This window comes from Pinus tabuliformis, chromosome 1_1, assembly GCF_031772625.1.
Source record: "Pinus tabuliformis cultivar Carrire ecotype Pingquan chromosome 1_1, CPIR1, whole genome shotgun sequence".
Classification (NCBI taxonomy): Eukaryota; Viridiplantae; Streptophyta; class Pinopsida; order Pinales; family Pinaceae; genus Pinus; species Pinus tabuliformis.
Genome location: NC_142297.1, coordinates 53,607,868 through 53,752,046, shown reverse-complemented (window position 1 = coordinate 53,752,046; position 144,179 = coordinate 53,607,868).

Sequence of the window (144,179 nt, the reverse complement as noted above, 5' to 3'; positions counted from 1 at the left end):
TTATATGATGTCAGGTTCAACTCCCGTTAACCAACCTCAAGGTGGCCAATTACCGCCTGGGGGGCAACCTTCGTTAATGCCTGGGGGGCAACCTCAAGGTACTTCATTCGCGTCTGGGGGGCAACCTCAAGGGTATCAACCCCAGCCTCAATATGTACCCCAAAGTCAACCCCAGTATCAATATCAACCTCAAAGATGGCAACCTCAAGGATGGCAACCCCAAGGGTATCAACCCCAAGGGTATCAACCTCAAGGATACCAACCCCAAGGTCAAGGTCAACCCCAGTACTCGTATTTACCTCAAGGTTATCAACCTACGGGTCAATACCCTGGTCAAAGTTATCAACCACCTCACGGACAGTCATATGGGACTGCACCTTACAGTTATCAACCCTATCCTCAATATGGTTATGGATCTCAGTATCCTCAACCTGTTACGAGTCAATACCCTGGAATGTTAACATGGGACCCGTCACAAGGTCAACAGATGTTGCAGCCAAGTATACAGTCGGTACCTCAAGCAGGACAACCTGTGGTTCCTGGTCCATCCCAGCAACCGCAACCTGTCCAGTCAAGTGTTCAGACCCCTGTAACTTCGGTAGTTACTCAGCCGCCAATTGCACCTGGTACTCCACCTCACACGGCTGCAGCAACTACCGCTTCATCTACCATGGTTACTTCTGGAGTATCGGCAGCTCCGGTTTCTACAGTCCCTGTAACCACACCTCAGACATCTGTACCGTTGTCTGGACCTACAGTCCAAACCACAGTCCAGATGCCTGTAGGTCAACCTGGTACAAGTACGGTTGTTACTACTCAACCTCAATTTGTTCAACCTCCGTACCAGGGACCGTATCAACCTGCGCAAGCTGCCCAACAACCGGCTTACCCGTATCAACCGTATCCTGGGTACACTTATCAACAACCTCAGCAACCCCAGTACGGTCCGGTTAATCCTGGTTTTCCAGGAGGATATAATATCCCCAATGCGATTCCTGTTCCTAGTTATCCTGGATATCCTCCTCCTGGGGCTGGTGTTGTGACTCAGAATTTTCGAGATCCTAACCGGCAGTTACCGTTCATTGCAACTTTAGATTTACCCGACTTGACGCGCCTAACAAACGATCCAATTCAATATCAACAGTTCTGGCCGCCAATGCCAAATAAGTTGCCCAGCGATATACCCAAGTTCGAAGGTAAGTCTGGAGAGGATCCATCTAATCACGTGATGACTTACCACCTCTGGTGTGCATCAAACTCCATCTCAGATGATTCCATCCGCTTACGTCTTTTCCAGCGTACACTCATTGGTCTCGCGGCCAAGTGGTACATTGAGTTGCCACGGGCCTCTTTTTACAACTTTAGCCAGTTAGCTACCTCGTTCCTAACTCATTTTCAGTTACCAGTCAGATATGATAATGGTACAGAATTATTAACTTCGCTAAAACAATCGACAACCACGTACATTTCTGATCACATCCATGAATGGAGACGTCGAAGAAGATTAGTGAAAGTTTTTATCCCGGACCAAATCTTAGCTGAATGGTTTGTAAAATCCTTATTACCACGAATAACTAAAGATGTAGCTAAGGCCGGGGTAGTTACTGAGGAGCAAGTCATTGCTCAAGCACAGTACCTTGACTTAGTTTATACTCAGTCGGGTACGTTACACGAGAAAATACCGGATCTTCCCAAGTCAAACCAAATCGCTGCTGCTCCTTCGGGATCTCATGCCGCTGATGGTATGATTGGTATCGTGACTACGAAGAGCAAGAAGAAATCTTCCAAGGCTTCAACTACTCCAATTATCACTTTGCCTGATTCTCCGACAGGAGAGTCTTCTCCTGAACTGACCGCCGACATTCACGCCGTAGAGTCATCTACGGCCAAACCAAAAAACGGTGGAAAGAAGAAGGGAAAGAAGAAGACCAAAGCAGATAAGGCTCCAAAGGAGAAAGTAGAAAAATCGGAAACCAATGACGAAAAATGCAAACCTCGTTATCCTTGTCTCATTTGTGAAGAAGATCATTTTACGAGAGACTGCCCTCATCGGGCCGAGGTAGTGAAAATCGTTAAAGGTTCTTCCACTCCTGCTGTGTTAAAAAATCCATTTCCCGAGCAGGAAAATAAGATGATAGGTTCTTCTTCGAATGCCAGTGAAGAACCCATTTTGATGATGTCTCATGTCAGGATTGCGACTCGATCGCAAGATTATGGTAGTAAGGCTCCTGTTGATGGTAAAGAAGCAGAATCTTCTCACTCTAACCCATCAACCTCAACTCCTGGTTCCGATCCACTACAGATCGAGAAACCTAACCCAGACTTAGTGATTAAGCCGCCCGCCAAGGGTGTACTTCGAAGGTCTGCTTTCAATCCACATGCGAGAGCAGCCCAGAATTACAACATTGTCGAAGACTTAGCTGTTTCACCTTCAGCAATGTCGGCACTCGAAGTGCTGCAATCATGTCCAGCGCAACGAAAATTGCTTTTGTCGGCTATCGGAGCTGTCGATGTTCAGGACCCGAACCTAATGATCTTTGATCTAGAAAATAGTACACCACGTCTCCCCCATCAAATGGCTTTCCAAATCCCAGTGATAGTCAAAAACAGGCCTATTCATCGGACTGTGATTGATGAGGGAGCTTCTACGTGTATTATGTCGATTCAATGTTGGAGATCGCTTGGTTCTCCTTCGTTGAACCAATCCCCCACCATCCTTAAGGCCTTTGATGGCCGTGGGTTCCGTCCGTTTGGTATTCTACAAGAATTGCCTATAGGGGTCGAAGGTAAAACCGTTAATCTGGATGTGGAAGTGGTTGATGCCCCTCTAGATTACAACCTTCTTTTGGGTCGAAGTTGGTCATATGCTATGACAGCGGTCGTTTCATCGGTCTTCAGAGTCATTAAATTCCCACATAACGGTAAGATCGTGACTATTGATCAGCTGACATACTTTTCATCCGACCCATCCTCTTCCGAAACTATCCAACATGTTGGTAAAATGACAATCCCTTACAAGGACATTGGTGTAGGTTTAGTCAAAGATTCCGGTTTACTGGGAACTTTTCCTCTCCCTCCACTCAATGTAGATCCTTCATTTGCGACGATTCATATGATCACGTCAGAGAACATTATTCACGATGATCCTTGGTATGTTCCCTCTGACTCTGAGCTAGATTCACTCGGTGATGTTATGCCGTTGAGTCCGTATGAAATTGCTTATGAAGCTCTTATGTCTTTTACTGATTTTCATTCAACCGAACCCGACCAAATGAATGTGGTCAGTGAAGAGTCACTTTTCACCTCACCTTTAGAACGGATAACGTTTCCCGAAGAAGTCTCATCTGACGAACGACTTCGCGAAATCCTAAGTGTAGATGATCTACCATGGGAAGATCTCCATCACAGATCTTCGTTTTTACCTAAGGGCGATGCATTTGAAAATGATTTTTCATCTATCTTTACCGCTGATTATGTCAAAGACGCTCAGGATCCAACGAAACATTCTGATTCCGAGCTGAATTTAGGGAATATTTCTCGTACTGTTCCCATTGATATATCAGTGAAACCCGGAATTGAGGAGAACATTCATATAGGTGCCGCTTGTACTGAAGAAGGAATCCAAACTTACAAGGCCCTATTCCAAGAATTCCGCGACGTGTTTGCCTGGTCCTACGAGGAAATGCCAGGAATCGATCCTGCCATTGTTGTTCATGAAATCAAAACCTACCCGGATGCTAAACCCATTCGGCAACGGTTGCGTCAGATTCACCCTCGAAAAGCAGCTGCAATCAAAGCCGAAGTCGAAAAGCTGTTGAAAGCAGGTTTCATTTATCCGATCCCGTTAACGGATTGGGTATCGAATATTGTTCCCGTCAATAAAAAACAAGGAACAATAAGAATCTGTATCGATTATAGGGATATCAATCGAGCTTGTCCAAAAGACAACTATCCTACGCCTTATATCGATCAAATAATTGATGATTGTGCCGGAAGTGAGATGTTTTCCTTCATGGATGGTTTCTCAGGTTATAATCAAATCAATATTCTACCTGCCGATCAACCAAAAACGGCCTTCATTTGTCCATGGGGAACATTTGCTTATTGCAAATTACCTTTTGGGCTTAAGAACGCCGGCGCTACTTTTCAACGGGCCATGTCTTATGCGTTTCATGACATCAAGCACATTGTGCAACCCTATCTCGATGATTTGCCTGCTCATTCTTTACGTCGAGCTGATCACCTTGTCCATTTACGAGCAATCTTTATGAGGTGTAGGCATTATCGAATCCGGTTGAATCCCCACAAGTGTGTTTTCTGTATAGAAACAGGTCAATTGCTGGGATTTGTTGTTTCCAAAGCCGGCATTCGCGTCGATCCCTCGAAAGTCGAGGCTATCATCCAATTGCCTCCTCCTTCGAGTTTGCGCCAACTCCAAAGTTTGCAAGGGAAAGCGAACTTTTTACGCCGATTCATCCCTAACTACGCCGAGGTCACTAAAGGTTTTACACGGTTGTTGAAACAGAATGTACAATTCTTTTGGGACGAGATTGCCCAACAATCTTTTGATGCACTCAAACACGCGTTGACCCATGCACCGTTATTGCATCCTCCCAACTACAACCAGGACTACTTCTTATACCTCGCCGCTTCGCATTCCACCATTGGAATGGTGTTAGTTCAAGAAGATGAATTCAAGGCAGAGCATGTGATATATTATCTTAGCAGAACCTTAAATCCAACTGAGTTAAAATATTCGCATGTGGAGAAATTGGCCCTGGCAGCCGTTCAAGCTGTCCAGCGTTTTCGTCACTACATTCTTCTCCGCAAAACTACTGTTATTTCGGATTGCAACCCTATGATTTATATCTTGACAAAACAACTGCTAGGGGGCAAGTACTCTAAATGGATCGTCATCCTGCAAGAGTTCGACTTGGAGTTTGAAAAATCCAAGTCTAAGAAATCTTTAGTCTTCACGGAATTGATGTGTGATTTCCCAAGTGCTGACACAGAGACTGTGGCAGAGGAGTCCATTGCGGACGAATCTTTGTTTCTTATTAGCACTGTAGATCCGTGGTATGGGGATATAATCATCTATCTCCAAACCCAAACCTTTCGGCCTGAAGCTTCCAAGGAAGACCGTCGAAAAATTCGGTTTCAATCCCAGCAATACAGAATTATTGGAGATACACTTTATCGCCTGGGGGCAGACTTAGTTTTTCGACGTTGTTTAACTCACGATGAGGCTGAGAGAGTTTTGAATGATTGTCACTCTGGAGCATGTGGCGGTCATATGTCTGGGTATGCCACAGCTCAGAAGGTGTTGCGCGCTGGCTATTTCTGGCCCTCTATGTTTAAAGATTGTATCCTTGCCATCAGAAAATGCCACAACTGTCAAGTGTTTGATCGCAAGATGCGCGCTCCACCTGCTCCTCTCCACCCTATAATTGCCGCTGGTCCATTCGCCAAATGGGGCATTGACTTTATTACTTGTAACCCTCACTCGGCCGGGGGGCATGCGTATATCATCCTCGCGGTTGATTATTTTACTAAGTGGGCCGAGGCGATGCCTACATTCGACGCAAGCGGCAAGACAGCTGCACTTTTCGTATTCAATCATATCATAACTAGGTTTGGTGTCCCACAAGCAATCATTACGGACCATGGAAGCCATTTTCGAAATGTCATGATGACTGAGCTTACAAGCCAGCTTGGTTTGCGCCACGATAGCTCTACACCTTATTATCCGCAAGCCAACGGTTTGGTTGAGTCAATCAACAAAGTTCTAGTCGTCATGATTCGACGGATCATTGGTATCCATCGAACGAATTGGCATAACATGTTATTTTCGGCACTATGGGCATATCGAACTTCAGTGAAAAATTCAACAGGTTTCACCCCTTTTCAGCTAGTTTATGGCTTAGAAGCTGTGTTACCTATTGAGTGCGAAATCCCATCACTTCAAATGGCTGTCGAATTACTTCCAGCTACTTCCGAAGAGGAGAAACGGTTGTTATACTTGGCTAAATTAGATGAGACTCGACGTGACGCTACTTTAGCCATCGAGACTCACGCAAAACGAATGAAAGCCCAGTACGATAAAAATGTAACTCCTCGAAGTTTTTCAGAAGGAGACCTAGTACTATTATATGATCAAGCGAACGATAAGCTAGGTGCTGGAAAATTCGTTCCCATGTGGCATGGGCCCTACATTGTAAAGCGAAAGCTAGCAAAAGGGGCTTATGAGTTAGTTGATTTTGATGGGGACTCTTTGGGCAAACCCAGAAATGGACTTTACCTAAAGAGGTATTATGCTTAAAATGATGGATGGAGAAAATTTTTAGATAGGTTAGATTTCCTTTCTAGCTAGCAAGTGTGTTAGTTTAGTCAGTGTGCTTAGTTTAGCAAGTGTGGTTTTCGTCATTATCCTGGCTTATCTTGGTTTTACTCTTGATATTGTAGATGTCGACGCCTCTCCAAACATACATTGGATTCGCTGATGGTGCTTGTCGTAGTACACAGAATATCTCTTCCGCAGCTTGGGTTATCTATTCACCCTTTGACGAGTTAGTTTCTATGCATGGGGTAAGCCTCGGTCAAACAACGAATAACATTGCAGAATACAGTGCAGTGGTTGAATTATTATCCGAATCTATTTCATTTGGAATTCGACGTTTGATTGTGAGGTTAGATTCTGAACTTGTTGTATTACAGCTTAATAGAGTTTATGCCATTAGAAATCCTGTGTTGTTAAGGTTGTTTTTGAGAGTCCGTCTCTTGGAACGTGAATTTGATTACATTGAATATCAACATATTCCAAGGTCCCTGAATACATTAGCAGATGCAATTGCTTCTCGAGTGTTGGACAGACATTTATAATAATCATGCAAGTAAATTTAAAGACATTTCATCATACATGTTAAACAAGATAAGCCGGTAATAGTGATATATAGATATAGATAGAAGTGTGTCCAAAAATATATACATCGTCTTCGATCATAGGTTTAACACACCTTATGATCGGCAAAATGATAGTACAAAATGTCAAAAATGTCACATATGACTACAAAAAGTGACTAGTCAATCACTGGTGATGCTCTCTGTACGACACCACTGCATGGGCTACCTTGCGCAGAAATCTCCTAAACGGTCCAGGAACCGCGACTACAAAACGTTGAAGCCTGATAGGAATGTCGTCCATAGAAGTCTCAGGTATGTCTACCGTGAGACGATCTAGGTCATGCTCCAACTCAGCTAGTACGTCCGCAGCCGCGTCCTGTGGGGCCGGTGCTGGTGCAGCTGGATGTCGTCTGTCGTAAGGCCGGAGATTGGCTGGACGCTGTGGTCCAACATCTGCATTTTTAAAATTTTACTGTTAGTTTGAGACGATATATATGAAAAATAAAAAATACATAATTAGAAAACTTGTGAAAATGAAAGTACCTCTGTCGTCCCATTGTTCTCCCTGTGGAAGAACCATGTCCGGATCACCTCTGAAATCCATTCCGGCATATGGAAAGTCTTGTATCACAAAAAGCTGGCCCTCTAGCCAGTTGAAGTAACTGTCCGAGAATCGAACCACTGCAGCACCCTCGTCAGGATGCCGGGCCATCACCGCAACCCATCGAACAAGCTTTGGCTCCTGAGGACCCAAGTCATCAACAGTGAGTTGCTGAGGGATCAGCATAGGAACTCTCTCCAAGGCAAAGCTCACGACTATAGGCCCATATCCAAAAGTCTTTAGTCGTCCGTTCTTTGCCTTGGTCAGTTGGCTCTTCATATGAGCCGACACAGCTTCGCACCAGTTGAAGATGGTGCCTTGGTAACAGTCAACTGCCATCCGCATTTGGGATCCGGAGGCAATGTGCAAGGCGGCCGCGCCACAAATCCTGGTGACCGTAAATGCAATAACTCTAAGTTCCGCCAGAGCGATGTGTTTTATCTCCACGCCTTTTTTATGGCGAGTCCCTGGTCTGCACCACTCCTCGCGGAGATCATCAAGGGATTGGCCACCCGGCCTGGTCCCCGCAAGGTTGAGTTGCTCACCTCTGTTTGGCAAGCCAGTGAGAAAGTATACATCCGAGGGCTCTATCTCGAGCTGGTGCCCTCCAATGTAAAAACATTGATCCTGAACGTTCCATCGCTCAACCAGCCATTCCAAAAATCTTACCTGGCCCCTCATGCCCGGTATGGTCCAATATTTGTACAATCCACATGTTCTTAAGGCATCCTGAGAGGGTTGGTGGTTAATCGCAGCTTCATCGTCTTCTACGTGCTCTCTCTCTCTCCAGCCTAACATGTTTAAGGTCCTGCACATCAAAAAAGTCAATTAGAAATTAATTTGAGCAAATTTGGTGGTTTTTTGAGAGAGTTGGGGTTTTGAAATGCGCCCTTTGCGGAGGACGCACCCCGGCTTTGTAGCACAGGGCGTCCGGACGCAGCTTGCCTGAAGGCGGGCTGCGTCCCCCGACCTTTTTCCCGTGTGAGAAAAAGTCGGGGGACGCAGGTCACCCGAAGGGCACCTGCGTCCGCCGAGGGGCGCATTTTAAACCCAAAACCCCCCCAAAAAATGAAACAGAGACCAAAAACAAAAAACTAAACGGATAGAAATGAAGAGTGGGATGTGTAAAATACCTCGGTGAAGCGGCGTTCGATTCCGACGGTCAGATTTTCCGCAGCAACCACGGGAAGTTTCTTGTCAAAAGCTCCTTTTTCAACCTCCAAAGTCAAACGGTAAAAATGACATGGTAAAAGGTCTTTTTATAGGTTTTTTGGGTGAATGAGTTCATTTTTTACCATGAAAAGATGTTTTTCGATGAATTTTTGCCTATTTTAAGCAGGTATGAGTAATGTGTCGCTTTTGTGCAGGACAAAGGGATTTTGAGGGAAATTGTAATTTTCACGAATAAAAATATCAGAGTCATCTTTTAAGCCCTTTTCTGACTCCTAAAACATGAAAAGATCGCCGAGTGTCTCTTTTTCACTCGTTAAAACGGAATTAAAAGACGGTCCCCTTTTAGCTCTTTTCTGACCGTAAAATCAGGAAAAGATTGCCGGGTTTTTGTCATTTCAAACTCGATAAGGAACTAAAACGACGTGTCTTTGATCGCTTTTTACTTTTCAGGTCGACGACACTATTATGAAAGTACTCCTTGGTCGCAAGATCAAGCGGTTCCCCCAGGTATTATTTTATACTTTTTCGGGCTTGAGGGACACAAACTTACGAAAAAGTTCAACGTGGAGTTTCCTTAAGTTTTTCAGACTCTCTAAAAATGAAAAACGCCGAGTTTCTCCTATACTAGATTCGTTAAACTTTTACAGTAAAGGACCTGTTCAATTACAAACGGGAACGAACCACTCCTTCCTAGGGTTCGAATTTAAACTAGGTTGGACTCGTCCGAAGGATGAGCTTATAACCAAGCATATGTTATCCTCCTCAAGCTTGTTAAAAATAAAGAGGTACTTACCAGAAATGGTGGGGGAAAAGAGAGAAGAATGAACCTATTTTTCACTTTTTGTCTCAAGTGAAACTTTATCACCACTCTTGGACACGACACTTTTGCATTTCACCTGGGTTGGGAAATTTTTTACCTCACAGTTGACCAAATCAATTTGAAAATCTTTAACCGGGTTCAGGGGTTAACTTTGAGTTATTCGTCACCAAACCATTTGTCGTGTCGTTATGTGTTCAAGAGGTCTGCAAGCAAAACTTTCATCTGCAAAATACTTGTCATCCATTCAACCATCCCTGAGTCAGTCCTTACATCAACATTTCTTCAACTTGAACAATGATTTCGTGTTGCGGGCTTGCCTGCAACGAGTCGCTTTCTATCGACATCGACACATTATCTAGAAAGATGACTTAGGAATCGACAGTACCTTGAAGTCTGCATGCATCAATGGCAGGTTTCTCGCCTTTGACGACAGTTTACATCATTGACTTTCGATCAAAGGATTCCGTGAAGTGTTCGACATCAGAACATATATTCACATTTCACGGGTTGTGCTTGGTACTTTGAGAACCATTGACATTACTGGTGGTCTCTCTCACGCTTGTTAACAGTTCACATCATCGACTGGTAATCAAGTGGTTTCTAACATGTTCGACATCAAAACATTTAATCACATGCTTAGAATCGTACCAATTCGGGAAGTAGGAGTGAAGACCCTGGATCTAGTTTCTACCATCCAGGCTGCGAGGAGTTTTGTATTCATTATCTATGTAGACTAATCATAAACAGATGGCTGCGTCCATACTGTGTCTACAAAGGTCTATAAAATGATGTACTGCAAGATCATTCCTGTATCAGAATAGTTAGTCCATTAGTTAAAGTTTTTGAATCTGAGTATGGGAATGCCTACCTCAGTGATGATATAATCTTATACATGTATTTTGTGTTGAAGATTGCAGGTTCCGACCAGGTCATCCACAAGTCAATCCTTGAAATGATAAAGCGCTTCACCCTTCCTAGAATTATAAAACACCAATCTATTCCAGGCTTCGCACTTTAGGGGGCAATCTGTTACACTAAAAAATGTCACCTTGACTACTTACAGTTAGTATGGCTCAAAATCAACAGTCATGCTACCCTCTTAGACAAGTCTATGCCTCTGTTATCCATCTCAAACTCAAAGAAGAGAGAAAGTCTTGTAAAAACTTTGTTTATCTCTGGGGTCGCAGGTTCTCTCTAGCCTTACCTGCGGGGACGCAGGCTATGTTCACAAAAACTGCGTCCATGGACGCTCTGTATGTTAAAGGACAGGTGCGTCCTCCTGTAAAAGGCAAAATGCGCAAGTTTTATCTTGAGAAAGTTACTTGTGGTTACTTCTAGAACATTCTAGAGGTCGGTTTGATGAAATGGATGCGCCTCCAGTTGGTTCATGTATCTCTATTAAGAGGGAACTTATCCCATCAATAAGGGAGCTATCCCACCCATAGAGGGGGATGATCCCATTGATAGTGGACCTGAATAACCTCTTTACAGCACTATAAATAAAGGCATTGAGCCAGAAGGAGGAAGAGGTTGGAGCTATACATTTTATTTGGGTAAATGCTGCAGGATTTAGGTCTTCCATTAGAACCTTTGTGAGGAGAGATTGTCTTTACATGATTCTACTTGGAAGTGGGTGAGCTTTGTCAAAGTAGAGGAAAACACTTGATGGACCCTGGGAGGAACTTGCACAACACCAAGGCCAGGTTGTAAGAGTTTCTTTGTTTCGTTATTAATACAAACTGGTTTATTTTTCTCAATAGCTTGTGTTAATGAGTTATTTCATGTGTTCCTTGGTCTGCATGTTGAATGTATGTTTTATTATATGAAATACAAGTGCTCGGTAATTGTTTGATTGTTTGTGGTTGCAGGAATTGACTTGAAGGGGGAGCTCATCCGGATCGTCAAGAACGGACTTCAACAATAGCGTTTTGGAATAAGGTAAGCCTAAACACTTGTACTTTTCATGTTATAAAAGGTATATTTAGAGAAAGATCACTCCATTTTGTCTTGTTTGTCGCTAGAGAGTTCATACTCCTAGGGAGGTCAGTTGTGTCAGCCCAAATGACTTTTTCCGCCACGACACATAGTCATAAAAAGCCTTTGAATAATCAGGACATTTATACCTTTTATGATGGTCCTTTGGATTATAAACCTCGCGAGGAGAACTTAATTGATGATGACAACTTAACTTCGTTCTTCCTTTGAAGAACTCACCTATCTTTGGAGATGTTTTTCCGTGAGCATCATCATCATGACATGATCCTCCTTCAACTTGCAATAGTTCTTTCTTCACAAAATTCACACTTGAAGAATTATTTGACTTTGCATCTTTGGAGCACTCTCCAACTTCATCTTGAACATATCCTAATCCTTCATGTCGAGGTTGTGCTCTCACCTCAATAGGATTAAAAATTCCATGACTATAAAGTCGAAGACCCTTACCTTTGTATCCCATTTTGGTCAAGAATTCCATACCAATACCCCTAGTATGTTTCTTGAATGATGCAAAAGAAGCACTATCATGGTTAAGAGAATAAATTGAATAAGAAGTATTTTTTACCTCCTTTTCTACTTGAGACTCTTAGTCCTCTTCCTATAGTTCAGCCATCTCTTCCTCCTCTTTTGTAAACGAAGTGGCAGATGCAGAGTCAAGGAAACCACTCTTGTGATTTAGCATATAAGCAGGGTTCTTCAATTGCCAAAAGGTACAATCATCAATCATTCCATGACCACCAACTTGTTGAGCCTTGGGGGAAGCTTCGGTAGTTGAACATTCCCCAGTTTTCTCTTCAATAACATTATGCAACAGCACACACAAATTCTTCATTTCATGTTCTCCACATGGAGAGAAGAATTCATCTCCTCCAGTTCTAGGAGCCCTGCATGCTGCAAACTTCTGCCCATGCTTGCAATCTGGTCAAAACCTGCTTTGATACCACATGATCTAAAAATGAAACTCGATCATCCTCTGACACTTTGCAAATCTAGTAAAATTGGGTCTTTAAATGTAAAATTAGTTTGCAACCTTTTCAAAGATAAGTTGTTCAGTTTTCAAATGAACTTAAAAGTGAACAAATTCATATCAAACTCAATATGAAAAACATGCAGAGAAGAAATAAGCAAGTGATAATGGAGTTCACCCTTCCTAGGTTACATCTCTTGGCCCTGCTCCATTGTTAAGCCGCTTTATTGATCTCAATAGCAAAAGAATACAATACACATTTTTAACTCTAGAGTAGCACTATTTCTCCTACAAAGAATTCTCACTCAGAAAGATGACTCCCTATAGCATGTCATGATGGTTTCAAAGAAAATGACTCTCTCACAATAAGTCTTTGTACTCAAGATGAGATCAAAAAGCATAAAAATACAACTACTTCACAAGGAAGTGTTGACAAAGCCATTTCACATAAGCACATTGAGAAAAGACTAAAAATAACTACTCTATTGAAGTAAAAACTACTACAGATACATTTGGAAAGTTTTTAAACAACTGGCTAGGCTCTTTCCATGCTCATCAAGTCTCTATATGGACTCAAAACAATCTCTGTCTGCAACATTAAAGGACTTGGATCTGCAAAAAGTCGAATAGACCGTGCTCAATTCACAAATCTAATGTTTCCATTGAGTTCAGAACACCTCGAAACCCCTAGCTAGGCTCTACTTGGGCATAAAAAGGCTGAAGAATGACCAAGTTAGGCCTCTTTCTTCATTTCCATGCTATGTACTCTACAAATTAGCAAAACTGGCTAAATGAACAACATTTTCCACCTTTACGCAAATTTGCGAGATTCTTACCGCAAATTGGGAAATTTGCCTCATGCTTAATTACGCCAATAACCATTAAGTGCCATATTTCAGCCCCACTCTCGAACATGTGGGCGTCATGTGGCTAGGGGTTGGGCCATGCGTCGGCCCCTCTGGTCCTAGCCCTCCGCTATGTTAGCCTTCAGTTACGAGTTTATAGTCGTGACCGGGGGCCAAGCTAACAGCCTGTGCCCCCCTCTCCCCCACTCTCCACCCTTGCCTTAGTCTCCATCAAATGGTTGTATGATCTAACAAAGGACTGGGGATCAAGGCCTCCTCCCCACCCCCTTTATTGTAGCTTCGCATTGTGGTCGTGTGGTCGGCAATGGGACTAGAGGTTGGTTCCTATCCACCTGCCCCCTCTACTACAACCTCTAGTTGGTCACCTGTGTGTGCTAATATACCAAACCCCTTCCCCAATCCCCTGACAACTCTAATTCAAATATAATCGGGAGTCCATATATGTTAAGAACTAAAGCAATAACATGCTGGTAATGTGTTAGTGTTCATTGGGAGGTCAAGGGGTCAAACCCCACTGAGGTTGGTCGCCTTATTAAAAAAAATTGGCCAATCACCGAGGCCCACATGGCGCCCTCTCATTGGGCATTGTGGCACCTCCTCATTGGGCCACTTAACAACCAATCAAAAAACCGCAACCTAGCCTCGTACGATCATGCCAGTTGGAGCCTGGATTGGTCCACGTGTCTGTCGTATGTCCTAATCAGCATGTTGATGTCATCATGACATCATTGTAAGAGGTGCCTAGTCAACATTCCAATCAAACCTTGCAAGTTGACTTTTTAATTATTTGTGAAAAACTTCATAACGTGATAACTTTCACATACAGTGGCAGATTGAAGTGATTCAAACATCATTGGAATCAGAATGATGAGATTTACAATTTGGCACTAGTTTCAGAAGATTCTAGACACCTTTATTTTTTAGCCTATTTTTTATCTCTGCATCAGATATGAGAATAACGCCCTAGCAACAACATAAGTAATTAGAGAGAAGAAAACCTTTGAAATTGCAAATGCATCAATGAAAACTTGAAATGAAAAAGATAAGAATATAACAGGAATCCTTTTTTGTTTAATCACTTATTTGTTTATGACTATGCAGAGATATTCAATAAAGTTAACTACAAGAGATGAAAACTAGAAGTGAACAACAAAAGAATATAGAAGGAATCCTTGTTTTATTCAATCACTTATTTTTTATGACTATGCAAGGATATTCAACAACGTTGAGGTGACAAGAGATGAGAAGGAAATTCAATGTGAGGTGGTGACAAGGTTTTTAGGAAATAGGAGGAAAAGAAGAATGTAAAGATGATGGTTGGGCACTGAGTTTGGAATAAATGCCCAAAATAGAAAAAGGCCCTTGTGTTGATGCAATTTTTGCTTAAGAGGGGGATGAGTGTGTCATTGAATATATGTCAAAAGAAGATGAGGATTATTTGGAGTAGAAGACGATAGTTAATTTTCAAACAACGCCAATATTCTATACATGCATGCATAAGGAAGAGGATGAGGAAGATCTTGCATCAAGAATGCAAGCAAATCCAATTGTGCATGTAACTGATTTGATATTAGAGGAGAAATATGTGATGGAAGAAAACCTTGGGATTGTGTGTAAGAGAGGAAAGCTAAAAAAGGAACTCAATGAATTTTGAGAAGAGGGAGACAACTCCCTTACTAAAAACATACAAGGGAAGTAGATGACCTCAAGAAGAAAATAAGGTGATAAAGAGGGAAGGAGGGGCACAACTCTCTAAGGAATGAGGTCTAAGACAAATTAGAAAAGAAGAAACAGACATAGATGAAGAAAGGAGAATAAAAGAAGTATCCTCTCGAAGGAGATATGCAATTCCAAATAAGTTGATGGGTAGGATTGTAGAAGAAAATTAGAAGTAAAGGAGAAAGAGAAGGGAAGAGAAGAGACAGTTGCAACAAGTTGTTTACTACCATTGTCATTATTGTAAAGTGTTAGATAGAATATTGTGGTTGTTCCAAGAGAGACTGAGGAAAATAAATTAAAGAATATAAGTTAAATAATTTGAGAAGAGAAAGAAAACCAACCAAAAACCAAAACGAAGAAGAGGAGGAAAATAAAAGAGGAAGGCAATAAAATTAAAAAGAGTAGTGAAAACACTTAGTAAAATAGGCCCATGTTAAATTTATTTTACTTTTGGCATTTCTATTTGAATTTATATGATTATGGTTGAAACTTAGATTAGTGAGAACTTCCAATCCATTGAATGAAGAAATAAACATTTGGTTTCATTAAAACCCATAAAGGTACATGCAATTTATTTCAATAGTTAAAGCCTATTAAGGTACATGCAATTTAAAATATTAATTTGCAATTTAGCAAAAGCTATGTTCATGCAATTTTCAAATTTATCCTTATACTTTTGTATCTCAAAACAAAACATTAAGTGTACTTCTTATATTTCATTTGATTTGAGATCGAGTATAGATTGACAACTAAATATCTATATTTCATTTGTGATTTTGATCAGTGTTGATAATATCATTCTCTGAGGGTCTTGAAAATTTGAGATCGAGTATAGATTGACAACTAAATATCTATATTTCATTTGTGATTTTGATCAGTGTTGATAATATCATTCTCTGAGGGTCTTGAAAACATATTTTCAGCAATATTGGTGAAAATATCAACAAAATAGTTTTTTAAACATATAAAGCAACAACAATATTCAACGACATTTTAAAAATATCTCTATATTTAGCCCAGATTTTCAAAAATGTAAATATCAGGATATTTACTTGCCAAAATATTGTTTGCTTAAAAATATCTCTATATTTAGCCCAGATTTTCAAAAATGTAAATATCAGGATATTTACTTGCCAAAATATTGTTTTCTTAAAAATCACCCGAATGTCGATGAACCACCACACTAGTTGGTTCGAAACGCGTTGACAAATATTTTATCTTGTGATTTACGCCGAAGAATTTCTCTTAAAATCTGATTCATAAAATATAAATTAACAAAATTATAAAACACAACTCTTTCAATTTTCAATTTTAAGGAAAATCTCATATAATTTAACATCAATTAAAAAACACAACCCATACTATCCGATTTTAATGAAAATCTCAAATACCTCAACGATATCCAAGGAACAAACAATGACCCTCATAGAATCTTTCTATTCAATTTTAAGGAAAATCTCAAATAATTTAACATCAATTAAAAAACACAACCCATACTATCCGATTTTAATGAAAATCTCAAATACCTCAACGATATCCAAGGAACAAACAATGACCCTGGCTCTATCAGGGTAACAAAATTCTGATACTTCACTGTGGCACACTGTGGCAGCGCTCATAATTGCACTGTAGGTTACATTAACGCCGATATATAAAGAATTTTGCTGAACATAATATAAAGAAATCAATAGAAATTTCCAAATGTATAAAACAAAAGCGCTTTTGTTTTATACAGCAGTAGAGGTAGTAGGCTTACTCGCACGCCCCGCCTGTGTTCAATCCTCTATTGTATTGTTATGCGGCAGTCTATATGTAACTTCATAATTGTATATTGGCATAGTATATCGGTATTAGTTGATGGATATGAAGAATGTAGCTGTATATATGTAAAATAATTGTACATTAAGCCTAATATAAAACTTTTTCAGGAGACTAGCCACCCCATTTAAAAAATAGTAATTTTAAACGTAACAGCGTTAACCTACAACGTTTCGACCCTATCTCATGTAATTTTACACTATTTAGCAAAATTTTAGTTTCAAGGTTTACCACTATCATTTTCGTTGCTTTTATAAATTTTATTAATAAAAAAGAAAATAGGACAGACATAATTTTTATTGACATCCACTAGAATGTTTGGGCTCATTTACAGAAAGTATGGAAGATCAAACAGAGATTTGTTATACTTAAAAAGCAAGCAGATTAAGTCTATAAAACTCCTGTTTATGAATATTTGAATAAAAACATTTGACATTAACTTGAGACTTCTCAATAAACACATTTAACTTCTTATCTGGTGTGATTGAAAATATTCCGTGGATATATATTAAAGCAAAAACCAAATTGTACAGTTAATGCATAAACCTTTAATCCACATTTAGCTTCCTCTATCCACAGGGAGAGCTGAAGCTCTAATATCGTTCTTGCAGTATACCAAAACAACAGATACAATAGTAATTTTTTGATAAATTAATACGAATCTCACAGAACCCATTGAACAACAACAACATATGCAGCCTTGACTGAGCACAATGGGCAAGACTCTAGCTATTCAATGATTTGTAAACAGAACCCATAGAACAAAAATATATGCTGCCTTGCTTGAGCAGTAGCACCATGGCCAAGACTCTAGTTATTCAATGACTTGTAAAACTGCATTAGTCTGTTTTGCTTTTTATATCTTTCAAGGTCCTTTGCTCACGTAGCGAATGGTCTATATGTACCTTGATATTCATGAGAAAGAATTCGGTGATCAGTATTTTTCATTTCATTCAGCTTCCCAATTCTCCTCAGTGCTGCTATTACCTGTTCATTCATTTTCACTATCCACCATATGCATATCATTTTCACTATCCACCATCACAAAACTTTTTTTTTTTTTTTCTTTTTTTTTTTCTTTTAGATTTTGAAACCCCTTCCAAAACCCAGCAAACAAAGTTTCCAGCCTGAACGCTTGTTTTGTAGATTTTGAAACCCTTTTGAAAACCCATCAAGTTTTCGAGTCTGTGCCATATCCTTGTTTTCTTCCCTGAAAGTACATGGAATATCTAAGAATATATGTTTATCAGATCTGATGAGGGCTTTGGAACTAATATGTTCCCATAGTCTTATGCCCATATTCTTGTTGTTTCCCCTGGAAACACGGGGAATGTCTAAGAATATATCTTCATTCTGTCTCTTGAAGGCGACTTAACTAATTTTAAGCCTTTCTTTTATCTCAGTGGGAAGTATTCCTTAAAATCTATCAAATTGATCATCCCACAAAGAAATGCCCCAAACATTTTTAAAGATTAAAACAATCTATCAGAGCGTTCCATGAACTTATCTACCAAAGATCTATAGTTTCAAACTGTATCAAAATGATACACTTGATCTACATCATCTAATATTACTAAGGCGTGAGAAGATGAGTGATACCTTTTAAGTATCTCTATACCTTTATCAATCGTGCCTTTTAGTAGATCCAATCCAATCAAGCTCTTCAGAAGTTTGCTATGCAAATGAAGCTAAGGGCTTTTACCTTAAACATCGGATAAAAAACCAGATACCCTGTAATGTAAACTCCTCTTATTGAAGAGTTCTTTTGCCAAAGTTGTATTTCCTACTCCGCCCACGCCAAAAATCCCTGCTACAAACATTCCAATTTGGTGCGTTCTATTCTACGATGTAAATTTCCCCCTTGCTGATCCAAAAGGGTTCTCAATCCATGTAAAAAGAAAAGGCCACGGTGGTAATAACTCAAGAAGGTTCTTAATACTTCATGGTTGGGATTACCAACGGCAAAGGTGGATGCCGCAGTGGAGAGGGAGGCAGCCATTGTCGATTCGAAAATGGAAAAAAAAAATGATGATGGGGAGCTTCAGATGGTCAAATGCAGAGTGTAACGGAGCAGATCGGTTAGATCTTCAGAAGCGGAGAAATTGTGGGAAAGATTATAATGAAAACATATTGATGAAGGGCATAGACCATTCATCCTGGTCAATTCGCGCCAATATGAAATGCACCGCCCAATAAAAGAAAATATACCCTTCGTCTTTTTCGGCATGCGATGCTTCCACGTGTTTTCTTCAATGCGATGGAGCCGTCGTAAGGAGAAGTATATATGGTCCTAGATGGTTTAAGTCGGTCTCCTCCGGCAGACAAGAAAATGACACATGGGCCTTTAGAGCACATATGCATGCTCTCTACTCCAAATAATGATCATCCTATGTCTCAACATTCGAGGGGTTGGGGGACCGTCAAAATTCGCCGCACACAAGAGACTAATCAGCATCCATAGACCTTAAAATCATTTTGTTTTAAGATACTATGGTTCGTAGTGTACAACCCGGAGGGTCCCTACAAAAACTTTGCTTGGCTTGGTTTTCAAGTGCAACTAATGCCAATTGCCTATCATTTGGGCTGCTCTCACTATGGAACACGAAGGAAGCTTCTTTATAGGCTTTTTCATGATACTTCAGAGGTTTCCCTCTTCCCATGAACTGTTATGGACTATATGGTGATAGACAAAATTTCTAGGATCTGAGCAATTATTCACTCCACTTGGTCGGAGACTTCAACTTTACTACTTCGATCGTCGAGTTATGGGGAATCCGTGTCCAACCTGATCCTTTGAGTTCATATTTCTCATCGATGCTACAAAATCATAAACTCTCAAATATAATTCCCTTTCCTTTAGCTACTACTTGGAGAAATAGTAAGACTAAGAGGGATGGCATCGCAAAGCAACTAGATAGATTCTTGATGGCTAACGAGTTGGTCAAAAAGGTGGGGAGGCTTAGATCTTGGATCTCTCAAGATAGGATTTTGAACCACCTACTTATCTTCTTGGAACTGGACTTTGACACTTGCCATAACAAATATCCCTTCAAATTTAATCATTCTTGGATGGAAGAAGAATCCTTTAGAACCTGGCTAAACTACCCAACTCATAGCAACTCCTCTGCTATGATTACTTTGGCTAGAAAAGTTATGGAGCTAAGGAAGGAAGTGATGGTCTCGGGAAAATACAGAAAAATGGAGCATTAAGAAAAACTTTTGCCCATTGAAGCAGAATATGAGCACCTCTCTTGAACTTTTTCTAATACCTCCTGCCCTGTAGAATTAGCTCAGAAAATGAGCACTCTAGAAGCTAGAAAAATCCATATTCTTAAAAAGGAAGAAGAGGCTTGGAGATTGAAAAGTAGGGCGACTTGTATAAAGAATGGGGATGGTAACACAAAAATTTTCCACAATTATGTTAATCATAGAAGGAACATCAACTCCATTTGGGAACTCGAGACTGAAGACAGAAAGATTGCATCTTCTTCCAAAGAGTTAAAGGATGCAACCTCTTCATATTTTTTCTCTCTCTTTAAAGACTCGAGTACTTCTGATATCAACGCTCAGCTTCGCCTCATAAAAAATTACCTGCATTTTTCAGCCATGAGGATGTACAAATCGGTTGCTCTATCACACTAGATTAAATCAAAGAGGTATTGGAACATTTCTACAAAGATAAAAGTTTGGGTCCTAATGGCTGGATGGTCAAATTTTTGCTTTCATTCTTTGACATTATGGGGTCTGATCTATGCTCAATGGTGGAGGAATCTAGAGAATTAGGGAACGTTGCAGTGATCATCAATGCTACTGATATAACTTTGATTCCTAAATATTCGAATCCTAAGTCTTTCCTTGACTTCATGCTAATTTCCCTATGTAATTTGGTATATAAATTAATCACTAAGGTGATCTCTAACAGGATCAAGTGGTTTCTAGCTGAGAAGATGTACACTGATCAATTTGGCTTCCTTGCTAACAGACAAATACATGATGCCATATGAATTTCTCAAGCAGCCATACGTTCTATTAAAACAAAGAACTAGAAATCCATTTTGCAACAAAGCATTTGACAGAGTAAACTAGACCTATCTTGTTGATTTGTGTTATATTCTTTCCACAACTAGCCCACGTAGTTAACCAAGGGGTTAGGAGGGGGGCGGAGCCCCCCCTTTGTTACGTTGATTGCATAGCAGGGGGAGTCACAGGGGGTTTGAGGGGTGCAAGTAACCCCACTCTATGGGGTTCGGGGCAGTGCTCTGGAAAATTTTGGTTTTGGACCCTATATTAGGTTGGGCGGACCTACCTATGGTTTTGTGCATGGTTTTGGACGCGATGGTTTTAGGTCCATGGTATTGGATGCTTCAACATGTATAAATATGTATTGTAACATTGAAAGTAATATAATGAAAAATCAAGCTGGTAGTCCTAGTTCTAGGATCTAGGGGAAAATCTTTGTGTATATGTGTTTTATGTGTTATGTTCTCGCATTGTTTATTTCTGTGTTTTAGAATTCGTATGCAGATAATTTATGTACGAGGTTAAAACCTACATTTGGTAACAGAGTTGTTTTGGCTTCAAGGGGACGCCTTTGTTGCTGAGGGGTTTCGCCCGGGCCTGTGATAGACCCTGTTCAGTGGGAGATCTGCTGGATTGATTCTGGTGGTGAAAGAAGATGGCGAGTAGTGAAATATTGATCATCCTGTGTGTCAGCATTCGAGGGGTTGGGGGACTGTCAAAATTCGCCACACTCAAGAGACTAATCAGCATCCATAGACCTTCAAATCATTTTGTTTTAAGATACTATGGTTCCTAGTGTACAAACTTTGCTTGGGTTGGTTTTCAAGTGCAACTGATGCCAATTGCTTATCATTTGGGCTGCTCTCACTATGGAACACGAAGGAAGCTTCTTTATAGGCTTTTTCATGATCAGATGGTATCATTTTAGAATGATATTTTAGAGGTTTCCCTCTTCCCATTAAATTGGTGAATTGTTATGGACTATATGGTAATAGACAAAATTTCTAGGATCTGTTCCAAGCAAGTGACTATTCACTCCACTCGGTCGGAGACTCAAACTTTATTACTTTGATCGTGGAGTTATGGGGAATCCGTGTCCGACCTGATCCTTTGAGCTCATATTTCTCATCAATGCTACAGAATCATAAACTCTCAAATATAATTTCGTTTCCTTTAGTTGCTACTTGGAGAAATGGTAAGACTGGGAGGGATGGCATCGCAAAGCAACTAGATAGATTCTTGATGGCTGACGAGTTGGTCGAAATGGTGGGGAGGCTTAGATCTTGGATCTCTCAAGATAAGATTTGGAACCACCTACTTATCTTTTTGGAACTAGACTTTGACACTTGCCATAACAAATATCCCTTCAAATTTAATCATTCTTGGTTGGAAGAAGAGTCCTTTAGAACCTGGCTAAACTACCCAACTCATAGCAACTCTTCTGCTATGATTACTTTGGCTAGAAAAGTTATGGAGCTAAGGAAGGAAGTGATGGTCTGGGGAAAATACAGAAAAATGGAGCATTAAGAAAAACTTTTGGCCATTGAAGCAGAATATGAGCACATCTCTTGAACTTTTTTTAATACCTCCGCCTTGTAGAATTAGCTCGGAAAATGAGCACTCTAGAAGCTAGAAAAATTCACATTCTTAAAAAGGAATAAGAGGCTTGGAGATTGAAAATTAGGGCGACTTGGATAAAGAATGGGGATGGTAACACAAAAAATTTCCACAATTATGCTAATCATAGAAGGAACATCAACTCCATTTGGGAACTCAAGACTGAAGAGAGAAACATTGCATCTTCTTCCAAAGAGTTAAAGGATGCAACCTCTTCATACTTCTTCTCTCTCTTTAAAGACCCGAGTACTGATATCAGCGCTCAGCTTCACCTCATAAAAAATTACCTGCATTTTTAAGCCATGAGGATGTACAAATCAGTTGCTCTTTCACACTAGATGAAATCAAAGAGGTATTGGAAAATTTCTACAAAGATAAAAGTTTGGGTCCTAATGGCTGGACAGTCAAATTTTTGCTTTCATTCTTTGACACCATGGGGTCTGATCTATGCTCAATGGTGGAGGAATCTAGAGAATTAGGGAACATTACAGTGATCATCAACGTTACTGATATAACTTTGATTCCTAAATATTCGAATCCTAAGTCTTTCCTTGACTTCAGGCCAATTTCCGTATGTAATATGGTATATAAATTAATCACTAAGGTCATCTCTAACAGGATCAAGTGGTTCCTAGTCGAGAAGATGTATACTAATCAATTTGGCTTCCTTGCTAACAGACAAATCCATGATGCCATAGGAATTTCTCAAGCAACCATACGTTCTATTAAAACAAAGAACTGGAAACCCATTTTGCTAAAGATGGACCTCAACAAAGCATTTGACAGAGTAAACTAGACTTATCTTGTTGGGTTGTGTTATATTCTTTCCACAACTAGCCCACATAGTTAACAGGGGGATTAGAAGGGGGCCGAAGCCCCCCCTTTGTTGCGTCGATTGTGTAGCGGGGGGAGTCACAGGGAGTTTGAGGAGTGCAAGTAACCCCACTCTATGGGGTCCGGGGCAACACCCTGGAAAATTTTGGTTTTGTACCCTATATTAGGTTGGGCAGACCTAACTATGGTTTTGTGCATGTTTTTCGCACATGGTTTTGGACGCGATGATTTTCGGTCCATGATATTGGATGGTTCGGCATGTATAAATATGTATTGTAACATTGAAAGGAATCTAATGAAAAATCAAGCTAGTAGTCCCAGTTTTGGGATCCAGGGGAAAATCTCTGTATATATGTGTTTTATGTGTTATGCTATCGCATTTTTTATTTTCTGTGTTTTAGAATTCGTATGCAGGTAATTTTTGTACGGGGTTAAAACCTACATTTGGTATCAGAGTTGTTTTGGCTTCAAAGGGACGCCTTTGTTGCTGAGGGGTTTCGCCCAGGCCTATGATAGACCTGTTCAGTGAGAGATCTGTGGGATCGATTCTGGTGGTGAAAGAAGATGGCGAGAAATGGAAAGATAAAGATCGATAAATTTAATGGTCAGAGTTTTGAGTTATGGAAACTCAATATGGAGGATCTGTTGGTGGATAAAGATTAGTGGATCGCAGTAGATCCAGGTACTGAACCAACGGGAGTGTCTGATGAAGAATGGAAGAAGTTGGATCGAAAGGCAAAGAGCACAATAAGATTGTGTGTTTCAGATTCAGTATTGTTGAATGTATCAGGGGAAGCTACGGTGACGACTTTATGAGACAAGTTAGGGACTTTGTACCAATCTAAGTCTCTGGTGAATAAACTGTTCCTACGGAAAAAGCTGTATAACCTGAGGATGAAAGATGGAGACTCGGTGACAAAGAATCTGAATGCATTTAATACTGTGGTAAGTCAGTTATTATCTATTGATATTAAAATTTCAGATGAAGATAAGTGCATCAGTTTGTTGTGTTCTCTACCAGATTCGTGGGATAGTTTGGTTATTGCAAAAGGTAGCAATGAAACTGCCTTGCAGTTTGATAAAATAGTCTCATCTTTGCTGACAGAGGAGATGAGACGGAAAAATATGGAGAGCCAGAATGGTGACGTCTTGTTTTTACGAGGACGGTCCCAGAACAAAAACAAAAATAAGTCATTGAGTGGGAGATCTAAATCTAGAGGGAGATCTAAATCTCCAGGAAAACCTGTAAAGGTGGTGCGCTAGAAATGCGGAAAGGAAGAGCACTACAAAAGGGACTGTAAATCTAAAGCTACTGACAAAATAAAGGGATCTGATGATGCTTCTTCTGCAAAGGTGAAAACCACCTCAGATGAAGGTGGGGATGTGTACTTGGCTTCTTCAAGTACACATGTAGATCATGAGGCATGGTTGATTGAATCAGGTGCATCCTTTCAGTTCACTCCCCATAGAGAGTGGTTCTACGAGTATGATAAATACGATGGTGGTGATGTATTCTTAGGGGATGACAGGAAGGCTAGAATCGTTGGTCGCGGAAAAGTAAAGTTGAAGTTGCAAGGTGGAAGGGTTAGAACACTTCTCGGTGTTCTGCATATTCCTGCATTAGCCAGAAACCTAATTTTTGTAAGCAAACTGGATGATGCAGGCGTAAAAACAGTGTTCGAGAAAGATACATGCAAGATGGTTCGAGGAGCACTGGTATTGATGCAGGGAGTTCAGACTGGAACTCTGTACAAGCTGCAAGGTAGCACTATTGTTGATGGGTGCAACAATTTTGTGGTTCCTGAAAGTGGAGCAGAAAATCTAGTGGTCTTTGGAGAGAAGACCATGTTGTGGCATCAATGGCTTGGACATATTGGAGAGAAGGGCATTTGAATACTTCATGGTAAATGTATGGTAGAAGGTATGAGTAATAGCTCTTTGGATTTTGATTTCTGTGAAAATTGTGTATATGGGAAGCAGAATCGGGTGATTTTCCCCTCTGGTGGTAAGAGGGCGAAACAGATAATAGAGCTTGTGCACAGTGATGTGTTTGGACCTGTGAAGGTTCCATCACTGGGTAAGTCTGTGTACTATGTATCATTTATAGATGACCTCTCAAGGAATACATGGATATACTTCCTTAAGAAGAAATCTGAAGTCTTTGACAGGTTTAAATAATTTAAGGCTCTGGTGGAAAACCAGATAGAGAAGAAGATAAAGGTGTTGAGGACAGATAATGGTGGAGAGTTTTGCACTAAGGAATTTGTAGAATTCTGTAAGAAGTGTGTTATAGCACGGTAGAAGAGTACTCCATATACACCTCAGCAAAATGGAGTTGCAGAAAGAATGAACAAGACATTGATGGAAAGGGCAAGAAGCATGCTCAGTGGTGCCGGGTTAGGATAGGAATTCTGGGCAGAGGCGGTGGAGACAACATGTTACATGGTTAGCAGATGACCTTCATCAGCGTTGGAGGATAAGACTCCACAAGAGGTATGGACTGGTAAGAAACCCTCTCTTTCACATCTAATGGTATTCGGATGTGATGCATATGTACATGTTCCAAAGGAGAAACGAACCAAGTTGGATATTAAATCTGAAAAGTGCATCTTTATTGGGTATAAGGATGGTTTAAAGGGTTACAAGCTTTGGAGCACAGTAACAATGAAGGTTGTGTACAACCGAGATGTGGTGTTCAGAGAGGTGAAAGATGTTATTAAACATGAAGTCCAACCAAAGGAACCTAAGAAGATAGAGATTGAGCTAAAGGAGGAAGAATTAGACTCTACAGCAGAGGAGGAATCAGAAGATGAAGAGCCACAAACTCCAGGTGTAAGAAGATCAGTTGGAGAAAGAAGGCAGCCAAAAAGGTATACTCCATCTGCTTTCTGTTCAAATTTTGCTTTATCCATTACTGATGATGATCGCAGAAATGTGAAGGAAGCAATATATTTAGAGGATGGAAAACTCTAGAAAGAGGCCATGGTTGATGAAATGTCTTCTTTGTACAAAAATGAGGCTTGGCATCTGGTGGAGTTGCCAGCTGGAAGGAAACCCATTGGCAACAAATGGGTGTTCAAGAAGAAGACAAATGCAGAAGGAGAGGTGGAGAAATACAAAGCTCAGTTGGTAGCAAAAGGTTATTCCCAGGTGCCGGGAATTGATTTTGGTGATATTTTTTCTCCTGTTACCAAGGTAACTTCTATTAGATTACTTTTATCTATTGTTGTTGCTTTTGATTTTGAGGTAGAATAGATGGATGTGAAGACAACATTTCTTCACGGGGATCTGGAAGAGGAGATCTACATGAAGCAACATGAAGGCTTTGTGGTGAAAAGTAAGAAAGAACTGGTATGCAAGTTAAAGAAGTATTTGTATGGGTTAAAACAGTCACCAAGGATGTGGTATCAGAAATTTGATGCATTTATGTGGGGACTTGGCTTCACCAGAAGCAAAGCAAATCACTGTGTGTATTTTAAATTAATTGGTGACCGTGTTATTTATCTGGTCTTATATGTGTATGATATGTTGCTGGTTGGAATAAACAAAGAAAATATCGAGGCTTTGAAGACTCAATTGTCCTCCAAATTCGACATGAAAGATCTTGGTGCTGCAAACTATATTTTGGGCATGGAAATTAAAAGATATCGGGCAAAGAGGAAGCTCTGGTTAGACTAGAGGAAGTATGTCGAGACAATATTGCAGAGGTTTAATATGCAGGATAGTAAACCGGTGAAGGTTCCTATTCCTATAGGTGTAAAGCTATCTGCTGAATAATGTCCCAAGACACAAGAAGAGGAAGAGGATATGTCCCATGTTCCATATGCAAGTGAAGTGGGTAGCTTGATGTATGCAATGGTCTATACTAGACCAAACATTTCACATGCAGTGGGAGTATTGAGCAGGTTTATGTCAAAACCAAGGAAGGAGCATTGGATAGTAGTGAAGCGGGTTTTCAGATATTTGCGTGGCACTAGTGATTATGGTTTGTGCTACCAAGGAAGACCAGGATTGGACAGAGTCTTGGATATATGTGGCTTTGTTGATGCAAACTAGGCTGGAGATTTGGATCAGAGAAGATCTACAAGTGGGTATGTGTTTAACCTATTTGGAGTTGCAGTTAGTTGGATGAGTAAGAAATAATATGTAGTGGCACTATCAACTACAAAGGCAGAATACATGGTAGCCACTCATGCAAGTAAGGAAGCAGTTTGGTTGCAGAGATTGTGTTCAAGTATGGGGTTAGTACAAGGAGCTATAAGGATAGACTGTGACAGCCAAAATGCAATTTTCTTGGCAAAGAACCCTACATATCATTCAAAGACAAAGAACATTGATGTTCAGTATCACTTTGTGAGGGATATGATAGAAGACAAAAAGGTGTTGCTGATAAAGGTGGACACTTTGAAGAATACTGCAAATGCATTGACAAAATTTGTGAGCTCTGAGAAGTTCTCTTGGTGTAGAGAAACAATGGGAGTTGTAGGGCTGGATAAATGACTAAGCTCTCTTGTGGCCCCTTGTGGAAAGAAAACAACAAGTGGGAGAATGTTGGGTTGTGTTATATTCTTTCCACAACTAGCCCACGTAGTTAACCAGGGGGTTAGAAGGGGGGCAGAGCCCCCCCTTGTTGCGCCGATTGCGTAGCGGGGGGAGTCATAGGGGGTTTGAGGGGTGCAGGTACCCCACTCTATGGGGCTCGAGGTAGCACCCTGGAAAATTTTGGTTTTGGATCCTATATTAGGTTGGGCGGACCTACCTATGGTTTTGTGCATGTTTTCGCACATGGTTTTGGACGTGATGTTTTTCGGTCCATGGTTTTGGATGCGATGGTTTTCGGTCCATGGTATTGGATGCTTAGGCATGTATAAATGTGTATTGTAACATTGAAAGGAATATAATGAAAAATCAAGCTTGTAGTCCCAGTTTTGGGATCCAGGGGAAAATCTCTATGTATATGTGTTTTATGTGTTATGCTCTCACATTGTTTATTTTCTGTGTTTTAGAATTCATATGCAGGTAATTTCTGTACGGGGTTAAAACCTACACATCTTAGACTCATCCTCCTTCAATTTGGGCTAAGTTTGGATGTTACAAATTGGATGATGGGTTGTGTGTCCTCAACCAATTCCTCCATCTTAATCAATAACCCTTCGTAAATTTCATTAGCTCTCGAGGACTCAAGCAGGGATGTTCGTTGTCACCTCTATTTTTTTTGTTGGGGATGGAAGGATTGAGCCTCCTATTGCTGAAGGAAAAGCATAAAGGAAAAATAAAGGGTATAAAAATATCACGTAAGTTATATATCACTTACCTCCTCCTGTTCATGGATGATGTGTTGCTCCTAGGAATGGGAACTATAAAGGAATGGCAAGCATTTCATAGAGCTATAAACCTTTTTAATAGTACGTCTGGAATGGAAATGAATATGAACAAATCTTCCTTTCATTAGTTCTATGTTAACCGAGATATCCTCTTAGACATTCAAACCATTTTTCCCTTGCAAACTTCCTCTTTGGCAAATAGAATTAAGTATCTCAACTATTTTTAAAAACCAAATGACTATCATAAAGGGGATTGGATGTGGTTGATCATAAGAGTAGAGCATAAAATAACTTCTGGTGCTACAATTGGTTGTCTCTCGGAGACACAATGATACTAGCTAAATCTATTTTGGAAAATATTCATGTCTACTATTGTCTTTAGCAAATATTCACATTGTGATTCTTACCTCCATTAGACAGTTAATGTTTAGATTCCCCTAGATTGGAAGAAACAACAAAGAGGGGATTCATCTTGCTAATTGGTCCTCTCTATCTATCCCAAAAAGTCTTGGAGGATGGGGGTTCAAAAATCTGAATTGATTTGAAAAAGCCTTCGCCCTGAAAAATTTGTTGAGAGGATTGTTCGGTGAGGGCCTTTGGAGCCAGGTTATAAAAGGAAAATATTTAAACAGGCTATCGGTGGTTGGTTGGCTTAGATGACAAGCATCGAAACCTATCAAAAGAGGCTCCATAGTCTAGAAAGCGCTCATGGCCTCTTTCCCCACACCTTCTAATTGCTTAGCGTGGAAAGTTGGGGACGAAACGCAGATTGTTCTTCACAAGGATCATCTTATAGGAGGTGCATAAGTCTACAAACTATCCTCTGAATTGATTCAATGCTTATATTCCAAGGGTATCTTCTACCTATCTAATGTCAAAAGACTGGAATCCTCCTTGGCCTCCTTAAATTACTGGAAGACCTCTACAAAGATTTCACTGGTGCGTTCATTAGTTATGCAATGGAATTCATTCACAGATGAGATAAATCTCAATGGGTTGAGACTAAACAATTCAAAAGACATGTTGGTTTGGAGCTGAGATTCCTCATCCAGAAAGGTAAACACGTGTCTTTCATATGAAGCGATTACACTCTCTGAGGTTGTTCCGAACTATAGATGGTGGAATAAGCTCATTTGGAAATGGTACATGCACAACAATATAAAGTGTTTCACCTAGCTGGTCCTCCATAATAAAATTTTGTCATGGGATAACTTGTAAAAAAGAGGATTCATGGGGCCAAGTGGATGTTGCCGTTGTAGACAAGATGAAGAATCCATAGATCACCTTTTTGTGGAATTCATTACTTCTCTAGAAATTTGGTTTATTGTTCTTTATGTTCCAAACATCTGAGAAAAATTGAGTTGGAACACCTTTGATGAACTGCTACTCTTATGGGTGAAGAAATACCAATATATCTGTGCTCTCCCTATCTTCATTGTTGAGATTTGTAGCTTTGGAGGTACTCCATGCCTTGAGGATCGAGGGTTTGGAGGAAGGAGCTCCATAAGTGGCCTTGTGGGATTGAAACCCAAGCCTGGGGTGTTTCACCCAAAGTTGTTGGGCCAAAACCATGGATGTATTTCTACATGTGATGGATGGAGATCATAGAGGATGGTGAGGATAATCCAACGCAATGAAAATCATCGAAATCCGAGTTGTAGAAGATGAGATATGAATTTTTGAAGATATGATACGTTAATTTGTCTAGTTGGACAAGTCAGCTTGAGGTCAAAGTGGTTCCCAAAGACAAATTCGTTGGAGCCACTTAATGCATATAAATATAGGTCAAGTGTGAGGTTATTTCACACATCCTAAGGTGCATCAATCATCACAAGGAGCTCTGAAATATAGTGCGAGTCTGTAGCAAGGGACGCTAAGGCAGGTAGTCAAGTTTGTGGAGATCAATTCACTGTTTTGGGTGTGATTTTCTTAGGAGAAGGAGATGTAGCTTTGAGGAAACCAATATGGAGGCTCGAGGGTAGTTTAGTGATGACGTTGGAGTAGTCTTACCTTGCAGATCAGGCCACAAACTATAGGTGAGTTAGATGATTGTTTTGTGCATGTATTTGGGTTGTATATCTTTGTTTACAGGGTCATAGTGAGGGACTACTACTACAACATTTGGGGGATAAAGTTTAGAGGGCCGAAAGGCCCTCCTAACCAGGCCACAGTCAACTCTAAGGGTAGCTAGGAAAAAAAGGGGTTTTCTCCTTGCATGTTGGCCTTATTTACAGTGCTGGAGTGGGTATATTTCTTCAGGTCTGATTTGATTGTTGTAGGGATATTTTTGGAGGTTCCCAAGTCCTACAACACCACCTTGGATACATAGGAACCTTAAGCTGAATTAAACGGCCCGTTTGGAGAATATCAGGGCACTGATGTAGGGTTGTTGGTGTGCCCTAAACAAACTGGTACATGAAAATAACCCTAGGAAAGAGAGCAACAACAGGGAGTTACAAATGGTATCTTGGTGATGATTGGATGCTAGGTGGATGGGTTTCCTAGGAGAGGAAAATTTGATGGAGTCTGTTAGCAATCAAGAGGAAGGTTTTCCTAAGTGTTGAATGCTCTAATTAGGAGCATATGCTACAACAAGGATTAGCCTGTCCTGGTTTGTTGGAGGGCAGCATGAGAATGGACCAAGTGTGGATGGTGCATTGGGAATTTATAGTCTGTTGGAGGGTATCATGATAGTGCCCAAGTTGGAGCCCAGTGTGCAACACTTTGATGGACAAAAGTAGTTGCTAGAGTGGCAATTGTTAAGCTCAAGGTTTGATGAACCAGAGGAGAAATTGAGCAGCCCTCGACTTGTGTGTGGAGAAATACATCTAAAGTAGATGATGGGCAGTCCTCCTAGCCCGTGTTCATTATGAGAGATGGATATCTTGCAGTGATAGGTGACAACCCTTTGTGCCCTATGTTAGTCTTCATTGGAGAAATGTAGGAAGACTATACTAGGTTGAAATCCTTGAGTAGCTGAGGAGCAGCATTGGGTAGTTGTGAGTTATTTACAAACGGAGTTGTGAACAACTCAACATGAGTCTCGATGTGTTGTGCCCTTGATGGACTAAGACACAACTAGTGAGCAGATTTGATAGTCGAGGTTCAAGGAATAGATGGTCTTGGTTTGTTGATAGATGCAAAGTTGCAAATTGGGAGCCGAAGGACTGGGTAGGTACAGGGTAAGACAAAGAGGAGTTGAGGTCGACTACATGAACTAGATGGTGAGAGTACCTTTTTGAGGGTAGATTGGTTGTCGATGTATTAACACCAAGTCCCAGTTTCATATTCTTGTATTAGTGGATGTATGAGGGCCATTATCCCTAGTACGAGAGCCCTAGACTATTGTATTATTCAGATTGATTAAAATAACGAAGTTTGGTTGAAAATTGTAAAAAAAATTCTATATTTTGTGCACTAGTAGATTTACTATTGTTTCTATTTTACTGTGCAAAGTAGCTTCGTTGTGATTTTTGGTTTGGTAGCATGAAAGATTTAAGATTCTGTCCCACACACCAGGGTCATGGAAAAACAACATGGGATTAGAGCATGTATGAGCTAATTTGAAGGATAGTGAATCAAAGTGTGCATAACAAAGCAACTCAAAGGAAGTTGTGGGTGTCTAGATCATGGAGTAGAAGGTTCAACTGAAGACATGGAGATGTGGCCTCAATAGGCTACATGGTCAGATGGGTTTGGATTTCTGGTGGATCATTGGTGAGCCTAGTGGACTATAGTATGTTGTGTGGAGGTTTTCAAATCTTGGACTTCCCTTAACTTTCCATGGATGGTTGGGACAACCTAAGGGTTTTCTTGGCATGGACGATATTAGGTTGATCGAGATGGCTTCATGTGATGGACTATAGATTGGCAGGATAACATCTTCATCGGATGGTGATTTTGCATATTTGAGATTGTTGGGATTTGCATGAGTTGTATTTGATCTAGGAGGATGAGTGCTTGCAGGACTAAGCCAGTGGAGATTGTGTAGGCTCAAAGGGAGTCTAGCCTCAGAGGGAGCATCCTTATGGAGGTTTGGGATCTTTAGGTTCATATGTGATGAGGTAGAGGAACTAGTGAGATTGCAAGGTTCATTCCACAAAGTATGTTTGTAAGGTCCCACCTTACCAACCATCAGTATTATACTAAGGCTGACTCAAAATGCGATTTAAGTTTAAGTTTTTAAGACGTAAAATTTAATGAAAGGTCATGTATCTATTTTTTTTATTTTTATTTTTATTGGTATTCTTTACACTACATATTAATTTCTACCAACTAACTAACCCATGGTAATATTAAACTTCTCATTAAAGCTGATGGTTCCTCAAGATCTAAAACTTACAACCATAAGTCTTAAAATCACATTTAAATGATAGAGTCTTTAGTGGTATAAATAATATCGATCTTTACAAACTACAATTTCCAATAAGCTAATTGTTCATTCTATTGCAATTAAGAGTGTTTAAGAGTGACTAATTTGATTTTGTTCTAGATAATATGTCTATGAATTCTTTGGTAAAACAGAGGGAAGAAAAACAAGATAATTCAACTTCTAAAGGAGTGGTTTCCAATTATTATGAATTCATATGTGAGCTAACAATTACAACATTTCACCTAACCAATTTTCCTTCCACGGATTTTTAATTCAATGGAATCATCATGCATATTCTTTGAGATATTTCCAAAAACACCTTGGTTGCAAATCCTAAATTTACTTAGTCATTTTTATAGACAATTCATAGATGTAATTAGCTACCACCATTGAAGCATTATGTCAAAAAATTTGCAAGCATGAAATGTACAGCCATTGAGGCATTTTGTCAAACAATTACAAACATAACCCTTAAGGTGATTTCACCAAAATTAACTAACATGAATCTAAGATTATATAATTTCTTTTTCTCTGTCAGTAATTCCAAGAAGTGAACCTAATACATAAGTAGAACTATCATCCATCTTGATTGTTGCATATACAAAAATTTAGGCACATAATGACTATAAATATTTAAGAATTTTTACAAATAGCTTGCAGCGATGTAGCTACAGCCAATGGGAATTTTGAACAATGGTTAGCAATCACAAAACAAGTTGCTAGCTATTAAACTATCAAACAAGAAGTCACAAGTTTATTAAACATCAATGTATTAACCATTGATACTTTAAAATAATAATTTCAAGTTTATATAACAAACTGATTTCATAAAAAGAGATTACCAAGTAAATCACAGCTACAAAAAAAACAGCAAGACAAACCACCAGGCAGTAGCAACGAATTTCTAAAATAGAGAAGATTACATAACCAGATTCTGAAACTCTATGTTTTGAAATCAAAGTTGGGGTGACATGGCCATAAGGTACATATACCCAATGAAGTTAAAATAAATCGAAACAGAAACGCCCAGAAATGCGATTATTTAAAACCACAACCAAAAACAAATTCATACTATCTCATTTATCCCTTTTGTCAAACATATATTGTGCAAACTTATCTACAACTATAAAAAGAGAAGGAAAAACCAAATTTATGATATTAACATGTTTTCATAAAACTCATGGTAGCCTGAATGCTTCAACCATTAAGACATGATGTAAATCAACTTGCAATGAAACTGTACAAAAAAAAAGCTTACATAAAATAAACTACAATTATTGCAAAATTCCTTCAACATTTAGTGTGCAACATTTGATATACATCTAAGTTTCAGTCAACAACCAAATAAGCAAAACCATGTAATGAACTACAAAAAGAAACACAATATAATATTGTCAACATACCTCGTAGTGAATTTATATAACTCAAAAGATGGGAGTATGCTCCAGCTCCAATGAGAGTATGTTCCAGCTCCAATATCCTTACCAACTCATTGTGAACCACCCGGTTTTCCTCCCAACCATATCCAGGAAGAACTTCTCCCCCTGGAACCCCCGAGCTGCAAAAGCTCACAAGCAGTACCAAAAGACAACAGTAGAGAGATTTGCAAGGCAAACTAAGGAAGCAATTTTTCACTTCCTCTCAATACCACTCATGGCCAACCTCAATAGCTAGAGATCTTAGGATTTTAACAATAATTTTAGATTTATTATGGAAGCAATTGGCTACTCTCCATATCTCTCCCTCTCACTATTTTCCTCAAGTCTCTTCCACTCTTGGCCTCCTAATCCCCAAGTGAGAATACATGAGACTCATATATAGGAGGAGCAACCAATTCTTGTCATAAAGGAGGAGTAATGTGCATGCATTGGATTCCATTTAGAGGAGTGTAACTTATGCCATTAAGGAGAGGTATGCATGCCTTAGTTAAGGAGAGTGTAACATATGCATTAAAGAGAGCGTAAGAGGAATATTTTATGACATATTTTTAATGAGTGAAAAGGAATATGCCATTCTTTGATGATTGTATAGAATAGAGTATAATGAATTATTTAAAAGCGAGAGAGAGAGAGAGAGAGAGAGAGAGAGAGCCATGAGAGTCATGAAAGAAATGTGTGAATTGATTGAGGAGATAAAATTGACTTGCAATTCCTTTTTTATAATAATATCATAGTCTCATAAAAGATAATAATAATATTAATAATATTGAGAATTCAATCAAGATTGAACTACTAGGATTGATTAATGATAAGTTAAATCGTATTTCTTCAACTCCACTTGATTACCAATTTATGTAAAGTGATTTACTATTTTCGGGAAGTCATTCCAGAATTGTGAGAATGAAATTTTATTTAAGGAAATTCATCCATGAGTGGTATTTTTATTCTAGAGAATAGGGATTCCGCACCCCTATTTCATGCATCTCCGTGCCTTAGTAGATTGAGGAATTCGTACCCTGATCTACTCAAAAGATCCAAGATTCCACAACTTGATCTTTTTAAATATTCAGGACTTCGCGCCCTAAATATACAAGACTCCACGTCTTTATCTTTCTTGGATTTAGGACTCCACGCCCTAATTTCCATGCCCTCTCATCTACTGTGCTTTGAAAATTTGTGTTTCTCCTTATGGTACTGATTGTGAGCTTTTACCCATCTAATGGTTCGCTAGTAAGGCCTTGTTCAAAGACCTACACACATTACAATCTCATAGATCAAAGGAATCAAATGAATTTCATAATGAAATTAACTTAATCACATTTTACCTAGAATGGTGCATGACTTCCACAGTCATTTTGGTTTTGAAGAAATGACTTCCACAGTCATTCATAATTGAACATCCTTGTTGGAAAATGACCAGGTACCCTACCACATCCTGCTTAGTACAATATTAGATATATATAATCACACAAATCATGTATCATCCATAAATCATAATTAACCATATATTCTGCATAACCATGAGAATCCATGGGTATATATGTCTCAATATTGGATCACCATCCATGCCATACACATGCTTTGTAAATCAAATATAAATAGAAAAACATATGTATAACATTTTAATTAACCAAAACCATCTAATATAGATAACCAATGATGCCACATATAAGAGGAAATATAACTATATAAAACATTGTTCCCCAATCCAATGATCAATCTGTCATACATAAACATAAAAGGAAATATAACTATGTATGTAAAACATTATTCCTCAATCAAGTGATCAACCTATCATATATATATAATCCTTGATAGGAGTGACAAAACTATACTAGAAAAATATGACACTACATACTCCCCCTCTTGGAGTAAACTTGGCCCGAAGTTTAACTAAACAAAAAAGGAAACTCAAGATGCATAAAAGATGCATCTTCCCAAGTGGCGGAACTAGTTCTATACGGGTCTCATTGGAACTTTACTTGGTCCACCATTCGACATCTGAGTTGTCGAGTGCGATGGTCCAAAATGAAAACTGGCTCTGCCTTAAGAGTTCCTTCATCTGTTACTTGTAATTGATGCTAATCTAAAATGTGAGAAGGATCATGAACATACTTACGTAGTACCGAAATATGAAATACATCATGCATATGATGAAAAACTAGTGGTAAAGCAAGACGATATGCCACAGGTCCAACCCTTTCGATGATCTAAAAAGGCCCAACAAATCAAGGAGAGAGCTTAGATCCTTTCCCAAACCTAATATAGCTTTTCTGAGGTTTTACTCGATGAAAAACAAATTCCCCTTCTTTAAAAATACGATCCACTCTATTCATATCAACATAGCTCTTCTATCTATCATGTGCCTGCCTTATTCTTTGCCTTATACGACACACTTGTTCTTCCATTTCTTGAAGAATTTCAAGACCTACTGAGATTCTGTCCTCTAATCTATCCCAACTTAAAGGTGTTCTGCATGGTATTCCATACAATAACTCATAAGGTGCCATACCAAGGGAGTGGTGATAACTGTTATTGTAAGCAAACTCCACTAGAGGAAGATAATCTTCCCACTTAGATTGTTGATCCATTATGTACATTCTAAGCATGTCCTCTAACACTTGATTTACTCTTTCAGTTTGGCCACTAGTCTCTGGATGATAAGTTGTACTGAAATTTAATTATGTCTAAAGGGCTCCCTAGAAACTAGTGCAAAATCTTCCTGTAAATATAGAGGCCTTATCTGATATGATTTTCTTAGGAAAACCATGAAGTCTAACCGCCTCCTTGATAAATACTTGTGCTATTTCAGATGATTTGTAAGTATCTCTAACGGGTATAAAATGGGCACTCTTAGTAAGTTTATCTACCACCACAAAAATGGATTTATGCCTTTTGGTTGTTTCAGGTAATTCAACAATAAAGTCCATAGATATTTCTTCCCATTTGGACTTAGGAATGTTATGCGGCTGCAATAATCCTTTTGGATGACCATGTTTTGCTTTAACTAGTTGACATTCCAAATATTTTGCCACAAAATTTGCTACATCCTTCTTCATGCCTGCTCAAAATAAAATTTGTTTTAAATCAACCTACATCTTCTGGACTCCTGGGTGAGCCATATATGTTGCATGGTGAGATTCTTTCAAAATGAACTCAGGAAGCCCATCTTGATCTGGAACTACAATATTTTGCATGAATCTCACCATACCGTCGTCATCACAAGAATACCCTTCTACCTTGTTTTTCTTAGCCCCCTCCCTAGAAAGAGAAACTTTAACTTTCTTGCACCATTCATCTACATCTTGTGCCCTCAAGATGTGCTTCCGTAAATCAATCTTCAATGGAATTACTAAAAATGTTTGTGGTATTTGACTGAGTGCATCAGCTACTTTATTCAATGTACCCTTGATGCAAGTTATGTCAAAATCATATTCACTTAGGAGTTCTGACCACCTTCTTTGCCTAGCATTTAGATCACTTTGAGTAAATATATGTTGCAAACCTCTGTGATCTATATTCAATTCAAATTTATTTCCCACTAGATAATGTCACCAAATTCATAAGCCATGAACTATAGCTGCTAGTTCTAGATCATGGGTTGCATAGTTTTCCTCATGTGTCCTTAACTTCCTAGAGGCATATGCAATCAACCTACCATCTTGTGATAATACCACACCCAATACATCTTTTGATGCATCGCTACATACTATGAATGGTCTATCTATATCTGGAACCTTAAGTATCGGAGTTGTAGTCAAACATTGTTTGAGCTTGGAAAATGCTTACTCACACTCATTTGTCCAATTGAACAGTACTCCCTAAGCAATGAAGTGATAGGGCTGGCTATTTTTGAAAACCCCTCCACAAATATTCGATAGTATCCTGCCATACCCATGAAGCTATGCACTTCATGCACATTAAAGGGTCTTGGCCATTTTGAAATTGAATCGATCTTTGAGTCAACAACAATGCCTTCATTGGAGATAATGTGTCCAAGATAATGGATTTTTGATTGGAAAAAAGAACATTTGGACATTTTTTCATAAATTTTATTTTCTCTTAAGCATTGCAATACCAATCTCAGGTGTTTCTCATGCTCTTATAGGGACTTTGAATAGATTAGTATGTCATTGAGGAACACTTGTACAAATTTTTCCAAGTAATTCCTAAATACACCATTCATGAGACTCATAAACAATCCTAGGGCATTAGATAACTCAAAAGGAACAGCCACAAACTCATAATGACCAAAACGAGTTTGAAAATTAGTTTTGAAAATATCCTCTTCTTTAACTCTAAGACGATGATATCCAGATTGAAGATCGATCTTGGAGAATACGTTGGCTCCCTTCATTTGATCAAATAGATCATCAATGTGAGGCAAAGGATATTTATTTCTAATAGTTACTTGATTCAATTGCTTGTAGTCAACACAGAGTTGAAGGGATCCATCCTTCTTCTTTACAAATATCACAGAGCTCCGCAAGGTGAAACACTAGGTCTAATCATACCCCTGTCCAATAACTCTTGAAGTCGCACTTGCAACCCATGAAGTTCAACAATAGACATTCAGTAGGGAGCTTTTGATATAGGTCTGGTACCAGGCTTTAGCTCTATGTAGAAGTCAATCTCATGCTTTGGAGGTAAACCAGGCAACTCCTCTAGAAAGACATCAGAGAGTTTTGAAAGGAAAGGATATTGTTCAAAGGATCAAATCTCTCCCTCATTTAAAGTCATTACAACATACATTTGACATCTTTTTATAAGACTTCTCTTCATATTCAAGAATGAGATAAGTCTTAAAGAAACAGGTCTCCTTTCCCCATGGATAACCATAAATTGGCCCTCATCACTCAAAAAATGAAGGGTTTTGCTTCAACAACTAAGCACAACCTAGTGGGCTTCAAGCCAATCCATCCCAATTATCACATCATAGTGACCAAGTGGCGTCACATAAAGATTCACATTTGTGACACACACTCCCAAGTCTAAAGGGAACTCTTGCACTAAGCATTCAACCTTTTGAGATCGCCCTGAGGCCATCTGAACTTGATCAAAATCATTTTGCTCTATCACCACCAATTTACATTTCAATAAAGCATTAGGAGAAATAAAAATTTTAGTTGCGCCAGTATCAATCAAAATAGTAACAACCATACCATTTAGCTTACCTAATGCTTCAAGCACTGTAGACTGATGCTCGACCTAGCGATTTTGCACAACTGCATGAATCCTATGGGCTCTACCGATATCTCTAACAATGGCTTGCTCTTGCTCTGATTGTGCTTCAGTATTCTTTTCAGGACAATCTCACTCATAATGAGGTCCTCCACAAGTCCAACATCCATTAGTGGGAGAATTTTTCATAAATTTGACCCTTTTATTAGGTGATTCTTGAGTGTGAGCATTACTTGTTTGAATATGTTGCCTTGAGTTATTTCTTTGGTTCTTAAAAGTATGATTCTTTTGAAACCCCTGATGATGTGAACCACCTGACCTGTGTCTTACATATTGGCCTCCCCTTCGAGGAGGTTTCCCACGGAATGATAGATTTAGGGGTTTATCCCCCCCTTTGTTCCCCAATAATTCTTCCTCGATTATAATTTCTTGTTGCACTACCTCATGTAATGTAGTAGGCCCCAAAATGTGCACCTTTTCCTTTATAATAGGATTCAATCCATACAAAAACTTGCTTACATTTAGGGCTTTAGTATTTAGATGGGTATCATATCTAAGTAACTCCATGAATCGTGCTTCATATTCAAGGATTGTCTTAGTTCCTTGCTTAAGATCATGGAACTTATTCAATTTCCTCTCCAAGTATTCAGCAGAAAGGTACTTTGCTCAAAATTCCTTTTCAAATCGTTCCCATGTCAAGGTAGACATGAGTATCCCAATTGGGATTCTAAGTTCCTCCACCATAATATTGCACTCTCCTTAAGTTGGTATATAACCAACTTTGCCTTTTGGTTGCTACAATAATTCCGCAACTGAAAACATAAGTGCATGTTTTCCAACCAAGCTTCTGCTACCTCCCCTTCTTTGGTACCCTTAAAGATAGGAAGCTTAACTTTTTCCAACTCTCTATGTACATCTCCATCAAATGGTGTTTCTTGCCTATCTAATTGAGATGAAGAACCAGTCACTGAAGGATTTCCCCCAACCCTACTAATCAAGACTTCAATCATATTTTGGAAAGATAACATCATATCGCTTACTTCCCTGATGGATATTTGCTCAGATTCTTTATCTTGGGGAGGTGGAGATGAGACTTCCTCCTCCTTGATTTTCTCTCCATGATTACTTAACATGGCCAAGGAAATATTTACGTAAGTAAATAAATTTAGTAGGCAAGCCCTAGGTCCTAGAGTTTTAACTTGGCTCTGATACCATATGTAAGGTCCCACCTTACCAACCATCAGTATTTTAGGTTTTAACCCCGTATAGAAATTACCTGCATACGAATTCTAAAACACAAAAAATAAACAATGTGAGATCATAACACATAAAACACATATACATAGAGATTTACCCTTGGATCCCAAAATCGGGACTACCAACTTGATTTTTCATTATGTTCCTTTCAATGTTACAATACATATTTATACATGCCGAAGCATCCAATACCATGGACCGAAAACCATCGCGTCCAATACCATGGACCAAAAACCATCGCGTCCAAAAAACATGTGCGAAAATCATGTACAAAACCATAGGTGGGTTGCCCAACCTAACATACGGTCCAAAACCAAAATTTTCCAGGGCGCTACCCCGGACCCCATAAAGTGGGGTTATAGGTGCCCTTCAAACCCCCTGTTAACTACGTGGAAAGAATATAACACAACCCAACATTCTCCCACTTGTTGTTTTCTTTCCACAGGGGGCCACAAGAGAGCTTAGTCATTTTCCTAGCCCTAAAATGCCCATTGTCTCTCCACACCAAGAGAACTTCTCAAAGCTCACAGATTTTGTCAATGCATCTGCAATATTCTTCAAAGTGTCCACCTTTACCAGCAACACCTTTTTGTCTTCGATCATATCCCTCACAAAGTGATACTGAACATCAATGTGATTTGTCTTTGAATGATATGCAGGGTTCTTTGCCAAGAAAATTGCACTTTGGCTGTCACAGTCTATCCTTATAGCTTCCTATACTAACCCCATACTTGAACGCAATCTCTGCAACCAAATTGCTTCCTTGCTTGCATGAGTGGCTGCCATGTATTCTGCCTCTATAGTTGATAGTGCCACTACAAATTGTTTCTTAATCATCCAACTAACTGCACCTACAAATAGGTTAAACACATACCCACTTGTAGACCTTCTCTGATCCAGATCTCCAGCCTAGTCTGCATCAACAAAGCCACGAATATCCAACACTCTATCCAATCCTAGTCTTCCTTGGTAGCATAGACCATAATCACTAGTGCCACGCAAATACCTGAAAACCTGCTTCACTGTAGGTTTTAACCCCATACAGAAATTACCTGCATACGAATTATAAAACACAGAAAATAAATAATGCGAGAGAAAAACACATAAAATACATATACACAGAGATTTTCCCCTGGATCCCAAGACCGGGACTACCAGCTTGATTTTTCATTATTATGTTCCTTTCAATGTTATAATACATATTTATACATGCCGAATCATCCAATAGCATGGACCAAAAACCATCGCGTCCAAAAAACATGTGCGAAAATCATGCACAAAACCATAGGTGGGTCCGCCCAACCTAACATAGGGTCCAAAACCAAAATTTTCCGGGGCGCTGCCCTGGACCCCATAAAGTGGGGCTACAGGTGCCCCTCAAACCCCCTGTTAACTATATGGAAAGAATATAACACAACCCAACATTCTCCCACTTGTTCTTTTCTTTCCATAAGGGGCCATAAGAGAGCTTAGTCATTTTTCCAGCCTTGAAATGCCCATTGTCTCTCTACACCAAGAGAACTTCTCAGAGCTCACAAATTTTGTCAATGCATCTACAGTATTCTTCAAAGTTTCCACCTTTACCAGAAACACATTTTTGTCTTCTATCATATCCCTCACAAAGTGATACTGAACATCAATGTGCATTGTCTTTGAATGATATGCGGGGTTCTTTGCCAAGAAAATTGCACTTTGGTTGTCACAGTCTATCCTTATAGCTTCCTGTACTAACCCCATACTTGAACACAATCTTTGCAACCAAACTGCTTCCTTGCTTGCATGAGTGGCTGCCATGTATTCTGCCTTTGTAGTTGACAATGCCACTACAGATTGTTTCTTACTCATCCAACTGATTGCACCTCCAAATAGGTTAAACACATACCCACTTGTAGATCTTCTCTGATCCAGATCTCCAGCCCAGTCTGCATCAACAAAGCCATGAATATCCAACACCCTATCCAATCCTGGTTTCCCTTGGTAGAACAAACCATAATCACTAGTGCCACGCAAATACCTAAAAACCCGCTTCACTGCTGTCGAGTGCTCCTTCCCTGGTTTTTACATAAACCTGCTCAATACTCCCACTGGATGTGTAATGTCTAGTCTAGTACAGACCATTGCATACATCAGGTTACCGACTGCACTTGCATATGGAACACGAGACATATCCTCTTCCACGTCTTGTGTCTTGGGACACTGTTCAGCAGATAACCTCACACCTATAGGAATAGGAACCTTCACCGGTTTACTATCCTGCATATTAAACCTCTGCAATATTGTCTCAACATACTTCCTCTGGTTTAACCAGAGCTCCCTCTTTGCTCGATCTCTTTTAATTTCGATGCCCAAAATATAGTTTGCAGCACCAAGATCTTTCATGTTGAATTTTGAGGACAATTGGGTCTTCAAATCCTGGATAACTTCTTTGTCATTTCCAACCAGCAACATATGATCCACATACAAGACCAGATAAATAACACGGTCACCAATTAATTTAAAATACACACAGTGATCTGCTTTGCTTCTGGTGAAGCCAAGTCCCCGTATAAATGTATCAAATTTCTGATACCACATCCTTTGGTGACTGTTTTAACCCATATAGAGACTTCTTTAACTTATATACCAGTTGTTTCTTACCCTTCACCGCAAACCCTTCAGGTTGCTTCATGTAGATCTCCTCTTCCAGATCCCCGTGAAGAAATGTTGTCTTCACATCCATCTGTTCTACCTCAAAATCAAAAGCAGCAGCAACAAATAAAAGTAATCTAACAGAAGTTACCTTGGAAACAAGAGAAAAAATATCACCAAAATCAATTCCAGGCACATGGGAATAACCTTTTGCTACCAATCGAGCTTTGTATTTCTCCACGTTTCCTTCTGCATTTGTCTTCTTTTTGAACACCCATTTGCTGCCAATGGATTTCCTTCCAACCAGCATCTCCACCAGATCCCAAGCCTCATTTTTGTGCAAAGATGCCATTTCATCAACCATGGCCTCTTTCCAGAGTTTTCCATCCTCTGAATCCACTGCTTCCTTCACAGTTCTAGTCTCATCATCAGTAACAGGCAAAGCAAAATTTGAACAGAAAGCAAATGGACTATACCTTTCTGGCTACCTTCTTTTCCGAACTGATCTTCTCACAGCCAGAGCTTGTGGCTCTTCATCTTCTGATCCCTCCTCCACTGTAGAGTCTGATTTTTCCTCCTTTAGCTCAAACTCTATCTTCTTAGGTTCCTTTGATTGGACTTCATGTTTAATAACATATTTCACCTCTCTAAACACCACATCTCGGTTGTACACAACCTTCCTTGTTACTGCGTTCCAAAGCTTATAACCCTTTAAACCATCCTTATACCCAATAAAGATGCACTTTTCAGATTTACTATCCAACTTGGTTCGTTTCTCCTTTGGAACATGTACATATGCATCACATCCAAATACCCTCAGATGTGAAAGAGAGGGTTTCATACCAGTCCATAACTCTTGTGGAGTCTTATCCTCCAACGCTGATGAAGGTGACGTATTGACTCGGTAACATGCAATATCCACCGCCTCTACCTAGAATTCCTGTCCTAACCCAGCACCACTGATCATGCTTCTTGCCCTTTTCATCAACATCTTATTCATTCTTTCTGCAACTCCATTTTGCTGAGGTATATATGGAGTATTCTTCTGTCGTGCTATACCACACTTCTTACAGAATTCTTCAAATTCCTTGCTCCAAAACTCTCCACCTTTATCTTCTTCTCTATCTGATTTTCCACGAGAGCCTTAAATTGTTTAAACCTGTCAAAGGCTTCAGATTTCTTCTTAAGAAAATATATCCATGTATTCCTTGAGAAGTCATCTATAAATTATACATAGTATACAGACTTACCCAGTGATGGAACCTTCACAGGTCCAAACACATCACTGTGCACAGGTTCTAATATCTGTTTCGCCCTTTTACTACCAGAGGGGAAACTCACCCGATTCTACTTCCCATATACACAATTTTCACAGAAATAAAAATCCAAAGAGATATTACTCATACCTTCTACCATACCTTTACATGAAGTATTCAAAGGTCCTTCTCTCCAATATGTCCAAGCCTTTGATGCCACAGCATGGTCTTTTCTCTAGAGACCACTAGATTTTCTGCTCCACTTTCAGGAACTACGGAATTGTTGCACCCATCAACAACAGTGCTACCTTGCAGCTTGTACAGAGTTCCAATCTGAACTCACTGCATCAATACCAGTTCTCCCCGAACCATCTTGCAGGTATCCTTCTCGAACACTGTTTTTACACCTGCATAATTTGTCTTACTAACATAAATCAAATTTCTGTCTAATGTAGGAATATGCAAAACACCCGGAAGTGTTCTAACCCTTCCACCTTGCATCTTCAACTTTACTTTTCCACGACCAATGATTCTAGCCTTCCTTTCATCCCTCAAGAGGACATCACCACCATCATATTTCTCATACCCACAGAACCACTCTCTATGGGGAGTGAAGTGAAAGGATGAACCTGAGTCAATCAACCATGCCTCATGATCTACATGTGTACTTGAAGAAGCCAAGTACACATATCCACCTTCATTTGAGGTGGTTTTTGCCTCTACAGAAGGAGAATCATCAGATCCCTTTTTCCTTTATCACGAGCTATAGATTTATAGTCCCTTTTTAAGTGCCATTCCTTTCCGCATTTCCACCACACCACCTTTACAGGTTTTCCTGGAGATTTAGATCTCTCTCTAGATTTAGATCTCCCACTCGATGACTTATTTTGTTTCTGTTCTGGGACCGTCCTCGTACAGACAAATCATCACCATTTTGGCTCTCCATATTTTTCCGTCTCATCTCCTCCATCAGCAAGGCTGAGACTATTTCATCAAACTGCAAGGCAGTACCTATTGAAATAACCAGACTATCCCACGAATCTGGTAGAGAACAGAACAAACTGATGCACTTATCTTCATTTGAAATTTTAATATCAACAGATGCTAACTGACTTACCACAGTATTAAATGCATTTAGATGCTCTGTCACTGAGTCTCCATCTTTCATCCTCAGGTTATACAGCTTTTTCCACAGGAATAGTTTATTAACCAGAGACTTAGATTGGTAAAATGTCCCTAACTTGTCCCACAAAGCCTTTGCTGTAGCTTCCCTTGATACATTCAACAATACTGAATCTGAGACACATAATCATATTGTGCTCTTTGCCTTCCGACCTAACTTCTTCCATTCTTCATCGGACACTCTCGTTGGTTTAGTAACCAGATTTACCGCGATCCACTAATCTTTATCCACCAACAGATCCTCCATCTTGAGTTTCCACAACTCAAAACTGTGACCATTAAATTTCTTGATCTCTATCTTTCCACTGCTCGCCATCTTCTTTCACCACCAGAATTGATCTCGCAGATCTTCCACTGAACAGGGTCTACCACAGGCCTGAGCGAAACCCCTCAGCAACAAAGGCGTTCCCTTGAAGCCACATCTGCTCTGATACCAAATGTAGGTTTTAACCCTGTACAGAAATTACCTACATACGAATTCTAAAACACAGAAAATAAATAATGCGAGAGCAGAACACATAAAACACATATACATAGAGATTTTCCCCTGGATCTCAAAACCAGGACTACCAGCTTGATTTTTCATTATTATGTTCCTTTCAATGTTATAATACATATTTATACATGCCGAAGCATCCAATACCATGAACAGAAAACCATCGCGTCCAAAAAACATAGGGTCCAAAACCAAAATTTTCCGGGGTGCTGCCCCGGACCCCATAAAGTGGGGTTACGGGTGCCCTTCAAACCCCCTGTTAACGACGTGGGAAGAATATAACACAACCCAACATTCACTGCTGTCCAATGCTATTTTCCTGGTTTTGACATAAACCTCCTCAATACTCCCACTGCATGTGCAATGTCTGGTCTATTATAGACCATTGCATACATCAGGCTACCGACTACACTTGCATATGGAACACGGGACATGTCCTCTTTCTCTTCTTGTGTCTTGGGACATTGTTCAGCAAATAACCTCACACCTACAGGAATAGGAATCTTCACCGGTTTACTATCTTGCATATTAAACCTCTGCAGTATTGTCTCCACATACTTCCTCTGGTTTAACCAGAGCTTCCTCTTTGCCCAATCTTTTAATTTCGATGCCCAAAATATAGTTTGCAGCACCAAGATCTTTCATGTCAAATTTGGAGGACAATTGGGTCTTCAAATCCTGGATAATTTCTTTGTCATTTCCAACCAGCAACATATCATCCACATATAAGACTAGATAAATAACACGGTCACCAATTAATTTAAAATACACACAGGGATCTGCTTTGCTTCTGGTGAAGCCAAGTCCCTGTATAAATGTATCAAATTTCTGATACCACATCCTTGGTGACTATTTTAACCCATACAGAGACTTCTTTAACTTGCATACTAGTTCTTTCTTACCCTTCGCTACAAAGCCTTCAGGTTGCTTCATGTAGATTTCCTCTTCCAGATCCCCGTGAAGAAATGTTTTCTTCACATCCATCTGTTCTACCTCAAAATAAAAAGCAACAGCAACAGATAAAGTTAATCTAATAGAAGTTACCTTGGCAACAGGAGAAAAAATATCACCAAAATCAATTCCTGGCACCTGGGAATAACCTTTTGCTACCAACCGAGCTTTGTATATCTCCACTTTTCATTCTGCATTTGTCTTCTTTTTGAACACCCATTTTCTGCCAATGGGTTTCCTTCCAGCCGGCAACTCCACCAGATCCCAAGCCTCATTTTTGTGCAAATATGCCATTTCATCAACCATGGCCTCTTTCTAGAGTTTTCCATCCTCTGAATCTACTGCTTGCTTCACAGTTCTTGGATCACCGTCAATAATAGATAAAGAAAAAATTGAACAGAAAGAAAATGGACTATACCTTTCAGGCTGCCTTCTTTCTCGAACTGATCTTCTCGCAGTCAGAGTTTCTGGTTCTTCATCTTCTGATTCCTCATCTACCGTAGAGTCTGATTCTTCCTCCTTTAGCTCAAACTCTATCTTCTCAAGTTTCTTTCGTTGGAATTCATGTTTAATAACATCTTTCTCCTCTCTAAACACCACATCTCGGCTGTACACAACCTTCCATGTGACTGGGTTCCAAAGATTATAACCCTTTAAACCATCCTTATACCCAATAAAGATGCACTTTTCAGATTTACTATCCAACTTGGTTCGTTTCTCCTTTGGAACATGTACATATGCATCACATCTAAATACCCTCAGATGTGAAAGAGAGGGTTTCTTACCAGTCCATACCTCTTGTGGAATCTTATCCTTCAACGCTGATGAAGGTGACCTGTTGACCAGGTAACATGCAGTATCCACCGCCTCTGCCCAGAATTCCTATCCTAACCCGGCACCACTGAGCATGCTTCTTGCCCTTTCCATCAACGTCTTATTCATTCTTTATGCAACTCCATTTTGCTGAGGTGTATATGGAGTAGTCTTCTGCCATGCTATACCACACTTCTTACAGAATTCTTCAAATTCCTTACTGCAGAACTCTCCACCGTTATCTGTCCTCAGCACCTTTATCTTCTTCTCTGTCTGGTTTTCCAAGAGAGCCTTAAATTCTTTAAACCTGTGAAAGACTTCATATTTCTTCTTAAGGAAATATATCCATGTATTCCTTGAGAAGTCATATATAAATGATACATAGTACACAGACTTAACCAGTGATGGAACCTTCACAGGTCCAAACACATCACTGTTCACAAGTTCTAATACTTGTTTCGCCCTCTTACTAATAGAGGGGAAACTCACCCCATTCTGCTTCCCATATACACAATTTTCATAGAAATCAAAATCCAGAGAGCTATTATTCATACCTTCTACCATACCTTTACCATGAAGTATCCGAAGGCCCTTTTCTCCAATATGTCCAAGACTTTGCTGCCACAACATGGTCTTCTCTCCAGAGACCACTAGATTTTCTGCTCCACTTTCAGGAACCACAGAACTATTGCACCCATCAATAACAATGCTACCTTGCAACTTGTACATAGTTCCAATCCGAACTCCTCGCATCAATACCAATGCTCCCTGAACCATCTTGCAAGTATCCTTCTTGAACATTGTTTTTACACCTATATCATCCAGCTTGCTAACAGAAATCAGATTTCTGGCTAATGCAAGAATATTTAGAACACCTGGAAGTGTTCTAACCCTTCCACCTTGCAACTTCAACTTTACTTTTCCGTGACCAACGATTCTAGCCTTCCTGTCATCCCCCAGTAAGACATCACCACCATCATATTTCTCATACTCGCAAAACCACTCTCTATGAGGAGTGAAGTGAAATGATGCACCTGAGTCAATCAACCATGCCTCATGATCTACATGTGTACTTGAAGAAGGCAAGTACACATCCCCACCTTCATCTGAGGTGGTTTTCGCCTCTGCAGAAGGAGCCTCATTAGATCCCTTTCCTTTGTCAGGAGCTTTAGATTTACAGTCCCTTTTTTAGTGCCCTTCCTTACCACATTTCTAGCACACCACCTTTACAGGTTTTCTTGGAGATTTAGATCTCCCACTCGATGACTTATTTTTGTTTCTTTTTTGAGTCTGCTCTCGTACAGACAAGGCATCACCATTTTGGCTCTCCATATTTTTCCATCTCATCTCCTTCGTCAGCAAGGATGAGACTATTTCATCAAAATGCAAGGCAGTTGCATTGCTACCTATTGCAATAACCAGACTATCCCATGAATCTGGTAGAGAACACAACAAACTGATGCACTTATTTTCATCTGAAATTTTAATATCAATAGATGCTAAGTGACTTACCACAGTATTAAATGCATTCAGATGCTCTGTCACTGAGTCTCCATCTTTCATCCTCAGGTTATACAGCGTTTTCCGCAGGAACAGTTTATTCACCAGAGACTTAGATTGGTACAAAGTCCCTAACTTGTCCCACAAAGCCTTCGTCGTAGCTTCCCTTGATACATTCAGCAATACTGAATCTGAGACACACAATCGTATTTTGCTCTTTGCCTTTCGATCAAAATTCTTCCATTCTTCATCGGACACTCCCGTTGGTTTAGTGCCTGGATCTACTGCGATCCACTGGTCTTTATCCACCAACAGATCCTCCATCTTGAGTTTCCACAACTCAAAACTCTGACCATTAAATTTCTCGATCTCTATCTTTCCACTGCTCGCCATCTTCTTTCACCACTGGAATCGATCTCGTAGATCTCCCACTGAATAGGGTCTACCACAGGCCCAAGCAAAACCCCTCAACAACAAAGGCGTCCCCTTGAAGCCAAAACAACTCTGACAACAAATGTAGGTTTTAACCCATACAGAAATTACCTTCATACAAATTCTAAAACACAGAAAATAAATAATGCGAGATCATAACACATAAAACACATATACACAGAGATTTACCCCTAGATCCCAAAACCGGGACTACCAGCTTGATTTTTCATTATGTTCCTTTCAATGTTACAATACATATTTATACATGCCAAAGCATCCAATACCATTCACTGAAAACCATCGCGTCCAATACCATGGACCGAAAACCATCGCGTCCAAAAAACATGTGCAAAAATCATGCACAAAACCATAGGTGGGTCCGCCCAGCCTAACATAGGGCCTAAAACCAAAATTTTCCGGGACGCTGCCCCGAACCCCATAAAGTGGGGTTACGGGTGCCCTTCAAACCCCCTGTTAACTACGTGGAAAGAATATAACACAACCCAAGAAGTATTATACTAAGGCTGACTCAAAATGCGATTTAAGTTTAAGTTTTTAAGATGTAAAAGTTAATCCAAGGTCATATAACTATATATTTTTTTAATTTTTTATTTTATTGGCATTCTTTACACTACATATTAATTTCTACTAACTAACTAACCCATGGTAATATTAAACTTCTCATTAAGGCTCATGGTTCCTCAAGATCCAAAACTTACAACCATAAGTCTTAAAATCACATTTAAATGATAGAGTCTTTAGTGGGATAAATAATATCAATCTTTACAAACCACAATTTCCAATATGATAATTGTTCATTCTATTGCAATTAAGAGTGTTTAAGAGTGACTAATTTGATTTTGTTCTAGATAATATGCCTATGAATTCTTTGGTAAAACAGAGGGAAGAAAAACAAGATAATTCAACTTCTAAAGGAGTGGTTTCCAATTATTATGAATTCATATGTGAGCTAACAATTACAACATTTCACCTAACTAATTTGCCTTCCATGGGTTTTTAATTCAATGGAATCATCATGCTTATTCTTTGAGATATTTCCAGAAACACCTTGGTTGCAAATCCTAAATTTACTTCGTCATTTTTATAGACAATTGATAGATGTAATTAGCTACAACATTGAATCATTATGTCAAACAATTTGCAAGCATGAAATGTACAGCCATTGAGGCATTTTGTCAAACAATTACAACCATAACCCTTAAGGTGATTTCACCAAAATTAACTAACATGAATCTAAGATTACATAATTTCTTTTTCTCTGTTAGTAATGCCAAGAAGTGAACCTTATACATAAGTAGAACTGTCATCCATCTTGATTGTTGCATATACAAAAATTTAGGCACATAATGACTATAAATATGCAAGAATTTTTCCAAATAGCACGCAACAATGTAGCTACAACCAATGGGAATTTTGAACAACGGTTAGCAGTCACAAAACAAGTTGCTAGCTATTAAACTATCAAACAAGCAGTCACAAGTTTATTAAGCTATCAATGTCTTAACCATTGATACTTTAAAATAATAATTCCAAATTTATATAACAGACTGATTTCATAAAAAGATATTACTAGGTAAATCACAACTACAAAAAAATTAGCAAGACAAACCACCATGCAACAACAACAAATCCGTAAAATATAGAAGATTACAGAACCAGATCTGAAACTCTATTTTTTGAAATGAAAGTTAGGGCAACATGGCTTTAATGTACAAATACTCCCTGAAGTTAAAATAAATTGAAACAGAAACACCCAGAAATGCGATTATTTAAAACCACAACCAAAAATAAATTCATACTATCTCATTTATCTCTTTTGTCAAACATATACTATGCAAACTTATTTACAACTATAAAAAGAGAAAGAAAAAACAAATTTATGCTGTTAACATGTTTTCACAAAACTCATGGCAGACTGAATGCTTTAGCCATTAAGACATGATGTAAATCAAATTGCAATGAAATTGTACAAAAAAAAACTTACATAGAATAAACTACAATTATTGCAAAATTCCTTCAACATTTAGTGTGCAACATTTGATATACATCTAAGTTTCAGTCAACTACCAAATAAGCAAAACCATGTAATGAATTACAAAAAGAAACACAATATAATGTTGTCAACATACTTGGTAGTGAATTTATACAACTCAAAAAATGGGAGTATGCTCTAGCTCCAATTTCCTTACCAACTCATTGTGAACCACTCGGTTTTCCTCCCAACCATATCCAGGAAGAACTTCTCCCCTTATTACCCCTGAGCTGCAAAATCTCACCAGCAGTACCAAAAGACAACATTAGAGAGATTTTCAAGGCAAACTAAGGAAGCAAATTTTCACTTCCTCCTAATACCACTCATGGTCAACCTTAATAGCTAGAGATCTTAAGATTTTAACAATAATTTTAGATTTATTATGGAAGCAATTGACTACTCTCCATATCTCTCCCTCTCATATTTTCCTCAAGTCTCTTCCACTCTTGGCCTCCTAATCCCCAAGTGAGAATACATGAGACTCATATATAGGAGGAGCAACCAATTCTTGTCATAAAGGAGGAGTAATGTGCATGCATTGGATTCCATTTAGAGGAGTGTAACTTATGCCATTAAGGAGAGGTATGCATGCCTTAGTTAAGGAGTGTGTAACATATGCATTAAAGAGAGCGTAAGAGGAATATTTTATGACATATTTTTAATGAGTGAAAAGGAATATGCCATTCTTTGTTGAGTGTATAAAATAAAGTATAATGAATTATTTAAAAGAGAGAGCGAGAGAGTCATGAAGGAGATGTGTGAATTGATTGAGGAGATAAAATTGACTTGTAATTCCTTTTTAATAATGATATCATAGTCTCGTAAAAGAAAATAATAATATTAATAATATTGAGAATTCAATCAAGATTGAACTATTAGGATTGATTAATGGTAAGTTAATTCGTTTTTCTTCAACTCCGCTTGATTACCAATTTTATTTTTTGAAATTCGTGCTTGAGATGTTGGATATGACTTTCTACTTTTAGAAAGTCATTCTAGAATTGTGAGAATGAAATTTTGTCAAAGAAATTCATCCATGAGTGGTATTTTTATTCTGGATAATAGAGATTATGCACCTCTATTTCATGCATCTCCGTGCCTTAGTAGATTGACGACTCCGCGCCCTAAATATACAAGACTCCACGTCATTATCTTTCTTGGATTTAGGACTCCACGCTCTAATTTCCATGCCCTCTCATCTACTGTGCTTTGAAACTTTGTGTTTCTCCTTATGGTACTGATTGTGAGCTTTTACCCATCTGATGGTTCGCTGGTAAGACATTGTTCGAAGACCTGCACACATTACAATCTCATAGATCAAAGGAATCAAATGAATTTCATAATGAAATTAACTTAATCACATTTTACCCAAAATGGTGCATGGCTTCCACATCGATTTTGGTTTCGAAGAAATGACTTCCACAGTCATTCATAATTGAACATCTTCGTTAGAAAATGACCAAGTACCCTACCACATCCTGCTTCGTACAATATTAGACATATATAATCACACAAATCATGTATCATCCATAAATCATAGTTAACCATCTATTTCGCATAACCATGAGAATCCATGGGTAAATGTGTCTCAATCTTGGATCACCATCCATGTCATACACTCGCTTCATAAATAAAATACAAACAGAAAAACATATCTATAACATTTTACTTAACCAAAACCATCTAATACAGATAATCAATGATGCCACATATAAGAGGAAATATAACTATATAAAACACTGTTCCCTAATCTAGTGATCAATCTGTCATACATAAACATAAAAGGAAATATATCTATGTATGTAAAACATTATTCCTTAATCAAGTGATCAACCTATCATATATATTTAACCCTTGATAGGAGTGATAAAACTATACTAGAAAAATAGGACACTACAATGTTGCAGTGATGGACACCAGATGGGCTAGTGTTGCCAGCGATATTGGTGGAGACTTCCTAGTGTTGTAAGTACCTCTCTCACTAAGAGGGAGTGTTGATATTTGTAGCTTAGGAGGTACTCCATTCCTTGAGGATTGAGATTTGGAGGAAGGAACTCCACAAGTGGCCTTGTGAGATTGAAACCCAAGCTTGAGGTTTTACACCCAAAGTTTTTGGGCCAAAAACATGGAGAAATTTTTACATGTGATGGATGGATATGATAGACGATGGCAAGGAGAATCCAAGGCAATGAAAATTGTCGAAATTCGAGTTGTAGAAGATGAGATATTATTTTTTGAAGATATGATGGGTCAATTTGTGTAGTTGGGCAAGTCGGCTTGAGGTCAAAGTGGTGCGCAAAGACAAATTCATTGGACCCACTTGATGCATATAAATTTAGGTCAAGTGTGAGGTTATTTCACACATCCTAAGGTGCATCAATCATCAAAAGGAGATTTGAAATATAGTGCGATTTTGTAGCAAGGGAGGCTGAGGCAGGTAGCTGAGTTTGTGGAGAGAATTTCATTGTTTTGGGTGCGAGTTTCATAGGAGAAGGAGTGATGATGTTGGAGTAGTCTTACCTTGCAAATTAGGTCACAGACTATAGGTGAGAAGATGATTGTTTTGTGCAAGGATTTGGGTTATATATCTATGTTTACATGGCCATAGTGAGGGATTGCTACAACAATAGTTGGATGGTGAAGTTTAAAGGGCCGAAAGGCCCTCCTAACCAAGCCACAGTCATCTCTAAGGGCAACGAGGCAAAAGAGGGGTATTCTCCTTATATGTTGGGCTTGTTTACAATGTTGGAGTGGGTAGATTGCTTCAGGTCTGAATTGATTGTTGTAGGGAGCTTTGTGGAGGTACCTAATTCCTACAACAAATCACCTTGGATACCTAGGAACCTTTTGCTGAAGTAAGTGACCTATTTGGAGAAGATTAGGGCACTAGTGTGGGGTTGTTGGTGTGCCCTAACCAGATAGGTACATGCACAAAACCCTAGGAAAGGGAGCAACAACAGGGAGTTGCAGATTGTCTCTTGGTGATGATTGGATCCTAGGTGGATGGGTGTCCTAGGAGAGGACAATTTGATAGACTCTGTTAGCAGCCAAGAGGAAGGGTTTCCTAAGTATTAGATGTCCTAACTAAGAGCAGATGCTACAACAAGGATTGGTCACTCATGGTCTGTTGGAGGGTAGTGTGAAAATGGACCAAGTGTGGACGGTGCATTGGGAATTTATGGCCTTTTGCAGGGTAGCGTGATAGTGCCCAAGTTGGAGCTCGGTATGTAGCGCTTTGATCGACAAAAGTAGTTGCTAGAGTGGTAGTTGTTAAACTCAAGCTTTGATGAACTAGAGGAGTAGTTGAGCATCCCTAGACTTGTGTGTGGAGAAAGACATCTACAGTAGATGATGGGCAGTCCTCATAGCCCATGTGTTGTTGGGAAAAGTATCTATTCAGAACGCCCCTATCCCACTCTAAGGTGTGATAGTGCCTTAGCAACAAACAAGGAAAATTATTTGAGTTTCTCCCACATGATGTGTATCAATGTTGTTTTGTTATATTTGCATGTTTAGCTTAATCTAATCCTGAGATTTTTATGAATGTATATCTATATCTTCGTGTAGTTTCTCTCTCTTGTGATCTTGCAGGAATTCGGTGAAGCTGGGCCGGTAAGGGAGCAAGGAGCTGGGAGCTATTGAAGAGAGGAGCGATTGGATCAACAAACTAGCGAAAGACACAGGTTAGTTACATCCTTTCTCCTCATTTACATCTCATAAAAAAGAATACTCAAGTAGTTTTCCTTGTTTTTTGCTAAGGTACTATCACACCTTAGAGTGGGATAGGGGCGTTCTGAATAGATACTTTTCCCAACAACAAATTGGCTACTCCGCTGGGGATCGTATCTAGTTAGTTTATTTGTGTTTCTATTGTTGTTCTTCTCATAAACTTAGGAGTGGTGAATCGAACTGCATTTGCCATTTACAAATGCAAAGTAGAGATCTACCACTCTAGTCCACTCACTGGGCCTGTTTATGATCTGAACAAGCTAATCCACAAATGCTCTAACTGCCCTTTGTGATAGCTATTAGTCCTCCTTTAAATCATCCTTCTAATTGTACCTTATTGATAGCTTTTATCCGACCAAAAACCTCAGATCAAACTGCAAACCGTGACCCAGAACCCAGAGAAAATCCTCGTTTCTGCTTCAGCGCAGGCTCTGTGAAGAGACTCTGCATTTCAACGCAGGTCCCGAGAGGGCTACCTGCGCTGCAATTTAGTTTCTCTGTGCAACAGGTGCGCTAATCAGCCTTTGCCCTGTGCAACTGTGGTTCTTTGCATCCTTGTGTTCAGTTTTATCTCTGTTTTTTGCAACCTGTTATCAGTGTGTGTACGTATCTGAAAACCCCTTTTCTCTGCCTTAATTCCGCCTCAGTTGTATAAAAGAAACTGTATTTGTTTTTGTGTATTTGTTACATCATTTCTAGTTTCCCACTACAAAAGTAAACTAGTCATACTGTCGTCCTTAGGTCTAGACCTGTCGTAAGTGTCGTTTTGATCTTACGAGTAAATTTGTGTGCTGTTGACAGTTGATTGCGCTTTTAATTTTGTCTTCTAGTTCAAATTTGTGAATTTCTAGTGTCGAAACAAGTGTTTAAGTGTTTGGATCAAGTGTCGTAATCGTCTTCTTGATTTCAAAAAGAAGCTTGTTTGTGTTTTTCACTTGAAATCGAATTCAAATTTGTACAACAACTTTCTTTTTAGGCATCAATATTAAGAAAGTGAAAACAAATACATGCATTTGTGCATTTTCATATTGATAGTTTGTATGGTTTGATTTAGGAAAAGTGCATTTACAGTGTGCTCTTTTCTCTTTGAGAAAAGATTGTGTCTTTCTTTTCCCCTTGTAGCTAGGATTTTCATTGTTGAAAAGAGATAAAAGCTTGCTTATCATCTTTAGACTGCATTTAGGAATTGTATCTACATCTCGTGGTGATCCAAAAAGGCAAAATTCTAAGAAAGATCAACCTAAAATAAATTGAATGAACTTAACAACGCTTTGTAACTTAACGCACAACATAGAGGTCTAGGTTAGAGACGTGTTTCGGCGTCGTAAAACCTGGTTATTGTCGGCCTCACTGATGGTTGGGTGATTCCTCCTGAGAGACGATAAGTGCCAGTACGGATTGTTCTCCCACATACCGTCGAGTAGATATTGGGAGACCCCTATAGGCATAAAACTTTTATCCATAGGAAGGCGTGTCGGCCGCCCTACTGATCGCAATGCATTGAACACAACATTCGAGAAGATTGACCGCCCGTACCTTAAAAAGTATTCTGCAGTTTTGCGATTGGTTTGGCACACCCTCTACCTAGAACTCCAGAGCAGTCCCTTTCATTCCTTTTCAGACTCTTTAACGGAAAAGGTCCATCTGAGCACTTGTCACTTCAGGCTCATTAAAAATCGAAGGAGACTAGAGTCATCTTTTGCTTTTTCTCGACTCTTTAAAATTGAAAAAGCAAGTTGTGTCTAAAGCGTCTAAAGTTCATTTAATTCGGAAACACATTTCCCCTTTGTATTTTAGTTGATCGAGTAATTCGCAATCATGGAAGAAAGTCAATTGAAAGCCCGTCGTTTGCGGAGGTTTACGAGTCAACCGTCTTTGTCTCCGGAATTGAAAACAGTACGGACAAAGCGAACTCGTTTAACCGGTTCGAAATCTCCTATTAAAGTTAGAACAAGTGTTCCAACAACATCCGAGATTCCGGTTACTCCAAACATTTCTGGAAACCCTGCCTCTACAAAAGAAGTTCAACAGCCACAGAGGGACAATGATACTGATCCTAGTCTGAGAGCAAACACTTGTGTTACTGAACCAGTTCCATCTGCAACCGGTTCGGAGAGTCTTGCTCCTCAAACATCTGTCGCTGTCGATTCAACCCCTTCTTCGACACCAGAAATATTTTACGGACCGGACAGCCTTCCCCTTCCACCTGGTTTGATTGCGATAGAGGAAATTGTAGAAGATCTGCAAGCAAGTAATCCAATACATTTTGGAGTCGGGGTCACTCTATTTCCTTCGACATCAGAAGTTAGTCTACCACCAGTGGAAGTTCCTGTAGAATCGCTAGGTAATCTTTTGGATAGACTCAAAATGTCTGAACAACCGTCAACATCTAGGACTGTGTCGACTGACACAGCGACAACAGAACTCCCTGCCGCCACTCCGACAATGTTTGTCGGTGTACCATCTGTCTCGAATAGCTCACAGCCGCTAGAAGGAGTCCATCCAGGGGCTATTTCGACAGTATGGTCTGTTCCAGTTTGTTCCTCCGGAATAATATCCGGCAACTCTTATGTTGAGACTCGCCAAATTGATCCATTTGGAGGTCAATTTGGGCAATCCAGTCCCCAAGGGCAGACACTCCCCTTGAGTTCCGGATTGCCACCGTATGGGGGGCAGTATGCCCTTTCATTACCCCCTCCGGGAGGATATCCATACGAGAGTTCACAACAATATTCAGGTTATACTGGAGTTACATCAAGTGGTTAGGTACCTATACTACCCCAACAACCAAGAGTTGTGTATTCTATGCAACAATGTGTACCTATGTCGAACATCCCGACTACACCGGCTATTGTGACAGTGTCACAAGTTCAAACGCTGCCTGTTGTATGTCAACCTCAGATTTCTCAGGTTGTAATGCAACAGCCCCTTGACCCTGTGACTCAACCACAATCGCCGACTGGTGGGGCGACACAGGTCCAAACGGGTACAATTACCCCACACCTTGGTCCAACGGTTAGTATAGCGCAACAAAACATGGCTTCACAACCGTGGCTGGTGCAATACCAACAACCACAATTCCAGCAAGTGTACCAAGGTTCTGAGCAGCAGATCTTTGCGAACAGTGGACAACCGTACATTCAAAACGGTCAAAATCAACCACTTTACAATGGTCATGTCCACCAACCGTATCAGTCGTACCAGCATCAACTACATTATGCTGGTATGCAAAGGCCAACTGTTCAGGCAATTCCATCATATCCTGGGTACGCTTCACCTAACCTGAATCAACAGTTACCATTCGTGGCAACTTTAGAGTTACTTGATTTACACCGGTTAACAAATGATCCAATTTCTTACACCCCTTGGTGGCCAGCGATCCCTCATAAACTTCCATCAGATATTCCTAAATTTAATGGAAATCCAGGTGAAGATCCATCGAATCACGTGATGACATTTCATATATGGTGTTCATCAAACACCCTAAACGATGATTCGATAAGGCTTCGCCTTTTTCAGAGGACGTTAACGGGTCCAGTGGCAAAATGGTATATTGAATTGCCTAGAGCTGCGTTTGACAACTTCAATACCTTAGCCACAACCTTTTTAACCCATTTTCAATTACCGATAAGGTATGAAACGGGAATGGAAATCTTAACCAACTTCAAACAGACAACGTCCACTCACATATCTGATCATATACATGAGTGGCGACGTCGTCGTAGGATGGTAAAAACGTACGTTCCCGATCAGCTATTAGCTGAATGGTTTATCAAGTCTTTACTTCCTACCATCATGGAAGATGTGGCAAAGGGGGGAGTCGTAACGGAAGAGCAAGTTATCGCTCGTGCACAATATCTGGACTTGGTCTATACTCAGTCTGGCACGCTCTACGACAAAATACCTGACGCCCCTAGACCGGAATTCTCAATTCCTCCTCCTCCTAAATCAAACAATGACTCTCACGCCGGCGATGGCGTGATTGGCACGACAAACGCGAAATCGACAAAGGCTACGTCCAAGAAGGCCCGTAAGATTTCAGATCAAAATGCAAAAGACGAAATTCTTGCTTCGGAAGTAAATGCCGTATCAGCAGATAAAGGCAAAGAAACCAAACAACCAGGAAGCAAGAAGAAACAAGGCAAAGGGAAGAAGAAGAAACAGGGTGAGTCATCTCCTGAAAAAACTTCTTCAGACCCTCCTGGAAATAGGAAACCCCCCTTTGGGTGTCAGATATGTGATGAGAATCACTGGACGAAAGAATGTCCATACAAAGCTGAGCTTAAAAGATTCTTTAAAAGTTCGCAAACCTCAGCTGTGTTAACTGATCCGTTTCCAAATCCAGGACAAAATCTGGTTGATAGTGGAAATGCTTCCCCGTCGCAAGTGCTAATGCTGTCGATTTCAAAACAGCAAAATGATGCTTTGATTTCGACAAGGAACAAATATTACGGGAATCCACAGTTGTCGAACAACAAGGATAAAGATCAACCAAGTAGTTCGACAACAACTTCGACAGAAGTTGTGCCACCCATCATTCCCGAATTAACAATAAAACCGCCAAAGGGAGTAGTACACAAGTCGACGTTTAATCCCCGTGCTAGAGCGGCGTAGCATTATAACATAGTGGAAGATTTGGCCCAATCGCCATCCGCTATGTCGACTCTTGAGGTGCTACAAAATTGCCCATCCCAAAGGCAGGCTTTGTTATCAGCCATTGGTGGGGTTGATCCTAACGATTCCAATCTTGTATCCTTCGACCACAAAGGATACGATCCTCAGTTACCATCCCAACTAGCTTTCCTTATTCAAGTGAAAGCCCTCAACAAAACTGTTCATCGAACAATTATTGATGAGGGGCATCTACATGTATTATGTCGATGAGTTGCTGGAAAACTTTAGGATCTCCAACCTTGTCGCGATCTTTGACGACATTAAAAGCATTCGACGGAAGGACATATACCCCATATGGTATCCTAAATAACTTGAAAGTTGAACTAGGGGGAAAAACAGTAGAAATAGATGTTGAAGTCATCGATGGAAATCTTGATTACAACATCCTACAAAACTTCCTACCTAATGGTTCTCAAGTTACAAGAAGCATTCCCATGATCCATGGAAGCCCCCATTCGCTTCAGAATATCGGAGTAGGCCTACTAAAAGATCCTATACTAATGGGAACTTTCTCTCTTCCACCTCCAATCAATCTGGCGGAAGTAGCGTCGATAGGAACCTGCAATATGATATCTTCCACAAAGATTTCAGAAAACGATATCAACATGGATCATGCAATGGTTTTGCCCCCAAGCCCAATAGAAATATTGTAGCAATCAATGTTTCTAGCATGGGAGGAAAACCCAAATCAACGCTCATCAAGCGTTTGGGTAGATAGGTCTAGAGAATATGGTACCCCTTCAGATCCTTGGTCGCGAGTGCATGGAACCGACGAAGGAATTGTACAATCAATGTTGATTGAAGGGGCACCATGGAATGATTGCCACCATCGTTCCCTTCTTCCCGATTATGAAGAAGATACTCAAGATGACCTGTATCATCCTTCAGTTTTTGAATTCCTATCAAATACTGTAAATACGGTGGATTCCGAGTGAAACTTATCCAATATTGAAGAGACTATAGCCATAAATATCTCGACTAAAACGGATGTTGTAGAAAAAATTTATGTCGGCAAATGTTGTTCTCCTTCAGAACTGGAAATATATAATGCTCTTTTTCACGAATTCAGAGATGTCTTTGCTTGGTCATATAGTGAAATGCCAGGCATCGACTCGTGTATCGTTGAACACGAAATTAAGATGTATCCAGATGTCAAACCGGTAAGACAACGGTTCAGGCAGGTGCACCCCAAGAAAGCCGCTGCAATTAAGGCCGAAGTTGAAAAACTTCTCCATGCTGGTTTCATCTACCTGGTTCCTCTAACCGATTGGGTATCAAATATTGTCCCTGTTATGAAGAAACGAGGAACAATTAGAGTGTGTGTCGATTATAGGGATGTAAATCAAGCTTGTCCAAAAGACAACTACCCTACACCCTTCATCGACCAAATAATTGATGAATGCGCCAGATGCGAAATCTTTTCATTCATGGATGGATTTTCCGGGTATAATCAAATAAATATCTGCCCACAGGACCAATCAAAGACTGCCTTCATTTGTCCGTGGGGCACATTCGCATATCGAAAATTACCCTTTGGTTTAAAGAACGCAGGGGCAACGTTTCAGAGGGCAATGAATTATCCCTTCCATGACATCAAGAACATCGTTCAACCATACCTCGACGACCTTCCGACTCATTCGCGAAAGTGGACTGATCATCCGCAGCATTTAAGAGCGATATTTCTACGTTGCCGACACTACAAGATACAACTCAATCCACACAAATGTTTATTTTGCGTCAGTTTTGGTCATTTACTTGGCTTTGTAGTCTCCAAGGATGGGATTCGTCTCGACCCGTGCAAGGTACAGGCAATCATAAATTTGCTTCAGATTCAGAAACTCCAAGGGAAAGCAAACTTTCTGAGGAGGTTCATTCCAAATTACACCGAACTTGCTAAAGGTTATACACGTCTTTTGAAAAAGGAGGTACCCTTCCTCTGGGATCAGGTTGCGCAAGCTTCCTTTAATGCTTTAAAAGATTCCTTAATGAAAGCATCATTAATATACACCCCCAATTATCAAAGAGATTTTAACCTGTATCTGGCTGCAGCAGATACGACCATCGCAATGGTTTTAGTTCAAGAGGTCGATGGAATTGAACACCCTATATATTATTTAAGTAAAAACTTAAATGATACAGAAAGTAAATATTCTTATGTTGAAAAACTAGCGCTTGCAGCTGTTCAAGCGATACAAAGATTTCGACACTATGTCCTCTTTCGGAAAACTACCATTCTGTCTGATTTCAACCCCATGACTTATATATTGTCGCGACAGTTGCTGGGGGGAAAATATTCAAAATGGATAGAAATCCTTCAAGAGTTTGATCTGGAATTCGTAAAATCCAAATCAAAGAAAGCTCTAGTTTTTGCAGAATTATTATACGATCTCCCATTGTCGTCCAACGATGAAACATCCGAAGAATCAATCGTGGACGAGAATTTGTTTCTGATATCTACAAGCAATGAGTGGTATGGAGATATAATAATTTATCTCTAAACCTAAAAGTTTAGGCCTAACACCTCTCACTCTGAATAGAAACGTATACGATACCAGGCAAAGGACTACATGATCGTCGGTGATACACTTTACCGTCGTGGTATCGATACAGTTCTGAGAAGGTGCCTCACCCATGAGGAGGCCGAGAAAGCTCTAAATGAGTGTCATTCAGGAGCTTGTGGGGGGCATCAATCTGGTTATGCTACAGCACAAAAAATCTTACGAGTAGGATACTTCTGGCCAACAATGTTCAAGGATTGCATAATCGCAGTCAGAAGTTGGCATGCTTGTCAAATTTTTGATACCAAAACCAGAAGACCACCCGCACCTCTGCAACCAATAGTTGTTGTTGGGCCATTCACCAAATGGGGCATCGATTTCATGACATGTAACCCCACCTCCACCGGGGGGCATGGGTATATTATAGCCGCCGTTGACTATTTTACCAAATGGGCCGAGGCGATGCCTACATTAGATAACACTGGTGAAACAGCTGCCCTTTTCTTTTTCAATCATGTAGTCGCCAGATTCGGCATACCACAGGCTATAGCCACGGATCATGGATCGCATTTTCGCAATCACATGATGCTTGAATTAGCTGCCAAGCTAGGATTGTCTCACAACAGCTCTACTGCGTATTATCCGCAAGCCAACGGACAAGTTGAAGCGATCAACAAGGTCCTGAAGCGTATGTTGCAAAGGATGATCGGAGTTCATAAAAGAAGATGGCACCTAATCCTGTACTCAGCCTTGTGGGCTTACCGAACATCGGTAAGGAATGCGACCGGGTTCACACCCTTCCAACTGGTATATGGCCTGGAAGCAGTCCTACCAGTCCAGTGCGAAATCTCGTCTCTTAAACTCGCAATCGATCTCCTCCCCGGAACTTCAAAAGAAGAGGCCCGTTTCTTGGAATTAATCCAATTGGATGAAACCCGTCGTGATGCCGCTTTGCTAACGAAGCCCATAAGAAATGAGTCAAGGCACAGTTCGACAAAATGTCAAACCTCGTGTCTTCTCAGAAGGTGACTTGGTCTTGCTTTACGACTAAGAATCCGATAAATTGGGAGCAGGTAAATTTAATTCTTTATGGATGGGCCCCTATATTGTTAAACGAGTGTTAGCAAAAGGAGCCTACAAGTTAATGGATTATGATGGAATTCCACTTGCACAACCTCGTAATGGGTTGTACCTCAAGCGTTACTATGCTTAAATAGTAACCAATATGCTTTTGTTGTATTTTGTTTTCGCTAAAGTGTTCGTTTTGGTTGAGTAATCCACCTTTTTACATTTATTGTAGATGTCAAACCTTTTGGAGACATGTGTTAAATATGCCGACGGAGCGAGTCGTAGTTCGCGGAACCTGTCCTCCGCAGCCTGGGCCATTTTTGATCCAAGCGGCGAGTTAGTAAGTTCAGAGGTGTATGTATCGGTCAATCAACGAATAATATCGCTGAGTATAGTGCGTTGATAGAACTTCTCTCTGATGCCATCACCCATGGTATACGCCGACTAATCGTCAGGCTAGACTCACAACTCGTAATACTACAACTCAATGGTATATATTCCGTCCGAAACCCAACTATTTATCGCATGTTCCTAAGGGTTAATATTTTGGAAAGACAATTTGATTTGATTCAATACCAACATATTTCCAGAAACTTAAACACATTAACCGACTCATTAGAAAACTATGTGTTGGATAGACATTTGCGACATTTATAAAAAGAAACATCATCAATGTTTTACATGTGGATCATATAGCTCAACCAGAATAAAACCCGAAAATCAAAATATATATATAGTTGTTTACGGTTTACATATAATGTTCTGTAACCAAGACAAAATCGGTCACATGACCCAAAAACGCAAAATGCTAGGGGGCACCCTAGTCTAATGATGCTCGTGATAGCAAGTCACAGCCTGTGCAATCATGCGTAAGAGACGAGTCCATTGTCTAGGCACACCAGTAGTATGTCGCCGTAACTGCAAAGGTAGCTCGTCGATCCTCACATCAGGAATACCGAGAGTAAGGCTCTCAACCTGCTCCTGCACGGCTGTGAGAGTCTCGACCACATCAAGGTCACGAAGGATAACCCTCCCGGCAGCCTCTCCTGCTGGGGCAGCGGCTGGCACTCTCAAACGGACTACTGGACGAACAGGACCAACATCTGCATGAACACAAGAGTTTGATTAAAGGTCTTGATATAATAAAGCACAAGGACATTATAAATAAAAACAGTAAACAGTGGTATGGTCAAAGATTTTACCAATAGCGCCCCACTGCTCGCCATCCGGCAGTACTAAATCCGGATCACCCGGGAAGTCCATGCCAGCATATGGGTACTCGGCATAAGCCATCTCCTGCCAATCAAACCACCTGAAGAAGGTATCAGAAAACGAAATCTGAGACTGACCAGCATGCCTAGACATATGGTCAACCCATCTCTGCATACGTGGTTCGGTAGGAGGAGGTATGTCGAGTGCAATGTACTGCGGCTGCATCAGTGGTATTTTCTCCAAGGCAAAGGCGATAAAAATAGAACCGAACCCAAAGTTCTTCAGCCTCCCGTCCTTTATCTTGGTCAAATGACTCTTCATCACAAGAAGTACTGCATCACACCAGTTGAATACTTTCGGTTGGAGACATTCCAAGGCATGCTGCATATAGGATCTGTTGGCTACATGAAGAGACGCACTCCCGGCCATCCTACCAAAAGTAAACAGGATAGACCTAAGGGACCTTTCAGCGACGTCTCGAATGATGATCTTGTCGTCTTTACTCGGCTGAGATCCTTCCCTGCAATACTGGCGGACATAATCTCTCACAGAGTCACTCCCTCGGGCCGAACCTGACAAAGAAATGGGGGCACCCCGCCGCGACAAGCCAGTCAAGAAGTAAATGTCTACTGCAGTCAAGGGGATGGATTTGCCCCTAATCTGGAAAACTTGGTTGATAGGATCCCAAGCATCGAGCAAATACTGCAGTAGGTTGATCTGCTGTCTCATGCTAGAGATGCAGAAGAACTTCAGCAAACCACAGTTCCGCAGCGCGTTCACTGTAACAGGATCATGTAGGGCAATCATGTCCTCTTCTTCATGTTCTCGTTCTCGCCATGTAAGGGTCATTTTGCTCCAATATCTCTACAAAAACAAACAAGAGAGGAGATTAAATCCTAATTTTGATGAGAAACAGGGAAAAATTTCATTAAAAACTGTGCTACATCTTTCCTTTCTGCGCCCAACACACCTACACATGTGTTATGGGTGCATTGAATGTCAAGTCACCTTCATGATGACCCACAATCAGCGCAGGTTTTGATAGGCCTAGGGTGCGTTGATGGCAGAACGCACCCATAAAACCCCAGGGGCTTAGAAAAGCAGGAACTGAAGCACAAAATGCAGAAAAGAAACCGTGAAATGAAAGAGCTCAGGTTTAGCTCCTACCTGGTCCAGACGGCGCCGAGAATCGTCCACAGAATCTCCCGAAATCAGCTGATGAAATTCAAGGGGGAAGAGGCACCTCCAAAACTCCAACAAAACAAGTTCAAATGAAATGGTAAAATGAGAGGTAAAAACACTTTTTAATTGCTTTTTACTTAGTTCAAAGTAAAATATTAGCATTTTAATCTCATTTCCAAGCAAATGTTGTCCATTTCTAACTAGTTTGATGTAGCAATTGAAGATACAGTACTATCTTTGAAAAGCAAAGCTATTTATGGTAAAAATCAAAACAAGACCATCTTATCGAGTAGTTTTAGCACATAGTTCATGCTCGTTAAAAAATAAACATAAGATCGAGCAAGTGTTTCAACCCGCGTTTAAGCTCGTTAAAAAATGAACTATCCTCCGGTAAATAACCACCGTGAATGTAACATTATCAGCCATTAAAGCCTTGGTCGTGTTTGCACCGTCACCTCCACTTTTCCATTGGCCGATCATTCACCTCCATTTGATTGTTTACCCATTTTGAGGAACTACTGAGAAGAGTGATTTCACTAGCCATCCTTGTGACACTGTTGTGCTTGGAAAATTCCAACCCTTACCTCGAATCAACTGCTACCCATTTTATCACTCGTTCCTCAAAAGACGAGTCTTCTTTAAGCTCTTTTCATTTGACTCGTAAAATATGAAAAGATTGCCGAGTTTTGGCCTTCCAGCTCGTTAAAGCGACCGGAAGTGCTATCCCTCCTCTAGATTTTAATCTTTTTGGACCTGAGGGATTATTGCACAAAAAGATCGAGCGCTTGTTTTGTTCGGCTCGTTAAAACTATCGAAAATTCATCCCTTCCGTATTGTTTTATACTTTTTCGGACTTAAGGGATTAGATGGCGAAAAAGGAATTTCGGAGTTAACTTTACGTACCTTTTCAGACTCTCTAAAAATGAAAAGGACCAAGTTATCTTTGTCGTTAGACTCGTTAAAAAGATTAATAGCGACAAACTTGTCTTTAGACGAGAACGAGTTTCACTATCGCTAGGCTCGTTAAAACATAGCGATGGGTTTGCCCGAAGGGAAAATTATAGAACAAGCATATGTTATCCTCCTCAAGCTTGACAAAAATAAAGAGGTACTGGTCAGCAATGACTGGGGAAAAATTGGGAAGAAACTCGAAGAACCTTTATTGGTAGCAAGTTGCTCTTGAACATGACACTTCCACTCCATGCCTGAGTCGGGTTGGGTTGTTTCATTCACCGGTCACATCACCATGGTCTCGCCATACCATCCACCTTTGGGGTAAATGCTACCAATCCATCACATAAGTGGCGCCGATATGTTCAAGATAAGTCATCCAGAGAGGTCAACCGTGTCCCATCCACTACCATACATTATACTTCATTCTTTCATGACCGCCACCCTGAACCATATATCATCAGATCGTTTTCACCTCCATCAAAATCATTTGCTCCGTTACGTGTCACTGATGTGGGATACATTAAGGCCCTCCTTTGACGGATCACTTCTTGTCGACATCAGCTCATTATCCAAGAAGTTGATCTAGGAACACCCCCTTCAGTACTTTGAAGCTTGCATGCCTCAATGGCAAGTTTCTCACTTCCGGCGACAGGTATACATCAATGTCCTTCGACCGAAAGATTTTGCATGGTGTTCGATGCCAAGTCCTTTATTCACACCACGTGAATTGTACTGCAGTACCTTGAGGGTCATTATCATTATCGGTGATTCCTCTCGCGCTTGTTAACAGTTTACATCATTGACTGGTAATCAAGCGATGTCTTTCCATGTTTGACTTCAAACATTTCTCACATGGATCGACTTGTACTTAGAGTGAATATCGGACGAGATTGAAGACCCCGGATCTAGTTTCATCCATCCGAGCTGCGATATATATTTAGGAAAGATAAAAACATTGACATGTACAACACTGCAGAGCAGATAATCATCCTACCAAAAGGATGATGATTTCATCAGAATCATCAGTCTACCATTAGACGATTGTCTGTCCTATGTACATAAAATGAATTTATGAAGCTGAGCATGGGAATGCCCGCCTCAGCTAGATCATGAAAACAGTATGAAAAATAATGTATTGTATTGTATCTTATTACAGGTCTCCTCCCAGCATTGAAAGAACTTCGGACCCTCCTAATAAAGCATTTCACCCGATAAACGGCCTCATACTTTAGGGGGCAACTGTTATAGACATTTTTGTGCCTTACAGCTATAAGCATGAGATGTGCATAATCCAAGGGATCCAAAGTCCCTAAAGATGTTGTTACAGCTCCTAAAGGAACAAGGTCAACCAATGACAGCTCCTCCCAAAAGTTCTCCACCAGAAACTGCTCAAAACTAGTCAAATCAGGATCAATTCAGAAGCTCCACTAGCTGCCTGCGTTGCAAAGCACCCAAATACACTGGCTAGGTGCATTGCAACGCACTTGAATGCACTACCCAGGTGCATTGAGTGAGAAATGACAAGTGGCAGAGTCATTCAACGAGGTGGAAAGACCATGGAAGCTTCCAGAATCTTCTCCAATGACACTTGCCTCACTGAATTCGACCAAGTGATGAGTAAGAGGCTCTCAGTCTCCAAGTGGAAGCAAGAACTGACAGAGAGAAGCCACAAGTCAAAACATAAGCTGACTCATCCTCTCTGCTTACATCTATATATGGATCCCTCATCCCAGAGATCCAGAGGCTGTAATTTTGTACTTTGCAGAGAATTGTTGTTGGTTTGAGATTGAGATTAGTACATTGGGTGATTTATGCTTTGTTGGAGGAGAGGAAGGGATTCCTTTGCTGGGAGGTAGATGCTGGATCGGAACTCACTTGGTTGTATCTCCTCTTGGACTTTCTTATCATATCAATAAAATTATTTGAGATTCTCCTACATGTTGTGTATCAATGATGTTTTGTTATATTTGCATGTTTAGCTTAATCTGATCTTGAGCTTTTTATGAATGTATATCTATATCTTCGTGTAGTTTCTCTCTCTTGTGATCTTGCAGGAATTCGGTGAAGCTGGGCCGGTAAGGGAGCAGGGAGCTGGGAGCTATTGAAGAGAGGAGCGATTGGATCAACAAACTAGCGAAAGACACATGTTAGTTACATCCTTTCTCCTCATTTACATCTCATAAAGAAGAATACTCAAGTAGTTTTCCTTGTTTGTTGCTAAGGCACTATCAAATTATAATAAAGGCACTATCAAATTATAATACACAAACGAAATAGTAAAGTTGTTTGTTGCTAAGGCACTATCAAATTATAATACACAAATGAAATAGTAAAGTTGATTCAATGCCACATGACTCAAATGCCTTTTTTTTTACAGTTTATTGACCCACAGCCACACAACACTTTTTTGATAATTTGTTGGCTTAGTGTATGCCAAAACAATCAATATCCAATCAATATCTTTTTGATCTGATGGTAATATGTCCCACCTCAGTACATTGTTTTATTCTGGTTGTACTGTGATAGGTCATGGTGAAATCTGTAACATTTTGATGCGCGACAGCCTTGGAGACTCGTGAAAATATAAGATACTGTGCAAAATCATTTGCTATTTGTAAATGTAAAAATATGAAAAATAATAAGCAATAATGTACATTGTATTTTTTTTATTCTATGAATAACAAAAAAATAAATAAATAACCGTTAAGTAAACAAAAAGTTGAAGATTAAAACCAACCAGTGAGGCCATATTCGGGGAAAGTGGGAACCGAATTTGAAATTTGAGATATTGAATGTAGCTGGCCACCTCGATTTTTGTGAGCACGTTTTCTACTTTCATAAAGAAACTGCTCCGCAAAATAAGGAATTTAATTTCAAATTTGGGTTTTCCACGCAGCTGTCCACCTTGGTGGTCCTGAGCATGTTCCACACTTTTATAAATAAATAACTCTTAACTATAATGAGGAATATTATCGCCCTTGGAAGTTGGGACCTCGTCTCAATATTTTTATTCATAACAAGCATATAATAGTATATGGTGGTGTGGAGAAGCTTCAATCAGAATAAGTCATGGTATATAGGAAGTGAATTTTTAAGTAAAAGGATTCTAAATTTTATGTATCATAATCTAGATTGTATATGCTAGTTATTTATTTATTTATAAACCGTGAAAATATGAATTTTCAAATTATTTATTATAAAAAAATAACAATAAATATGTAAAATTAGTAAAGATTCTAAATTTTATATATTATAATCAAAATTTATATATTATTTATTTTTTTCATAAAATTTCAAAAATTTCTAATAGGAATTTCCAAATTATAATTATAATTATATATATATATATATATATATATATATATATATATATATATATATATATATATATATATATATATATATAGATATAGATATATATGATGGTTAATGTTTACTGAGACCAAATTTTGGTCTATCAGACGTAAAGAAATGAATTATTTAGTTTGATTTAAGATTTTATTCCTATGCTCAAAAAGCTTGGAGAGAAGCCTCTCGAGTTCATTATAATTTTGACATCGTAAAAGGCTAGGAAGGTCAGTGTTGCAACAAAGATTATGAAACTGAGATCTAATGTAGTTGTACACGGGGCACTCTAAGAGGAAGTGATTCTCATCCTCGATGTTCATATTCTCACAGAGATGGTAGATCCTTTCCATCCATGGTGTTTTAGGAACTACCCAACGACTCGTTTCACCTTGGAGCTCATGAGAGTTCGTTCTAATCTTGACTATATTAATTTTCTTCTTTGAGCTAGTTAAAACAGAGAGATACTTTTGATCTTCTAGGGTGGCGTTGATGACCTCCTTATAATATCTTAATTTTCTTTTAGCTGTTAAATCTTTCTCACACCACATTTTTTCTTTGAACTTAGAAGTAACAATATTTTCAATGTTATTAATGTTTTGCAATGCAGCATTCTCGTCTATCTCCAAATGTTTTAACTAGGCCCTAGTGTCTTTATACCAACCTCGTTTGAGCCTTAGGTGGTTTTGGCTAGAATTTAAAGCTAGCTTAGGAACTCTATGGTCTCCTATGTTATTGAGTTTGTGCTTGTACAACATAAGCCTAGTCACAGCTAGGATCTCGATAGGAGAAAGACCCACTTCTATAAGGAGAATAGGATAGGGTGTATTTGTAGTGACCTATCTATAAATATAGAGAACGCAAGAATAATAGTAGGCATACAACGCATGCATATGATAGCTACATATGCATGTATCGCATACACTGCACTAGTATTTATATACTAAATTAACTACAAGTAGTAAATACCATGACACTTCTTCGAATAGAGGTTCTACTCATCCATCAACACCCATATTGCTTAATGTATGGGTAAATATTAAAAGAGGAATTTATAAATTATATATTCCAGATTATTAATAAAAATTGTACCAATAAATTAATAAAATAATTAAAGATATATATATATATATATATATATATATATATATATATATATATATGAAATTAATTAAAAAGGGGTACTAAGTATAAAGTTATAATGTTTATATTAAAAGGAGTGTTTTAATAAAACATAATGTGATTTATTAAAACATAAAACATATACATACGTGACCTTTAAAAGAGATAAGGGAGATAATACGTGACATGGGAGCGTGTCACCAGCAATCTAAGCGGTGGGTTGCTGATGGAAGAGCAACCACCGCCAAGAAACCGGATAAAAATCACGGAACAGAGATATAGAAGGGGGACGGAGGGAAGAAAATCTAAAGGAGGAGGAACATCATCTACAGAAATCTTCCATAGGAAGAGCTTGAGTTGTTCTGAGGTTCTGGGCATGGGGGAATAGTTGGCTTCTACTAAGAAACTTACTGGATTGAGCAGCCAGGTTCTGCTCAGTTTGGCTGGGTGGATTCGGTCTTTTGGTAACCGAAGCAGGGAGTTGGAGTCATCATCAACCGCAAGGGCACAAGTAGGTACCCTCAACAGTTCTGTTAGATAATCTGTTAAATAAATTTTGTAAGAGTTCAGGAACATAATTACAGGTTCAACATAAAATCTCCTTTACTGTTTTTACACCTGTTTTCACGGTCTTGACAATATTGCTTTTAATTTTGAGGTTATACGTTATAAAAAACTTCTGGATTTGCTCAATCCTTCTCCAGGATTCTCTAGAGATGTTGCAACCCCAAACCTCACATCCATATAAGATAACATGAGTGACTTAAGTTTGAAAGAGGAACTTCTTTCTATCCCACATTACAAGGTTTGTTGTTTTACAATTATTTTCAAGAGAAAAATAAGCTTTCCACCACCCATTAATCATTTTCTCAATGCTATAGTTCCAATTGAGCTTGTGATGAATATCAATTCCTAGGTACTTGTAAGAAGACACTTCCTCCAAGTTACTATTGTCATACATAAAATTAGTGTAAGTTTCCTTCTTGGATTTGATAATCATAACTTTTTTTTTGTCGGTGTTAACAGTCATACCCATGGTAGAGCAGAAATCGTTAAGAAGTCTAAGTTGCTTATCAAGATCCGATGGGCAACTTGCGAGAAGAAAAATATCGTCAGCATAGAGAAGAAGGATGATGACTATCCCAGCTAAGATCGTGCCAGCACAACCTGCTTCCTCTAAACAACCTTTTAGCTTGTCGATGTAAATGCCAAATAGGGTAGGGGAGAGGGGACAACCTTGTTTAACTTCGATATTACACTTAATATCTTTCGACTACCCCCCATTGCTCTTTAACTTGGCAATTACATTCTCATATAACCTTATAGCGGCAACTCTCAACTCAAGAGGAACCTTTAGCTCTTTTAACCTATTCCATAGGTTGTTTTTAGGAATCGTATCGAAAGCCTTTCTAAAGTCGAAAAAGAAACAAAAGGGATTGGATTTATCATTTCAAAATTCCTCCACAATGATCCTAAGTGTAAAGAGGTGGTCTGTTGTTGAGTGTTGCCTTCTAAAACCCGTTTGGGCTTTAGCCCACTTACCTTCACTTTCAAGCCATATGCTTAACTTCTTTTCCAAAATAATACCATATAATTTGGCTAAGAGAGGGTTGATCATAATTGTTTGATAATTAGAGGGGTTATTTGTATCCCCACTTTTAAAAATAGGGATAATGAAGCTATGAGTCCATGGTTTAGGGAACCCTTGCTTGATTGAAAAGCTTGTGGATGTGGGGGATGAGGACAAGACCTCCAATTTTTAAGATTTCCACCTGTTAACCTTCAATGTCCTTAGTTTTCCCATTTGCCAGGCATTTAGCCCCAAAATCAATGTCTTCTAATGAGAAAACCTCTTTCGTTGTGAGCAGGGTTTCAAAGTTATCCATGATATTCAGAGATTCATAAAGCTTTTTAAGATAGGAATTTCAGTTATGTAAAGCAATTTTATTATTATCTTTAGTTTTCCTAGTTAGAATCTCCCTCCATAATTTCTTAGGAGCTATCTTAAAGAGGTGTAAGAGATTCTCTTGTCTTTTACAAATATACTCCTTTTTTTCCTTTTTAGTTAGAGCTTTGTATATTTTTATCTTGCCAATTTTGAAATAATATATATACTATATATATATATATATATAAATTTCAATTTCAATTTCAATTCAAATACTTATTATATTTAATAATTTAATAATTTTGAATACATAAATATTTATATATTTTTATTTAATTAAATCTCATAATAATATAGAAATAAAGTTAATGAAATCAATATATTTATTTATAATGTAAAATGGAACTATTACAAGCTTCCTCGTACTTATTTATGATCTAAGATGGCATATATATATATCTTTATATTTAATATGGCAAATATTATTCAATATTTATAAATATTTCAAAAAAATATGAAAACTAAGATATATATTTATTAATATTGATATAAAAGTTGAATCTAAGTTTTTTTTTTAGAGTTAGCCTTATAATGTAAATATAAAACTTCATTTATAAATTATAAATATTCATAATTAATGTTTTTTTTTTAAGATTAGGTTGCATAATCATAATTATATAACTAAGTATAATATCTTATTGCCTTTGGGATATATTTACATCCCTACTTAGCAATGATATAAGGCAAATGTAAATGACATAAGGTAGACTACAATATAATGAATTTATCTATTGGTAGCATACCTAACTAATGTTGTGCTTACTAGGATGGTAAGACATTAGAAAATTTTACTAGTTTGAATGAAGAAGACACTAAAGGATATCACGAGAAATTATTGTCGCCTAATCTCAATCATTTGTGACAACACAAGTGCAATCGACATTTCAAAGAAATTTGTTATGCACTAAAAGATGAAGCATATCTCCATTAAGTACCACTTCCTAAGAGAACGTGTAACCAAACAAGGTGTCAAGTTGAAATTCATTGCCACCAAGGAACATATTGTAGATATTTTTACCAAATCCATTCCTAGAGAAACATTTGAATATCTCAAACATAAGGCGGGACCGACATCCCTCTCATCTTCCCAGCAAAAAGAAGCACAATCTCAATGGGAATAACCATTTTCCATTGATGGCAAAGGGGAGAAGTTGTAGGCAGAGGAATAATTGCAAACATAAGGACAATTGCAGACATAGTGAGTGTTACAATATTGTTGAAAATGTGACTAAAGGTTGCTATCAATGACAAAAGGAGAGATTTTTGGAAATATTGTTTTCATTGATGTCAAAGACACGAGGAGACTATATATGTCTAAGATAAAGATTATTGGAAATATTGTTTAGATATCAAGGTTTTTTAATACCTTGTATAGATACCCTATATTTGAAGGCCTTTTTACTCTAAATACCTTGTTCAAATAGGAGCATAGGATACATGGTTGAAAACTATATTCTAAGACCTTTCCAATGGTATATCGCATTCCCTTTAACTCCATAGGAATGAGGAGATATGAAATTTTTAGTCAAGTTGGCTTAGTCAACAAGTTGTCCCCATACGTGAACGTAGAAACACTATAAATAAATGATAGATGGTTGAATTTGAAGGTCATCCAAGAAAAGTGATATCTAAGGTGTGTAAGAGAAGTTGGGGAATACTCTTGGGGTTTTAAAGGTGGAGAGAAAATGTGATTTTTGGAGTGAACAAGTCATCTTGACATTTTTGCTATAACTTAAGTTCTAGGTGTTTCAAACTGTGAAAGTTTGAGGAAATGGAAGCGAGATCTCTTGGTACATGTGGTAAAAAATTTAGAATTTGGTTCACTATAGTCTCAAAGATATGCACTATGGAAGTTAGGGTTTTTGAATAGCCTTGAAATTAGTTTCAAATGGGTCAATTTGGCATTTTTGTTATTACATATTTTATGGAATGTTTTAGACTGTAAAGTTTTCAAATATCCATGGATACATATAGTATTACCTCAAGTAAAAATTTGAGACTATCCATCATATTTTCAGAGATATGACTTTGGAAGTTAGGATTTCTAAATGATTTGAAATCCGTGTCAAACACGCCAGTTTGGAATTTTTGTTGTAATTTGTTTTTGGAACTTTTCAGAAAGTGAGATTTTGAGAAACCTAAGGAGACATACAAAAGTTTCTCAAGTAAAAAATTTAGAATCAGATTTGCAAAATTGGATACGTGGCATGTTGTACAAGTTCATTCATGGGAAGAGACCATAAACAACAAGTTTTGGGAGAAGGAGGAATGGTGAAGGCAGAAGTAGCAAGTAGACCTAGTAAAGGCTAGTAGACTAGGAGAGGGTTGGAATTTAACCTTTTCCACTCACATTGTCTATAATAACCATTGGGTGTGGGATCCTAAGGCCATGAGTGGTCATGAATTCTTCCAAGAACAAAAGCTTATACAAGGATTTAACCTATGGCTCATGTAAAACCCCACAAATTTTCCCACTAATCATCCCACTTTGTTTGAAATGAATGTTTAGCATGAGAAGTATGGTAGCCAATGCATTGTTAAGTGGTACCTTCAAACCTCCCATGTCCATAATAATGGTGATGTTGTTCCCTAAAACATTATGCATTGAACCACTTCTGTTGTCAAGATCCAAAGACAAAATTTTATTATGCATGTTCATTATGAATCAAGTCATGAAAGGATGTTTGATTAATGTCGTTGGGGGTGCATTGCCATGACCTCCCCCCACATGGATCTTAGTTGACACCCCATTTGAGGATAAAATTTCATTTTATTAATAGCAATAATTTATTTTATTTAAATTACTTATTCATGACAATCACCAAATAATATATATTCCCTATCATGCCACATAGAATATCAAAATTCAATATTCTCATTAAAATACACCAACTTTAATATATTCCTTAATAAAAATGATATTAAATTCTTTTAAGATGATAGGGTGTAAAATAGTTAGTAAATGAGTGTATTGTTAAGAATTCTTCTGTATAATGATCATCAATTCAAAATGCTACAAATAATCCCACCACCTAATTGTGTCAAGATGCGTTCTCCATCCTAGTATGGTAGAGATGCTGTAGTGTAATGCTCTGTAAACATTTTAACTCGGTAAAAAAATGTAAAAAAAATGTCAAAAAAAGGTTAAAAAAAAAATTATAATTTTTATAAATGATTACCGATGGTTTTTGAGCTCTAGGTTTTTGGATACCCATGGTATTGACCTATGATATTCATGTGGAATATAACATATTTAAAGAAGGAAATTAAACCAGTGGAGATCCATCTTAACTCTAGTTCTACCAAGTGTTAAGAGGAATTAAATCTCTTGAGATGCAAACCTTTTAGAGTGAAAATATTTAATCTCTCCGTAGGTAGTAGATTCAAATTTATAATGAATTTAAGCCAATTTTAACGAATATAAACTATTAAATTTCTTTAATTCAAACTTATCATTAAAAATATAAAATGAATTAAAAATCCATTTTACATAGAAACTCGTTGTTAGCTTGGTCTCTTGGAACTTACATTTAACTCTTTGATCTTTGCCTTTTCTTCGAGAGAAACAGTTCCATGTCGATCTCAGTGCGTGCTACTTTTTTTTTAGAATGAAAAAACACTCATAATTTTCATTAAATTGTACATATGTCATAAAGATCTAATAACCAAACATTTGATGCTAGACAAAAATTAATATATAAAGCCTGATCATGTATTTGTCCATGTGAACAGAAAAAATGGTATAATGTGCATCGACTTATTAATCAGATATTATGTCAAATTGAGGAAGTCATCCTCTACACCCAATTTAAAAAATGTTGCATATTACTTGGGGAATTTTGAAGAGGAAGTACTTGAAAGGAACTTCAATCATTGAGTGGTTCAGGTCTGCCTAGGTAGCTTATGTAACAGGGTGGTTCACACATTTGGAATGGTTTCCAAATGATTAGCCAATGGTTATTTAACAATTTAAAATGGTTTTTTGGAAATGGCTACCTTGCTCTCATAGGTATTGATTCCATTCTTGGTTTAAACAATCAATCTTTACCGACATAGATGATATTCCAGTTGCATAAAAGTGGTTATTTGTACTATTCGCAGATCATTGAGGATTTCTCTCATATGGAAATAGGTGGAGGTGATTGGGTTCAAATACGAAAAGGCTGAATTATGGAACATGTTTATTCTTGACCTCCAAATGGTTGGTATCTTGATTAATAATAGTGCATACACCCTCTAACGGGACGAGAACGTTAGATGTGGAAACTTGTTGGTGTCTAAGGCATACTCACATATTTCTTAGATTTTTCACCCTTGCAGGACAAAATCATGGTTCAAGATGATATGGAGTTGGAACATTCTGATAAATATTATTATTTTCTATTGAATGTCTTGGAAAAATATCTTACTGACTTGGGACAACTTGATCAAATGTGGGCTCTGTGGACCAAATTACTATCTACTTTGTAGGGAATCAGGTGAAAGTGTCTTGCATTTATTTTTACAATGTCAATTATTGATTGCTATATGGTGCAGGGTTTTGCAGGCATATAATTTACAAAATGGATTGTGTTTCCCTTTTAGAGAATCATGTTTGTAATGGTCGATACAATAACATTTCATTTTCAAGGCTCTTGTTTTAGATTTTGGGGCATTGGTGTGCAAGGAATGCGAAGATATTTGAGGGTTCCCCATTGGATATTGCAAAATCAATGCACATTTTGGGGTTTTTGCTCTGAAACCGAGGCATAAAGGTCTACAAAGTATAAACATGAATTGGTCTACAAAATATTTTATCACATTATCCTTTTGGTTTCTTCGACAGGGCAACACAACATGGCAAATGCAACTCCTTTACAATTTTATATTTGGAACTAGGTTCACATGTCAAAATTTTTTGGTATGGTGGAGAGGGATCCAATACTCGTGTTGAAGCTTTTACTTTATTGTGTCTTCTGCTCCAGGCTAGAAGATTAAATCTGTCACAGTTGAACATTTTTGAAGATGCCAAGGCTATTATCGACTGGGAAAATGACGAGACAAACATATATATCCCTAATTTTCTAAATTGGTTATCACACATTATTCATTTGAAAAATTAGTTTGGGTCTATTCTCTTCTACCATATCTTCAAGGAACAAAACAAGGTTGCAAATACTCTCTCCAACCAAGGAGTTCAAGCAAGGTCGGGTTATTTTCATTATCAAAATTTGTACAGGGGTGATTCTACAAGGGTGACATCTCGAAGGAGGGCACCTAGATTGAGTAACAAACTCCATTGTTTTTGTTCTTTTTTCTTTTTTGGTACAACATATAGACACTTAGTGCATGATACCCATGCAAGCCGAAAATTGTGTCCACATGTTTTTTATCCCTATCGTCATTTTTCTTTTATTTTTTTTTTTAATTAAATAATTAAATATTATTAATTTTGTCCAGGTACTATCACATTAGTTTTGTGCAGGTGTTTTTCATCCCTATAATGCATTAGTTTTGTGCAAATGCTTTTCATCCCTATATTTTCATTAAATATTAATAACTTTGTCTAATTACTATGGCATTTGATTCATTATTAAGAAATATTAAATCATTGGCCTCCTCTTTTCTTTGAATATTAAATTTGAATATATATATCTATATATATATATATATATAGGAGATGTGTAGGCGTAAGGTAAGAAGGTAAACATTTTTAATATCATTAAATTTAATTTATAAGGCGATTTGTAAACATTTTACATGTCAGAGCAATTAAATAATAACAAAATGTTAAAAGTAATATAGAGTGAGAGATGTTAAAAGTAATCAACATAATAAAGCTCAAATTGTTATACCTTATAAATTAAAATAATGATCCTATAATGTCATATTTTTTTTTGCTTAAGCAAGAGACGGTCCTTCTATTAACTTAGGTAAAAAAATATTTTACACATGTTACAACATATGCTCAGAGGCACAAACTCCCACAAAGGGGAGTAAAAATACCCTACGTACCTAAAAAAATCCTCCAAAAATCAGACAGAAACAAGGCCCGGACTACCCTGGAACCAAGAGCATGCAAGTGGATCCGAAGTCCGCTCCCCAAAACCAATCGAAGATCTGTCTTCTAACGATCCGATGGTCAAGATTCAACCCGCACAAGGGCGAAGCCCCCAAAAACCCTAAAGTTTCCTGATAAACACTAACCATTGATCTTCTCCTTCTAATCCAATGGCTGTAGTCCAAATTGTTCCGCTTAAAAAGCCTACAGAATACCATGCGATAAAGGCAGTTTGCTTTGTCGGTCCTCTGCCACGTGTTGCTTCCTGAGTGGAATCGCTGGCTTTTCCTTAATACCGTCTTTGGTTTGGAAGGCGCCCAATGAAGGTGGTAAACCATTAGTGGTTTTATCCTTTTAGCCCCACCAACATGCACACCAAAAGGTGGCCGTTGATCTTCCCTCTCCAGATCTGACGGCCACAGACCATATCAGACCACACAACTACTCACAAAAAACCCTAAAGTTGCATGATCAACGCTGACCGTTGATCTTTTCCTTCTGATCCAACGGTTGGAGTCCATATCGCGCGGCTTAAAAAGCTCGTTGAATACTGTGCGATGAAGGAAGTTTGCTTTTTCGGTCCTCCGCCACGTGTTGCTTCTTGAGTGGAATCACTGGCTTTTCATTAAAACCGTCTTTGGTTTGGAAGGTGCCCGATGAAGGTGGTAAACCATTAGTGGTTTTATCCTTTTGGCCCCACCAACTTGCACACCAAAAGGTGGCTATTGATCTTCCCTCTCCAGATCTGACGGCCACAGACCAAATCAGACCACACAACTGCTCACGAAATACCCAACGATGAAGGTGGTAATCATTGTCCATCCACCTCCATGCGTCGCCTGCTGAATGGCATTGCTTGTCTTCCGGGAAAACTTCTCCCGGGTCAGAGGTTGCCCGAAGCAGGTGGTATGTCTCGGGTAGTTTTTGACCCCAGTAATCTCTTCCTTTGACGCCTTCGTCTTCCATCGAATCATTCCTCCTGTGAACATATATCTTCTATCTCGATTACTACCTCTGTTTCTAGAAGCTCCCTTAGAAAACTGACAGTACATCTCCGCTGATAGGCCTTCTAAAGTGAACTTATCCATCGTTTTCATGAAGTAAAATTCTTTCTCTTGATGTTTCCTGATACTGATGTCTGTCACTGAGGGCTCAAGATGAGCATTCCTCCTTCAACCTGTCGTCTGTTACCTCCTCCCACCAGCAGCACAAGTCGATTTGTTTGTTTTGTACCCCCTCATTGGCCAGCCAGTCCCCAACTTTGTTGGCTTCCCTGTGGACATGCACCAACCTAAGAGTTCTCAGCATTCATAGGTGTGCTTAGATTCCTTGGTAGACTTGTAGAAGCCGCCAGTGTCCTGAGATTTTCTCAAGTGTATCACCAACATTTATCCTCTTCACTGAGTTAATGACTAATTCCGAGTCAGCCTCAATGATGACATTATGAATGTTGTACTTGAGGAGTATTTCCAAGCAGAATTCCACCGCCATGAGCTCAGCCATATTGTTGGTTGCTTTTCCTAGATAATTGTGGAAGATGACTTGTATGTTTCCTTCCTCATCCCTCATGACCCCTCCATCTCCTGCTTCTCTAGGATTCCCTTTTGAGGCCCTCTATGTTAAGTTTTAGAAAGCCATGTGAAGGGGGTTGCCATGAGGCCTTTTCTGCTGAGCTGTTCTTGTTGATCTGGATAGAACCCTGAGGAGGATGAACCTTGAGCTCTAACTTCTCCAATATTCTTACCTCTCTTTGTCCGATGGGTTTGCCCATAGCTGCACCTCCCAGGATATGAACAGTCTCTTTGAGTTGTTTAAGGATTAGCTTAAGGATGTTTCTCACTGGACTCACTTTATCCTTGAAAATCTTGTTGTTGTGCTCCTTCCAAACATTCCAGATTATGAATCTTGGGGTCAGAATCCAAGCGGAGTTAATGATCTCATTATCCGAAAAAATTTCCGCCATTTTTTCAAAGTAGCAATGATGCCATTTAAATTTCTGTCTGTCTGCTCGAAGACTTCTCCAACCCAATTCCAAAGTATTGAAGTGAAAGTGCATGTATTCATGAGATGATTTGTAGTTTCTTCCTGTTGTCTGCATAAGTGACATCTTGAGGGGCCAACAAAGCCTCTTTTTTTTAGGTTATCCCATGTCAGAATCTTGCCCTGTTGAACCAGCCACTTGAACAGTCTGACTTTAATCCAATGAGGATTATCCTAGAGTTCTTTCCAGGTCTTATTAGTGTTTGGAAGTTTAAGCCTTGAATCTATCCTTTTGGCCTCCTTAAGGTTGAAGAGACTTGCCTTGTTCTTTCCCCATCTTAGTTTATCGTCCAAGGTTGAGTTTAAGATTTTTCTCTTGTCTAAAAGACCTTTAAGGGCTATAGCTTGAGTATGCAACATGCCCATTCCACTGTAATCTGGAAGTTTCCATGTTCTCCATTTCCCATTGTTCCTTGATTGGTCCCAATAGTCACTTACCCACCTTAATCCTTTGTTGATGGTATCGGTGTGAATGTCTACTAATTCTTCACTTCAGATATTGTCCTCCTGCTGCCAATTATCCTCCCAGAACCAGGCCAGATTTCCATTTCTGATCTCCCAGAAACTGTGATTTTGGACTAGGGCCCTATTCTCCCATGCCATATTCCAAATTGCAGAACCTTTTACTTGTCCTGTCATTCTGATGAGGTTCTTCTCCTACCACTCTCTTGCATATTTTTGCTTCCAAAGTTTTGCCCAGGGGGCTTGTATTTCCTTTAGCCATCTCCACCAAATTTTGGCACCAAGAACTCTGTTAAGAATTCTTGGGTCATGAAGACCCAAGCCACCATGGGACTTAGGTTTGCATACCCTGTCCCATGCCACAAGGGCCCATTTCTTCTTTTCTTCACCTTTCCCCTAGAGAAAGTCTCTTTGAATGTTTCTTATGTTAGTAATTACACCAGTTGGTGCTGGAATCGCTAATAGCATATAGATAGGGATACTTTGGAGGATAGCCTTAGTTAGAATCAATATCCCTACTAGATTTAACGCTCTATTTGTCCATTTGCTAATCTTATCTTTTAGCTTATTAAGAACAGGTTCCCAGATATCCTTGTGTAGCAGTTTGTCGGTGAGGGGAACTCCCAGGTACTTCATAGGTAGTGACTCCCTTTGAAAGCCCAAAATTCTAGAAATATTTCTTTGTATTGAAATATCTGTATTGAAAAAGAAAATCTTTGATTTAGTAAGACTTACCTCTATGCTTGCTGCCCTAGCAAACTCACTCAGAATCTGCTTGAATGCTTTGGCTTCCTTGATAGTGGGTGTGCCTTGAAGCATAGTATCATCCACAAATTGCTGATGTGTCACCGTGTCCCCACCTTGAGTGAGTCTCAGACCTTGAATTCTCCCTTCCTCCTTAGCAAATTTGATTGCTCTCCCTAACCCTTCCATCATTAGAATGACAAGGAAAGGAGAAAGAGGACCGCCTTGCTTGAGACCTCTAGAAGGCTTGAAGGTTTTGGAGGGAGAGCCATTGAGAAGAATTGAACAACTGGTGGTGGTAACTAGCGCCATAACCCATTTAATCCAATTGTAATCAAATCCATAGGCTTTTAATATTTCTCTTATGTACGACCAGCTAAATTTGTCATAGGCTTTTGCTATGTCCAGCTGGATTATCATTCCTTCCCGTTTATTGGTAATGAGTGAATGAACCATTTCACGTGCTTGAATTATGTTATCTAGAATTTGTCTTCCTTCCACATAGCCCATTTTCTCCTCTGATACTAGGGTTGGGAGGAGTGGTTTGAGACGGTTGGCAAGTACTTTGGATATTATTTTGTATACCACATTGCATAATGCTATAGGTCTAAATCTATCTGGAGAGGTGGCCTTTTCCTGTTTGGGGATTAAAGCTATGAAAGATTCATTGAGCACCTTTAAGAATGTGTTAAAACGTCGAGAGTCTTCCACTACCTCCAGAATGTCCTGCTTTACTATCCTCTAACAAGCTTTGAAAAAGTCCACATTGAAGCCATCCGGTCCTAGTGCTTTCCCATCGTGCATCTTTTTGACGACTTCCTCAATTTCTTCCTCTATTACTGGTCTGTTGAGATTATAATTATCTTCTCTAGTAACCAATTTAGGAATGTACTGAGTAAATTTTTTCGTAAACTGGTATCTGTCTTCCGAGGTTTCCTCAACAATTTTCTAAAAATGCTGGACTAGAACCTTCTCCATCTCTTCATGGGTGTTTCTTTCTATTCCATGCTGATATGTAAGTTTCACAATTCTATTGTTATTTCTGTGAGCTATGGTGGATCTATGAAAGAATTTGGTGTTTCTCTCCCCTTCTTTAATCCATTGTACTATGGATTTTTGTTTCCAGAATATTTCCTCTTGAAGACATCTGTTGTCCCATTCCTGCTGAAGTGACTCTGCCATCTCTTTCCTTTCATCTATATAGCCTTCTACGATAAGAATATGGTTTATTTCCTTTATTTTCTTTTCCACATCTCCTTTAGCTTTGAATATATTACCAAATTCCTTTTTATTCCACTCTTTGAGTCTGCCTTTAATGTGTTTGAGCTTGCAGTGTAGAAGGAGCATCTTTGTACCTTGAAGGTGTAGCTCCTCCTTCCACCATTTTTCAATGTTTGTGAGGAAATCTGAGTGTGTGAGCCAAGCGTTCTCAAACCTGAAGGGGGAGTTCCTTGGTTTACCAAAAAGAGAAGCTTCCAATTAGATAGGTGAGTGATTTGAACCTCCAAAAGGTAGGATGAGCGTAGTAACGTTGCTTCCCGTGAGAAGAATTTCCCCTGAAACAATAAATCTCTTCAATTTTGAGGCTACTTGGGTAGGGCCCCCTCTTTTGTTATTCCAAGTGAATATTCCATTGCTTGTTTGCATATCAACCAATTTGCTATTGGTGATGAAGTTCTGGAAGGAAACTGAATCTCTACCAAGTGTTCTAGTTCCTCCTTTCTTCTCCATAAGTGATTTTGTCATGTTAAAATCACCTCCAAGAATCCAGGGTAGAGCTAGGTATCTCTTCTTCATGTCCTAGAGTGTTGTGAGGAGTCGAATTTTGTCCTCCATTGGTTGCGGACTATAGACATTGGTGATCATGTAACATTGTCTGTCTCCCACTGGTTGGAAAATCAGAGAAAGGTGATGTCTGGATGCCTCCGCATCAATCACACCAAATTTCTGTGGATCCCATAGAGTGAGAATGCCAACAACAGATTTATTTTCCTTAACTTCAAGGTATTCATATCTATTTAACCATTTGCTATGTTTTTCGCGGATCTTCTCCATAGAGCATTTTGTTTCCTGTATGAATACTATGTCAGGTTTTTCCTCTTTGATCCTGTTACCTAGATTCCTTCGTTTTCTTCTGCTCCCTAGTCCTCTAATGTTCCAGGTTGTGATTTTCATTGAGGCGGGGTTTTAAAGGATTAATTGGAAGGGTCTTACATCCTTCTTGAGTCAATCATGAGTTTTCCACACTCCAACAGTAGTTCTTTCTGTCTTTTTCTTCCCCTCCTTTTGCCTGGATTTTTTGTTAGTTTTCCCGTTATTAATCCTATTGAGGAAGTCCCTTTATTTTCCTGGTTATCATGTCCTCTTTTGACTCATGCAGCTGTTTGATGTGACTTGTTAAGGAATATCTATTGTACCTTGTCTACATCCTCTTGAGGGATGGAGTTTATTCCCAGGTTTCCTCCTTGTTCTAGAAACTTTTCCAGCTCTAGGTTCTCCCTTTCCAGGATCTCCTATAAGTCTTGGTCCTCTGTACCACTTTCACTTTGAGTCATTTCTTGGTATTTTTCTATTTCCATGGTACTCAAAGGGTTTGTCGTGTGTTCATTCTGATCCTGAGTGAACTCCATGCTGGTCTCTTTTCCTTTCCCCCTTGCTGACTGATTCTCTGTACTCTCTTGATCACCTCCATCTACTTCTTTTTCTCCTAAGATCTCAAAATTGTTGTGAATTTTTGTTTTGTTATCATTCATAATAGGGTTCTTTTGTGTCTTCCTTCCCCCTCCTTTTCCTTTTCCTCCTGCTTTGGTGAAACTTGTTTGGTCTTTCCCTTTGCTGGTGTTTAGGTTTTCCTCCCTTCTATTAAGAGGAAAATCTCTAGATAGGTGCCCATGCTCATGACATTTGTGACATCTTAACGAGATATGTTCATAGTCAACTGTTTGAACCCATTCCTCGTCATAGAATTCTAGAATGACCTCATCTGGAAGGGCTCCTGATAGGTCCATATCCACACATATACGAGCATAGGAGGTATATTTTCCCCGTAGAGTTGCCTCTGAAATTATTAAGAAATGACCTAATTTTTTGCCTATAGCTTTTAAAGACTCTCGCATCGAGTAATATAAAGGTAAGGAGTAGAGTCTAATCCATATCGGTACCAAAGTGAAGGTTTCTTGTTCTGGCACAAAGTTCATCGTCCATGGCCGCATATAGAGACCAGCAGCTGCAAAGAAGTATGGTCCCCCTTCAAAAATCCTATCTCTGTCTTCCATGTTCTTGAACACCACTGTAAAAAACCTTTGGATCCACGATGTATATTTAACTCCCCCTTTGGTTCCCAGTTGTATTTTATCTAGGTGTATAATGCTTTCTTTGACAGCCAGATTCCCATAAATTTGCATATGATGGCATAGTTTGCCATGTGATCCCTGTGCGCTTGCAGAGTTGGATCATTCAGAATAACTCGAGGTTTAGTTATGATATTGGGTTTACAGGGCCCCATCTTGACTCTGTTCTCTGTTCCCTGACCTCTGTCTTCCACTTTCTCCTCCTGTCGGTCTTCTTCATGGGCCCCTTGATTTGCATGGGTTTTGCCGCCTTTCGCCTTTTGAGTTTTAGGGTTTTTTTCTTGACCTACAAGGGTTGTGGAGGTTTATTCTTATTCCCTCCTCTTCCTCTGTTTGAAACCACATTACTGTAGGAGGGAGTGGAGCTCCCTCCTCCCTATGCCTCCATGGGCACCTGTTACCCTCTGTCACTCTCTTAGATAAACCCTAGAACCCTCTGTGGAACCAGTCGCTTCCCTATAATGTCATATTTAAATTTAAATAATAAGAACATAAAAACTTTAATAATTCAATATAACAAATTTTTTAACGATAGATATTCGCGTCCACTTTATCATATATATTATTAACTTGTAAATAGGCTTTTGCTACAATACCATGGGTCAATATCTTGCCTCATCAATACCACATGCCCAAAAACCATCTCTCTTTTCACAATCAAAATATTTTATTTGAATTTAATTTTATTACATTTTTTCAATTAAATCTAAAAACAAAAATATTATAATTAATTTTAAGATATATCTAAACCCCCTATCACATTAAAATATATAAGATATAAATAGTAACTAAAAATCAAGATTCATATTACCATATAAGTTGAAATAATGCTTTTGTAACTATATTTAAATTTCATTAATAAACACATAAAAACTTTTAATACTTACAATATAGCAAGGTTTTTAACCATGGATATTCACACCCATTTTTCCATGGATATTATGAAGTTGTGAATAGGCTTTGTTATAATACCAAGGGCCAATACCATGGTTTATCAATAACACGGTTTATCAATACCACATGCCCAAAAACCATCTCTAATTTCACAATCAAAATATTTTATAAACCAACCTAGATCCATCTTAACTCTAGGTCTACCAAGGTATCAAATCTCTTGAGATGCTATATTCCACATGAATTCACGAGGTCAATACAATGGGTTCTCATAAACCTAGAGCTCAAAAGCCATTGGTAACTTGACCAAAATAAATATATACAAATTTAAATAACATATTCAAATTTAATTTTAATAATAATAATAAATATTCTTATTCTTTTATTTTTATTTTTATTTTTTATCAAATAAACGTGTTTCAAACCACAAGTGTGGTTCATCATTACGATTTGGATGAAAGTATTGATCTAACCATGCAATTATATAATGTAGAGATGCAAAATGGCTAGAGAAATGAACATTCAATGAATTAATAAATTAATTTAAAAAACCTTATATAATTAATAAAATAATCAATATCAACATTTAAAAAAAATAATATAGGAAGAAATTACTAAATTTATTCTTAATAAAATAATGTTTATAGTAATATGCTATTATTATTTTGATATAATTAAGAAAATATTATTTTGATTTAATAATATCAAAATAAAAATAATAATTTTGAAAATAATAAAATAAATAAAAAGGTGTTATTAAATAATAATAATAATAATAATAAATCAATTTAAAAACAAGGAAACTAAAATAAGACAAGAGATTACGGGAACAATAAAAAAAGAAAACCTAGAAAAAAAAAAACATTCAAGAATCAACCTTAAAGAAGGGAGACCAGACCAAGAAAGAAAGGAGAAGTGGAAGGGCACTACCTTAGGGAAAAAGAGACAGAATCCGACAATTGCTAATCTTCCAACCATCATCCCTATTCAGCGTGATAGACCTTTTTTCGATTTCAATTGCCTCCCTAAACTTACGATCATGGAAGTGGTTGATCCTTGCAATCTCACAATAATTTTCTAAAGAAACGAAGTGTTTAGTTTTGTCAGCATGTTCTGCCAAAGCTGAGGAGTGTGTCCTACAATATTTGATATCAGTCGCATGCTCACGAATCCTTTGATTTATAGAGTGACCCGTTTCTCCAATGTAGGGGGTCCCATAGGAACATGGGATTAAATAAACACCTTTCATGTCTTTTGGATCCAATGGGTCTTTGATGGATCTAAGGGAGTTACAAATAATGCTCAAGGGTCTAAAAGTAGAAGAGATCTTGTGCTTCCTTAAAATCCAAGGAATCTTGTTGGTGGTACCTTGGATAAAGGGAAGTTGAACATTGGTACCAATTCTCTTTGATATTTTCTTAATTTTGGACCTTTGCTTGCATTCAAGAAAGCTTTGAGACCTTGGGACCAACTATAACCATTATTCTTAAAAACCTTAAGGAGATGGGTTTTCTCATCTTCCAAGTGATCTTTATCAGAGACCCTAAGAGCACGAGTGGCCAAAGTGTTGAGAACACCAACCTTTTGAGCCGAAAAATGATGGGAGTTAGCATGAAGGTATTGCTCTGTGTGGGTTTTCTTCTAAAAGACTTGGTGAGAGAAAGAGCCATCATTTCTCTTGGAGATGAGAACATCAAGGAAGGGAAGGCTACCATTAATTTTTGTCTCCATGGTGAACTTAATGGAGCTTGAAAGATTATTTAGATGTTGGAGGAATAAATCTAATTTCTCACGACCATGAGGCCAGTTGATGAAGGTATCATCCACAAACCTCTTCCAAAGCTTAGGCTTGAATGGAGCAGAAGCCAAGGTTTTGGATTCAAAATCTTCCATGAAAAGGTTGGCAATAATAGGGGAGAACAGGGAACCCATGGCAACATTGTAGGTTTGTTTGTAGTACTCACCTTCAAAGCTAAAAAAGGTAGAGGTGAGGCAAATCTCTACCAATTTGGTTGTATCTAGATCAATGATGCGCTTGATCACTTCAACTGCTTCATTGATAGGGATATTGGTGTAGAGTGAGACAACATCAAAGCTGACAAGGATGTCCTCTGGCTCAAACTTTAAACTTTTTAACTCATTGACAAACGAGGAGGAATCCTTGACAAAAGATTCAGAAAGGCCAACTAGAGGCTTAAGTTTCCAAGCTAAATATTTAGCTAGGAGATAAGTTGGCCCACCAATGGTGTTGACAATGGGTCTACGGGGGTCCCCTCTTTATGGATTTTGGGAAGCCCATAAATCCTAGGAGTGAGAGGGTTTCTCTTAGTATCCTTATGGCTTATGGAGCTTACGGTGCAACTAGATTTTATAGCAAAAGCTACAACTTTCGAGAGTTAGTTTATAAAGTTATTCTGAAACTTTTTGTAATTACCACTGTTACATAAATGGTCTAACATATTTCTTCTATAGTCATCTTTATCCATGATAACAACACCTCCACCTTTATCTGCTTTAAGAACAACAATGTCGGGGTTATTGTTAAGGGACTTAAGGGCATCAAATTCATATTTACTAATGTTACTCTTAGGTGGTTTAGCATTCCTAAGAACCACCACACAATCTTGCCTAATAACATCTTTCAAATTATCAGCAACATCTTTGATGCCAACTCTATGCTACAAATGACTTAAGGGCATCAAATTCATGTTTACTAATGTTACACTTAGGTAATTTAGCATTCCTAAAAACCACCACACAATCCTGCCTAATAACATCTTTCAAATTATGCAACATCTTTGATGCCTACTCTATGCTACAAATAATATCCTCAATTTTTTTGAATCAAGAGCAAAATTTTATCTTTTTCCAAAAGAGAATTAAAAAAAAAAAACTTAAAAATATTAATTACCCTTTTATTATTATTATGAAAAAGAAACATCAAACCTTTATTAATATAATCGCTATTATTACAATTAATATTAAAATTATTATTGATATTCAAATTATAATTATCTTAAAAAAAATTAATCTTAATATTATTATTATAAAAGCTCATATTATATTTAATACTTTTCATAGAAACATTTATATTAAAATAATTTTTATTATTATTAAAATAATTATTATTAATATAAAAATGATTAGTATTATTATTAGAGGAGCTAGAATTTAATTTATTATTAAAAAGGGAGGGGTAGGAGAAGCTATGGGAATTTGAGTTAGGGGGTTAGATGGGGAAGAGGTATTATTGGTGGTGAACAAGGAAAAATGGGAGGAAGAGTGGGAAAGGATCAAACCAGAACCGGAGATTTAGTTATTCTCCAAGGGGAAGGGACTCTTAAATTGGTCAACGACTTCAAGAGATGGCAAGCGTGGAGACTCCTTGAAACTACCCTAAAAACATATGAGGCAGTCTAACTATTATATCTTTTTATTTTGAAAAAATTGAAGGAAATTTTTGTAAATTTGAGTAAAAATTGTTAAATTTCATAATTTTAAATGCCTTAAAAATTTTTAATGGTGGTCAATCTATTTTCAGCCTTAAAAAACAAAGCACTGTCTCTAATTTTTTTTTGTGAATTTTTTTACCGAAATTCCAACCCTTTTAGCAATAAAACAATTACGTGGCCCGACTAAACGACTGCAAGACCTATTAGGCTGCCGGAGTTACACATAGCGGCAGATTTGTTGAAGGAAGGAGTTGCCTAGCGATTTGAGGAAGATGGTGAACCAGCAATGGAGCATCCACAATTACATACAACATAAAAAATTTCATTATTAGCCGACTTAGGAGTAACGTAGTCCGCAATTGATTCTGATATATCTGAAGAGGAACCAGGAGTAGCGATGTCAGCTGTGGAGCTGGATGGACGTGAAGAGGAACCTGGAGCATCAGGAGCATCGCTTTCAGCAATGGAATCCGATAGTTTTGTTGAGGAACCAAGAGTTGCGTTGTTAGAAGAAACAGGAGCAGCACTATCAAAAAATGAGTTGGACAAATTTGAAGAGAACAAAGGGCCGATGTTCTCACGAAAATCCGGGTTTGAAAACTGTAAACCGAACAAAGAATTGAGGATAGAGAATTGAGGAACTGTGACTCTTACAATAAGAAAAATTCTTTCGAATGAGGAGAACTCCGCTACACAAGATAGTCAAATTTCGCAGACTCTTCTCTTAACGGTCTCCTCCAAACGCTCCGCCTTGAATGCAGAGGATGCATCAATCCGTGCCCATAGAGTAAGAAATGGAGTTATGTTTATTTCTATGTAATTTGATTAACAGTCAAACTGCTTGGTAACCTTTCCTTTTTTCGCAATATATTTTTTTTAAATTTAATTTTATTATTATTTTGGGTTAAATATTCTTAAATTTAGCATGGAAAATATATTGTAATGTCATGTTATATTACAAATTTAAATATTTAGACTTAATCAAATTACATAAAAATAAATAAATAAAAATTTAAATTTTTTATTAATTAAAATATTTTGATTCAATGAAATTATATAGGAATAGAAATTAAATTTAAAAATTAAAATTAATAATTATAATTAAAATTATGAATTATTAATAATTAAATCATCCTAGATCCATTTTCACTCTGATCAATTAAGTTTAGAGATGAGTCAAATTTCTCTAAGTACAAATCTTTCCTCAAGTTTTGCAGTTAGAAAAGAAGTTTGCACTTCAAGAGATTTGATCCTCCACCACACTTGATAAATTTAGAGTTAAAACGAAACTTATTTATAAGCATTTATGGTTTCTTGTAATATGCACAAATCAGATACAACAATATCCACAATATCATTTAAATAATCTATTAAATAAAACTTTACTTTAAGTATAACTATCTTTATATTGCAAAGTCTGTAAACTATCAAAAGTGTTAGAAATTTCTCAAACAATTACAAAAGCATAATGTAGTATTTATTGAGTTGAGAGTTCATTCTACAAGTGAGCGATGTCTGTGCTCAATTTGGAGTTGTCATGCATCCTCTTAAAATAAAAATAAAATATTCTCTAAATAGAAAAACAATGTCAGCGATAACCAACATAGATCAAGACACATTAAAACGATTTTTTTGTTATTAATATATTTTTAAGTATAGGTAAATATTAATTCATATATATATATATATATATACTAAACTAAAATATTTTAATGTTGTATATAATAAAATATCCAATGTGTCTTATGATAAAAATATTTTAATATGAATTAATATTGAAGTATACGTAAGAATATATTAATAATAAAAAGATTGTTTTAATGTGCGTCAATAAAACAACTCAATGTGTTCACAAGTTTTTCCTTGCACGTGCAGCAGGCCTGACCTAGCAGTCACCGCCGCCTCCTACAGCTCCTTCGCTTGGCAACCTTTTGCTACTGAGCTCCCCTGAGCTTGGTTTGGCCTCTCTGAATCGATGTGTGTCCTCTACCTGCGCAGCTTTCCGCCTTTCACTCTTGTCTCGGCAGCGTCCTGCTGTTGAGATTTTCCATACCATGCCCCTTTTAATAGGGGAGATTCTTCCTCCCATCAAGGGATTGATGATCATGAAGCAGCATTCGCATCGCTAATAGCAGAAAATGGAGCTCCAAAAGCTAGGCCAACTACTAGTAAATTTGTGAAGAAGCTAGCAGACATACCAGAGATCTCATTATCTCCAACACTCCCCAGAAAAGCAATTATCTCATTAGCAGAACGTGGTTTGGTGGGACAATTTATAGGGTTGTGGCCTTCTCCCAGAGCAGTCCAAAAATGGATAGAGAGAAACTGGAGTGCAAATATACAAGGAAAAATAGCCATACATTTTTGTGGAAGGGGTTATTTTACATTCTTATTTGAAACTAAGGAAGATAGGAACTTAATATTCAAAAATGGACCCTATTTTATGGACTCAAGAGGCTTATATCTGAATAGATGGTCACTTGATTTTGATCCAGAGATGGATATTCCAAGCGTTGTTCCGGTTTGGGTAAGGTTGCCTCATCTTCCCCTTCACTGTTGGGGCGATGAATCGGTGAAAGCTATCAGAAATGCGGTTGGCAAATACATAGACAGATGTGAACCCAAAGATAATATGCATGCTTGTGCTAGAATCTGCGTGGAAGTAGATCTGGGAAAAGGTTTACCGGAGGCTATAAAAATCAAAGTGGATCAATGGACACACATCCAGTAGCTGGACTACGAACAAATCCCATTCAAATGCAAGGTATGCCATGAATACGGTCATTTTGTAAATAGGTGTAGTAAGCTAAAAGAAGTAGAGAATGTTGAGAATGTTGAAGCTCAAGAAGATACTTGGGAACAAGTAAAAAAAAAGAAACCTCATAATAAAAAAGCTGCACCGAACTCCTCTCAGCCTTATGAAAACAACACAATAGCCTATATTCCCCCAATAAATACAGCCCTCCAGCAAACGCTTCCTCAAACCCATTCGAACTTCTAGGAGAAGATTTTCCATACCCTCACTCACCTTCTCAAGTTAATTCATTAGCCATTACTTGATCCTCCATACAGAGTCCATCCTCCCTTCCACCCACGGTCGATCAAATACAAACAAGAAACAAAGCAAAAAAAAAACAACCAAGCATGGGATCAACCAAAAAAAGTTGGAAAGAAATCCAAAAAAGAAATAAGGGACGAGGCAACAACAAAGGAAATGGCCATAGGTACTCAACAGCTAATGGACTCCTTCTTGGGCAAACAGAAGAGAAGTGGAGAAAAAAACCAGCAAAAGGAAAAGGGAGGGATTCACCACAAATCTAGTAAATAATGATTACGGTCTCTTGGAATAGCAGGACTCTGGGATCCACATTTAAAATCAACGCAGTTCGGGAATTAATAAAACAGGAACTTCCAGACATTATTATGATCCAAGAGACCAAAGTGAGCATGCAAGAAGTTCAAAAAATGATCAAAAAACAATTTTTTTTGAAGGAACAACCATAGACTCTAATGGAGCCTTAGGCGGTATATGTACAATGTGGAATAAATGGAAATGGGAACTTGCTAAACAAAAACTCAATAATTATTGGGTAAGAACAGATCTAAAAATCAAGAGTACAAACGAAGAGTTTAGCTTCATAAATATATACCTTCCAAACCACTATAGAGATAAAGCTCATTACTGGAAATGAGTGAAAGAAGAAGTTCAAGAAAGGCAAAGAGGCACATTAATTATAGGAGGGGATCTAAATCTGATTAGAAATATAGATGAGAAACTGAGAGGCAATTATTTCAGCGATCCCTCAAGAGCAGCGCTGGAAGAACTCATAAAAGAGTACAAACTACTTGATATACCTCCAAGTAATGGAAAATATACCTGGAGCAATAAAAGAATGGGAGCACACAACATAAAGGAAAGATTAGATAGAATACTGATTCAAGAAAATATAGCAGCAGCCTTTTCCATAGTGAAAAGAAAAATAGTGCATGCTTCAGCTTCTAACCATAAGCCAATGATTTTGACCTTGGATAGGCTAGAGAATCAAGGACTGATCCCTTTCAAATACAACAAAATGTGGGATAGCTAGGAAGGCTTCAGCAAGCTAACAAGGGAACGCTGGAAAAACACTCTAATAGGCTCTTCGCATTATGTATGGGAAACTACGCTGAAAAATTTAAGACTTCTACTAAAAACACGGGCAAGAGAAAATGCTCTCAAGGAAAAAAATAGAACTGCAAGAGAAACTAGAAAATATGAGCAAGGAAAAAGAAAATAAGCAAGATAGCGAGCAAGAGTATGCACATGAAAAAGAAATTTTCTTGGACCTATACAAGCAAAACAGGAAAGAGGAGGAGGAAAGCAGGAAAAAATCAAGATGTTTATGGCTAAAAGTGGGAGATAAAAACACCATTTTTTTCCATAACAATTTAAAGATAAGAAGAGCAGGCAATCAAATCGACAAAATACAAGTGGAAGGGCAAGAAATAAGAGGAATGGAAGAAATTAAAAAGGCAACACATAACTATTATAAAAACCTCCTCTCCGTAGGGGACCAACAAGTGGACAACAAAGACTTTCTTCGGCAAACTAGCAACAAAATCAGCGAACAACAAAACAGAGATCTAGAGAAAGAGGTCACAGAAGAGGAAATAAGAGAAGCAATATGGAGTATGCACCCGGAAAAAGTGCCAAGGCCGGATGGTTTCACAATTTCCTTCTACAAGAACCATCGGGTAACAATAAAAAAAGACCTGGTGAGAATGATCAAAAATGTTTTAAGAAAAATAAAGTGAGAAAAAGTACCAAAGCATTTCTCTTGGCTATCATCCTTAAAGAACCAAATCCTCTCTCCTTTGATAGATACAGGCCAATCTTTCTATGTAACTCTTCTTACAAAATCATCACGAAAATCTTGGCATATAGACTAAAAAAAATTCTGCCTTGCATCATTTCAAAAAACTAAGGAGGATTTTTCCCAAAAAGACAAATTACAGACAATGTAATTATAGTGCAGGTGGTCATAAATAGTAGTATACAAAGAAAGGAAAAGGGCATGGTCATAAAGCTGGATATGGCTAATGCTTTCGATAGAGTTAATCATAAATTTCTTATGGTTGTTCTTCAAAATTTTGGCATTTCTTCCAAGTTCATAGATATTTTTATGGCATGCATCTACACCCCCTGGATAACACCATTGATCAATGGGAGGCCAAGTAGTTATTTCTGAAGCACAAGAGGACTGAGACAAGGGTGCCCACTTTCCCCTTTCCTCTACATTATAATGGCAAAAACGTTGAATATTCAGCTAGAAAATCAAAGGGAAAAAAGAAAAATTATAGGTATTCAAAACGCTAAGAGAGGTCAAAGAAATAAACCACTCTCTCTTTGCAGATGACACTCTTCTCATTGGGGGAGCTTCTAGCATAATAGCCAGACGGTTTTAAAAAGTTCATGACGATTTCCTTTATGTTTCAGGAGGTCTTTTAAATAATAAGAAGTGCATAATATACATCTGGAACGTTCCAATCAACATAATGCAGAGGATCTCACAGATGATGGAAATCCCAGTGCGATTAAAATGGATCCATTTTACATATCTTAGATTACCATTGGTAAAATAAGTAGTCAAGGTAGATGTATGCAACAAACAAATAGAAAAAATGAAGGGGAAAATCCAAAGTTGGGGAATGACGTGGCTAAATTTAGCAGGGAGATCAATATTAATCAAAGCCCTCCTCTCAGCATTGCCAATATATCAGTATGCCATAATTATGGCACCGGCAAGCACACACAAACAAATGGAATTAATTACTAGAGGCTTTCTATGGAAAGGAGGGAAACAAGAAACCAAAAAATTCGGCCTTGTCCGATGAAAACAAGTAACTCTTCCATTTGAAAAAGGAGACATCTCAATTAGGATACCAAGCTTGGCAAACAATGCACTTGGGATCAAGTTATTTTGGAGAATGTTAAATGGGAAGGAAAAATGGTGGAGCGAAGCTCTATCAAGGAAATACCTCCACTGTCATCGGTCAAAGATGCTCACAAAAATTATTCTAGACCGGCCTTGTACTCAAGTTTGGAAACTTATCAAAAAAATTATTCCACAAATTAGAGACCAAATTTCCAAAAATCCGGGGAATGGGAAAACTATCTCTATCTGGGATGACAGAATCATGGGAGCAGCCCCTTTGAACCATCAGCAAAATTTAAGAGGATTGAAAGAATGGATGGAGGAGAAAGGCATAACTTCTTTATATTCCATATTTGAATGGGAACAAAATAGTTGGATAGCTTGGAGAGTGCAGACACTCCCAGATAGGCTGAAAAATCAGTGGGAAGAATTGAAGCTCCTATTAGTAGGAGCAGCCCCAATAAATAAAGAGAGCCAAGATAATTATATATGGGATCCAAATGGAGGAAAATTTACAGTAAAATCAAGCTACAAATTCCTACAAAAATAAAACAATTATGACAATTGGAACCTATGGATAACTGTATGGAAGAACGAATGCCTTCCCAAAATAATTTTTTTTGCATGGACTTTACTGAAAGGCAAGATTCTTACGGTAGAAAATTTAAGGAAAAAAAGTTTCCAAGGCCCCTCCATATGCGTTATGTGTCAAAGAGAAGAAGAAATTATTCAACACTTATTCTTGAATTGCATTATTGCAAGACAATGCTGGAAGCAAATTATCAGTGCTTTAGAATTGAACATCGACACAATAGAGAAGCTGACAATTCCAAATAAAAATTAGGCTCAAATCTACTCATATGCAAAGAAAAAAAACAGTCATAAGTCGAATTTGGAAGTGCCTACCCTCTACTCTTTGTTTGCATCTATGGCTAACCAGGAATAAGTGTATCTTCAAAGGCCAAAAGCCAAATATAAGGACCATTCTAGCGAAGACATGGGGTCAAGTCTCGGAAATGATAAGTGCAAATGGAGCTTCAAGCATAGATCAAAGTAGATTGCAACAAGAAGAAAATGATTGGCACAACAAAGCTCTCATTGAAATCTCAGCGAGGAGCCAAAATCTAAATAAGGTAAGAGGAAAAATCAAAGACTGGAAGCTTTGTTGGAATGACATGGAAATGAAGGAATGGATCAAAAAATAAAGAAAACACATTCTTTTCTTCAATGGATCTTCAAATAATAATCCAAAAAGAGCAGGGGCAGGCATATTAATCCTGGATCTGAAAGGCGAGACGATAGCAACTTATAAATGGGGTCTAGGAATAATGACAAATAATAAGGAAGAGGCATACAATTTGTTATTAGGTACCAAGATTCTAAAAAAAATCAGATTAAAGACCCTATAATAATTGGCGACTCGATAATTATTATAGCAGCAATGGAAGCAGGGAGAGATTTCAAAAATGTAGCCTTAAATAAAATTAGACAACGAATTCTGGACAACACAAAGAATATGGGGAAAATTATTTTTAAACATGTCCTTATAACTCAAAATAAGGAGGCTGACTCATTTGCCAACAAGGCAGTGGACCGGCGAGCTGGAATGTTGAAAGAAAATCAAAGCATCTATGAAGAAGCTATCACATAATTCGTCCCCTCTAGAGGACAGGTCTGAGGATCAAAGTAGAGTTTATAACATCAAATCAACAGAAGCAAGGAATCAAAATACGACCAAGCAGCAGGAGATACACCTGAACACAACGGGCAACAAAATCATAGCCAATCCTTCTCGTGCAATGAAGAAAATATTCATAATGAATAAAAGGATGTGTCGAGATTGGCACTAGATCAGAAATTGTCCCTATAAGCAGAACGCAGTATTTAACGGTCATATCAGTCAATATAGTGATCGAATTAATCTGAATAGAGATTCGGGCAAGCACAAAAGTTTGAGGGATATTCTCGTGAAGGTTAAGAAGAGTCACAAGCCCAACATTCTCAAACATGTATATAAAAGGAACCATAAGCATAGGAACCACCATTATCAGAGAAAACATTGGGAAATATGTGTTAATGAGAAACGTATAGCTAGTAAAAAAGTGTGCTCCAAATCAAAGGATTAGGCGGGAGGCGTGCCAAGAGTGGTCAACAATCCAAGGATCAGCCTCACTACGTAGGATCTGAGCAAAGGTAAGCGAGTTGTTGATATTATCAGAGGAATTAAACACTGTAGAAATTGCTCTATTTTGCAAGCTGATACTAACTGTTGGGTAGTCATTGTGTTAAGAGTCTATAGGTCCCTGTTAACAGAGGCTCTGTTTCTGTATCCCATCGCCATCAAAATAGAAACTCTTAACTCATTGCACTTCAATCCTCTCATAGTTCTTTCTTTTCAATCTCTCGATCTATACCATCTTGATAAGAGTCAGTCCCATCCGAATAGAACTCCTGGCCTTTATTCCCACCTTCAGTATGATCTTACTATCCTAGCTCCAACATTCCTTTGTAGCTGCGCTCTCGGACATTTGCACAAAAGCAGAGAAACCACTTCGTTAATTCTCTTGTTGGTACTCCCAGACTTCACCAGCCCCCTCAGCAACTCATCCACTTTTAATCTTCAGTATTTAAGCCTTGAGCCTATTACTCATCTCTTTTCCATCACTCAGAAGCAGAACCCCAAAGTTCTCAGCATTAGCAAGAGAAAGCAGTCTCATTGGCATACTGAAAGGAACACTTCAACAGACAAGAAGAGAGATCAAAGCAAATAGCTAGAAGTCCAACAAAACAAAAAGCACAAAAGCTCTCAGTCAAAGAATAGAGATCCAAAGAGTAATATAGTTGACAACTCAACAAAGATGTCTTGCAACCCCTTAAAAAAAGTGGAAAAGAATGAGAGTTGTGCAATGTGTCGTGCCAACAGATTCATGATAGGGCGATTTATACAGACTCTCAAAGATCTTCGTTCAGAGATGAAGAGCATAAATAACTACAAACAAATTGAAATTGAGAAACAAAAAGCAGAGATTGAAGAGCTGAAGGACAAGTGCAAGCATCTGGAGGATGTAGTAGACTACATCAACTCGCTGAACCAAAACCAACAAGGTGAAACTTCATCCAGATACAGTAAGAAAAAGGGTCAGCAAGCAAAGGAGTATGTGAACCAGTTTTAGTGAACATCATGCATCCTTTCATCAATGTTATGTAAATTTTGTTTGCTGCTTAGACAGTTTGTTAGACAGTGTGTGTTTTTAAATTTCCAGTACTTTAGAAACAAGGTCTCTCAAGATGAGGTAGGGATTGAACCATTTATGCTACCTTGTACCATTTATGCTTTTATCCATCAACTCAATTCTTTATTTTAAAATGGAGAGTTAACTTGCTTCACATACTCCTTGGGAAGGGAAATACTTGTTGAAAATAGCAACAAGGAATGCTAAAAATTGAAATGCTAAAAATAGCATTGCTATAAATAGCATTTCAGGATATACTCCAACTCTGTTGGAAATAGAAAACAATAGAAATACTAAAAATAACATTGCTATAAATAGAATTTCAGGATAGATTCCAATTTTAATTAGTCCCTGAATTAAAATTGAGAATTAAAATTCGAATTTAGTCTCACTAGCTATTTGAAAAATAATTAATTAATTCATCTTGAGTTAATTAGTTGGAGAAAATCAAACATGAAGTTTTTGTAAACACATGCAACAATTATCCCTTTGATTGAGGAAGTTCTCCCTTAATTAAGGAGATAAGGATGAGTTGTATTTGAGTTGTAATTAGTTATCTCAGTTAACTGAGCTAAGTCCAGTTAAATTAGTTCCAAACAGTTTGCGAAACTAATTGTGAGTTTAGTCAGTTAATGAATGCATGCATGCAACTAGTGTTCTCCAGATAACTAAATATTTTCTCATAAATAACTCATGCATGTCAGCTCAGAGAAAGACCCAGTTGAGATTAAAGGATGGGATAGTGTACTATCAATTGGAGGCATTTTCCTATAAAGGAAACTCATCCATGCAGAAGGAATTATCTTCCTCAGGATTGTGCAGTTATTTCAGAGGTCAGTGTTATTTGTGAGGTGAGAATCACACAGGTTGTAGCTAGAGGACCTAGGAGAAACTGCGCAAGGAAATAGGAGGCTTGGAGGACTGAAGGAATGCATATGTGTTGTCTATTCTGTTTATGAGCAACAATGAGGGATTGTACTGAGAGCTAGATAGCTTGTGAGCTAAAGCTTTGTGTAATCCTGAGATATTTCCACGTGTATGATAATACATATAGCGGTGTTTTTAGCTAAGGCTTTCCCCAAAGTATTCTTTTGTGTTTCATGTGTGATTGATTTATTCTTCATCTGTTATATGTTTTCTATTTGATCTTGCTCAAAATCAATTAAGCTTCTGCAAGTTTGTTTGTAGAAGTAGATCAAGTATTTTTCTTTAGTTACATTGCATTACTAGATTATCTACAATGAGAATTTATACATGGTATCGGAGCAAAGGTGATCAAAGTAAAGAACGATATACAAATAAGGGAGAAGTTCGAAGTTTGAAGTTCTTGATTGTAGAAATCAATTCTTATCACATCTCAAAGTTCACCAATGGAGTTCAGTGGTTTGAAACTCGAGTATGCCTTAGATGAAAACTTGAATTATATAGCCTAGAAGGATCGCATGGAAGCGGTATTAGAGGACAATGGTTTGAAGGACTTCATTGATCAAGAAGTCCCCAAGCCAAGAACAACTAATGCCCAAGAATTGGCAGAATGGAAGAAATGTGTGGCTAGAGCGAGGAGGATTCTTCTGGAGTGAGTTCAAGACCATATTGTCTCGAGTCTCCATGGGAAGGAGACACCGTTTTCAATGTGGAATACATTGAAGGATCTATATCAGAACAACAATGATCAGAGGAAGCTAGCGCTGAAAGACAAGCTTTGGAAAATCAAGTGTGAAAAGGGCGACACGATCTCTACATATCTGAATAGGCTCACCACCTGAAGGGATGAGCTTGGAAGTGTAGGAATCACAACAGCCGATGATGACATGGTGAGTCTTGCTCTCCCCAGTCTTCCTAAGAGCTAGCATAGCTACCAAGACTCAGTGAATGGAAGAGAGAAACTGCCAGATTGGAAACGACTATGGTCGGATCTAATGCAGGAGGAGATTAGAAGAAGCACCAGAGATGGTTCTTCATCCAAGGAGGATGAAGAAAATTACGCCTTAGCGAGTAATGCAAGGAAAAGGAAGGAGAATGATTTTCATCCCAAATCGAGTTCTTCCCATGGAGGGAAGAAGATTGACAAATCTAAAGTGAGATGCTTTAATTGTCATGAGGTGGGCCATTATGCAACTAATTTTCCATTGAATAAGCCTAAGAAGGGATCCTTGGAAGGATCTGAAAGTGAGGCATTGGCCTCTCAGTTCGAATTGGATTTTACCCTCATCGCATGCATGGTTTCATCGATGATGGGTTGTGGTTGGTTTCTTGACAGTGGAGCCTCATTCCACATGACTGGCGATAAGAGTTTGTTCAATACCTTGGAGGAGAAAGACCTCAAAATACTCATAGAGATGGGTAATGATGAAAAGTATAGTGTTTCAGGAGTGGGCACAGTTTCTTTTCAGAGGGAGCATGGAGCTCGCATTACCTTGACAAATCTGAATTATAAGTCAAGACTTAAGGAGAACTTGGTATCGATATTGATGCTGGAGGACAAAGGCTATGATATAGTCTTCAGTAAGGGAAAGGTTTTCCTTAGACACATCACCATGAGACAGGTGAAGCAGATCGGTTCACGAGTCAAGAACTTGTACGCTCTTGAGGTTCAAGATGCACAGAAAGCCTTGAGGAGCAAGGAAACTATTGGAGACTTGGTGGTTGAGAGGGAGAGTACATTACCTCTCAACATGCAACGCTAGAATAAGTCTTAGACAATTGTGGAGAAGCCACAATTGGTGAAGCAGCTTCAGGAGGTTGTGGAGCAGCCACAATTGGAGAAGCTGAGAACAGACCGAGTGGAGGCATCCACTCATTCAGAGACCTCCAGTGGGGGGGAATTTCGAGCCAAGTGGGTAGAGGGATCACATGAATCCATACCTCTAGGTGGGAGGTGGGGCGATGTGGAGTGACAGTCCCAAAAACGTTGAAATAGGGGTAGGCTCCTTGAGGTACCCATCCTCTTTGATTAGACCTTGCTACGGGAGCCCCGACGAGGAGTAACAGGACTGGCTAAGTGGGTAGAGACAGATGCAGATGGAGTGGTAGAGGAAGCTTCAGCATTAGAGGATGTTTCTAGTCCAATAGGGAGGTCAGTTTGGAAATTAGTTACTTACTTATCAGTAACTGAGTTGCAATGCAGAAGTGGGCAGCTTGATGCAACGTGATGAGAGGAAGTCCATTACTGGGAGACAGGACCAGCAGCAGCACAGGTGCAACAGGATGAATCAATGTGATTGATGTAGTTAGAGATCAAATTGACAGAGGTTAGAGCAGTCAAATACTAAAGAGCACAGAGGTGTAGAGTTTTTCAGTCGACAGAGGCAATAACAGATAGAGACTTTTATGATAGAGGCATCATTCTGATTCAGGTTGGATATTTTTTGTTTTTCTAGAGTTGTCGGAGCAACAACACTTAAGAGAAGTGTTGCATGCAGAACATTCCATAGGTTCAAGATCCGATTCGAGTTGAATGCCTTTCTTGTTGAGAGGGAGTGTTGAAAATAGCAACAAGAAATGCTAAAAATAGAATTTGCTATAAATAGCTTTTCAAGATATATCCAACTCTGTTGGAAATAATAAAAAATAGAAATACTAAAAATAACATTGCTATAAATAGCATTTCGGGATAGATTCCAATTTCAATTAGTCCCTGAATTCAAATTGAGAATTAAAATTCAAATTTAGTCTCACTAGCTGTTTGAAAAATAATTAATTAATTCATCTTGAGTTAATTAGTTTGAGAAAATCAAACATGAAGTCTTTGTGAAGACATGCAACAGTTATCCCTTTGATTAAGGAAGTTATCCCTTAATTAAGGAGATAAGCATGAGTTGTATTTGAGTTGTAATTAGTTAGCTCAGTTAACTGGGTTAAGTCTAGTTAAATTAGTTCCAAACAGTTTGTGGAACTAATTGTGAGTTCAGTCAGTTAATGCATGCATGCATGCAACTAGTGTTCTCCAGATAACTGAATATTCTCTCATAAATAACTCATGTATGTCAGTTCAAAGAAATACCCCATTGAGATTAAAGGAAGGGATAGTGTAATATCAGTTGGAGGAATTTTCCTATAAAGGAAACTCATCCATGCAGAAGGAATTATCTCCTTCAGGATTGCACGGTTATTTCAGAGGTCAGTGTTGTATGTGAGGTGAGAATCGCACAGGTTGCAGCTGGAGGACCCAGGAGAAACTGCATAAGGAAATAGGAGGCTTGTAGGGATGAAGGAAGGCATATGTGTTGTCTATTCTGTCTATGAGCAATAGTGAGGGATTGTATTGAGAGCTGGATAGCTTGTGAGCTAAAGCTTTGGGTAATCGTGAGATATTTCCACTTGTATGATAATACAGATAGCAAGGTTTTTAGCTGAGGCTTTCCCCATAGTATTATTCTGTGTTTCATGTGTGATTGATTTCTTCTTCATCTGCTATATGTGTTCTATTTGATCTTGCTCAAAATCGATTAAACTTCCCCAAGTTTGTGTATAGAAGTAGATCAAATATTTTTCTTTAGTTACATTGCATTATCAGGTGATCTACAGTGAGAATTTCTAAAATACTAACTAAATGGAACATTGTGCTAAATAATGAACCACTATTCCTATAGCTATGAAGGACCAAAAATTGTGTCCCTAATTTAGTTCCATCTTCACATATCTCTCCTTAGCCTCATCAATCATAACATGGCTCTCCTTGTACACATTGTATCAATGGAAAATATGTAGATATTGATTTCAATACCCTTTAGGTGTTCCTCTTTGCATTAGAGTCTAAAAATTTAAATACTTGATTATTGAGAATATAGAATTAATTTGAATCTTAAGAAAGTAAATAATTACCTAGATCCATAAAATAGAGGAGGCAATTAACTAGACATGGATGCACATCATGTTATATGGTTGTTGATGTTGTTAACTGTCTAAATTTTTTATTATTTTTAATGTCTTAATTGCCAAGAGATGTTTGAAAGTCTATTGATGTGATTTTTTGCATTGCATGTTGTATAAAGTTGAAATCACAAATAATTAGATTATTGCAACAATGGGTTTATGGTTGAATGTGAACATTTTCTAAGTTCCATATACATCATAACCTTTCAAGAAACATACTTTCTTAAGGTGAGAGACTTGAATAAAATGAGACCTCATCCTTCAACATACCAAATACCCTAGGATGCCAAGATAGGTCACAAAGAAAGATTACTAAATGAAAAACAAAACACAAGATAAAGAAAAATCAATAGCAAGAGGAAAAATACCCAAACAAGATGCAAGTAAAAAATAAAAAAAAAACTAATAAGGGGAAGATCAAAGCAGTTAATAAGGAAGAAGGGTTGGAATCAAAAAATAGAACTTTACACCACACATACACACTAGCATAGATCCACCTTAGCCTAGGATTTATCAAGCACCACGAGGGATCAAATATCTTGAGGTGAAATGCTCTTTTAGAGTACCACACAATGGACATGAAGAAATGTTTGTCACCTCAATAGATTTGGTCCCTCTCTGCTTGATAGATTTAGGGTTAGGGTGGATCTATGTTGGTCCTTTATACACACACACACACCATGAATAAACTCCACAGTAATCATGGAAGGAATATCACATCTCCTTCATTTTGAGCAACACAAATTGCTTTATATAATATACATAATGGACATTGAAATATTTTACTTAACATCGACATTGGAATATTTATTTATGATCCACATTATTAAGATTAAAATATTATTTTGGTTATCAATATAATTTTAAATGCATGTCCCTTGGAAAGTATCTCTCTCTATATATTTGATATTTCTCTATCTGTTTATCATTGATATTGAATACTAGAAGTGTTTTACTTAATGTGCATATTGAAATATTTTATTGCCACATTGAAATATACAAGTGTCACATATCAATTCCTTATTAAAAAATTGCATGAATTACACATTTGTCTTATTAACAAATAACTAAATTTTTAATTTCAATCACTAATGGAGGTTGGAAAGATTATGATGGGCTTGAAAACAATTGTAAGTCAACAAATATTTGGATTTGAGATTAAAAAAAAACTCCTCTTTGAGACTCTCATCATTGATTTTATTTTATATGGATGTAAGGTTTAGAGTTGTAGTATATTTAGAGAGTCATGAAGAAGATTGAAAAACATCCAAAAGCAATTTATAACACACAACCTCAAGATTAAAGGAAATGCTCAATACCTTTGTGCATGTATATTTCCACAATCCATAATCATGTTTATGTAAGTTTCCGGATATATTATGTGTGCAAGTTTAATGGTGTCATATTTTTTCGAGTGGTCTCACCACCCATCATCAGGGATGCAAGAAATACTTTTATTCTCTACCTGATGATGGATGGTGACACCACTTGAAACATAGGACACCATTAAACCTACAGACAACATATATCCAAAAAAATACATCAAAATGTTCACTACCATATCATATCGATTGAAGCAAACATTTCCCCCATTGAAAGCTTGACTATGATTATATATCTTATGTATAATTAGAAGCTATACAACATGGATTCCAAGAGGTTTTCTAAAAAGTTTGTTAATCTAGCCAAAACCCTCACCTTTGACTCGAAAAAGGGTGGCATAAGGATGCCTACTCTTGGATAGTGTTAGAAATGAGCTCACTACTGAGAGCAGAGGGTGAATCAATAGTGTTAGGATTTATTTAATTTTTAATTCTTTTTGCCAAAGAACCCAATGATTAGTGACCTAACATCAAATCACAATTAAAGCATGTATATACTATAACCATTACAACAACAATGTTAAAACACCATTAAGAATCGACAAGAAAGCATGCACATATGAGGGCACAAATATTTCTTGTGGAAAACCCCCTCCAGGGAAAAAACCACCCATTGTTGTTGTTTCTTAAATCTTTTATTAAGTGTTGAAAAAAATTGTACATGGAATAGCTAGCCCCCATGTTATAGACATTTTTGTGCCTTACAGCATGAAGCATGAAATGTCCATAATCTAAGGGATCCAAAGTCCCTAAACATGTTGTTCCTACCCCTAGAGGAAGAAGGTCGGCAAACCACAGCACTAAACAAAAGTTCTCCACTGAAAATTACTCAAAAACAAGGAAATTCTAGATCATGTCAACTGCTCCACTGAGCATCTGCGCTGAATGTCAAGTGCTCCACTGTCTACCTGCGTTGAATGTCAACTTCAAAGAAGGCTACCTGCGCTGGGTGAGTTTGGACATGTGGCAGAGTCATTCCTCAAGGTGTCAATGCCCAGGAAGCTTCCAAAATGACACTTGGATCAAGGAATTTGACTGGTGATGAGTAAGAGGTTCTAGATCTCCAAGTGGAAGCAAGAACCTCCAAGTGGACTCAAGAACTGAAGAAGAACTGGAGTGGGAGAGGACACTAGTCACATCTCAGGCTGACTCATCCTCTCTCCAAACTCCTATATATGGATCTCTCTCCCATGAGATCCAGGGGCTGGAATCTTGTGAATGTAAAGAATTGTTGTTGGTTTGAGTTTAGAACTATTGGGTGATTTGCTTTGAAGGAGGTAAAGAGGAGATTTCTTTCTACTGGGAAGGTGATGCTGGATTGGGCCTCTTGTGGTTGTATCACTTCCTGAACCTTACTTCTTCCATTAATAAAGCATTTTAGGTTCTTCTATATGGATGGGTCTCAATGGTGTATTCTTATACTTGTGTATTTGATTTATTCTAATCCTTGAATCAATTATGAATGTATGCTTCTTGTAGTTTCCCTCTCTTGCCATTTTGCAGGATCTTGGTGTAGCTGGGCCAGTGAAAGAGCAAGGAGCTGGGGGCAAGCAGCAAGGAGAGAAAATTGGATCAACCATTAGCGAAAGACATCGGTTAGTGGATCTCTTTCTCCCCTTTTTTACATCTCATAAAGAAGTAATCTCAGATAGCTTTGCTTTGATTGTTGCTAAGGAACTATCACCCTTAGAGTGGGATAGGGTCATTCCATATTGGATACTTTTCCCAACAACAAATTGGCGACTCCGCTGGGGATCGTATCTTTTTGGTTGTTTGTGTTTTTGCTATTCATTTCCTAAACACAGGGAGTACCGAATCGAACTGCATTTGGATCTTTCAAATGCAAAGTAGAGGGCAGTTACTCTAGCTCAGTCTCTGGGCATGTTTATGATTTGAAGAGCTGATCCACAAGGAATCTGAATAGCTCTTAGTGATAGCTCTTCATCCTCCTTTGAATCATCCTTTAGTGTGTACTTGATTGGTAGCTTTGATTTGGCCAAAAATTGTTGATTTTTGAGCAATCTGTGACCCAGAACCCAAGAGAAACGAGAGTTTCTCTCTTCATTGCAGGAACTGTGAAGGCAGTCTGAATTTCATCGCAGGTCCCGAAGGGGCTACCTGTGCTGAATGTCAAAATGACAGTGTTCTACCTGCGCTGAACCAGTGTGGCCTTGTGCAACTGGGGTTCTCTGCTTTCTGTTACCCTGTTTTCATCCCTGTATTTGCAGCCTGTTGTCAGTTAATGTACCTATCTGAAACCACCTTTCTTTGCCACTATTCCGCCTCGGTTGTATAAAGAAACTGTATTTGTTCTTTGTGTATTTCTTACATCATTTGCAGTTTCCCATAACGAAAGTGAGCTAGTCTTGTTGTGGCCTCTTAGATCTAGACCTGTGATAAGTGTCGTTCTGATCTTAAGAGTTAGTTTGTTTGCTGTTCATAGCTGGTTGAGCTTTTACTTTCGTCATATGGTTTGAATTTATGTATTTCTAGTGTTGAAACAAGTAAAGCTTAGGGTGTCTTTTGATTTTGGACAAAAGCTTGTTTGCTTTCACTTGAAATTGAATTCAAAGCTATACAACAACTTTCTTTTTGTAGTACACCAACATTGAGAAAGAGAAAAGAAATACCTGCATTGTGCATGTGCATTTTGACAACTTGCATGTTGATTTAGGAAAAATTGCATTAGTGTGTGCTTTATGATCTCTGTGAAAAGATGATGTCTTTCTTTTCCCTCAGTAGTTAAGATTTTCATAAGTTGAAAAGATTGAAAAAGCTTGCTTCTCATCTTTAGACTGCATTTAGGAGTTGTACCATACATCTCGTGGTGAATCTTGAAAGGCAAACTTTAAAAAGATCAACTTAAAATATATTGAATGAACCTAACAATGCTTTGTAACATAACGCTCATCGTAGAGGTCTAGGTAGAGACATGTTCCGGCGTCGTTAAACATAGTTACTGTCGATCTCGAAGAAGGTGGGTGATTCCTCCTGAGAGTCGGTGGCACTAATACGGACTTGTGCTCCCACGTAATGTCGCGTATATATTGGGAGACCCCTATAGGAACAAAGCCTTTATCCATAGGAAGCCGTGTCGGCTACCCTACTAATCGCAATGCAGTGAACACAGCATTCACGAAGATCGACCACCCGTACCGTAAAACGTATTCTGTGGTTTTGCGAAAAGTTTGGCACACCCTCTGCCTAGAACTCCAGAGTAGTTTCTTTTGGCCTTTTTCAAACTCTATAACTGAAAAAGTCCATCCGAGCATTTGTCACTTCGGGCTCGTTAAAACATCGAAGGAGACTAGAGTCATATTTATCTTTTTCTCGACTCTTTAAAACTGAAAAAGAAAGTTGTGTCTAAAAGCATCTAATAAAATTCATTCAATTCGGAAACAGAAATTCCCCCTTTTAATATTTTGGTTGATCGAGTAATCCGCAATCGTGGAAGAAATTCAATTGAAACCCCGTCGTTCGCGGAGGCTTACGAGTCAACCGTCTTTGTCTCTAGAATCTAAAACAGTACGGACAAAGTGAACTCGTTTAACCGGTTCAAAATCTCCTATAAAAGTTAGAACAAGTGTTCCAACTACATCCGAGGTTCCGGTTACTCCAAACATTTCTAGAAACCCTGCCTCTATAGAAGAAGTTCAACAGCCACAGAAGGACAGTAATACTGATCCTAGTCTGGGGGCAAATACTTGTATAACTGAACCAGTTCCATGTGTAACCGGTCCAGAGAGTTTTGTTCCTCAAACAACTGTCGCTGTCGAAACAACCACTTCTTCGGCAACAGAAATATTTTACGGACCTGACGGTCTTCCTCTTCCACCGGGTTTGATTGTGATAGAGGAAATTGCAGAGGATCCGCAAGCAAGTACTCCAACCCATTTTGGAGTCGGGGTCACTCTATTTCCTTCATCAAAAGTCAATCCACCACAAGTGGAGGTTCCTGTAGAATCGCTAGGAAATCGATTGGATAGACTTAAAATGTCTGAACAACTGTCATAATATAGGACTGTGTCAAACGACACAGCGATAGCAGAAGCCCCTGCCGTCACTCCAACAATCTTTGCCGTCTGTCCCAACTAGCTCACAACTTCTAGAAGGAGTCCACCAAGGGACTCTTTCGACAGCATGGTCTGTTCCAGTTTGTTCATCCGGGGTAATATCCGGCAACTCTTATGTTTAGACTCGCCAAATTGATCCATTTGGAGGTCAATTTGGGCAATCCAGTCCCCAAGGACAATCAATCCCCTTGAGTTCCGGATTGCTACCGTATGGGGGGCAGTATGCCCTTTCATTACCCCCTCCGGGAAGATACCCATACGGGAGTTCACAACAGTATTCAGGTTATACTGGAATTGCATCAAGTAGTTGGGTACCTATGCTACCTCAACAACCAAGGATTGTATATTCTATGCAACAGTGTGTACCTATGACGAACATCCCAACCACACCGGCTATTGTAACAGTGTCACAGGTTCAAGAGATGCTTGTTGCATGTCAACCTCAGATTTCTCAGGTTGTAATGCAACAGCCCCTTGATCATGGGTCACAACCACAATCGCCAACTGGTGGGGCGACACAGGTCCAAACGGTTACAATTACCCCACACCTTGGTCCAACGGCTGGCATAGCACAACAGAACATGGCTTCACAACCGTGGCTAGTGCAATACAAACAACCACAATTCCAGCAAGTGTACCAAGGTTCTGAGCAGCAGATCTTTGCGAACAGCAGACAACCGTATATCCAAAACGGTCAAAACCAACCGCTTTACAGTGGTCAAGTCCACCAACCGTATCAGTCATACCAACATCAATTACATTATGCCGGTATGCAAAGGCCCACTGCTACACCTAACCTGAACCAACAGTTACCATTCGTGGCAACTTTACAGTTACCCGATTTACACCAGTTAACCAACGATCTGATTGCTTATGCCCCTTGGTGGCCAGCGATTCCTCACAAACTTCCATCTGACATTCCTAAATTCAATGGAAATCCAGGTGAAGACCCATCGAATCACGTGATGACCTTCCATATATGGTGTTCATCGAACACTCTAAACGATGATTCGATAAGGCTTCGCCTCTTTCAGAGGACATTGACAGGTCCAGCGGCTAAATGGTATATCGAATTTCCAAGAGCCTCTTTCGACAATTTCAGCTCCTTAGCCACGACTTTCTTAACCCATTTTCAATTACCAATAAGGTATGAAACGGGAACCGAAATATTAACCAACTTCAAGCAGACAACTGCCACCCATATATCTGATCATATACATGAGTGGCGTCGTCGTCGTAGGATGGTGAAAACATATGTTCCCGATCAGCTGTTAGCTGAATGGTTTATAAAGTTGTTACTTCCTGCTATAATGGAGGATGTGGCAAAGGGGGGAGTCGTAACAGAGGAGCAAGTTATCTCTTGTGCACAGTATTTGGACTTAGTTTATACTCAGTCTGGCACGCTCTACGACAAAATACCTGACGCTCCTAGACCGGAATTTTCAATTCCTCCTCCTCCTAAATCCAATAGTGACTCTCATGCCGGTGATGGCGTGATTAGCACGGTAAACGCGAAATCGATAAAGGCTTCGTCAAAGAAATCTCGTAAGAATTCGGATCAAAATGCAAAAGAAGAAATTCTTGCTTCAAAAGTAAATGCCGTATCAGCAGATAAGGGCAAAGAAACCAATCAACCAGGAAGCAAGAAGAAGCAAAACAAAGGGAAGAAGAAGAAACATGGTGAATCATCTCCTCGAAAAAATTCTTCAAACCCTCCTGGGCAAGGGAAACAAAATTATCCATGTCAAATTTGTGATGAAGAGGATCATTACACAAAGAATTGTCCATTCAAAGCTGAGTTAAAGAGGTTCTTTAAAAGTTCCCAAACCTCAGCTGTGTTGACTGATCCGTTCCCCAACCCAGGTCAAAATATGGTTGATAGTGGAAATGCTTCCCCATCGCAAGTACTTATGTTGTCAGTTTCAAGACAGCAGAATGATGCTTTGATTTCGACAAGGAACAAAGATTATGGGAATCCTCAGCTGTCGAACGACAAAGGTAAAGATCAAACAAGTAGTTCGACAACAACTTCAACAGAAGTTGTACCACCCATCATTCCTGAATTAACAATAAAACCACCAAAGGGAGTAGTACACAAGCCGACGTTTAATCCTCCCGCCAGGGCGGCGCAGCATTATAACATAGTGGAATATTTGGCACAATCGCCATCCGCTATGTCGACTCTTGAGGTACTACAAAATTGTCCGACCCAAAGGCATGCGTTGTTATCAGCAATTGGTGGGGTTGATCCTAAGGATTCCAATCTTGTATCCTTTGATCACAAAGGATACGATCCTCAGTTACCAGCTAAACTAGCTTTCCTTATTCAAGTGAAAGCCCTAAACAAAACTGTTCACAGAACAATTATTGATGAGGGAGCATCAACATGTATTATGTCGATGAGTTGCTGGAAAACTTTAGGATCTCCAACCTTGTCGCGATCTTCGATGACATTAAAAGCTTTCGACGGAAGGACTTATACCCCGTACGGTATCGTTAATAACTTGAAGGTTGAACTGGGAGGAAAAACAGTAGAAATTGATGTGGAGGTCATCGATGGAAATCTTGACTACAACATCCTACTGGGTAGACCATGGATCTATGCCATGGCAGCTGTTGTGTCGACTTATTTTAGGAAGATCGCATTCCCGTTTGAAGGAGGGATTACAGTCGTCGACCAACAGAACTTCCTCCCTAATAGTTCACAAGTTACAGGAAGCATTCCCATGATCCATGAGAGCAACCATTCGCTTCAAGATATCGGAGTAGGATTATTGAAAGACCCCACATTAATGGGAACTTTCGCGCTACCACCTCCTATTTACATAGGAAATATACCATTTGTAGCAACCTGCCACATGATATCTTCCACGAAGGTCGCAAAAGACAATGTCAACATGGATCATGCAATTGTTTTGCCCCCAAGCCCTTTAGAAATATTGTAGCAATCAATGTTTCAAGCATGGGAGGCGGACCCAAATCAATGCTCGTGAAGCGTTTGGGTAGATAGGTCTAGAGAATATGGTACCTCATTAGATCCTTGGTCAAAAGTACATGGGACTGACGAAGGAATCTTACAATCAATGTTGATTGAGGGGGCACCATGGAATGATCACCACCATCGTTCCCTTCTTCCGGAATATGAAGAAGATACTCAAAGTGACCTTTATCACCCTTTAGTTTTTGAATCCCTAACAAATACTATAAATACGGTGGATTCCGAGAGAAACTTATCCAATATTGAAGAGACTATAGCCATAAATATCTCGACTAAAACAAATGTTGTAGAGAATATTTATGTCGGCAAAGGTTGTTCCCCTTCAGAAAGGGAAATATATAACGCTCTTTTTCGCGAATTCAGAGATGTCTTTGCTTGGTCATATGATGAAATGCTAGGCATTGACTCGAGTATCGTTGAACATGAAATTAAAATGTATCCTAATGTCAAACCAATAAGACAACGGCTTCGGCAGGTGCACCCCAAGAAGGCCGCTGCCATTAAGGCAGAAGTTGAAAAGCTTCTCCATGCTGGATTCATCTACCCGGTTCCTCTAACCGATTGGGTATCGAATATTGTCCCTGTTATGAAGAAACAAGGGACGATTAGAGTGTGTGTCGATTATAGGGATGTAAACCAAGCTTGTCCGAAGGACAACTACCCTACACCCTTCATCGACCAGATAATTGATGAATGCGCCGGATGTGAAATATTTTCATTTATGGATGGATTTTCTGGGTATAATCAAATAAGTATCCGCCCACAAGACCAGTCGAAGACTGCATTTATTTGTCCGTGGGGCACATTCGCTTATCGAAAATTACCCTTTGGTTTAAAGAACGCAGGGGCGACGTTTCAGAGGGCAATGAATTATGCCTTCCATGACATCAAGAACATTGTTCAACCTTATCTCGATGACCTTCCGGCTCATTCGCGAAAGCAGACTGATCATCCGCAGCATTTAAGAGCGATATTTCTACGTTGCCGACACTACAAGATAAGACTCAATCCACACAAATGTGTGTTTTGCGTCGGTTCTAGTCGTTTACTTGGCTTTGTAGTCTCTAAAGATGGGATTTGTCTCGACCCTTGCAAGGTTCAGGCAATCATTAATTTTCCTCCACCTTCAAACTTGCTTCAGATTCAGAAACTCCAAGGGAAAGCGAACTTTCTGAGGAGGTTCATTCCAAATTACGCAGAACTTGCTAAAGGTTATACTCGTCTTTTGAAAAGGGATGTACCTTTCGTCTGGGACCAGGTGGCGCAAGCTTCCTTTGATGCTCTGAAAGATTGTCTAGTAAAAGCATCATTAATGTACGCCCCAGACTATCAAAGATATTTTAACCTGTATCTGGTTGCAGTGGATATGACCATTGTGATGGTTTTAGTTCAAGAAGTCGATGGAATTGAACATCCTATATATTATTTAAGTAAAAACTTAAATGATACAGAAAGTAAATATTCTTATGTTGAAAAACTAGCGCTTGCAGCTGTTCAAGCGATTCAAAGGTTTCGACATTATGTCCTCTTTCGGAAAACTACCATCTTGTCAGATTGCAACCCCATGACTTATATACTGTCGCGACAGTTGCTGGGGGGCAAATATTCAAAATGGATAGCGATCCTTCAAGAGTTTGATCTGGAATTTGTAAAATCCAAATCAAAGAAAGCTCTAGTTTTCGTAGAATTATTATGCGATCTCCCATCGTCGTCCAACGATGAAACATCAGAAGAGTCAATCGTGGACGAAAGTTTGTTTCTGATATCTACAAGCGATGAGTGGTATGGAGATATCATAGTTTATCTCCAAACCCAAAAATTCAGGCCAAACACCTCTCACTCCGAACAAAAACGTATACGATACCAAGCAAAAGACTACATGATCGTCGGTGATACACTTTGCCGTCGTGGTATCGATACAGTTCTGAGGAGGTGCCTTACCCATGAGGAGGCCGAAAAAGCTCTGAATGAGTGTCATTCAGACGCGTGTGGGGGGCATCAATCTGGATATGCAACAACACAAAAAATCTTACGAGCAGGATACTTCTGGCCAACCATGTCCAAAGATTGCATAATCGCAGTCAGAAGTTGCCATGCTTGTCAAATTTTTGATAGCAAAACCAGAAGACCACCCGCACCTTTACAGTCGATAGTTGTTGTTGGGCCCTTCGCCAAGTGGGGCATCAATTTCATGCAATGTAACCCCACCTCGACTGGGGGCATGGGTATATTATAGTCGCTGTTGACTATTTTACCAAATGGGCTGAGGCGATGCCTACATTGGATAACACTGGTGAAACAGCTGCCCTTTTCTTTTTCAATCATGTAGTCGCCAGGTTCGGCGTACCACATGCTATAGTTACAGATCATGGGTCACATTTTAGCAATCACATGATGGTCGAATTAGCTGCCAAGCTAGGGCTATCTCACGACAGCTCTACCCCGTATTATCCGATATCCAACGGACAAGTTGAAGCAATCAACAAGGTCCTGAAGCGTATTTTGCAAAGGATGATCGGGGTTCATAAAAGAAGGTGGCACCTAATGATGTATTCAGCCTTGTGGGCCCACCGAACGTCGGTAAAGAACGCAACCGGGTTCACACCTTTTCAACTGGTTTATGGCCTGGAAGCAGTCTTGCCAATCCAGTGCGAAATTTCGTCGCTTAAACTCGCAATTGATCTCCTCCCCGGAACTTTAGAAGAAGAGGCTCGTTTCTTGGAATTAATCTAATTGGATGAAACCCGTCATGATGCCGCTTTGGCTAACGAAGCCAATAAGAAACGAGTCAAGGCTCAGTTCGACAAAAGTGTCAAACCCCATGTCTTCTCAGAAGGTGATTTGGTCTTGCTTTATGACCAAGAATCCGATAAATTGGGAGCAGGTAAATTCAAATCCTTATGGATGGGCCCCTATATTGTTAAAAGGGTGTTAGCAAAAGGAGCCTACGAGTTAATTGATTATGACAGAATTCCACTGGCGCAGCCCCGTAACAGGCTGCACCTCAAGCGTTACTATGCTTAAATAGTAACCTGCATGCTTTTGTTGTATTTTGTTTTCGTTTAAGTATTTGTTCTGGTCGAGTGATCCACCTTTTTCATTTGTTGCAGATGTCGAACCTTCTGGAGACATGTGTTGGATATGCCGACGGAGCGAGTCGTAGTTCGCTGAACCTATCCTCCTCAGCCTAGGCCATTTTTGATCCAAGCGGCGAGTTAGTAAGTTTCAGAGGTGTGTGTATTGGGCAATCAACGAATAACATCGCTGAGTATAGTGCGTTGATAGAACTACTCTCTGATGCCATCACACGTGGCATATGCCGACTAATTGTCAGGCTAGACTCACAGCTTGTAATACTACAACTCAATGGTATATACTCCGTTCGCAATCCAGCTATTTATCGCATGTTCCTAAGGGTTAAGATTTTGGAAAGACAACTTGATTCAATTCAATACCAGCATATTTCCAGAAACTTAAACACATTAACCGACTCATTAGCAAATTATGTGTTAGATAGACATTTGCGACATTTATAAAAGAGACACATCATCAATGATTGTACATTTGGATCATATAACTCAACCAGAATAAAACTCGAAAATCAAAATATATATAAGCTGTTTATCGTTCATACATAATGTTCTGTAACCAAGACAAAATCGGTCATATGACCCAAAAACTCAAAAGTGCTAGGGGGCATCCTAGCCTAGTGGTGCTCATGATAGCACGTCACGGCCTGTGCAATCATGCGCAAGAGACGAGTCCATCGTCTAGGCACACCAGTAGTATGGCGCTGCAGCTGTAAAGGTAACTCATCAATCCTCACATCAGGAATGCCGAGAGTAAGGCTCTAAACCTGCTCCTGCACAGCTGTAAGGGTCTCAGCATCGTCAAGGTCGCGGAGAATAACTCTCCCAGCAGGCTCCACTGCCGGGGCAGGAACTGGCGGTCTTGGACGAACTGCTGGACGGACAGGACCAACATCTGCATGCATCCAAGAGTATGATTAAAAGTCTTTATAGAATAAAGCATAGAAACATTATGAATAAAAAACAGTAAACAGTGATATGGTCAAAGAGTTTACCAATAGCGCCCCACTATTCGCCATCCAGTAGCACCAAATCCGGATCACCTCGGAAATCCATACCCACATATGGATACTTAGAAAAGACCATCTCCTGGCACTCGAACCACCTGAAGAAAGCGTCAGTAAAAGTAATCTGAGGTTGACCAGCATGCTTAGACATGTGGTCGACCCACCTCTGCATGCGTGGCTCGGTCGGAGAAGGCAAGTCGAGTATAATATACTGGGGCTGCATCAGTGGGACTTTTTCCAAGGCGAAGGCAGTCAGAATAGAACCAAATCCAAAGTTCTTCAGCTTCCCGTCCTTTAACTTGGTCAACTGACTTTTCATCTGAACAAGTACTGCATCACACTAGTTGAATACTTTCGGTTGGAGACACTTCAAGGCGTGTTGCACATAAGATCTGTTGGCAACATGTAAAGCTGCGCTACTGGCCATCCTACCAATGGTATACAGAATGGACCTGAGATACCTGTCAGTAATCTCACGGATAACAACCTTGCCATCTCTGCTCGGCTGGGAACCTTCCCTGCAATACTAGCGGACATAATCTCTCACGGAGTCAGTCCCCCGGGCTGAACCTGACAAAGAAATGGGGGCACCTCGCCTTGACAATCCAGTCAAGAAGTAAATGCCCTCTATGGTCAAGGGGATGGACTTTCCCCTAATCTGGAATACTTGGTTAATGGGATCCCAAGCATCAAGCATATACTGCAGCAAAGTAATCTCTGCTCTCATGCTAGAGATACAGAAAAACTTCAGCAGGCCACAGTTCCGTAACGCGTTCACCGTGACAGGTTCATGGAGGGAAATCATGTCCTCCTCTTCATGTTCTCTTTCTCGCCATGTAAGGGAAATTTTGCTCAAAGATCCCTGCAAAACAAACAAGAGAAGGAGTAAGTTCCTGAATTTGATGAAAAACTGGCAAAAATTCATCAAAAAATCTGCTAAAACTTCAGTTTTCTGAACCCAACGTAGGCAGAGAGTGTCCTACCTGCGTTGAAGGTCAGGCTGCCTTAAGGCAGCTTGACATTCAACGCAGGTTTCGAATGGGAAACCTGCGCTGAAGTTAGGGCACCCTGGCAAAACCCCTGAGGCTCAGAAAAGCTGGGAAACAGGCACAAAACTGAAAAAGGAAACCATGAAAAGAAAAAGCTAGGGTTTAGCTCGTACCTAGTCCAGACGGCGCTGAAAATCGTCCGCAGAATCTCCCGGAATTAGCTAGTGAAAATAAAGGGGGAAGAGGCACCTCCAGAGCTCCAACAAACCAAATGCAAATGAAATGGTAAAATGAGAGGTAAAAACACTTTTTAATAGCTTTTTACGTAGTTCAAAGCAAAATATTAGGGTCTTCATCTCATGATTATGTATTTCTAACAAAGTTTGTTGCAACAATTTAGAATGCAGTACTATCCTTGAAAAGAGAAAAACTATTTATGGTAAAAATCAAAATTTGACTATATAATCGAGCAATTTTAGCATAAAGTTCATGCTCGTTAAAAAATAAACGCAAGATCCGAGCAGTTTTAACGCGGTCTTCATGCTCGTTAAAAAATAAATATAAGGAGTGAGCAATGTTTCCTCCAGAGTTTAAGCTCATTTTTAACTAAAAAATGAACCTATCCCGGTAAATAACCGCTGTGATCGTAAATTTATCAGCCATAGAAGCCTTGGTCGTGTTTGCACCTGCCACCTCCACTTTTCATTTGGCCGATCGTTCACCTCCATATGATTGTTTACCCATTTTGAGGAACAACTGCGAAGAGTGATTTCACCTAGCCATCCTTGTGACACTGCCGTGATTGGAAAATTCCAACCTGTACCTGGAATCAGTTGCTATCCCTGTTTATCACTCGTTCCTCAAAAGACGAGTCTTCTTTAAGATATTTTCAAGTGACTCGTAAAATATGAAAAGATTGCCGAGTTTTGGCCTTCCAGCTCATTAAAGGACAGGAAGAGCTATCCCTCCTCTAGATTTTAATCTTTTCGGACCTGAGGGATTATTGCACAAAAAGATCGAGCGCTTGTTTTGTTCGGCGCGTTAAAGATATCGAAAACTCATCCCTTTTGTATTGTTTTATACTTTTTCGGACTTAAGGGATTAGATGACGAAAAAGGACCTTTGGAGTTAACTTTATGTACCTTTTCAGACTCTCTAAAAATGAAAAGGACCGAGTTGTCTTTGTCGCTAGACTCGTTAAAATGCATTAAATAGCGACAAACTTGTCTTTAGACGAGAACGAGTTTCCCTATCGCTAGGCTCGTTAAAACAAAGTGATGGGCTTGCCCGAAGGGCAGGTTATAGAACAAGCATATGTTATCCTCCTCAAGCTTGACAAAAATAAAGAGGTACTGGTCAGAAATGACTCGGGAAAAATTGGGAGAACCTCAAAGCTTTAATGGTAGCAAGTCGCTCTTGAACATGACACTTTTCCTCCGTGCCACATCGGGTTGGGTTGTTTCAGTCACCGGTATCATCACCATGGTCTCGCCAAACCATCCACATTTGGGGTAATGCTACCGATCCATCACATCAGTGTCGTTATATGTTCAAGAGATGTTGTTCAGAAAGAGTCAACCGTGTCCCATCCACTACCATACATCATCTTTCATCCTTTCATGACCGCCACCCTGAATCATATTTCACATATCGTTTTCACCTTCATCACAATCATTAGCTCTGTTCCGTGTCACTGATGTGGGATTCATTAAGGCCCTCCTTTGACGGATTGCTTCTTGTCGACTTCAGCTCATTATCCAAGAAGTTGATCTAGGGACACCCCCCTCAGTACTTTGAAGCTTGCATGCCTCAATGGAAAGTTTCTCACTTCCGGCGACAGGTATACATCAATGACCTTCGACCGAAAGATTTTGCGTGGTGTTCGACGCCAAGTCCTTTATTCACACCATGTGGATTGTACTGCCGTACCTTGAGGGTCATCATCATTATCGGTGATTCCTCTCACGCTTGTTAACAGTTTACATCATTGACTGGTAATCAAGCTATGTCTTTCCATGTTCGACTCCAAGAAATTCTCACATGGATCGACTTGTACTTAGAGTGAATATCGAACGAGTTTGTAGACCCTCGATCTAGTTTCATCCATCCGGGCTGCAATATATATTCAGGAAATAAAGACATTGACATGTGCAGCAGATGATCATCCTACTCAAAGGATGATAATTTCAACAAACAATTATCAGTCTACCATTAGACGATTGTCTATTCTATGTATAGAGAGATGTATTTATAAAGCTGAGAATGGGAATTCCCACCTCAGCTAGATCATGAAAGCAGTATGAAAAATAATGTATTGTATTGTATCTTATTACAGGTCACCTCTCAGCGATTGAATGAACTTCAGATCCTCCTGATAAAGCATTTCACCCGATAAACGACCTCATACTTTAAGGGGCAACTGTTATAGAAATTTTTGTGCCTTACAACATGAAGCATGAAATGTCCATAATCTAAGGGATCCAAAGTTCCTAAACATGTTGTTCCTACCCATAGATGTACAAGGTCAACAAACCACAGCACTGAACAAAAGTTCTCCACTGAAAATTACTCAAAAACAAGGCAATTCTAGATCATGTCAACTGCTCCACTGAGCATCTGCGCTGAATGTCAAGTGCTCCACTGTCTACCTGCGTTGAATGTCAACTGAAAAGAAGGCTACCTGCGTTGGGCGAGTTTGGACATGTGGCAGAGTCATTCCTCAAGGTGTCAATGCCCAGGAAGCTTCCAAAATGACACTTGTATCAAGGAATTCGACTGGTGATGAGTAAGAGGTTCTAGATCTCGAAGTGGAAGCAAGAACCTCCAAGTGGACTCAAGAACTGAAGAAGAACTGGAGTGGGAGAGGACACTAGTCACATCTCAGGCTGACTCACCCTCTCTCCAAACTCCTATATATGGATCTCTCTCCCATGAGATCCAGGGGCTGGAATCTTGTGAATGTTAAGAATTGTTGTTGGTTTGAGTTCAGAACTATTGGGTGATTTGCTTTGAAGGAGGTGAAGAGGAGATTTCTTTCTGCTGGGAAGGTGATGCTGGATTGGGCCTCTTATGGTTGTATCACTTCCTGAACCTTACTTCTTCCATTAATAAAGCATTCGAGGTTCTTCTATATGCATGTGTCTCAATGGTGTATTGTTATACTTGTGTATTTGATTTATTCTAATCCTTGAATCAATTATGAATGTATGCTTCTTGTAGTTTCCCTCTCTTGCCATTTTGCAGGATCTTGGTGTAGCTGGGCCAGTGAAAGAGCAAGGAGCTGGGGGCAAGCAGCAAGGAGAGAAAATTGGATCAACCATTAGCGAAAGACATCGGTTAGTGGATCTCTTTCTCCCCTTTTTTACATCCCATAAAGAAGTAATCTCAGATAGCTTTGCTTTGATTGTTGCTAAGGAACTATCACCCTTAGAGTGGGATAGGGTCATTCCGTATTGGATACTTTTCCCAACAACATCCCACTAACTAGAAGACTCGACTTCAATGATAGTATGCTAGCACAACCAGTTAGAAATTTTCTTCTCTCATGACTCTACGAACAACCATTTGCTGGAAGCCACCACAGCCAACGAGCCTCACCAAACTCTACTAGACTCTGGAGAAAACTGCTTCCTGTACTAATTTGCAAGCTAGAAGGATCCCACCTTCTATAAGCACTGTCTGATATGAAGCCTCAACACCTTCAACATCTCCATGTGAATCTCGTTTCATACATTTTCATATTGGGATTTCAAATCTGCATAAGATGAGAAAACCAAAAACCTCTCTTTGATCTAATATGTAAATGTAATATAATAAACACTCTTCTAAAATCTGCTACAAATACACAATATGTTATACATAACACTCTAACAATCCCTTTATCACACACTCACTACTCGAGTCAACGAGTCCAACTCAATAATTACACACAAGTATATAACAAACTATCCTCATCAATCTCAAAACCAATTCCACAGGAACATACTAAGGTAATACCAATACCAAGTGTAAATTCCAGTCGTTGACAATATGTGTCAGCTACCCTATAGCATTATACATTTTTTCAAAGGAATTCCATCACGTTCGAGTAGTCAGACATCCAAAATTCATCATCGTCATTCATCAATGTTTCAAACTTGTAACTCCAAATTCTGTAGCCTGGTGGGCCATTGTAAAAATGATTCTACGATGTCTATAAAACCATGTAAAATGCCTAGGTAAGCTTAAGAATTTTTTATAAAGAGTTTCACCCTAAGGAGTTTTTTAACCTCGTTAATTATTTTGTGTTTCTAAACACGAAATAATTAATAGAGTTTTTCTCCTAGATATACCCTGAAAGCTAAGGTGGAATTCGATGGTGATCTCTTAAGTGAGTCCTAGTGTATTGATTCTATATATTTTAATCATACATGATTATGTCTTGAGTCTTACAAAATTTGGTTGAGTCTAAGTATTAAATTTCTAGCTGGTTAGGAAATTTAATAATTTTTATGAAACTTGTAAAATCAGAAGTTTGTAAAAGTAGAAAGGGGTAGAGAACTCATAATTAGAACCTCTACATCTCAACTTTGTGTTTATACACTTTTTGAGGATTTAAATTATGTCCATATCCTCAAATTATTTTTGTTTTGGGTTTTCTGGCAAAAAAGGCAAAATATTAGCCAAAAATTCAAAATGTAGAGAAAATCAAATTCTCTCCAAGTGGGAAAACAAATTTTTGGAGAAGGTGGTCATTCCCAACGAAGAATTCAATTGACAAACCCAATTCCAAGGAAAAAAACCACAAGAAATTCTTTGGGGCCATAAAATGGTTATTTTTTCAAGAAAATTAAATTTTCTAGGTCCAGTTAGTTGAAGAAAATTAGTGAGTCGAAAAGAAGTAAAATTTTCAATGTCCTCCATCAAGGTAAAAATCAATTGTTTTAACAAAAAATGAATTTATGGACTAAGGTGATTAAGTCAAAAATGGTTATTTTGCGGAAAAAAGGTCAAAATATTATTTTTTAGACTAGGAAAAAATGGAATTATTATGGAATTCAAATTTCTTCATTAAGATCAAAGGATCAGATTTAATTTTAGCATGGATCAAGCAACAACTAGCTGTTATTCTCTAGGATCAAGTCAAAATTGGGCAACTTCTTGAACCTATTAGTTTTCCACTTATAGGGGGATCTATGAAATTTTATCTATTGCAGCTACTCGAAATTATTCTTCTTACTCAAAAATTAATTATGTAGTTTAATTTTTGTCCCTCAAGGAAAAATCATAATTTTCATTAAGATAAGAAAATTACATGTTGTAGATGCTTATAAAAGCATATGCTATAAGTTGGGGCGACTCGCCCTTGAAAAAGTACTGTGTACAAAAAAACCCCAATGGGAGTGTTGATAGTGTATTTGTCAATATTTACATCATAATGGTATCTGAATATATACTGTAAGGAAATTAAATATATAAAAAAAGCATGCCCATCGGGCCTTTATGTAGTTTATTTGCTACAACAAATAATGAATAAAATCATATTTTCAATTTTCACCATAAAAATATTGTGGAAAATAAAATATTGGAAACTAAGAAATTCTAGCACACACACAATAAATTTGACACAATAACTTTTGGAAAATTTTCCCCGCAGATAACCCAACTTGGGAAAACTAGTGCAACAAATGAGGGTTTTATTATTAATGTTCAACAATAATTTTGAGTACAATAATTTAGATGCCCAACTCACAATCTAATTTGAACAAAATATTAGCAAAAATATTGTGAGAATTTTCTCTCACCCCATACCTCTTTTCTTCCTTTGAAATAAATTTCCGAGCCTTTGCGCTGAGATGGCTGCATCACCCTTTGCATAGTGCCTACGCTGGCTCTATGAATATTTCAGCCTTCCTTCCTTCGAATCTTTCGGGAATTGAAAATATTCCTTCCAAAATGCTACTGTTCTCCTCTTCCACATGCTACTCACCCTCTAACTCTACCTTCATTGTTGAGTTGTTGCTACTGAGAAAATCGAACTCCCTAGGGAGTTGAGTATCTGGATTGGATGATCTCCATCACCACATCAAATTTCCTTTATAATAAACTATTGGAGCACCAACGACCAATATTAAAATTTAATCAATGACTAGGATCATTTCTGGGTCGATCTATGTGAGTTTCTAGATGATGCACACCTTATCTCAATTAATACTCATTAATTAACCATATTCCCTAAGTTTAGACTTAGGAAATATTTAAAAATCAATTAATAATCTAATTGAGACACTTCTAGGTGGAATTTCCAAAAATGATTTATGGGTTTTGGAGATCTCATGTATTCTAGCGTCTACACAAAAATTTGTGTTTAGAACACATTTGATGCTACAAAAAATAATACTCCCTCTTAACAAGGAATGTGTTCTAATAATGTTATTGTTTCCTGTAGCAACACTCTATCTCTGCATCATCTCTTGTTACACCGATGATGTCTGGTTGCTGTTGCCCACCAACTACTCTGCAACTCTGATATATGTTGCATTTGTGCTGCTGCTGACCCTGCCATAATACTGCCAACACTGCATCTGCACTGCAACTCTCTCTCATCTGTTGATGCTACATTTGCAACATCCAAAAGAGCCTATCCGTGCTATTGAAACAAGTTCTCCACCATACCCATATGTTCTCTGAAATAGATGAACTTAGCTTTCCCTAGAGGTTTCATGAGTATATTGACAACTTTCTCTATTGTGGGAACATACTGTAGCTGGACTGCTCCTCGCTTTACACAATCTATGATGAAGTGACACCGAATATCAATGTGATTCGATTTGTCATGAAACAATGGATTCTTAGAGAGATTTATGCAACTTTGATTGTCATAATAGAGACTGGTCGCCTCCATCCTCTGCCTGAACAAGATTACAAGTTGTTATAGCACCATTTACTACTCTCGGTATATATGATTCTTTGTTTATGGCCTAGGGTAACCTATCCTTCTAGACTTGGTCCAAATATATAAAAAACAATGTTTTATTCCCTGTACGCTACTTTTCCCTGAGCTAAAAGCGTGTACACATGGGCCAGTCAATACCCAACCCGCGTATATGCATTAAACCACTTAAAAAATTAAATTTCCTTAATTTTGGGCGGAGTTCACGGGTTTTACCTGTTTATTACCTCCTATTTCTTGTGACCCAATTGTTTCCCAACTAAAAACTAATTGGGAGAGGTATAAATATACCTCTATGGGAAGGCCTTAAGGAGAGGAGAAGAGATAGAGTTATTATACTGAGATTATCCCTGACTGCGTTTGATGAGTCCCTGTGCCTCATGCACTTCCCCAAGCTTTAGGAAACACTTGTTTCCTTGATCATAGATATCCTTCCTTTTCCTTGAGATATCATGGTGTTGGTGATGGGAGAAGATTATTGAAGGTTGGGATAGGATGAATCCAGAGGAAAAATATGCTTGGAGCCAGAGAAAGACTCAGGTGGATCAGCTCCATGTTATTTATAGCTTACTGCAATAAAAGAAATGTTGTCTTGTTTCCGAAATTAACTATGTTTATGCATCAAATTATGTTTTAATTCGAATATGAATGTCGTTTTGATGTATGATCAATCAATTTTTGATATGATATAAAGTCAATTTCGTGAATATTCTTTACTTATATATTGCTATGTATGTTCAAATTGAATTATTTTCAAGTTTGAAGAATATTGGGAGTTGTAGAGGGTCTGAACCCTACGGGACCTACTCGAACGAAGGAAATCCGGGTACGGTCACTCTTACGTAGTTTGATAATATAAGCATCTTTCCTAAGTTTTTTGAGTATTTCTTGTTGTAGTTTGCATCTTCTCTGTTAGGTTTCTAACCCAAAGCCCTAGGGTGCTTTCATCTGAAACACAAGCAACTTCCGAATCCATATAGCTTCACATGTGCCTATGCTAGCTACCATGTACTCTGCTTCTGTAGAGCTCAATGATACTAGCTTTTGCTTCCTAATACACCAAGAAACCATCCTTGATCCAACACTGAAGTAGTACCCGAAGGTACTTTTCTTGTCCACTAAACTTCCTTCCCAATCTGCAACTATGTACCCACAAAGTCTGACATCATCCTCTCGAGTATATTTCAACCCATACTTGACTGTGGCATGAATGTACCTCAAAATATGCCTCGTTGCTTCCCAATGTACCCTTTTTGTTTCCACCATGAACTGACTAAGGGTATTGACTACGAAGAAAATACTTGGCCTAGTGTTGACGAGATATATGACAGACCCAATGAGCTGTCTATATAAGGTGGGGTCGACATCCTTGCCATTTGATGCATCTATCTTCTTCCAATTGATAATCATGGGTGTATACATGGGTCTGCAATCCTACATTCTGAACGTCTTCAGAATATCCGTAATGCATCTTCCTTTCCTAACGAATATCTCCCCATCCTTCCCCCACACCTACAATCCTAGGAAATAGTGCATCAACCCCAAATCCTTCATGTCAAATTATATTGCCAGGTTCCTCTTGAAATCCTCTATGAGCCCTAATGATCCTATCAAGAATAGATCATCCACATACAAAACTAGAATGAGGAGCTCATCCTCTACAACCAAATAGTAAAGGTTGGGATCTGTGTCACTCTTGACAAAACCCATCCGCTGCAAGAAAGTGTCAATTCTAACATACTATGCCTGGGAACCTACTTGAGCCTATATAGAGCCTTCTTCAATTGGCACACAATGCACATGTGTGCCTCTCCTATGTCTCAAAGCCATCTTGTTGTTCTATGTACACTTCCTCTTCTATCACTTCATTCAAGAAGGCTATCTTGACATCCATCTAGTGAATCTGCCATCCCATATGAGCTACTAGAGATATAACTAACCGGATTGAAGTGTATCTGGAAACTTGGGTGAATGTTTCCTCATAGTCTATGCCTTCCTTTTGTGCATACCCTTTTTCCATGAACCTAGCCTTGTACTTTTCTACACTACCGTTTGTATCATATTTAATCTTATAGATCCACCTCGAACCTAAAACTAATCTATCTTCTGGCCTAGGCACTACCTCCCAAACATCATTCTTCATGATAGAGCTATACTCTTCTACCATGGCATCTATACACACCTGATGCTATGTGGCCTCCTAAAAGTTGGAAGGTTCTACAACCTAAGCTACCAATGCTTGGTACATGTCAGGTTGTCTACATTGTCTCTTGGTCATCCTAAGAGTTCCAATAAAATCTCTTGAATTTTAATGCTTGACGAACCTCTATGGTTTGACCACTGGTCATGGGAGGTTCTTCCAACTCCTCCTCATCCTGTCTTTGCTTCTCCATTTGCGAGAAGTATCCAAATTTCTTGCACCTGAGGAAACACTAGTACTAGTCACAATACTTAACCCTTTGTGATTGGCCCCCTACTTGTCCCACTGGCTACCCCTGCTACTGGACCAAAGAAGCTTCTGCTGACTGATTCTAATCACTTGTAGGCATCTCATGAGACCTCCTCAAAACTTGGTCCTACATGAACTTCACATCTTGCCTTACTACTATCTTCCTACTACTAGGAATGTAGCTTCTAATGCCTTTGAGGTTTCGTTGTACCCAACAAAAAACCCCTTCTCTGCAGTCTAATCCAATTTGTTAATTTTTTCATCTGGCACCTGATAATAAGCAATGCTGCATATTTTTTTAAGGTGGTTGACTTCTGGCTTCTTCCCTGTGAAGACTCCTTCGGGCATTTTATTACCCAATTCTCTATGAGGAGTTCTAGTTTGAATATACACTATCGTGTTACATTCTTATGCCCACAAAAATCTAGGTAGATCCTGGTCATATAACATAGCCTTTGCAGCTCCAACAATGGTTCTGGTTTTCCACTCCGCTACACCATTATGTTGTGGATTATATGGAGTTGTCCATTCTCTCTTGATGCCTTCCTTCGCACAAAAATATGTGAAGTCTTTATTAATATATTCTCCACCATTATCTAATTGAAACACCTTGATCTTCTGCCCTGTCACATTCTCCACGAGAGCTTTAGACTCTATGAAACAATCGAAGACCTCATCCTTTGTCTTTAAGAAGTAGATCCAAGTTTTCCTAGAATGATCATCAATAAAGGTGAAAAAATATTCGACACCGCTAAGAGATCTAGTGGACATCAGGCCAAAAATATCTGAGTGTATAAGTTCTAACATGCCATTAGCTCTATTGTCACTTCTTGGAATTTCCTCCTTGGCATGCTTCCCAAGTACACAACCTCTACACATATCATTGTGTTCATTTCCAAGTTTAGGAACCTTTGTTACTATTTCTTTAAGAATCCTGAGTGCTCCATGGTGTAGATGTCCCATTCTCCCGTGCCATAATTCATTCAACTCCTTCCCACTACTACTTTTACTACCTATCAGTTCCATTGGAGAATCAATTTGTAACCGATACAATCTGTTACGTCAAACTCAAATTTATCTTACCTTTTCCAGCTTGGGTGTTTGACATAGAATTTCTTATCCATGAAGTCAATATCATACCCCTTATCCTATAACTGGGATATTGAAATCAAGTTCATACCCAATCCCAATACATGCAATAGGTCTGAATCGCTGGTGCTTGTTCCTGCCTCACCCTGAAAATCTATGGTACCACTTCCTACTAGAGTACATTTCGTTATGTTTCCCATAGTAATATGGAAATCCATCTTCTCCTATTTGTAGCTAAAGAAATATTCTCTAACCCCAGTCATGTTGTCGTTGGGAAAAATGTCTATGCAGGACGATCCTATCCACCTAAGGTGTGACAGTACCTTAGCAACAAACGAATACAGCTACTTCGGTTTCTTCCTTTACGAAATATGAAAGAGAGGAGATTGGTAGACTTACCGTTATCTTCCGGTTGTCCCTCGATCTAGATCCTCTCCTCTTTGGGTGTCCACAGCTACTTGCCTCCTCGCTTGCTCAAGAGAACAACTACTTGATTCCCACGAGATCACAAGAGAACAGCTACCTATGACAAGATAACAACTACTTGTGACAAGAGAAGGACACAACACAAAGGCAAATATACATATTCATAAATGATTCAGGATTAGAAGTAAATCAAATATATCAATGCAAATCATACAAAATACACCAGCATATAGGAAATTACCAAGAAGCTTTATTGATTGATAAACAAGGTTCAGGAAGAGATACAACCCATAGGGCTCCAACCCAGCATCTCCTTCCCAGCAGAATGGAATTCCTTCTACAGCCCCTTTCAAAGCATAAACACCCAATGATCCAACCACAAACCAACAACAATTCTTTACAATCACAACATTCCAGCCTCCTGATCTCATTGAGGAGAGATCTATATATAGGAGTTTTGGAGAGAGGATGAGTCAGCTTGAGAAGTGACTAGTGTCCTCTCCCTTGTTAGGATATTCCAACACATAGGATATAGTTAAGTTCAACATGGTCTAGTATAGAGTTAGGTTAGAGTTAGGTAAAATGTGTTTCTTTACCTTTGTACATTTTGTAACTTACAATTCGACGGTCACGATATGTAGTGATCTAACGGTTCACTCTCACCTCGGTATTACCAACACTTGATCCATGGCTTGACACCTGATTGGTCCATGAGTTCTATTTAAAGTGCATGGAGGGTCATTCTTCGGGTAATCCGTGCATGAGAGAAACTTATGTAAATTTTCATTCTTTGATTAATAAATTGCCTGTAGTACCCACGTTGGGACAGGCCGTGGACTGTTTCCCTCCTTACACTTTGAGGGTTTTAACCACGTCAAAAATACTGGTGTATTGATTTGAGATCTGGTTGTGAGTGGTGTCCTTTTGGTGTTCTTTCTGAGGAACTTACCCTGTAAATTCCTACATGGTATCGGAGCTATTTGAGGGCCGCGTTCGTTGGTGATCCAAATCTGAAGCCGATAGAACTGCATGCGGCTGTCGTTTCCTAGATCTGCTCTTTCTGACTGCTTTCGGTCCGAGAGGACTGCTCTGTTGCGTTCGGAGGATCTGTTCCAGTGAGGAACCCCTTTCGTTTCACGCGAAAAGGTTTCTGGTAGCCCTAGCTGCGTCATTTTTCAGATCGGGAGGTATACAGTTTTTTTTTGCAGTTTACTGTTATTTTCTCTCTGCTTATTTCGGTCTGAGTTTATTTAGCCTTTTTTTTTAACCGGATCTATACATTTCATTTCTGCGTATGCTCTTTGCCCTGCGACTCTGTGCGATCTGGGCAAATCAGAAACAGAAAGGAAGGATTTTTCTCATGCGTATGCTCTTTTCCCTGCACCTTAGTGTGATCTCGAAAAATCAGAAACATTGAGAAAAATATTTAGTTTTTCGGCTAAAGCTAACTTTGAGATTTTTTTAAAAAATTTCTAGTTTTTTGGCTAAAGCTAACTTCGAGCTGCAAGGTTCGTTTTTCTTTGCATATTCGTGTTGGGTTTTGTGTTTTGTGTTTTGTAGGGAAAAAGAGCTTTCTCAAGGCAAGCACGCAAACCAAGCCCCCCCCCCTCTCTCTCTCTCTCTCTAATTTTTTGTATAGATCAATTGGTTCAAAGCTATTTTAAGAGAGTAGAGGTCTTGGGTTCAAGTCTCCATTTTGTGGGGGCGGATTTTTTTCATTTCCGCACATTCGCGCACTTTGACGGCAACATCAACAAGTGTTTTTCAAAAAGCCATAACTTCTTCATCCGGAAGCCTTTTTCAGAGCCATTTTTTTTAGAAACGCCTATTTTTTCGAGATCTATCCATTGGAACACTTACTTTCAGCATCTTCAGCTTCCGTTTTAAAAAAAAAAATGGAAAGTCCATGCCAATTCATTCTTGACAGCACTAACTACTTCCAATGGGTAGCCTACATGGAGGATTTACTTAGAAGTAAAGGTCTCTTTAGAATAGCCACAGACCAAAAGAAGAAACCAAAAGATGAAGACAAGGCGGCAAAATGGGAAAATAAACAAGATCAAGCACGTGGTTTGATAGGGATGTCTATTTCGCCTGATCTTAGATTCCACATTGCAGGACTTGAGACTCCTCATGAAGCATTAGAAAAACTTGCTAAAGTTTTTGGGATTAAAAATGAAATTAGAGCCCATCAACTTGAAAATGAGCTGTTTACTTTGGATCCTAATAATTTTACTTGCATTGAAGATTTCTTGTCCAAATTCAAGACACTTAGATATCTCTTGGAAGGTGTTAAAGTTAAGAAAGAAGACGGTAACCTTATTTATTCCATCATTACTAAGTTGGGACCAGCCTACTCTGTATTTGTTTCCAGTTTCCATTCTACAAGGGAAGCTTTCATTTGTCAAGGACAAGACTACAAGGCCCCTTCCTTTGACTCCTTTTGTGATTCCTTAATAAGAGAACAAGAAAAACTCTTACACCTTGGTCTTCTTAATCTTGGAAACTCTTCCACGAAAGCGTTAGCCGCCCAACAACAACCAAATTCAAAGAATCCTAAGAAGTCATATCCTCAAAAGAATGGTCCTAAACCATCTCAGCCTCAAAATGAAAGATCATTTCAGCAAAATGATAAGACCAATAAAAACAAATGGAAGAAGACTGATAGACATTGTAACTTTTGTAATCGAGATGGCCACTTAGAATCTAAATGCTTTAAGAAGATGGAAGCCTTGGAAGCCGCAATGAAGAAACATAACATCCATGTGGAGCCTACTTCAACTTCAACTTCCGGAATGGCACTTTCTGCATGTCATTGTCAATCATCTCAGTCTGGTTATGCATTAAATGTATCTTCTTCTTCTTCTCATTCTCATGAGTGGCTCATTGATTCTGGAGCCTCTTGTCACATGGCCAAAAACCAAGCCATGTTTTCTTCTTTAAATGATTGTAACACCAAAAATATATATATTGGTGATGATAGATCTCTTAATGTTGTAGGGACTGGAACTGTTCATCTAGACAATGGTCAGTTTAATGATGTATTATGTGTTCCAACATTATCCTGCAACCTTCTATCTGTCTATCAGATAACTCATTCAGGTGAAGGTAAAATTGTTGAATTTTCACCTCATGATGTTGTAATCAAGGATCTAAAAGATCCTAAACAGATTCTAGCTACTGGTCTTGCTGATGATTCCAAAAGGTTGTATAAGTTTCACAACTTTGGGTCATCCAATCTTCCCTCAGTATTTGTTGCTCATAATGATGAAGTGAGCAAACTTTGGCATGAGCGATTTGGTCACTTAAACTATCGTTGCCTTCAGCATCTATGTAAAGAAAATATGGTGACAGGTCTTCCTATGGTATCTTGCAGAGATGGTGTTTGTTCCGGATGTGTACTCAGAAAACATCATCGGGACAGTTTTGACAAACGTGCCTCTTGGCACGCCTCAGCCCCTTTACAGCTTGTGCACAGTGATTTATGTGGTCCTCTTCCTGTTGCTTCATTCTCTGGCTGCAAGTACTTCTTAACTTTCATTGATGATTTCTCCAGATGCACTTGGGTATACTTCTTAAAACTCAAGAGCGAAGTATTTAACACCTTTTTGGCCTTCAAAGCCTTTGTTGAAAAACAATCTGGACATCAAATTCTTAAGCTAAGAACTGATAATGGTGGAGAATATGTTAAAAACAAATTCATCAACTTTTGCACCGAAAATGGAATTCAAATGCAACATACTGTTCCATACACTCCACAACAAAATGGTGTAGCTGAAAGGAAAAATCGCACCTTAAAGGAAATGGCTAATTGTATACTGCAATCTAAAGGACTCAGTCTTAGTTTTTGGGCCGAAGCAATTAATTGTGCAAATTATATAATCAATCGCACTCCTACTAAGGTTCTAGAGAATATCACTCCAGAAGAAGCTTGGAGTTCCATTAAACCAGATGTAAGTCACTTTCGTGTGTTTGGAAGTGAAGCATGGGCCCATATTCCAGATGAAAAGCATAAAGCTTTAGAACCTAAGAGTGAGAAATGTACTTTTGTTGGATATTCTGAAGATGTAAAAGGTTATATACTTATTCCATTTAAGTCCAAAAATGTTATTATTACAAGAGATGTAAAGTTTGATGAAAATAAATCGGCCTGCGAGCCTAGTACTGCGGATGTGCCACCTCTTCCTATCTCTTCTACTTTTGAAAACATTTCTTCTTCAGATGATGAAAGCGAGGATGATAATCCTCCCCCACCTTCTCAGGATCCTCAACTTCCAAGATGGGTCTGTACTACTCGGGATGCAGCAGGTGATCTTGCCGGTGATCCTACAGATCAGCGACGTACACGTTCTCAGTTTGAAAGAGCCTCTTCTTTACTGGCTCAAGCTACAGTAAATCATGATCCTGACACTTTTGCAGAAGCTTCAGGCCATCCACATTGGGAAGCAGCTATGAATGAAGAATATCATTCATTGATGACAAATGATACATGGGATCTTGTTCCTCTACCAAAGGGACGCAAACTTGTTAGATGTAAATGGGTTTACAGAACCAAGTATGGACCAGATGGGAAAGTTGATAAAAATAAAGCTCGTCTCGTTGCTAAGGGCTTTTCACAGGTTGAAGGCATTGACTACACTGAAACCTTCTCCCCTGTTGCCAAAATGAACTCTATCCGCCTTGTTCTTTCCCTTGCTGCCTCTTTAAAATGGGAAGTCCATCAGATGGATGTTAAATCTGCCTTCTTGCATGGGGACTTGCAGGAAGAAATCTATATGGAACAACCCATTGGCTTCATACAAACAGACTCCAGCCTTGTTTTTCGACTTAAGAAATCCCTTTATGGCCTCAAGCAAGCTCCTCGGGCTTGGTATGCCAAAATGGATAGCTTTCTTTTAGAATCTGGCTTTTCTAGGTGTCATTCTGACAATACTGTCTACACCAAGAAAGTGGGAAACTCTCTTATCATCCTTGTTCTTTATGTTGATGATCTTATTCTTACTGGTAGTGATCCCAACCTTATAAACCATGTGAAGTCTAGCCTTAAAAAGAAATTTGAAATGACAGACTTAGGACACTTACACTATTTTCTCGGTCTTCAAGTCTTGCAATCCCAGGAGGGTATTTTCCTTTCCCAGTCCAAGTATGCTTGTGATATTCTTCGTCATTTTCACATGGAAGACTGTAAGCCAACCCCTTCTCCCTTTCAGTCTGGAGTCAAACTTTCAGTCTCTTGTACTTCTCCTGAAGTTGATGCTACCTTATACCGTCAACTTGTCGGAAAACTCTTGTATTTAACCCATACTCGGCCTGATCTTTCCTTTGCTGTTGTCCTTGTTGCTCGATTTATGCAAAACCCCCGTGAAAGTCATTGGAAAGCAGCTAAAAGAATACTTTGTTATGTTAGAGGTACAGTACAGTTTGGGATTCATTACAGTGCCAAAGCAGCTCCTCTGTTAGTTTGTTTCACTGATTCTGATTGGGCTGGTGACCATGATGATCGGAGGTCTACTGCCGGTTATGTCTTCACTCTTGGTTCAGGACCTATTACATGGGCTTGTAAGAAATAGGCTGCCATCTCTCTTTCGTCAGCAGAAGCAGAGTATCGTGGTGCTGTGGAAGCTAGTAAGGAAGCCTTGTGGCTTCGTCAGATCCTATCAGAGTTTGGCTTTGAGCAGCAGCATCCAACCACACTTTGGTGTGATAATCAAAGTGCCATTCAGCTATGCAGAGATCCAGTCCAGCATCAGCAAAGCAAACACATTGAACTACACATGCACTTCATAAGAAAGCTCATTCATGACCATGTCCTTGAAGTGCAATATTGTCCAACAGATGATCAGGTTGCAGACATCTTCACAAAGGCTCTCACAGAGGCGAAGTTCACTAAACTTCGATATATGCTTGGAGTTCAGGAAGTTGTCACTAAGGGGGGATAGGCTCTAGTTCCTCCTTCCTTCTCCTATTATGTCATATTTGTAAATCCTTCAATCCTATCCCAAGTTGTTCTTAAGGGGGGATGTTAGGATATTCCGACACATATGATATAGTTAAGTTCAACTTGGTCTAGTATAGAGTTAGGTTAGAGTTAGGTAAAGTGTGTTTCTTTACCGTTGTACATTTTGTAACTTACAATCTGACGGTCACGATATGTAGTGATCCGACGGTTCACTCTCACCTCGGTATTACCGACACTTGATCCGTGGCTTGACACCCGATTGGTCCATGAGTTCTATTTAAAGCACATGGAGGGTCATTGTTCGGGTAATCCGTGCATGAGAGAAGCTTATGTATATTTTCATTCTTTGATTAATAAATTGCATGTAGTACCCACGTTGGGACAGGCTGTGGACTGTTTCCCTCCTTGCACTTTGAGGGTTTTAACCACGTCAAAAATACTGGTGTATTGATTTGAGATCTGGTTGTGAGCGGTGTCCTTTTGGTGTTCTTTCTGAGGAACTTACCCTGTAAATTCCTACATCCCTGTCTCAGTTCTTGAGTCCACTTGGAGGTTCTTTCTGTTGGGATTAGGATTCAAGTGTTGTCCTTGATGGCAACTCACTCAGAGATTGGTACAGGTGCTCAGAGGTTGGTACAGGTAATGGCAACTTAATCAGAGGACAGATCTTAGTACAGCATGGCAAGAAAGTTCATACACGCAGGTTCGTTAAGCCCAAGTTGCGTGTACATGCATGTTGGCTTAAGCAAAAGTGCGTGTATGTGGAAAAGTACCTTTGGTCCATGGCGGTTAGTCCTTGGAAGTTGTGCCTATGGTTTCAGACCATTGTGTCTCGACGGGCGTGTCGATCCCTAGTTTTGAAGTTGATGGTATTGTGTTACTATGGTTTTGGCTCTTGGTATTGAACAAGGCCTAAGGCTATATAAGGAGAAGATCATTAGGCAAAGATATGCATTTGTATGTCTGACGCAGTGAGAGGATCTGGTATTGCTGGTTATTTGTTCGGGACGTTTTGGCAAGGGTCGTATCTGACAGCGAAGGCATAAGAATCTATTTCTAGATCTGCACGCGGGTTGCCTTTGGTGAAAGCATGTATACACGCGGTTTTGGTACAACGAAGTAGCATATGCATAATAAGATTTGATATTTCAGGTTGCTGCTGATTCTGGTGGTTGTTGCAGAGTTCTGGGCTCTAGTTTGGGTTCTGTGTTCTTGATGACAGGGTTTCAGTGATTCAGTATTGGGTTGTTTAATGAATTATGATGCAAGTATAAGTTGATGATTGTATTGCAGTAATGTTTGTTTTGTACTCTTGGATCCAGTCTGAAAATTGATGAAACGTGGTCCCTGAAGGTTGTAGGGTCAGCACCTACGTACTAGTAAATGAATCAGCTAGTACAAGAGCTGAGGGGGTTGTAGCTCCCTTCCAGAAGTAGTTTGAAAACGAGAGAGGGTTGTAGCCCTCTGCAGGTTGTAGCCTGCGTACTGGTAAAGGACTGCACCAGTACATTTTAAAAGAAGTTTCTCATTAAAGAAGAAAGAGATGAATTGCAGCAGGTGGTTTTCACCCACATTGGGTTTCCACCTTATATCATGGTGTTCATGTGTGTGGCTCTTGTGTGATGTTCTGTTCTGTTATACTGCACCTGTTTACTGTTAATATACTTAATAATGTTCTGATGCATTTACAAAAGATTAAAGCTAACTAAATTATAAGATCTCTGGGTATACACTTGTTGAATTAGATACAGTCACGTGTACACGCGGGTTCACTTAACGAAAGTAGCGTGTATGTTTCTGAGCATTGAAAAAGTTTTATTGATCTGATAATACTGATTCACCCCCCCCCCCCCCCCCCCTCTCAGTATTATTTCCAACAATTGGTATCAGAGCAGGTCCTTCAGAGGAAGCTTGATCGCTTGAAGGAAAAGATCCATCAGAATGGCTAATCCAGAAAGAGAGGCACACATCAGGCCACCAGTCTTTGACGGGAACAATTTTACTCACTGGAAGATAAGAACCACTGCATATCTACAGTCTCTTGGAGTAAAAGTTTGGGGAATCGTAGAAGGAGGATAAAAATTCCCATCAGCAACTCCTACAGATCCAGCAGAGAAAAAGCAATATGAGCTCAATGCCAAAGCAGTTACTGTCCTATTGAGTACTTTGACTCAATCAGAATTTATGAAGATCATGCATTTCAAATCAGATAAGGAAATATGGGACAAAATCGTTACAAGCTACGATGATCAGGTAAAAAGAGCAAAGCTTCAAACTCTCAGAATCCGGTATGAAACTCTTAAGATGCGAAGTAATGAAAGCGTAGCTAATTATTTCCTGCGTATGGATGAGATTGTGAATTGTATGAGGGATCTGGGTGAAGAATTTGAGGAAGTTGTCTTAGTTGAAAAGGTTTTGAGATCTCTGTCTACTAAATTTGATTCTAAAGTATCTGCCATAGAAGAAAAGGAGAATGTGCAGAAAATTACCATGTCACAGCTGCACGGGATCTTAACTGCTTTTGAAATGCGACAAGAGGTACCACCAGAGGCCGCATTCGAAGTGTCAGAGGAAGAAGATGAGGTAAATTTTGTCAAGAATCTTGAACGGGGAACTGGACGGTTCAAAGGTAAGCTACCTTTCAAATGTTTTCTATGTGGTAGAGTTGGTCACTTTGCTGCTAGATGTCCTCATAACAAAGGAAAGATATCTGATGAAGATGGTAGAAGCTATTATACCCATATTAAAAGTTCATTCAGTGATAGTGAAGATATTAGAAGTCTCATGGCACATGAAAAGAAGAATGCTTCATCCAATAATAGCGAAGATATTAAAAGTTTCATGGCACATGAAAAGAAGAATGCAGAAACTGAAGAAGTTGCCAAATTAAAAGAACAATTGGAGACAGAAACCAGTGTAAGGGAGAAATTGCAGGATATAGCAAAAGATCAGAGCACAACTATTCAGAGACTTGAATCAAAGGTCCTCTCTCTAAAAGAATATCTTGAAGATCAAGAACATGAAGTGATCAAACTAAAGCGACAAGTGGAAGAAGGGAGAAAAGTTGAAGAAGACCTAAGGAAGCAGTATCTGAAAAAGGAAGAACAACATCAAGTTGAGGTAAATATCTTGAAAGGTAAGCTAGAGGAAAAGGATAAGCTTTTACGATTTCAAGATAGTTCTAAAGTCTTGGATGATATTCTTAATAGTCAAAGATCTCCTGCTATCAAGACTGGTCTTGGTTTTCATGAATATGTTGAAGGTGAATCTAGTTCACAAGGTGAGGTAAGAAACTCTAATGAGAAATCTGAAATGCTCAAGGAACAACCAAGGAAAGAAATTCCTCAAGGAAGATCCTTTACTCCTAACTATGGACGTGATAGACGATTATTTCCTCCGCTGAAGAATGTTGAATGTTATGTATGTCATAATCTTGGACATGTTACAGCCAGATGTAGAAGTAGAATGGTTCAAGAAAGATCATCGCATCCCAGGTATTTCAGAGGGTATTGCTTTGCCTGCAATGCGTATGGACACAAAGCAATTGATTGTGATAGAAGGAACATGAAAAATATAAGGTGTTATACATGCAACAACTATGGGCATAAATCAAGGGAATGCAGGAGCATATTTCAAAATTCAAGACAAGAGGACTATACATCATCACAATTGCAGGAATTGAAGAAGACAGAGACAGAAAGGTGTGGCATAAATCAGTCAGCTGACATAACAGACACAGGGGAATCTGAAAGTGATGAAATTCAGTATTCCATCCTGCATACGCTGATATAATGAAGACAAGTTGCGTATATACGCGAGTTACAGGCTGTAAAGTCGCGTACATGGAGAAAGGGCAGCAGAACAAACCTAGGTTCAGTCATGGTTGGCTCAGGCTCAGGGGGTAGTAGAACAGACTCAGGAAATGGTTCAGGCATGGTTAGCTCACACTCAGGGGGAGCATATACTTCAAATAATTCATTGTTGGCATTATGGATTGCTGATGAAACTAAATGATACATCTTGTTGTTTGATCAAAGGAATAGTATTGCAGGTTGATGATTATGGTACAAATCTGAATGGCTGGTCTTAGATCCTGCATCTGCTCAGGGGGAGCATGGATAGATTGGTACATTTTGGCATATACAAAGGGGGAGCCAAATCAGAATCTTCAGCATGTACTCAGGGGGAGTATGGATAACAGTATGGACAGTAGAAGGTATACCAAAGAAGAGAATATCTTGGTACGCCCTTTTCCCTTGATGTCAAAGGGGGAGAGTGACTTGGTGTGGTGGTTGCCATCAAGTCCAAAGGGGGAGATTGTTGGCATTATGATTCAAGTGTTGTCCTTGATGGCAACTCACTCAGAGGTTGGTACAGGTGCTCAGAGGTTGGTACAGGTAATGGCAACTTAATCAGAGGACAGATCTTAGTACAGCATGGCAAGAAAGTTCATACATGCAAGTTCGTTAAGCCCAAGTTGCGTGTACACGCAGGTTGGCTTCAGCAAAAGCTCGTGTATGTGGAAAATTACCTTTGGTCCATGGCGGTTAGTCCTTGGAAGTTGTGCCTATGGTTTCGGACCATTGTGTCTCGACGGGCGTGTCGATCCCTAGTTTTGAAGTTGATGGTATTGTGTTACTATGGTTTTGGCTCTTGGTATTGAACAAGGCCTAAGGCTATATAAGGAGAAGATCATTAGGCAAAGATATGCATTGTGTGTCTGACGCAGTGAGAGGATCTGGTATTGCTGGTTATCTGTTCGGGACGTTTTGGCAAGGGTCGGATCTGACAGCGAAGGCATAAGAATCTATTTCTAGATCTGCACACGGGTTGCCTTTGGTGAAAGCGTGTATACATGCGGTTTTGGTACAGCGAAGTAGCGTATGCATAATAAGATTTGATATTTCAGGTTGCTGCTGATTCTGGTGGTTGTTGCAGAGTTCTGGGCTCTGGTTTGGGTTCTGTGTTCTTGATGACAGGGTTTCATTGATTCGGTATTGGGTTGTTTAATGAATTATGATGCAAGTATAAGTTGATGATTGTATTGCAGTAATGTTTGTTTTGTACTCTTGGATCCAGTCTGAAAATTGATGAAACGTGGTCCCTGAAGGTTGTAGGGTCAGCACCTACGTACTAGTAAATGAATCAGCTAGTACAAGAGCTGAGGGGGTTGTAGCTCCCTTCCAGAAGTAGTTTGAAAACGAGAGAGGGTTGTAGCCCTCTGCAGGTTGTAGCCTGCATACTGGTAAAGGACTGCACAAGTACATTGTAAAAGAAGTTTCTCATTAAAGAAGAAAGAGACGAATTGCAGCAGGTGGTTTTCACCCACATGGGGTTTCCACCTTATATCATGGTGTTCATGTGTGTGGCTCTTGTGTGATGTTATGTTCTGTTATACTGCACCTGTTTACTGTTAATATACTTAATAATGTTCTGATGCATTTACAGAAGATTAAAGCTTACTGAATTATAAGATCTCTGGGTATACGCTTGTTGCATTAGATACAGTCACGTGTACACGCGGGTTCACTTAACGAAAGTAGCGTGTATGTTTCTGAGCATTGAAAAAGTTTTATTGATCTAATAATACTGATTCACCCCCCCCCCCCCCCTCTCAGTATTATTTCCAACACTTTCTTCCACTTGGAGATTTGGAACCTCTTACTCATCACCAGTCGAATTCCCTGATCCAAGTGTCATTTTGGAAGCTTCCTGGGCATTGACACATTGAGAAATGAGCCTGCCACTTGTCCAGTTATGCTCAGCGTAGGTAGCCTTTGTTGCAGTTGACATTCAATGCAGGTAGACAGTGGAGCAGTTGACATTCAGCGCAGATGCTTAGTGGAGCAGTTGAAATGATCCAGAATTGGCCTGTGTTTGAGTGTTTTCAGGTGGAGAACTTCAGTGAATTGTTGTGGTTTGCTGGCCTTGTTCCTCTAGGGGTAGGAACAACATGTTTAGGGACTTTGGATCCCTTGATTATTGACATTTCATGCTCAGTGATGCAAGGCACAAAAATTTCTATAACAGTTGCCCCCTAAAGTATGAGGCCGTTTATCGGGTGAAATGCTTTATCCAGGAGAGTCCGAAGTTCATCCATTTGCTGGGAGGAGACCTGTAATAAGATACAATATAATACATTATGATTCATACTGCTTTCATGATCTAGTTGAGGCGGGCATTCCCATGCTCAGCTTTATCAATACATTTTGGTACATAGAAAAGACGATCGTCTGATGGTAGACTGATAATTCTGGCGAAACTATCATCCTTTGAGTAGGATGATCATCTGCTGCAATGATGTACATGTCAAATGTCTTTATTTTCCTGAATATATATCGCAGCCCGGATGGATGAAACTAGATCTGGGGTCTTCAAACTCGTTCGATCTTCACTCTAAGTACAAGTCGATCCATGTGAGAATTGCGCTGAAGTCGAACATGGAAAGACATCGCTTGATTACCGGTCAATGATGTTAACCGTTAACAAGCGCGAGAGGAATCACCGATAATTATAATGACCCTCAAGGTACCGCAGTACAATTCACGTGGTGTGAATAAAGGGACTTGGCGTCGAACACCACGCAAAATATCCTGGTCGAAGGTCATTGAGGTATACCTATCACCGGAAGTGAGAAACTTGCCATTGAGGCATGCAAGCTTCAAAGTACTGAAGGGGTTGTTCCTAGATCAACTTCTTGGATAATGAGATGATGTCGACAAGAAGCGATCCTTCAAAGGAGGGCCTTAATGAATCCCACATCAGTGACACGGAACGGAGCTAATGATTTTAGTGGAGGTGAAAACAATCTGTGACATATGATTCAGGGTGGCGGTCATGAATGGATGAAGGATAATGTATGGCAGTGGATGGGACTCGGTTGACTCTTTCTGAACGACTTCTATTGAACATATGGCGACACTGATGCGATGGATTGGTAGCATTACCCCAAGTATGGATGGTATGGCGAGACCATGGTGATGTGACCGGTGAATGAAACAACCCAACCCGATGTGGTACGGAGGAAAAGTGTCATGTTCAAGAGCGACCTGCTACCATCAAAGACTTCTTGATTTTTCCCAATTTTTCCCTAGTCATTGCTGACCAGTACCTCTTTATTTTTGTCAAGCTTGAGGAGGATAACATATGCTTGTTCTATAACTTGCCCTTTGGGCAAGCCCATCGCTATGTTTTAACGAGCCTAGCGATAGTGAAACTCGTTCTCATCTAAAGACAAGTTTGTCGCTATTTAGTGATTTTAACGAGTCTAACGACAAGGAAAACTCGGCCCCTTTCATTTTTAGAGAGTCTGAAAAGGTACATAAAGTTAACTCCAAAATTCCTTTTTCGTCATCTAATCCCTTAAGTCTGAAAAAGTATAAAACGATACAGAAGGGATGAGTTTTCGGTATTTTTAACGAGTCGAACAAAACAAGCGCTCGATATTTTTGTGCAATAATCCCTCAGGTCCAAAAAAGATTAAAATCTAGAGGAGGGATAGCTCTTCCGGTCGTTTAACGAGCTGGAAGGCCAAAACTCGACAATCTTTTCATATTTTACGAGTCAATAGAAAAGAGCTTAAAGAAGACTCGTCTTTCGAGGAACGAGTGATGAACAGGGTTAGCAGTTGATTCCAGGTACAGGTTGGAATTTTCCAATCATGGAAGTGTCACAAGGATGGCTAGGTGAAATCACTCTTCGCAGCTGTTCCTCAAAATGGGTAAACAATCATATGGAGGTAAACGATCGGCCAAATGAAAAGTGGAGGTGACGGTACAAAAACACGACCAAGGCTTTTATGGTTGATCAGGTTACATTCTTAATGGTTATTTACCGGGATGGGTTCATTTTTTAACGAGCTTGAAAGCGCCAAAACACTGCTCAATCTTATGTTTATTTTTTAACGAGCATGAACTATGTGCTAAAACTGCTCGGATCTCGCTTTTCTATTTTTTAACGAGCATAAATTTCGCGGTAAAACTGCTTGATAATACCAGTCATATGATAAGAGTGTCTCATTGGAGATCGCTATTTTTTATGGAGCTTCATCTCACCACGCTTTGCTCCGCATCCTTTCTTTATGTAAGTTCGGAAACGACTAATCCTACGAGTTTAAAGGGTTAGAGGTCCTAAAAATTTAAAAAATAAATAGCCGCCCCTTGCTTACACTCCAAAATGTTTGCATGCCCCCAGACATAGAACAGAGTTTCAAGGTTACCTCTTTCTTTAATGCCAAAACAAATGTTTTGCAGTGCGAGGTTTACCTCTTTCAGGTTACCCAAAGATTGTCTCGTTAATAAAAACACTTCCTTGGCTTACCTTTTTCAGGTTACCTAAAGATTGTCTCGTTAAACAAAACACTTCCTCGGTAATGCCTACCGAAATAGACAAAGGTGAGCGACGGTTACCGTCCGCCTCACATAACTTTGACAAAAGAATCCTATTCTTGAACAACCATCTTTCCTCTACGGACGGGGTACGGACTAGTCATATTCTCCCGCGAAAACCTACCTTATACCCAAAGTTCTCTGCCGAAGCAGACCAGGACGCATGCCCCCTGGGTTCCAGTCATATCCTCCCGGATTACTCGCGCTCATCAAGAGGACGGACCGTGGGTTGAGACACTTCTTGCGTGAATAGACCATTTAGGGATGGTGTATGACTATTTGCGATGCGTGATCCGGGAAACTTAAGTTGGTCCACGAGCTTGACCATTCTTCTTTCATGCGTAAAACACATTACTCTAAAGAGTGAGGATACTATGGCTCCCATGCAATATATATAGTCTCGTCCAAGGAGTAGGTTATAATCCAAGGGTCCTTGAATGACCATCACA